The sequence below is a fragment of the Equus asinus genome, chromosome 28 (assembly GCF_041296235.1).
Source record: "Equus asinus isolate D_3611 breed Donkey chromosome 28, EquAss-T2T_v2, whole genome shotgun sequence".
NCBI lineage: Eukaryota > Metazoa > Chordata > Mammalia > Perissodactyla > Equidae > Equus > Equus asinus.
The window spans coordinates 46,802,914-46,915,438 of record NC_091817.1 but is presented as its reverse complement, the minus strand read 5'-3'; the positions used below and the strand labels follow the sequence as shown (position 1 = coordinate 46,915,438).

At 54.9% G+C, this 112,525-nt stretch overlaps 1 protein-coding gene across 1 annotated transcript; it reads right to left on the bottom strand.

The window, feature by feature from the left end:
- Positions 1 to 45,343: 45,343 nt before the first annotated feature.
- CRISPLD2 (cysteine rich secretory protein LCCL domain containing 2) lies at positions 45,344 to 110,874 on the bottom strand. Its single transcript, XM_044761110.2, has 15 exons — positions 110,649 to 110,874; positions 95,189 to 95,502; positions 90,580 to 90,698; positions 87,742 to 87,874; positions 87,180 to 87,295; positions 82,996 to 83,096; positions 78,284 to 78,427; positions 75,748 to 75,808; positions 72,945 to 73,011; positions 72,401 to 72,531; positions 70,651 to 70,694; positions 69,024 to 69,096; positions 66,142 to 66,217; positions 58,522 to 58,655; positions 45,344 to 47,841 (listed from the first exon to the last, which is right to left on the bottom strand). The coding sequence occupies exons 2-15, from the start codon at positions 95,426 to 95,428 to the stop codon at positions 47,787 to 47,789; spliced, it is 1,494 nt and encodes a 497-aa protein (XP_044617045.1). The 5' UTR covers positions 95,429 to 95,502; positions 110,649 to 110,874; the 3' UTR covers positions 45,344 to 47,786.
- Positions 110,875 to 112,525: the final 1,651 nt, after the last annotated feature.

Genomic DNA, 112,525 nt, shown 5'->3' with positions numbered 1-112,525 from the left:
GTGACTCCAATGTGTCAGCAGGTGTGACACTCATTGCTCTAGGCCAATGTTCTCAACTGGGGGCGATTTTGCCCCCAGGGGACATTTGACAGGGTCTGGAGACATTTTTGGTTGCCACAACAGTGGGGGGATGCTAACAGTACCTAGAGTACAGAGGGCGGGGTGCTGCTAACCACCGGAGGGCAGCCCCTCCCACCCTGCCCCCCCCCCAAGGAATTATCTGGTCCCAACGGTCAAAAGGACTGAGGTGGAGAAACCCTATTGTACGCCAGTAACTCATGACCACGTGCATAAATAACCCACCTGCATGTGGGTTGCTGCTCAGAGAGCCCGGCCCTGCCTGGAGGGGTGGGATGGGCTGATGGTGGTGAGGGTCAGAGGTGTGGCCGCTCTCGGAGGGCCCTGGAGAGAGGGGACAGGCTGCCCTGCTGGGGACCGGGGGAGCCTTTTCCTGGCTGACCTTGGCTGTGGGCCTTCCGCTGCGGCTCTGGGGCAACCTCCTGCTCCACAGGGGCACACGGGGGATTTCTGACGTCATCCCCCAGTGCAACAGTGCTCTCCTCCCGGGTCTGTTGGCTCCAGGGACACGGAGAGTCCTCAGGGGACGGGAACCATGTTTTAGCCGTCCCTGCAGATATTTGCTACATAAATGGATGAACGGGCTTCAAAGCCAGTCCGCCTCTTGCAGGAAGCACTGTGCATAGAGACCTGAAATGAGGTTGGGGTCATAGCCCACAGGACACAGGAACAAAGTGCCAACTGGCAGGCTTTCTACAAGCTCCACCTGCTGGGTCATGTTTAATGGCGTCGCACAGGCAGACTCATGGGGTCCGTTGTGGCCGAGAATGGCTCATTTCCTCTTCCGCCTGGTCACACAGCTGGACTACATTTCCCAGCATCCTTTGTGGTCATGTGACTCAATTCTGACCAATGGATTGCAGGCAGAAGTCATGTGCTCTGCTTAAAAATCTCCCACATGTGCTCCTCCCTGCTCTGTCCCTACCCCCCAGCTGGAAGCAAAGGGCCCCTGGCGTGGCAGAGCCACAGACAGGAGGAGCCTGGTCCCTAAATTGCCCCGTGGAAAAGCCACCCTCTTAGCACCTGCTTTGTGCTACTGAGCAGAACACAAACTTCAGTTGCTCAAGTCACTGAAATGTGGAGGTTTGCTTGTTACAGCAGCCAGCGGGCTCTCAGCCAGTACACCATGTTTCTGCAAACTGGGAGTCAGGTTTCCACTCCAGTCCAGGTAAGAAGAGACTGTTCCCCCGAAAAGGACTCAAAATGCAGAAGGAGAAAGAGGATGCTGAGTTCGCAGCAAACGCACAGCTGCCAAAGAGACCGCAGGATACAGTGTGACTCGGAGTGGTGGAAGCTGCGGCGTTCGGCAGCCATGTCCCAGCTGGTGGAGAGAGGTTGTCGAAATTTGCCAACCGCAGCTCAGACGTACAAACATGAGTGGTTCATTCTTTGCTCTGTTTCTTAAAAAATTATATTTAATTATAAATTTACACATACATATTTAAAATCATATTAGATATTTCCTTAGAAATATGGCTGTTTTCTACTCTCACATTTCACAAAACCATTCGATCAACACTCTCCTCAGGCTCTGTTGCCCTTGGGGCCACGTTGGTGTTCTGTCACATGCATCACATTCGTTGGGTTGTGGACCTTTTCGAGTCCAGATATTATGTTGATGGCTCCCCAGCTTGGCTGTCCTGCCGTTCTCCATCAGGGTCACTTTGCTCCTTAGAGTGGTGACCCCCTCCTCCCATGAGCTCACCGACCTCGCCCCTCAGCCAGACCCCACATCCCCCATGGGGGCACACAGAACTTCTCAGAAGCCACGGGCCACACACAATCCACAGGAAGCAGGGTGTTCTCTTAGGCCCCTTTCCCGGGCCCTGCCCTCCGCCGTTTGTATTCCACCACTCAGGACCATGTTGGAAGGGGGCTGGGCTATGGGTCCTGGGCCTCTTTGCCTTCAGATCCCCCCCAGCCCTTCCCTTTCTCTTTATCACAGGATCCCCAACAGCTGCGTTTCCCAGGTGCCTGGATCGGCCAAGTGAAGCCAATGGGAGGCACTGGAGGAGAAGCCGGGTGCTCCCTCCTCCCCTTCCGGCTACCTCTCCGGTGGCCTCTTGTCTCCTCCATGGTCCCAGCTTCCTCCAGCCAGGCCTCCGTGTTCTGGAATCCTCCCTGACCCTGGGTCCTGCACGTCCTCCTCCTGTCCGCTCACTTGCAGAACTGGGGGCAGCTTCCTGCAGTTGCTGAGCTCAAGGTCACCCCCAGCTCTGTTAAGCTTCCCAGCTACTCTATGGACTGCAGAACCAACTCCCTGCCTTCAATTCCTTCCGTTGAAATGCTCAGAGGGGCGCCTGTTTCCTGGCCTGGACCCCAATTGCCACGTGGACCCACGGGGAGGTTCTCGGCCCCTTAAGGCAGTGGGGAAGGGCCGCCTGGGGTCTCCACCTCTCTACCCGGAGGGCTGCAGTCAGGCTTTCATCTCTCTCCGTCGCCCCCTCCCTGGCTCTTCCTCTCCCGTGCTTTTCTCCTCCCTCGGCTGCGTCTTGCATCCTCCCCTTGGATTCACGCCGAGGTCAGTCCTCCATGGGTGGCTCTTCGAGAGAGAACATCCAGCTCTGGGAATTACGGGAACCTTTACTCACACTTGAAAGCCCGGCTTGCAAGACCACTGTCTCACCCGGGACTTAAAAAAAACCTCAAGAAAGTTATTTCGATGCTCTAAGCTGAGTGTTTACCCTTTGTACCTGTTCTCCTCCCCGCTGAGCAATAAGCCACATTTCGCGGCCTGGTTGTGACAGCAGAAGGGACGCTGATGTGGGAACCCCAAAACGACCGAGCTGTTTCACAGTATCCCTCTCCTACAGAGTAAAGCCAGCAGCCGGTGAGGAACAGAGCATATTCACGGGAGCCACACTTTTGTAGAAATCGGTGGATTTGTGGTTGCTGCCACCGTGCCTGGTCTCCCTGGAAGGATGGAAGATACTGGCAATTGGGAAGGAAAATGGGGGTTCAGGGGTGAGAGGAAGACTCAAGTCCGTGCCCACCCCTTGGCACTGTCATCCTGGGCATGCGTATTACTTTCTGAAAATGAAGGAGGAAAAACATCTCTCTTTCCAGAAAGTTCAGTTGGCTCAATTCATCCCGTCTGCAATGAAGAAGAAAATAAAGAAGAAAAACCGCCGATGGAAGTCTCCGGCTGGAGGCTGTGCTTTGAGGAGCCGTGACTAATAGCTCGCCTGCGACCTGTGATAAGCAATTGCAGTTTTGAGCAGAAACAGGCCACAGACATGTGAGTCTGGGCGGCAGCCGCCAGGCGCCCTCCTTCTGGCTGGTTGGGGTTTATCTGCCTTCAGAAATGCGGAGCATTTGGGCTGCCATCATTCCATCTCTGCTCCCCGGCTGGCTGGCTGTCTGAATAGTAAACCATGCACACACTCATTGAAGGTCTGAGATTAAAGGCCCCTCCCGCATAAGGGAGGGTGGCCAGGATCGCCCCCTCCCCTCCCCGTGCTCGGTGTCTGAAGTCGGACCCAACCCAGGCACCCGCTGGAGGAAACCCAGGCCGGCCAGACCTGTGCTGTCTGGGTCTGCTCCATGCAGCGCTGGCCTGTCCGTCTGGCGTCTCCTGGAGAGCGTGGCTTGGTGGCATGCCATCTGGGAGGCTGGCCCTGCGAGCTGTGTCCACCAGCATTAACGTGGTGGGGAGTCTCAGAAGGCCGGCAGCTCGGGGCACCCCGAGGAAGCCTTAGAACAGAGGCCGGGATGGGCGCATTGAAGAGGCCACGCCCCGCACGGCCACCAGAGGGCGCCGTTCAACCCGGCATCCCCACTCCTGCCTGCAGACCCTCCATGGCTCCCTAGGGCCCCGAGGACACAGGCCAGGGTCATAAGCCCGGCTCACGTGACCGTGAAGGATCCGGCTGCTGACTTTGCAGCTGCATGTCCCGCTCCGTGCTCTCTGCTCCAGCAACGACGGCTTTTTCACCGTTCCTGGAAGAGACGACACTCCCCGAGGCCACAGGGATTTGCACCCACCCTGCCCGCCTCTCAGAGAACGCCCAGCCACCCTGTAGGTTTCATCCCAAACGTCAGCCCAGGCCTGAGGGAGCCTCCCAAACACCCCTGTGAGGTTCAAGTGCCCTGTCGATGCCCCGGCACTCTGCCTTCCTCCTTTGCGGCCTTCGCCATGGACATGATAAGGTCATTCATTCTGCCACACTGGTCCACTGTCTGTCTGCCCGGCTGGACCGTCGTGCCTGAGTCTGCCTCCTTCACTGCTGGCTCCCCCGCCGCCCGATGCCTGCAGGGATGGCTGCCACTAGAAGGCGTCTGCGGTGGACGTGAGCGCCCGTGTGTGGGCAGCGGATGGGGTGCACTCTCACCCCCCTTGTCGGGGGCACATGCATGGCAGTCCTCCTCCAGATAGCCAGCCCGAGAGCTGTGAGCCGCAGAGATGCGCCACTGCCAGGCCGAGTGCTTCATTGAGGCCAGCGTGAGGCGCTCCGGGATGGGGCCGGGAGGAGTCGAGAAGGCAGCTTGCTGCTCCTCTCACTGGGGTCCCTGAGCATCTGTGACGAGCAGACCTCCCTGCTCACCTGCAGTGGACGTGGGGAAGGAGCAAGGAGCAAATCATTGTCTTCAGCCACCCGGACTGGGGTTTTTTTTTTGTTACCAAGCCCAGTGCATCCCGTCCTGACCAATACACTGCCTTCAGCCCAGACGCAGGAGACGTGCAACCATCCTGGAGCTCCAGCTGGCCAAGGGGCCAGATCTAGGACTGCTTGATGGCAGAAAGGTGGCTATTAATCAAATAATAATTAGTAAATTGACAACAGATTTATATTAAAATACAATGCTTCATACTAACTTAATAGATTAATAAAATGGGTTGGTATTACTTAGTAATTTAATAAAACAATAAATTAATAAATACTAATTAATTAATTAAAGGGCTCAGAGAAGGGTCTGCCCCCCCACTTTGTACACACAAAAAATACTTTCCTTCTTGGCCTGAAATTTCACAGTTAGAGTGTCATTTCTTTGGCTAGAGAGAAACAGCCCTAGCTGAGACAGTGCAGTGAAGGTGATGGGAAGGGCACCTCCGGGGTTGTGCAGCTCGATGGCCCTGAGGTGGCCTTTGGCTCCTTTTCTTATGGAAGGAAGCCCCATTCCTCTCCTGCTGGCCCATCACTGGGCTCCAGCTCTGCCTTCCTCATGGGGTTGAGACTTTGGGAAGCTGAGCCAGGAAGCTCACAGCCCCCTCCCCCACTTCGACCCCCAAACACCTTCCCTGGACTGGGAGGCCCAGCGCCTGCCGGGGCCTGGTCGGGGAAGGAGGAGAGAAACCTGGGAGAAAAAATTCTGTGTAAATGAAGGCCCCAAAACAAAACCTGGCCACAAAGGAATTTGTAACATTGTATCAGGGCAACTAATTAATTGCTTTGTTTGTCCTGGTGAATTACCCCTTGAAAGCAAGGGCTGTATGTTACTCATCCTGGCACCCACCCCTAGACTCCTGAAATAGAACCAGTGATGCTATGTCCCGCCTTCTCCTGTCCAGGGCAGACATCACCAATGGCTCACAGCTCTCCAGACAGGCATTGCCAATCCATCTGGGCATGTGACGTGATGCCTCCCCTGGCCATTCTGTCTGGGGCTGATGTGTGTGGCAGGCTGCTTGGCACAGTCACCAGGAGCTTGATCAGGGTTTGTTAAATGAATGCAAGGATGATGCTGCTTGTTCCTAAGACTTACCATCCGATGACCAGGGCCACTTCTCTACTCCTACAGCCGTGTAGTTCGTGCACTGAACAAAGATGCCTGGCGGGGTGATAGGGGCTGAAACCCGGCTGTGAGCTCGCAGCGGCCCTGGCCGTGGTGTACGGGCCTGTGCAGAGCATGGCAGTCCCTTCAGGTGTTCTGGATTGTCCCCAGCCCTGTGTGCCTCTGACGGAGGAGACGGGGGCCAGAATTCCAGACAGCAGCCTGCCTTCCAGAAAACAGAAGCCAGGACCCCAGGAGGCTCTTCAGGCCCGAGCAGTTTCCATCCGGGGGCTCTGGAAGAACACGGTGGCTCCGGAATGGTGACAGGGGTCGCGTGGGGCTGGCTGGTTGTTCAGGGCTCAGCCCCCACCCCCCATACTGGATGGCTGATGAGGACCCCCCACCAGGCAGTAACTGGTAAACCCTTGAAACCATCCTGCTGGTTCCGTGTCAGCACCATACATCTTGTCCCCAAGCAATGAGAGACATGTGACCACTGCTGGGACCGGCTGGGGCTCACATCCCCTCGCTTCCTTCACTTCTGGACAAAGAGATTTCACGTGGAGGTGATCCCCTTTCGTCAGAGAGTGAGCAAACCCTGGACCACCAATTTAGACGACGTTTGTGGTGGTTTCTATTTCTTTCAAAGCAACCCTTCGAATCAGCTATCTCCACGGTCCCCTCTTGCTTGGCCCAGGCTAGCCCGGGCTAGCCCAGGTTCTCGGCCAGCACCCCAGGAGCGAGAAGCCTCGCTCAACCCCAGCTCTGAGCTGGAGGAGCGCGCTTTTTATTTTCAACTCTCAGCCTTCCTTCCCCCTCAGGAGCCACCTGCCACGTTTCCTCCATCCTGAGATGTACATTTGTGTTTTCACATTCTTAACATCTCTGAACTGGTTTGCAAATTTCACATCATGGTCCCACGGCTGGCAGTCACGGCGTCGTTGTCACAGCCTGTGCTGTCAAACGTCCGAAGTGCCAGCATCGGAACTCGTAGCCCGGGTGCAGAGAGCTGAGAAGAAAATTGGGTGGCCGTGCAGAGAGTTTGAAGGGGGAGACAGGTCATGCAAGAGTCGCCGTCAAGGCTACTTTCTCTCTTTTTTTTGTCAAGTCTAAGAAACACGTCTGTCCCCCTCTCCTCCCCATTTTAACATCTCTGAGGTCAGGACGCAGCTTTCCGGCAACGGCCTCTCGTATTTGATAAAATGAGGTAATTGGGAAGCGGTTGATGACCCTCCGGCTTTAGCCACAGAGAGAACGGGAACTCTGCCTCTGAGCCCAGCAGTGATTCCGAGAGCCGGACTCTGAAAGGGACGACGTCTGTGACATCCTGTAACCTGTTCTTTTCATTTGTATCTTCCTTTTTGTGTCTGCCCAAGAGTGTTATACAGTAAAAATCTATATCTAAACAAGTCAAAAGGAGCTCTTTCAGTAAGAATCAAATAAAACCCGAAACGAGAAGCAAGCGCCGTGTCCTATGCGATGGGTTCGTGTTTTCTTTCTCGGTGGCGCAGGTTGACACAGCGCCTTGCAATGGGGGCATCCCATCCCATATTGAAGAAATACGGTAACTCACCGGTGTCTGGGATGCTGTCTAAATGTTGGAAGTGCTCTGTCTCCGTTTCTCAAGTGAGGAGGTTGAGGCTCTAGAAGACTCTTGAAGGTGCCCAAGGCCAGTGTGTTAGTGAACAGCAAGCAGGGTTGGAAACAGCCCCTCTCTTTGCTCGCCCGGATGCCCCACCTCGCCCAGGCTCTCCCACCTGGGGCTGGTCCTGGCAGCTGTGCTCCACGCAAAGTTGTGTTGTTCGGCGGGGCGGGTACTTTAGTAAAACCCACCGGCTCGCCCCGGGCCCTTGGATGCCCACACGGCTTTCAGGGTCGAGACTGCTGTGAGCAGGGCTTGTCCTGGGGGCAACCTGGTGCCACAGTGCGCCCAGGCCACAGCTCACCTGTATTAGCTGCCTGGTGATGGGGAAAGCGGGTCAGGCCCACCTGCGCTTAGGGCCCAGTCCTGCCACCGACCACCTATGTGGCCCGTCACCTGCTCCTCACGTAGAAACATATCGAGCACATACACAGGGGAACACACGGACTTATACACCAAGCCGCACACGGACAGCCATGGACAGGCACAGAAACACACAGATGCACATGCACAGACGTGGTGCGTCCATCGCCGCTGGGGGACCGCCCACAGAGTGCGCTCAGCAGACGTCTAGTCAATTAAAGAATCAGTGAACAACTCGTTCAGTGGATACATTTCTAACTCAGTTGTGTGCTCACTATACTAGACGCCGGCGGAAAATCCTCAAACACACGTGTGTTAGGTCAGAGTCCCCAAAAGCACGTCCCCAAGGTGACAGGCAACTGTCAGCCTTCATGGGCTGGCGACACCGAGGTGCTCCTGGCAGGGCTGGCCTGGGAGCGGGGGAGCGGGACAGGACAGGTCGGGGAGGAGGCCGGCGAGGGGCCCGTTTCAGGCCCGTCCCAGCCTCAGCCTGATCCTGCGTTGTCCGTAACTTGCATGATGAACACGTGGTGCCCAGGTAAACGCTCTGGGAAGGAAAAGCATCTTAACGAGATTGCCCTGAATGTGGAAGGAGCGGGAGAGGGGATTACCTGGCTGTGTCTGTTAGCATCATCAGGAGCCCTGGAGCCTCAGTTTCCCCTTTTATACATGTGTGGTGACCCGGAGGCCTGGCCCGCTGGGCCTGCCGTGAGCTCAAGTGGATGAGAGTGTGCACGGACACTCTACCTTTATCAGTGATGCCCGAGGCTGCCAGCGTCCGCACACATCTTCTTTAGGGTTGGTTAGAGGCCTGTCCACAGTGTTGACTTAACCACATTCCCTCTGCCCAAGGTGAGGTGGCATTAAAGTCCGATGGAGACAAAGCGCCAGCCTCTGGCCGAGCCCCTCCGCTGTGCCCAGCTCTGCCGGTCCCCCCCCAGGATCTGCCCTGCAGCCTGGCTGCCCCCTCGGCTTCTTGTTAACGAGAGGTGAGCCTCTGGCTGCGGGCAGGAAATGACTTGCAGATGGCAGGTGGGCCAAAGGCAGCTAAAAATGGGCCAGAGCAGGGGTCATTTAAACGCTCAAGTAGGAGGAGAAGCCAGAGCTGGCCCGGCCCAGGCCGCAGCTGAGCAAGCAACGGGCAGGAAGTGTGCGCCGGGCGTTTTTGGACTGGACGATGTCTTTTTAAGGGGAAATGTCAATCGCCTTTGAGAAGAAGACTCAGGCCTCCAGGAAGGGCCGAGTGTTTCCCGGGCCAACAGCCTCGGGCTGCGCACGGGCTGAGCCAAATTGGAGCCTGGCTCCTCCGTTAGGAAGTCGGGGGCCGTGAGGAGCCCCCGGATGGGGCTGAAGAAGCTTCACTGGGACCCCTTCTCTCCCTCCCTCACCTCACCCTCTCTCGTTCTTTTTCTTTCTTGCTGTCTTGCTTTCCTTCTCTCTGCCCTCCCTCCCTCCCTCCCTCTCTACCTGTATTTTTTCTTTTACCAAATGTTTATTAAATGCCTACCAGGCACTGGGGATTCAGCAGTGAATAAAAAGAACAAAAAAATCCTTCCTTTGTGGAGCTTACATTTTAGTGGGAGAGATAGACAATAAAATAAACAAGTAAAAATAAGCTTTAAAAAAGTGCTACGGGTAAGGAATATGTCAGGAAGGGAAATGTAGTGTATGGGCGGGGGTCTGCAGAACTCTTAGCCAGGACAGCCAGGAAAAGACAGCGAGGAAGTAAGAGCACTCGGGTGGAGGGGGCATTCCAGGCGGAGGGCACAGCAGGTACAAAGGCCCTGTGGCAGTGATGTGCCTGATGTATTTGCGGAATAGCAAGAAAGCTCAAACTTACCCAATTCTGTTCTCTGGACTGTCACAGAAGCCTCCTCTTTGTCCCACCTGCTTCCAGGTTCTCTCTCTGACCCAAGGAGAGTCAGAGCACCCACTGCATGTGTGATGCTGCACTCCATACTGGAATCTGGGGCGGGGGCGGGGGGGGGGCCAGGGTATGGACTGTCCCCGTGGAGGTTACAGTCTAATCCAGATATTAAAAACTGGCCACTCGTGGGCTCATCTTGACCAAAAGGCTTGTTTGGTTTGGCTAACACTGAATGTTTTTTTTTAAAGATTTTATTTTTTTTACTTTTTCTCCCAAAGCCCCCCAGTACATAGCTGTATATTTTAGTTGTGGGTCCTTCTAGTTGTGGCATGTGGGACGCCACCTCAGCATGGCTTGATGAGTGGTGCCATGTCCGCGCCCAGGATCCACACCCGCGAAACCCTGGGACACCAAAGCAGAGTGCGTGTGAACGTAACCACTGGGCCTCAGGGCCGGCCCCAGAGTGGTTATTTTATTTTATTTTTTTTGGTAACTTTTCATTTTGATGTAATCTCAAACTCACCGAAAAGTTGCAAGAACCGTGCATGGAACTCCCGTGCGTTCTTTCTGCAGACTCACCAGCTGTTCCGATTATGCCTTGTTGGCTCCATCGTCCGTGCTCTCTCTGTGTAGACGGCTCTCTGTCTATATACAGCTCCTCTGACCCACTGGAGAGGAAGTCACGGCCATCAGGCCCTGTACCCATAAACACTCGGTGCGATGGAAGCAACCTGAACGTCCGTCGAGCAGGTGAATGGGTAACAGAAATGTGGTCTATGTGTTATACACAACGGAATGTCATTCAACCTTGAGAGAGAGGGGAACCCTGCCCTTGGCAACAGCATGGATGGACCTGGGGACGTTCTACTGGGAGAAATGGGCCAGACACAAAAGGACTAATAGTACAGGGCGCCACGTATCTGATGAGTCCTGAACAGTCACACTCGTAGAAGCCGCGAGCAGTCAAGGGTGCGGAGTGTCAGTTACGCAACTCGAAGGAGTCCTGGAGGTCAGCCGCACGGCACGGAGCCCGCCGTTAACAACGGGGGCCTGCGTCCTTAACAGTTTGCTCAGAGGCTGGGTCTTGGGTTACGTGTTCTTCGCACAGGAAATAAATAAAGAGCCGGGAGGAAACTTTGGGAGGTGGTGGCGTGTTGACGGCATGGATGTGGGGCTGGTTTCACAGGTGTGTGCTTATTTCCAGACTCGCCACGTTGGACACGAGAAACACGTACAGCTTTCTGTATGTCAGTCACCCCTCGAAAAAGTGGTTGAGAAAATCCCGTGGTTTGCAGTTTCTGAGAACAGGGAGGTCCTCTGACACAAGCACAGGGTGCAGATCAAACTCAGGAAGTTCACTAGGATCTAATCCATTCTAGTTCTGGTTCAAAATCTATTCCAGTTTATGTGCAAATCTCATCAGCTATCCCAATAACATCTTTTTAGCTCTGTTTTCTCTCTTATGGTCTGAGATACGTTGAAGTTTTTCCATCTGACAGGTGGCTGTGGCCGAATGTCCTTGCTCCAAATGTGCGACATAAATACGGAAGCAGCGATCAGAAGACTCACAACCAGTAATGGCACAGGGCCGACGCTGAGGCCCGGTGACCCTCTGTGCAGGATCGCCCCGGCCCCCCAGAGCCTGCCAAGGTCGTGCGGCCTGCGCTCCCCGTCCCACGCAGGTTTCTTCCTCTGCCCGGGACAGCCCGGGACCCCACTGGGAGGGCTCCGAGGAGCCTGTGCGGGTCCACCAGAGCCCGGCCCACGCACCCCGGAGGGTGGCGGGGCAGATGTGGACGTCTGCGAAGTAGTTGATTTTAGTTCTGATCATTTGATTAAGCTTGTGTCTGTCTGCTTTCTCTCCCCCAAAATTACCATTTTCCCCTTTGTAAGTAATCAATAATTAGTGGGGAAATACTGTGAGATGACAAATATCCTGTTCCTCCAAAAGCCTCCGCTTGCTAGTCTTCAGCATCTGTCAATGATCGAACTCCACCATTCCTAACATATTTGTTAGTTGGCAGATATATTAGTCGGCGGATATAGAGTTGGCAGAGGGAAGCTTTCTTTCAAAGAGAGTTTTGTCTTCCCCCCCATTTACTTATTTGTTTTTTCCTTTATTCCTATCAGCGTAGCCTGGGCATTTCGTCCATGGAGGATCAGGGGTCACTCCAGCGGCTGGAGGGAGAATGCGTGGGGTGGGGGTACCGGTCAGCTCTTGCTGCGTAATGAATCGCCCCAACGCTGGTCTGTAAGTTTATCATCTCTGCTGGTCTCTGTGGTCCAGGTTTTTGAGAACGGCCCAGTGGGGCAGTTCTGGTGTGGGGTTTCTTGGGGTCAAGATGCAGGCCTCCAGCCTGCAATCAGTAGAGGACCCGCTCACGTGGCTTCCACGTGCTGCTGGCTGTTGGTGGGAGGCTTCAACCCCTCTCCACAGGCTGCTTGAGCATCCTCATAGTGTGGTGGCTGGCTTCCCCCAGAGCGAGTGGTCCAAGAGAGGCAGAGCCAGGCGGAGGCTGGCCTCCCAGGACCCACCTTACAGGCGGTACCCATCGCTTCCACACCTTCGATTGGTTAGAAGGGGTGGGAGGCTGGGACCCACTGAAGGGGAGGAGAACCAGGCACCACATTTAAAGGGAGGAGGTCCAAGAACGTGCAGCCACATGTGGGTTCCTCAAAAAGTTCAACACAGACTCACCTTACAGCCCAGATATCCCCACCTTTGTGTACACCCAGAAGAATTGAAGGCAGGGAGTCAAATCCTTGTCTCCCCGTGTGTTCATGGCTGCCCTAGTCACCGTATCGTAAGGTGGAGACAGCCCAAGTTTGAGCCCAAGCTCAATCGATGAATGTGGTCTATCCAGACAATGGAATATTACTCGGCCATAAAAAGGAACAAAAGACTGACACACGCTACAACATGAATGAACCTTAAAAATCTTATGCCAAGTGAAAGAAGGCAGTCACAGAAGGCCACAGATCGCGTGACCCCATTTATAAGAAATGTCCAGAATACACGAATCCATAGAGACGGAAAGTAGACTGGTGGTTGCCAGGAGCTGGGGGAGATGGACACAGGGAGAAACTGGTCTGGATTTTTCCCCAAGGGAGACGGGAGCATTCGGAAACTGGGCAGGGGTGGCGGTTTCCAACATTGAGAATGTGCTAAGTACCCCTAACTGATCGCCCCAAAATGGTCCATTTTATGTTAGGTGATTTCACTCACAAATTATTTAAAAACAAAACAAAACAAAACCCACACGGTGGGCAGGACCGAGCTCCAGGAGCGAGCTGGAGCCGCTGCCGTCCGTCAGAGGGGAGGGGATGCGGGGGGCTGGAGGGAGCTTGGGGTGGGCAGCGAGGATTTGGAAGGCTGGTACCGCCTGCGCGGTGGGGTCAGCGGGAGAGGAAAGAGCAGAGACGCCCCAGCTTCTGGAGGACTGAGTGCACGGTGGGAGCACAAGGGCCCCCAGAAGCTTCTGGAAGAAGAGCGATGAGCTGTTTGCGTGTTGGGTTTGTGATGCCTGGGGGCCTCCGGGGGTGCTGCTCATGTGAGCATCTTCCAGCCAGTGAGTCAGACAGAGGGCTTGCTGGCGTTCATCTGGAAGAACCGGCCACGCGTCCTGGGTTCCGCCACCAGCCCTCCCGCCACATCCGGGTTGAGCCCTGAGGTCAGGGTGGCCGTATCCTCGCCTGGTGGCAGACTGGCGAAGGAATGTGTGCGGGGTGGGGTCCGGGTGGGGTTGGGGTCCTGGAAGCCGCGGGGGCCGCAGGGGCTGTGCTCCAGTCTAAGGCTTGTCCCCGAATCCTAGAGCTCAGCGGAACCGAGGGGAGCCCCCCTCGAGTTTGTAGGATTTGCCTCCATCTGTTTCTCCTTTGGGGCTGGAACCCGGCCACGTGGGTTGGACAGGGCCCCTTCCTTACCCCTGACAGGGGCTCAGAAACGCCACGGAGGACACCCAGGGGCCAGAGAGGCCGTTTGGGGGTCAGGGCGGGTGACGTTTTAACCAACAGCGAGCCCACGGATGTTAGGAGCCCGAGCGACATTCATTATAATGTGAACCCCGAGTCCCCAGAAAGGGTTCAGTTCCCGCATTTAAGAAGGTGGGCGAGTGCACGACGGAATCGCTGTGGCGAGTTTTGGGTCTATCCCAAGGTCACGGACTTGGGCTCGGGACTTAGTGTCACGGCTCCCTGTGCCGCTCACTAGCGCCTGACCGCTCCGTGCCTCGACTTCCCCATCTGCAGAATGGGACACCGTTGGCCGAGCCCCGCCTGGTCCTGCTCCCAGCCATCGTCTGGGGCAGCGATGATGCTCCCACTTTGTTATGGGGAGAAACCGAGGCTCGGGGCGGGGGGTGGGGGGGTGGTCCGTGGGGGGTCTCGAGGGCCGGGTTGCATCCGCCTGATTTCGAAACTCACTCTTTGTTTCATTTCACGCTCAGCCTCTCACAACACATGTACTTTTCACAAACGCATTTTTGGGGGTTCCCTTCTTGAGACGGCTGCAGGGTTTGGGACCTCACAGAGCCCAGGGGTCCTCGGCTCCCGACTGTCAGGATTAAGATGCCTTCTCTTTGGCTTCCGGACCTCATCAGGGTCGCGGGAAAGCCCAGGGTCAGGAGGGGGCAAGGGAAGGGGTCCTGGGGCGCAGTGCCATCGGGAGAGCTGGCCGTGCGCCCAGGCCCGGCAGGCACAGGGGAGGGGGGGCCGCTCCCTGGGGGTGAGGGCCGTGGGCAGTGGGCAGGATGGAGCATGGTGGGGGGATGAGCAGCAGCAGCCATCGGAATGACCCTGTGTCCCCACAGGCCAGTGTCCGCAGGCCTGGAAGGGCCGACGCAGGAGCCCCAGGGGCCGCACGGGGACAGCAGGCCAGGCTCGCTGGGCATCCCAGGGCCCTGGCCTCCTCACACTGGACCTCACGAGGACAGGAGGGGACCCTGATCCCTTGTTTTCCAGAAGCCAAGCAAGCATCCCTCTTAGGGGCCAGGCCTGGATGGCCGTGGACATCTGGAAAACCTCACCCCATTTCCCAACCTCCACTGACTGGCCCGGCTGACGGGGCGGGCCCGGGGGTGCGGGCGAGAGGACTTCCCGGCAGGCGAGCCGGGCGCCAGGGCATGTCAGGAATGTCCCATCGGATGGCCCGAGGGACAGCTGAGAGGATATCTCCCTCGGGTTCTGTGTGACGTGATGCCAGACAAGGAGAGAATGGGCTGGGTGTTCCGGAACCTTCTGCGTGGCGCACGAGGCCCCCTCTTAGGCCTTCTCGCCAGAGCCCAGCTGCTTCACGTCCGGACACACCCGAGCCCCTTTCTGCTGGGGGCCTTCCCTGCGCCTTGCCTTGTCTGGGATGCTCCCCCAGCCCCTCACCCTCCAGATCTCACGGAAACGTTCCTAAACTGGGTCAGAGCCCCAGCTAAGCAGTCAGTCACACGGTCTGCGTCCCCGGCGGGCAGGACCGTGTCAGTCGGCTCCCGTCTGTGTCCGTGCCTTCCTTGTACCCGGCAGAAGCTCGGGCAAGACTCTGTTGAGTAAATAGATGGATCTTTGGAATCCCTGGACAAGGGGTTTTTCTCTACAAGTGTCTCTCCTGCTGTGAATGTGTTCAGACACACGTGGGTGACAGAATTCCTAGCTCGCCTTACATATATTTTTTGAAGTTTTGAGGGAAAAGGAAGCAGAAGGACGTGTCCGCTACGGTCCTAGCGGAAGCGACCGTGAACACTGCAGTGGAGCACTCTTCCCAGCTCTTCAGCCGCTCTTACACCTTCGGAGGTTTGCACCCTGGGGTGGGCATGGCTGCCCACTGGGCGGGGCTGGGGTTGCTAGAATCCTGTGTCACTCTGAAGAACGAGGCGAATGAGCTTCCACTGAGGCCTCGGGTTCCCACCCGTGCACTAGGAGCTGTGGTGCAGGATCCTGCCTGCCTAGATTTTCTTCAAGAGAGTGGGGTGCAAGCCGGCCCCGTGGCCAGGTGGTTACAGTTCTGCGCACTCCGCTTCGGCGGCCTGGGTTTTCGTGTTTGGCTCTCAGGCGTGGACCTGCTCCACTCATCAGCCACACTGTGGCAGCCTCCCGCGTACAAAGTAGAGGAAGAGTGGCACGGATGTTAGCTCAGGGCGAATCTTCCTCACCAAAAAAAAAAAAAAAAAGGGCAAAAGATCTTTAAAAAGAAAGAGTGGGAGCCAAAAACGGGGATGTGTATCAAAATGCAGATTTCTGGGCTTTGCCGATTTGGGGGGTCGGGGCCCATGACAGGGAGGGGCTCAGAGGAGCTCAGGCTGAGGGATGGCCTGTGGCCTCTTTATGGGATGGGGCTGCAAATCTGGAACCCTGGGGTGGGGAGCCCCAATGAACCACACACAGTTGGCCCCCCCCTCGGTGCCTTTGCCCGAATGGAGATAACTGGGCGTCGCGGCGCCCTCCCTGGCGCTCAGAGACGCGGAAGGGTTTGGCTCGTCCACTCTCTCGTCTCCAGCCAGGGCTGGAAAATGTGCGCAAGACAAAAAAGAACTGAAACAAACAAACGTGAAAAAACGGGAAAAGCGTTTCCAAAGAGGCTGCAACCAATTTTGGGGTTAAACCCAGCTGCCCGCACAGATTCGTTTCAGCTTCCCAAGCGTTATTCTATACGATTTATTGCCTGCTGAAGCATTTGACAACTATCGTGTGGACGGTTTCCGTTCATTCTGGAAAGGCATCTTCTGCTCTGGGGAGGTCCTACCGGGACCCAAGGAAATCAAAAACAACAACAACTGGTTTTGATTTGGAAAAACAAAACCCACAAGGAGACAGAAGGGTAAAACAAAGGCTGATTTCAAAAGGAATCTCCGACCGCTCTGGAATGAGTCACCCCGGGGCACCGCTGGAGGATCTAGGTTTGAATCCTGCTGTGTGTTCTGGGGCAAATTACTTAACCTTTCTGAGCTCCTGTTTCCTCACAGGAAGGTTGTGAGCACCGACTGAGGGTGGGCAGGGCACATGGTAAACACTTAAAAACGGCAGCAGTGACTCTGCTCGTAAAATAGGCGCGTTTTGAACCAGAAATGACTCTCCCTCACTATGCTCGAGGCCTTGGTTCCCACCACAAGGGCTCCAGAAGGAAGTGACCACAGCGGATTCGAGTTCTGGACGTGGAAGTGACTTCTCCCAGAGGAATCGAGTGACGCTCAAGAAAGGACGAGGGACTCATCTCTTCGAGGCTCACAGGAAACGGAGGCGAAGTTGTCTTTTGAATCTAAAAGAATCTTTTCATCTGAGACAAAAGGGGACCCTCCTTCAGAAAAAAAGTGGTTTGCAAACCTCACAATAGAGTCGTTCTTTCGTGACCACGACCAAAAAAATTCTTGATTTAGCCAATTCTGCAATGCTAGTTGGAGAAAAAATAACTTTCCGTGAGCTGGTCCTGAGGCAGCCGGGATGCGGGCGTCGGGACGCGGCTTCTGGAAAGCTCGTCAGAGCCGGAGAAGAGTCCTTGCCCATCGGGGCAGTTGGGAGGGAGGGCTGGGTTTTGCCGAGACTGGGAGGAGGGGGCTGCGGCCAGCAGGGGGCCCCGCCTCGCGCATCTCCAGGGGGCCCGTGTGCGCCCTGTTCTGGGGGCCCGTGTCAGCGGCCACCGTTCCTGTGGGATGTGATGCAGGGGGAGCCCCTTGGCCTCGGCCCAGAGCTCCCAGGGGTCGCCCGACAGGCCCGAGTCTGGCTGGCTCGGCCGAGGCCCCTGCGGGTCAGAGCACAGAGAAGGGCCCCGCCGCCCTGGGATCTCACCAGCATCCGGGCACCCGGCGGCCAGAGGACCAGAGAAGCGGGGTCAGGAGGCCAAGCGAGCACCGTGAGGTCAGCCTTGGCAGAGCCAAGCGGGGAGGCGGAGCAAGTGCGGCCGGGTCAGCAGGCCAGGGCAGCCTCCGGGCTCCGGACCAAGCCATGGCCGGGGCAGCCCCAGGGATGCTGACTGGGCCACGGGGAGCCTGGACATGGGTAGGGAGCTGCCTCCCGTCCCGGGTTCCTGACAGTGATCCAGGCCGTGGCCACTGCCTGAGGACACAGGCCACTCACCTTGGCTGTGACCTTGGCTGTGACCTCAGCTGCCTCCTGTCTGGGACGGGCAGGGGAAGGGTCAGAGGGGAAGTGGCGATGGCTGAGCAGCTGGGACGGCCAAGTGTCTGGGGAGGCACCTCATGGCTGCAGCTTGTTAGACTCAAGGGCGAGCTTAGCACAGGCCCGGAGGGGCTCGGGATGGGGAGACCCCCAAATTCCCAGAACCTGCCCTGCAAGACAAGGGGCGCTCAAAGGGGTGGCTTAGTCTCCCCACAATATTCATTAGCCGCTATGCCTTGTGTTTTAGGTTGAGTCCTCCAGATGCAGAGCCTGAGGCAAGGATTTGGTCCAAATAGTTTACAGGGGAGGTACTCCCTGGAAGCACGAGTGAGGAGTGGGGAGAGGAGGCAGGGTGGGGGCAAGACGATAAAGAGAGCGGTCCTGAGCAGGCAGCCTGCTGGGGACCCCTGAGTCGTCCCCCATGAGGGGCAGGAAGCTGGGATTTATACACGAACACTCATCCTTCCTTGCTTGAGGGCTGCACCTGGGATGTTAACGCCTCCACAGGTGACCAACCATCCCAATCTGCCTGGGACCGAGGGGTTTTCCAGGCTCTGGGACTTTCGGTGCTAAAGTCAGCAATGTCCTGGGCAACTGGCAAAAGTTGGTCACCCTACTCTCTGGCCCTTCTGGGGGCCCCAGTGCACACCGAGCTTGCTCCTGTGGCTGGAGAATGCCCTCAGACAGGGCACTGCAGGTAGGAAGCCATTGGCATGAACCACGATGGTGAATTCAGAAGGGACATGAGCAAGGGGCATCCCAGCAGCATGTGCTACTCCAGACCAGTCACCCCCATAAACCCGGGATGGACCCACCCCACCCACACCCTACCTCCTGCCCCCCGTTATTCACCAGCCACGGCCCTCCAGCCAGCCGTGATGTTCCACAAACACTCCCAGCACCTCTGACCTCAGGGCCTTTGCACCTGCTGTTCCTGTTGACTGGAAATCTCTTCCCCAGACATGCCCACAGAAGAATGTAACTCCCATGAAGGAGGTTTGTTGGGTATGATCAGTGTGGGCTTCCCAATGCACAGCTCAGTGCCTCGCACGTAGTGAACATCTATCCACTAAATAAATGAAAGAAAATGATCTAGAAACAACACTAAGTAGGAATAATGGTCTCAAATGAACCTGGAGACGAGACTCCAGGCCTTTCCACCCATAGAGATCGCCTCCTCCAAAGGAAATCAGAGAATTCTGAAACAGAGACGCCGAGAGAGACTCAGGGCTCCCCTGCCCCTCTGTGGCGGCCGCCTCTGCTGCCGCGAGCCCTGCAAGCCTCCAGTGGTCCCCGTGGTCGTCAGAGGAGGCCTGGCCCAGGGCCGGGATGCTCTGGCACCTGCACTTCAGAGAACGCACTGACGCAGAGCCCCATAAATAAAGCACATGTGTGGTTTCGCCTTCGTGGAAGCAGGGGTGGGGAATCCAGACCTGCACCTCATTGTCCTCATGAGGGGCCCAAAGGACAACCTAGGGATTTGGCTTGAAGGCCGCTGGCTCGGGGTGTGCGGGGACACAGCACAGGGACAGATGCGATGCTCTGAGGAGCTGAGACCAGAGCTGCTCCAACGGCAGCTGCACACCAGTCGGCAGCTCGATGCAGAAGGTCTGGGTGGAACCGGGGCCTCTGCATTCCTAACCAGCTCCCAGGAGGTGCTGATGCTTCTGGTCCATGGCCAGCACTTCAAGCAGGTGCATTTGGGAAAATCTCCCTTCTCTGCCTGAGTCAGGAGGATTTTGACAATCTGGCTGCAGTTTCCATCAGCTCAGTAGAGGTGAGGTGCAGGAGAGTGGCGGCAGAGGTCACCAGCAGTGTGACAAACAAGGCAGCTCTCCTGTAAGCTGCTATGACAAGGAGTCTCCCTAATACACAGGCTTCAACAAGATAGACGTTATTTCCCTCACAGTCTAGAGGGAGGTGACTACTGGTGGGGCAGCTCTGACAGCTTCAACACACGGTTTTTGTCTCTGGATCCAAAGTGGTTGCTCCAGCTCCTGCCATCACATCTATATCCCAGATAGTAGGAGCGAGGAAAAGGCAAAGGGGCCCATGCCCATTCTTTTTAAGGGCTCAATCTAGCAGTGGTGCATACTGCTCACACTCTGGGGGCCAGACACAGTTCGTGGCTGTTTCTAGCTGCACAGGAGGCTGGGAAATGATCAGTGTTTTGCCCAATGAAAGCCGAGGCATTCAAGCATTAAAGGAAGAAGGGGGCATGGGCATTGCTGACATTTATGGGAAGAGAAGTTATTATATCAAAACCATAAAGTTGACATTGTATGAATAATATTCCAACGACTTTACTAGACGGAGGCTGCCCGCCCCAGCCCGGTAAGAACAGTGTGTGTTAAGTGGAATGATGGCCCCAAAGATGTCCATGTCCCAATCCCCAGAACCTATGAGTATGTGACCTTACATGACAAAAGGGACCTTTCAGGAGTGATTAGGTTCAGGCCCTTGAGACAAGGAGGTGATTCTGGACTACCCCGTGGGCCCAACGTCACAAGGGTCCTTATAAGAGGAAGGCGGGAGGCTCAGAGTCAGAGAAGGAGATATGAGGACAGAAGCAGAGTCAGAGCGACTCGCATGCAAGAGGGAGGAAGGGGCCCCGAGCTGAGGAATTCGGGGCCCTGGGAGGACGAGCCCCACTGGTGCCGACACCGTGATTTCAGCCTGTGAGCCTTGCCCCGGGCTTGCGGCCTCCAGCGCTGGGAGGATACACAGTCGCATGGCCTTAAGCTGCTCGGTTTGGGGCTGCAGGCCACAGCGGCCGCAGGAAGCTAACATGCTGTGTAGACCACCCGCCGGCTCCTCTGGGCCCTACCCCCTTGAAGCAAGTTCCCGGCGCCCTGGGTCCTTGGTCGCTCCCACAGGTCCTGCTGAGCGTGGGGCTGAGCCCTGACTTAGACCAGGCCTTCGGGGGTCTGCAAAGACCCCTTTCTGGAGCCACCTCCACCTGGCACGGACTCGCCTTCCGCTCCCGTCAGCAAACGACAGCAACCGGCAGCCCAGACGCCTCCCGGGCCCACAGGGCTCGAGCGTCGCAGCCTCGAGGAAACACGGGTAGCCTGGGCCTTGCAACGACTGAGGAACCGGAGGGAACACCAAAGCGGGTTCAACCCATCCACTGTTGCCCCCGTGCTGGGGGCTCCGCCTTCTCTCCTCTCCTGTTGTCTGAGCGCCTGGTCTCAGCCGGGTCGGCCGCAGCAGCGTCACCCCCGTGCCGGGCTCCCTCCTCGTGGTGGCCGCTCGCGCCAGGCGGTACCCAGCTGCCCCCAGCTCCGCCTGCCCCTCACAGAGGGACCCTCAGTTCTGACTCCGAAAAGGCACTTTGCTCTCCTGCCTCTTCCTGGACGGTTTCTGGTGGATTTTACAAATAATCACGCTTTTGACAAATAAGTAACATGGATCGGGACTTCTCACGTTGGGAGCTGTGCCTGACGCTTGCCAGCCTGCGCGACTCTGAGCTTCACGACCATCCTTCAGGAGGAGGACGTTCCATGCCCCCCGGCCCCTGTCACAGGTAGGGGACGGGGTGGAGAGGGTCCCTGCTTTCCCAAGGTCACCTTGCTGGCTCGAGCGCAGGTCTGGCCAGGCACCAGTCTCCACAGTGTTCCCTCGCCTGCTCGGGGCTGTTGCAAGAGCTGGCTGCAAACAACTGCGGCCTGAACAGCTTGTCCCCATTTGCTTCCAGAAGGGTGGCCCTCAGGGTCCCCCAGGGCCACCTCCCTCTTTCCTGAGGGGGAAGATAAACGGTGCTGGCGCGGTGGCTCTGAGGCCGGGACCAGCAGAGAGACTCCTCCTGTGCTGGCCGGCCGCCCGGCTCTGGGGCCAGGACCGATGAGTCAGCAGCCCGGCCCGGCCCGAGGCATCCTTTCCAGGGGCTGTGCGGGCCGAGAGGGGCTGCAGACAGCACCACCTTTGAGCCCCAGCCGGTGGCCCTCTCCCATCCTCTTGGAAAGCGGGAGAAGCCGGCCGTGAGCCCGGTGCTCAGACTCAGTTTCTCACCAAGGAAATGGAGAAATAGCCTGGTTCCCGCCTCCAGGCACAGGTGAAGACCGGGCGAGACAGTGGCAGAGCTAGTATTTTGGAAACCCACTCCCTCCATTGGACACGTTAGTAGAGAGACGGCAGCCGGCCAGGGGAGGAGGGGACGTGCAGAGGGGACCGCCTGCAACTCGTGCCCTGCCGTCCAGGAGTCTTCAGTGTGGCCAAGAAACAGACAGGCCACCAGACCATCACAGATGAGCCCAGGAGTCCTAGAGTGCCTGGGTGTTCTGGAACATTCTGTGGACAGGGCGGTGAGGGGTGGGGGTAGCTACAGCTGGAAGGATGAGGGGGCAGTGAGCAGGCCAGTTCTGGGGAAGGAGCCATTGGAGATGGGAGCCAATCAGAATCCTGGCTCACCGCCCCCCCCCCCGCCCCCCCAAGTTGCAGACTCTGGGCAGGCTTTATCTCCTCGGTTCTTCACAAAGAGCTGGAAGAGGCTGCTCAACTACAAATGGGGATTTGAGGCCCTGGAGGGAGTGACTTGCCCAAGGGCACAAAGCCGGGACCTGATGGAGCCTTCCCATGACAGCCTGTGCAAAGGCCGAGGGGTGCGAGGGAGCTGGGAGAAGTGGCAGGGCTGACAATGAGTCTATGAGTGGGTGAGGGGCAGGCTGTGGGACCTGAGAGCTCCCCTCCTGAGCCTGAAGGCAGGGGGACGGTGATGAGAAGCTGCAGAGGGTCAGAGCAGGACAGGAGGCAGAGGACGCAGACTCCTTCGGCCCCCGTGGGCAGCTCTCCTGCCAGGAGCCCATCTGTTCCCTGGTGACCCTCCTACTCCAGGGCTGGTGGGCATGGGGGGCAGCCTCGCCCCCTGGCGCTCTGCCGGGGCCCTCTCCTCCTGGACTACGACCATTTGGAACAGGGCGGGGACACTTCCTCCGGGAGATAAGCCGGCCAGGCCTCCCTGGCGGCAGCCTTCAGGGGCCGCTGTGGCTTGGGAGCCCGGCTCTCTGGGCCTGGAGACAACGGAATTTTTCTGAGGATAAGTTAGCTCGCGCCCCTGCAGATGCCGGGGCTTAATCCACGTCGAGGCCCTCATGGCGTTTACAGACGAGCTCCCGCTGGAGAGGCTGCGGCCTCACACGGCCCAGGCCGGCCCGGCGGGCTCCGCTCTGCTGCGTCCTGAGGCCTGAGCTTGCACCAGCCCTGCAGCAGAGGCCCTGACCTGGGGACCGGGTTGACCTCCAGAACTTCTCCTAGACGTTTTTGCTCAGGGGTCAATTTGGGAAGAACTAAAATCTTCCTGGGTCCCCCCCGTCTGCCCCCTTAACGATGAAAGTGGACAGGTTGGTGGTGTTTACCCTACTCAGGGTCATACAACCATCAGTACAGTCAATTTTAGAACATTTCCCCAGCCCCAGAAGAAACCGTGGTCCCTCAGCCGTCACCGCCAATGCCCCACCCGCCACCCCTGCCCCAGCGGCCTCTCTCGGACCGCCTGTCCCTGTGGATGTGCATGTTCCGGACGCTTCCCGTACGTGGACTCAGACACCCTGTGGCCTTCGTGACCGGCTTCTGTCGCTCAGCGGGTGTTTTTAAGGCTTGTCCACACCGAGGCACGTCTGAGCGCTTCCTTCTTCTTTACGGCCCGTGCATCACCCCTCTGTACGGACAGATCCCACTGTGCCCTCCGCTCCTCAGTGGACCGACACCTGGGCTGTGTCCGCGTGTCAGCTGGTGTGAGCGTCCGTGTACCAGTGTCCACATGAACCTCAGCTTTCAATCTCTTGTGCGGACACTTACAGGCGGAGTTGTGGGTCACACGGGAACTCTGTGTAATCTTTTGAGGGACAGCCATACTGGGAAAATGTAGAATTTTATAACTGACGTGACCTGTTTATTAAGAAAATTCACCGACGCTTGTTGAGGGTTTACTATGGGCCGGGGTGTCACATGAATTATCTTGTTTCACCCCCACAACAAGCTTACTTGGTGGGTACTGTTCTGGTCTCCATTGTCCAGGCCAGGAAGCTGGGGATCAGAGAGGCTGAGTCACTGGGGAGGGCAGCCCAGCTCATAAGTATGGAGCAGAGATTTGAACCCAGATCGCTGGGTCCCCTCTCTCCTGATGGGCGGCCTCTTCTCTAGTGTCAGGAGCCAGGGCTCCCTGGTAGACACAGAAGTGTTCCTTTTGGAGGACCAGCTTGCAGCGAACTGCACCCTACTGTGCTTTTCTCCGTTTTCTTCCCCAAAGCAACCTCGACACGTGTCTGCAGATGAGTGGGTGTCGCCATCTTGCCTGACTCATCGGAAGCAGTGGCTGCCAGCACTGAGCTGCTCCAGACTCCGGCTGGGGGGGGGCAGGTTAGAACCCAAACTCCTGGCCCCCAGAGACTCTGATGCTGTCTGTTGGGGGTGGGGCCCGAGAATCTGCATTTCCAGCAAGCTCTTGGGTGAGGCTGGTGCTGCTGTTCTGGGGACCCCAGCGTAGACTCCAAGAAGTCCGCGGTGCCGCGGCTGGTCCTCAAAAGGAGTGCGAAGGGCTTCAGTCCCTACTCAGGCAGGTGGGTGTTTGAGAAATGACTCCTGCCTCCCTCGGGGACCATTCTGGACCCCTGCCTGGCGTTCTGTGTAGGATGCCTGGACGGAGCACGCATTCAATTGGGAGGAAAAGGAGGGCTGCCCGGAGGCGGTGTGCAAGGAGTCTCACAACTTATTGCCCTGGTCCTTTGGACACACAACGCGCGTGTGTGAATGGATCCTGGCGCTCTGCCGCCCCCTGGTGGTGGGCGATTCTGCACCCCGTCCCTGGGAGGGGCCCCTGGTTGCTGACTGAAGCAGGGGTGCCAGCTCCCGCGCCCCAAGGCCAGTGTCCTCACACCTGCTCTTTCTTGGGAGCCGACCTGCTATCAGTCATTTGCACCTTAGCAAGAGTAAGGTCAAGCCCTTTATTCTCCACTTAAATCCAGAAGCCATCCCTGAAGGCCGGGGAGGCCTAGCCCTTGGCTTCAAGTTTCATGCACTGAGAAGGACGGGGAGGCCCTTCTGAGAGCCCTGGAGAACAACTGTACCCCCTGAGCCTGGACCACGGAGAGCCTGGCCGAGGCCCTGCCGCCAGCCCTGGGCGCCCCCCTGGAGGGCAGGATGCCCAGTTCGCACCTGCCTCAGAAGACGGTAACCTCTGATTCCGAGACTCGCCCTGCGCTCGGCCCTGTTGCTGTGTCTCCCTGCACGCTGACAGCAGCCCTCCCAGGTCACCGTTACCATTTTCCCTATTATGGCCACGGCCACGCAGGGCAGTCAGGCTAGGGTCTTGCTGCCTTCATAACCGGCCACTGAAGTGTCTGAAGGACATCCGAGGGGAGAGGCCAGTGGCCTGTTGGCTCTACAGACCCGGAACTCAGAGGGGGCATGGGGTGCCCCGCACATGGGTGGCACTGAAAGCCACAGATGGGATGAGCCCTCCTGGTGGGGGTCCAATGAGGAGAGAAGAGGCCCAGGGTCCGGCTGTGAGAGGGGACAGGAAAGAGCCAGGAGGACATGCCAGGAGGGAGGGGGAGCGTGAGGGGTGAAGATTGTAGGTGCCGACAGATAGACGCCAACTGGAAGGGTGTGGTCGATAAGAAACATCCATTTGATCAACCCCTTTGCCGGCCGAAGTGCAAAGCCAGCTGGCCCTGAGGAGGCGCCCAGGGACACAGACCAGGGCTGCAGCCTTGGGGTGGAATTGAACTCAGTACCTTCCGTGTCCTTTTGCTTGAAGGCCAATTTGCAAGAGAATAAATATAAATCCTAGGTATTGGGGTGAATGGTGGCCTGAAAAATGATAGGCCCACATCCTAACCCTGAGCCTGTGGACGCTACCCGATTTGGAAATAGGGTCTCTGCACGTGTGATTAAGCCAAGGGTCTCGAGAGGAGGTCATCCTGGGTCATCCAGGCGGGCCCTGAATCCCAGGCCACGTGTCCTCGTAAGAGAGAGATGAGGAGAAGACACGGACGCCGAGGAGAAGCCACGTGAGGACGGAGGCAGAGACGGGCGGGACGTGGCCGCAGCCAAGAACAACCTGGGGCCACCAGAAGCTGGAAGAGGCAAGGGAGGATTTTGATTAGAGCCTCGGAGGGAGTGTGGCCCCTGCCGACAGCTCGATCTGGGACTTCCCACCTCCAGGACTGAGAGAGAATTTCCTCCCACTGTTTTAAGCGCTCAGTGGTGACTTATTCCGGCAGCCCCAGCAGACATCGGTGCCTATCTCTACGCCAGTGTCCATCTATATAAAGACTTCTATATGCACGGATAGAGATATAAAGTAGACACCCTCCCCTGTGTATACGTCACATGTCCTGTACAATAAGGGCACAGGGTCAGTGTCAGTGTTTCTCAAAGTGTGGTCTCAGGAACCCCGGTATCAAAATTGCCTGGGGACCCTGTCAAAAATAAAGATCCCCCGGCCACTCCCAGACCTGTGGGATTTGATTCCCTTGGGGGGGGGGATGCCCCGAGTGGGCATTTTCAACCAGCTTTCCGAGTGATTCCGATGGACCTGGAGGTCAAGGCCCCAGGGGGTCCCCGGACGTGGCCATGAGGATAACTTGAGGGCGGGTGGGGAAGAGTCATCGCAGGAGGGCAGGCTGTTCTGGGTGAGCCGAGGTCGCCAACGTGTCTTCCTCGAGGCCGCTTTGTGCCTGGGCCCAGCTGTTTGGGGTCACGGGGACCCAGCCCGCCCGGGCGCAGCTGCTCGCAGGAGGAGCCAGGAGCACAGGGGCTGCTACTCGCACAGCGCGCTCGGCCTGCCCGCCAGCTCGGCAGCTGCCCCGCGTCAGGCTGCCCCGGGAATTCCGGGGCCGGGGAAGCGGCCGGGGCGCACATCCCAGGCGCAGCTGGTGCGGTGGGCCGCAGGGCCATCTGGAAGTCTCCGGGCCTCAGGGAACACTTATGTAACTGTTTTGGAGGGGAAATGCTGACGCTGGCTTAGCTCGGGGGCCGAGGACAAGCTGAGTGTTCCCCACACTGGGCGGGGGCCGGGGTGGCACCTCTGGGCCGGTCCCGGCAACAAGGACCGGGCCCCGCTCCTCCAAAGTGCTCCTGTTGTCAAGGACGGATGAGCAGAGGAGGGGACGTCAGCTCTGCGGGGGCGTCTGCGTTGCTTTGTCATCCACACTGCTCAGCAGAGGGCTGGGCACATGGTGGGGCTCAACAGATGTTTGCTGAATGAATGTACGCACAAACAGGGTTTCTGCCAGCTAGGAGGGATCTGTCTCGGGCAAGGGGTCCTAAAACGGGCTCCTCGGGCCAGCAGCATCGGCGTCTCCTGGGAGCCTAGTAGAGGTGCAGACCCTCGGGCCGCAGCCGAACGCCCTGAATCAGCATTGGGTGGGCGGCAAGCTGCCAAGGCCCTTGGGGGTCTGGGTCCCCTCGGGGGTGAGACCTGCTGTGCGGTGCAGCAGCCTTCGCCCGGCTGTGCACTGGCATCACCGCGGAGCCTCGAGGGCAAAACCACACCCAGGCCAACACACTCGCTCCCTCGGACTGGACCTGAGTCCCCGGGGGCCGGGGTGGACACGCTGCCTGTGACTCTCTTGGAGTGGGGCTGAGAACCGCTGGTCGGATGACGGGGCACCCTGGGCATGTGCACTGACGGGTGTGGGTTCAAATCCTGGCCCCACCTCTTAGTAGCTGGGAGACTTGGGGCAAGTCGCTTAAAAGCCCTGTGCCTCAGTTTCTCTGTCTGCAAACCGAGGACAGTAATCACGGTGACTTCCTCGTGGGTGTTGTGCGGATTAACGTGTTCATTTCCGTAAAGTGCTTACAGCAGTGTCCGGGATGCGGCGAACAGCAAATGGGGGCTGTGCTGTTTCACTACTGCTACTATTATTACTACCACCGTTACTATCACTACTATGACTACTATCACCAATATCATTACTCCTATCACCACCACTATTACTATTGCTACCATCATCACGACTGCTATTACTATTACTATTACTGCTACTATTATTACTACCACCATTTTATCACTACTATGACTACTATCACCAATATCATTACTATTACCACCACCACTATTGCTATTGCTACCATCATCACGACTGCTATTACTATTATTACTGCTACTATTATTGCTACTACTTTTAATACTATTACCATTATTCCTATGATTCCTACTATTACCACTGCTACTAGTAATACCGTTACTATTATTACTATAATCACTGCTGTTACTATTATTATCACTGATATTGCTATCATCACTACTATTGTTACTTCTACCGTTAATACTATCATGACTATTACTGTGATTGTTACTACTATTACTATTAATGCTACTAGTGTTGTTACTACTACTATTACTACTAACATCATTATTGCTGCTATTACTAGTGTATTACTGTTACTGCAACTTCTATTAGTATTACTATTATTGTTAGTACTACTACTCCCATCATTATTACTTTCAGTGTTACTACTGCTGTTACTATTTTGTCAAGGCAGAAGAACTCTGTTCTCCGAGTTCCTTCAAGGAGGGGCAGTCGCCGCTCGCCCCTGCTGACCGAGTCCTGGGCTACGGGAGCAGGGACTCAGTTACAGGTCCCTCACGCTGCAGAGCCGGGCCCCGCGGGGGCAGAGTCTCCGGGTCGGGGAGGCCGACAGCGGCGCTGGCTTGGGCTGGGCCCAGCACCCCCCTCCCCGGCGCTCCAGGAGAGGCTGGTCCATCCCCTGGGAGTGCGGCCCTCCCACACACCCCTACCCCCGCGGAGGCCCCAGATGGTTCCAGAACATCAGGTACCAGCGCGCCACGCCTGTCTCTCAGGCTCACATTTGAGAAGGCTCTGGGCCAGCCTTCCGTCCTTCCCCAGCAAACAGACGGGATTTGTGGCGGAGGCTGCTTCAAGCGGTTCTTCCCTCCCCGAATCCTGTCTTCTCGGGCCCAGAGATGAGAAAAGCCAGCGGTCCAGGGCTGGGGGGGGCGGGGGGCGTGTTTGGAAGGCTGGGAGGGAACGCCGCTCGCCCTCCCTGGACGGGCCCGGGAGCCGCTGGCAACGTCAGCCCCGTCACACTGTGGTTCGCTTTGCACGTGTCTGTGGCAGCAAATATATTACTGAACTTTTAGGATTCAGAACGTAACTCGCAAACCCAGATTTAATCAATGGAGCAGACACCTCCTGCGGACAGGCTCCCGACGCTGAGGGCTGAGCCTGGTGGCAGCTCCTGGGGGAAGAGGACGAGGCCGGACCCAGGGCCGTCCAGTCCCAGCACTGAGAGCTCCCTGCCCTGCGCTGACCAGCCAGTGACTCTCCAGAAAAACGCAAAAACGACCTCAGTAAGAGGCGTGGATTTGATCAGACAGTGTGGCTTTCCCTAATTGTCTACTCCCACGTGGTCATTTATGAACATTTGGGGAATGGAGAAAGGTCGAAAGCGGAGAATCCCGTGTTCAGAGGGGGCCCCTGTTGACCTTGAGTGAATTTCCTTTCAGTCTTTTTTCTGCACGTTTTAAAACACAGGTAACACCATCCTGTGCATTACATTTTGCATTTTTCAACTTACTATGATGAAAATTTTTCTTTCTCTCTCCCTCCCCAGCCTAGAGTTCCCTGGACTGACAGACACCACCCGGGCCCGGTTCTCGGAGCCAGACCCCTCGGAGGCCGCTCTGCCTGCCTACTCCCTCTGCCCGAAGCGCATGCACCCCCAAGTCCTATGCCTGTTGTCACCTCAACATCTTGCAACCCACCCACTTCTCCCCACACCCACGGCCACCACCCCGAGCTGCGGCCCGGCTCAGAGGCCGAGGGAACGCTTTAGAAATAACTGGCCGCAGGCCTCACCAGGGCTGGACGATGCCTCCCACCTGGTTTCCGTCTTCCCTTCTGGGTCCTCCAAGCCATTTTCCACACTGTCGCCAGATCTCACTTTCAAAATGCAAGTCTGATCACAACCCCCACGCCCCCTCCCCAGTTAAACCTCCAGGGCTGTAGCCTATTGCTCCTATCAGATTCCTCCTCCAGGAAGCCTTCCTGCCTGCACACACGAGCGCCCCCACCCCATGGCACCCCAGGCCACACGCCTCTGTTCTGCAGGTGTTTGCGGGCCCCTCATCTGCCCTCTGCAACTAAATGTCCCACAAAAGCAGGAGTCACGGCACCTCTGGGAACCCCTCTGTCCCGGGACACCCCGAGAGATGCACCCTGAAACGGCGTGTGTCCACGAACACGATGTCAGAGCAGCCTTATAACGCGCCCGGTGGCAGCACCACCGGTTCTTCACCCCCGCCCTCATGCTGGAATTTAGGGTGCGCGATCACGCAGCACGGTGCATAGCGACATGCCCACAAAATTTGGGCGTCCGCCGTCCTAAATGCTGAGGATGGCACGGTCACTCCGATTTTGTTATTAGCAAAATAGATCTGGTTCTTAGTCTAAAGAATTTCTGGGGAAATAGCTCAGCAAAAAGTGGAGACTCGAGGGGCTGGCCCAGTGGTGCAGCCGTTAAGTTCATACATTCTGCTTCTTTGGCCTGGGGTTCGCAGGTTCGGATCCCAGGTGTGGACATACACACTGCTTGTCAAGCCATGCTGTGGTAGGCATCCCACATATAAAACAGAGGAAGGTGGGAACGGATGTTAGCTCAGGGCCAGTCTTCCTCAGCAAAAAAAAAAAAAGGAGGATGGGGGGTGATGTTAGCTCAGGGCTAATCTTCCTCAAAAAAAAAAAAGAGTGGAGACTAGAGACCACAGTCCCCTGAAATTCTGCTGGGCTGTCTGCACTCCTTGCTTCCTGGCAGTGGGAGGCTGTCTGGGTGGAGCAAGGCAGCCTGACCCCTGACATTTTCTCCCCTTGCTCGCTGGAGTTTGGGGAGGCAGTGGTCACGTGACCACACTGACTGCCATTGTCAGTGAGCGAGCTGCCCCTGGGCCACTGACCAAGACAGCTGTGGGGTAAGCTGAGGCCACAGGTCCAGCTCGAACGAAGAAACAGTTGGCATCTGCCGGGTGCCAGCCTCTTAACTCCCGGTCTGTGACTACCCGTTGGGGGTAGGTCACAGAGTCCCCAGGAGACACGGGGAGTCTGAGGTCGTCCCAAGCCGGGGCCCATCGCTGCTGACGTCAGGGTTTTCCTGCCGCTCTGCGTCCTTTTGGTTAAAATAATTCTCCTCTCGCTAAGTGGCGGGTGGTGGGGTTTGTTACTCTTGCTTTTGGCAAAGCAACAAGAGGAAAACAAACCCACACAGTCTGGAAGGAAAGGATTTGGCCAAATAGTAAGATTTGGACCTGGTTCCTCAGCATCTGGGCCATGAACGGAGAGAATGATGAAGTGTTTTAGCCTCGAAATGGTCGTCACTGGGATCCGCATCACCGCCGACGGCATAAAGTTTGTCCAGCCGCGAGCCAACGCTCTGGGCACTTTGAGTGTCTGTGTTTCAGACACAAGAAGACGGAGGTTTAGACTCAAGACCTCGGCCCTCGTAAGCGGCAGAGCTGGGCCCGCCCCACGCCCACATTCCTTACCTGCTAGTCCACACCCGCGTGCTCCCCGCTCCCAGGGACGTCGGGCAGCTCGGGCAGGGAGAAGACTGAAGCTGAGAGCACAGGTTGAGGGGGGACCCCGGGCCCCGTTTCCCCATGGGCACCAGTGGGTTCCAGTCGCCCATAGATGTTACCCCCGTTTCTTATAGGAGGGGGCAGCAGCGTTCCAGCGCGGGTCCCAGGGCGGCCACATCCTAACCACAGGACCACGGGCACGTTAATTACAAACATGGACGCTCAGTTTTCCCCGCTACAGAATGGGCTGATGCTACCGAACTCCCAGATTCACTGGAAAACACTCCCCCTTCCCTCTTCCTCCAGCTTTCTTCCCTTCCTTTGGGCCTTGGCGTAAACCGTTTCCACCTGGAGGCCTCCCCAGCTCCCCCCATGTCCCAGCCGGGGTGGGGTCACCTCCACCTTGCACCCCTCCTGCAGACCCTCCTCCCTGTAATTTCTGTCCTGTGTCTGTTGCTTTGCTGAGGGCCAGGCGGGGTCTCGGTCTCATTAACCATGGGGCCACCGGGGTCACCTCCAGCGCCTGGCACACAGTAGGTGCTTTTGTCATCGCTGGAGCTGGGAGGAGGTTGGGGGCACTGCGGCCTCGCGGACAGTTGGAGCGAGGGCCGCCCTCCTGAGCATCACCGTCTCCAGCAGCCACTGGGGGCTGAGAGGCGCAGGGGCGCGTCAACGTTGGGGAACGTCAGTCTGAAAGAGAGGTGCCAGGCTGCCCGTGCGATGCCACAGATCCGGCGCTGCTTCCATTTTTGTGTCATTATTACGGGTAATTCTTTATTTTGGGATGATTTGAAATGTACAGAAAAGTTGCAAGAATAACATAAGGAATTCGCACGTACCCTGTACCCGGATTCGTGAGGCAGTCCCATTTTGCCCCATCTGCTCTGTCTTGCTCTCTACACGTTTCCACGTATGTTCCATCTATATGTAAATCGCAGACGTCGATTCCGTTTCTCCGTAAATACTTCGGTGTGTATTTCTAAGACCAGGACTGTCCCTTACCTGACTATAGGAAAATGGTCCAAATCAGGAGCCTGCCCATCTTACAGGGCTGTCCCGCCACGCGAGTCTAGTAGAGCAGGTAGCATACCGCGACAGGCTGCCGCCACCGCCCCACTCCACACTGTCGTTCCAGTGACGCGCTCGCTGGCTGCTCTCGGCTCCTGGGCCCGGGACCCAGTTGCACGTCATCCCCACGTCCCTTGCATCTTGGTCCCTCAGCCTCTCTTGGTCTTTCTTGACTTGTTTCTGATGAGCATGCTTCTTGCTTTGACCCATGAATTGGGAACCATGACAGCCCATTCTGAGCCAAGTTTGGAGAATTAAGTGCACCATGAATTTGATGCCCCCACATCTGATCACACCCTGTCACGTGGCCTCGAAGTGTGGCTGTGACCCACTCTAGGTCGGGCACTCCTCTGAGGAGTGGCGTGGCCTGGCGGTCGGGAGCGTGTAGTCTGATCCGACTGCTCAGGCTCTGTTCCTCCCAGCCTGTGTGACTTTGGGTAAGTCGCTTACCCTCTCTGAGCCACAGTTTCTTCATGAGGTTGTGACGAGGATTAACGAGCTAATATTTGCAAAGAGCCGAGAACAGTGTCTGGCACGTGTAAGGCAGGGAGCATGTGTGGAATCCGGTGGCTGTCTGGTTTCAGCCGTATAGTCTTAAAGACTCAGACTGTGTCACACTAATTCTGGGGACAGGGGCTCAGTCACATGGACGTATTCATGCTTCTGTCCCTGCTCCTTTCCCTGGGCCCTTGGGCTCTCCCTTTACACACACATACACATGTGCACACGCATGCACGGGAAGAAACACAAGAGTTTTTCTCTGCTGGTTTCCTAAGCGCCGATGCCAGGTAAGGGAGTCTCCCAGTTGAGAGAGGCGTTTAATCCGTCATCTGAGGCTCCAGGCCCCCCACGTCCCTGTCACCTGCCTCCCGAGACTCTGAGCCCAAAGGGCTTGGTCACCACGTCCCAGACACTCACCGGGAGGAATTGTCCCCATTTCCTTTCTCGCTCATTTTGGCCCCGTCACTGAGCAAGGGGCCAGGGTGAAAGGAGGGGGCCGCGGAAATGAGTCCTCTTCTCGCAGGCGGAGCGCACAGAGCAGGCAGCACCCGCCACCGGCTCGCAGGGGTCCCCCCGGGCGCTGGGACCTCATTCCTCGGGCTGACAGCCCCGAACAGCCCGCCTGCAGCTGGAGCTCCTGAGACGGGCGGACGGGAGCTGCTCACGCTCGGGCTTCCCCGGCGTCGGCCTGGCCGCTCTGTTCATTCACGTGCTTGTTCGCGCCCCAGGGGTGACTGGACGCAAGCTGTCGCCGCCGCTCAGCTCTTTACAGCGATGCGCTTATGGTTGCGATGTCAGCGAACTCATTTGCAGCTCGCTTTGTGCTGATCTGATTAATCGGTGTCTAGTCGACAGTCCAGGCGCCGTGTTAAACACTTTACACTCTTTCATTGACTCCCCATAACCACTCTGCGAGAGAGGTGCTATGATTGTCTGCCGTGTACAGATGAGGAAGTGGAGGCACAGAGAGGTTAAGGAACTTGCACAAGGTCACACAGCTAGAAGGGACCACACCAGGACACTAACTCGTGGGCTCCTCCCTCTTCAGTTACACTTCCTATCCGATGATGCTGGGGATGAAAAAGAGATTTCTGAGATGATGAGAGAAGCTGGGTCTCCAAGTGGTCACAGCGTCTAAGGGGGAAGCCCAGCTCAGGCACCTGTCAGCGTGGGACAAGTCGCCGAGGCAGGTGGGTCTCCCGCTGGGGCTCAGAGAGGGAACTGGCGATTGAGTACAGCCAGCAATCGGGGCGGAGCTGGGATGCAGCGCAGGTTTTTGGGTTCTTGCTGTGCGTCGGGGTGCTGAGCAAGCCGGGCTGCGTCCCCAGCATTCCTGCCAGGGTTGCAAAGGGCCGCGGGGTCTGTGAGAAGCCTCCACCGGGGTTTGCTTCTGCATCTTGTCTGCATTACCTTGGTCCTCAGTTTCCTCATCTGAGAAATGGGCATAACGATAGCTCTTATGTCACGGGGCTGTTGCAAAGACAGGATATAGTGTTTCACAGGCTCCACTCAATAAGGAGGAGCGAATGGGCCCTTCTCCTTCTCTTTTTTTGCTTTTTTACTAAGGAAGATAGGCCCTAAGCTAACATCTGTGCCAATTTTCGTGTTTTTTTTTTTCCCTCCCCAAAGCCCCAGCGTGTAGCTGGATATCCTAGTCATAGGTCGTTCTAGTTCTTGTATGTGGGACGCCACCCCAGCATGGCTGGATGAGCGAGGCATAGGTCCGTGCCCAGGATCTGAACTGGTGAACCCCGGACCACCAAAGTGGAACATGCAAACTTAACCACTCGGCCACAGGGCCAGCCCCAGGCCCTTCATTTTGACATCGTCCTGTGATTGCTACCTTCCCGAAAGGAGCCAGGGAAAGGCCCGGGAAAGCACAGAGGGGAGGAGGGTGGCAGGATGGTTCGAATTAAGCTGTTTATACGCATCCTCATGCAGTGACAAATAGCTGTAGTGACGAAGAAGCGTGGTTTCAATTTTCCATTTGGGATCAGACGTCTCGTGGCTCTGCCAGCCTCCTCCGGAAGCGGGCAGGTCATCCCAACGGCCCAGGGAGCCGGGAAGGTAGGCCTCGACCGTCACCCCTGCTCCAGGCCCGGCCTGCTCAGGCCACCAGACCAGCCAGGGAGGAAGACAGGCCTGGCAGACCCGGGCCTGGGCCTCCTGGGACATTCCAACTGTCCTTACAGCCTTACACCCACACACCCAGGCACGACAAGGCTGTCTCAGTTTTAGGTAAAACTGAGTTAACACATGTCCACGCCCATCGGCACAAGCTTCTTTCTCAATCGACCCATTTGGCCGGAGCAGCTGTTTCCAGGCCAGCCGGAGCAGGGTGGGTGGGGCGGTGGGGCGATGGAAGGAGGGCAGCCTGGACTTTGGGTAATTTCCGGCTTGATTTTCAAAGTCTTACGGAAGGCACAGGCAAGCCAGAGGCGACTCAGGCTGGAAGGAAGCTCCCCGTGAAGGCGCTGCTCGGGGAAGGCCGCCCCGGGGGTCAGCTCAGGGCTCGGACAGGCCTGCGAGGGACCGCGGCCCACAGAGCCGGACAAGTCACTTGGCCTCACTGGGCCTCAGTTTCCTCATCTGTAAATGGGGCTAGGAATGAATAAGAGAAGGGCGTGTGAGGCACCAGGAATTTTCAAGCCACAAGCTCAGGTGTGCAAGACAAGGTGAATCTTTCTTTGTCTCTAATGAAACTTGACCTTTAGATCTCAATTCCCACCCCGTGTCTAACGAGAATAAAACTGGTCATTCAGGGAAAAGCATCCGGTTTCCCTGTTATTTCAAGTTTAAATTAGTTAATTCGGAAGGCTCTCCTTCCCTTCTCCTTGGGATGGCATTTAACATCCTTTCAAAACGGGAGTCAGAGCCCAGCACTCCTCGGCTCTGAGCCCTCCCATGGCTCCCCATTTCCCCGGAGTCAAAGCCCAAGTCCTTCCCACGGCCCAATGGCTGCTCCTGACCTGCCCACCAGCTCTCCGCCCTCAGGGCTCCTCTCTCCCTCTCCCCCTCCATGCAGCCCTCCAGGAGTCCCTTGGGCCGGGCACGCCCCCTTCTCCACACCTCGGAGCTCCCTGCTTCCTCCACTGGGAACTTCCCTCCCTCTGAAACCCCCCAGCTCCTCCCTCACCTCTGTCACCCCCTTTTCCAACATCACCTTCCCAGTCACCCGACCTCGCCTTGCCTGACCACCCAGTTTAAAACACCAGCAAGCCCCCACCTCCGGCACTCCCCGCCCCCCTTTCCTGATTCCTCTTTGCTCAATAGCACTTCTCGCCACTTGATAATATGTGTAACTTGTTCTCTCGTTTAATGCCTGCCTCCCCCACACGAATGTAAGCTCCACGCAGGAGCAGACACATTTGTGTCTGTTTTTTTTTCATTTGTGGTATCTCTAGGCCCTAGAACAGTGCCTAGCACACAGTAGGTGCTCAATAAGTGTCAGGTGGATGGATAGATGGAGGCTGGCTGGATGATGGAAGAGTGGAGGATTAGATGGGTGGACGGATGGATGGAGAGTGAGTGGATGGAGGATGAATGAGTGGATGGGTGGATGGATGGATGGATGATGGACAGGCAGATGGATGGATGGACAGATGGATGATGGGTGGATAGATAATGGATGGGCAGATAGATGAATGGATGGATGATGGATGGATGGATGGATGGATGGTGGGTGGATGGTGGTTGGATGACGGATAGGTGGATGATGGATGGGTGGATGATGGATGGATGATGGATGGATGGATGGATGGGCAGATGGGTGGATGGATGGATGCCTTAGTCTGCAGGCTGGGGAATTCTGCAAGTTCTGGAAGGAAGTGGGGATCAAGCCCCTTCTACTTTACAGTTTCCCAGAACTGACCTGGGGGCTTCCTCCCTTCGTCCCCACCTGACTTCAGCTCAACGAGAGGAGGGCACAGGTTGCCCTTCCCAGAACCTGCACTCATTTAAGCAGAAAAGGGATTTGTTATATGGACACTGAGGATCCCACAGACTCTCGGGGAGGGCAGGAGGACCAGGCAGGAAGGTTCTGCAGCCAGAAACAACACCCAAATCACACCACGGGATGGTCTGGTGGGACCCAGCTGCTGGGTGCTGAGCCCTGGGTAGTACTGTCTGTGCCACACAGCCCCCAGGGGCGGGGGAGTCTGGACCCTCCTGTTAGTCTCACACCCAGGGTTGCGAGAGAACACAGAAGACCCAGTTCAATTTGAATTACAGATAAACAATGAATAATATTTTAGTAAAAGCATGTTCCGTACAATGTTTTATTATTATTATTATTTTATTTTGTTTAAATCTCACACCCCTACCCACTACCTCATGCGCTCCCACTGCTCCCCTGAGAGAAGTCCCTGGACACTAGCTTCCTTGCATCAGGGGCTCTCAATTCAAAGCCACAGCAGCATGTCCCATGCCTGCACCCTAGCTGCAAGGGAGTCTGGGAAAGCGAGTGTCAGACTCTCTAAGCTCCTACAGCAGGAGGGGACTCCACCTCGTGGCTTGGGGAGCCCCTCAGACTGTCGTCAGCACCTGGTTCCAGGCTGCGTCTCTCCCCTTATCTGGAGAGCCTGGGCAGGGTAGAGAACCAGACCTTCCCCAGAGAATATTGTGCGTTGCATGAGATTTGGTTTGTGAGATATGAACATCCTTTCCCTCAACCTATTTTCTCTGCCAGAGAGTTTTATCTTCTAGTCAGATGCAATCTCCACTAAAAGGAGCCAGGCCTCCCTGGAGACACGGCCGATTCCAGGACTGGGGCAAGGAAAGTACACGATGAGCTGGGAACATCTTGTTCTGCCGGAAAGTTGTGCCAAAACTGATGGGGCCATGTCAAACACACACAGGAGCCAGCTGGAAGGGGCCCCGCCTGTTCGAATCTGGGATGATGTGAGCATCAAAGTAAAAAATGATAGTAAAGCATTGTAATCCACTGCATAAAACAAGAATTAACGAGCCCATACTGATATATGTGTCTGTGCGTATATGCATAATATATGTACGTAATAAAGAAGTAATATATAATATTTAAAGTATGCATAAATATATAGTATAAATATATAATGTGTATTTATGAAATATACAACACTTGTGTGTACATGAATAAATAAATAAATAGGGGAGAAGGGAAACCTTTTCCTTCCAGGACAGTGCCAACTAATAAATACAGGGGGCACGGTGGAATTAGAAAAGTCACCCTTGGCAGCCATCATAAAATACTTGTTTCAGGCAAGAATCATCAAGAGAGGCTAGAACTAGTGAGTGAAGGTTTTATGGGGAATAGGATGTTTACTTAGTCTCCATACACCTCTCTACAAGATAGATATTACAAAAAAATGCAGGAACGTCCCAGTGGAGAAACCTGGCAGACGCCAGCTTCCCCAAGTGGTCAAGGTTGACGTCAACAGCAACAGAACAGCTAGGCACGTGCCTCCCGCTACGGCGCACTGAGAAGGACACAACGTCACTTCTGGGAGAGTCCTGCCAAAAAGGCGAAGCCTGAGTCTCGTGATGCAGAAACAGTGGACAAACTCAACGTGTGGGACGTACTACAGGATATTTGGCTGGTAATCTTTTAAAAATGTCAACATCACGAAAGGAGAAGATAAAGTGAGGAGCTTGTCCAGATTCAAGGACACTAACGAGACATGAAAACTGAATGCGATTCCTGATCCGAGGTTTTCTTTTGCCGTGACGGACGTGCCGGCGACAATCGATGGGATCTGAGTGAGGTCTGTAGACACTCCTCACCCTGCCTCCACGTTGACTTCCTGAGGGGGACAACTGCACCAGGGTTATGTAAGAAAACGTCTCCTTCTGAGGAAGAGAGTGTCCTTGCTCTTACAAAACAGACGCTCAAGTATTTAGACATAAAGGGGGTCTCATGTCTGCCCTGCCTCTTAAAGAATTTAGAAAAGGAAAGAGAGAGAAAAAGGAAACTATCAAGTAAAGGAGGGGAAAATGTCTGGGGAATCGGAAGGAAGGGTACACAGGAATCCTTTGGACGGTTCTTGCAACTTTTCTGCAAGTCGGAAATTACGTCAAAATAAAAAATGCAAAAACAAACAAAAAAGTCTGTCTGGAAACTCAGAAGCTAAAATTGGCTCCTTTGTTCTGCCGTGGCCTGCACCCCCGGCGCACGCCCCCCGCCCCACCCCGAGGTAGGAGCCAGAGAGCAGGGGCTGCTGTCCGAAGGCCCAGAGCAGGGTTTTAGAGGAAAAAAATCCTAGGAATGCATGACACATTTGTTAAAGTGATGGTCATAGCAGCAGGTAACATGTATATATAGCATTTGCTATGTGCCAGGCTTCCAAACAATTTTAAAAAAACTACAGTCGCTGGTTTGAGCCTCATAACAACCCTAAGAAGTAGCTGCTATTATTATGCCTATTTTATATGTGAGGAAACTGAGGCACAGAGAGGTTGAGTAACCTGTCCAAAGTCGCTCAGATCATAAGTGGTGGAGCCAGGATTTGAACCCAGACACACTGGCTGCAGGGCCTTCTCCTGCCCCTGGGAAGTGTCATATAGGAAAGACTTCAAAGGCTCAAACCATAACGGGCTGACAAGGAAAGATGGGATAAGGCACAGGCTGGAAACTGAAGCCACACCCCTCACCAATTCCCACAGCGCCACCCTGATGGAGACAAGCTGTGAGGGGACCAGAGCAAAGACCCCAAAGAGTGAACAGCAGCAAACCCCCCTAAGCTCAGCATCCAGGGAGATGAGATGTCATGTGGACAATCGGCCACCATTGCTCAGCCTGCAGGGGAGGCGCCCACCTGTTGGATTGGGCTGAATTCTGTCCCCCCAATTCCTGTCCTCCTGGAACCTTGGAATGTGACTTTATTTGGAAATGGGGTCTTTGCAGATATAATTAGCTAAGTATCTCGAGATGAAGTCTTCCTGGATTTAGGGCGGCCCTAAATCCAATGACTGGTGTCCTCGTCAGAAGAGGAAAGGACACAGACAGACATAGGGAGAGGGCCACGTAAAGATGGGGTAGGGCCTGGAGGGGCACAGCCATCGGAAACGGGAAGAGGCAGAAAGGATCCTGTCCTGAAGCCTTCAGAGGGACCGCGGCCCTGCTTGACGGCAGACTTCTGGCTTCCAGAACTGTGAAAAAATAAATTTCTGTTGTTGGAGCCAACATATTTGTGGTCATTTCTTACAACAGTTCTAGGAAATTAATACACTTGCAGTAAGTTCACAGATGAACTGCAACTCGCCTGCCCAAGGTGCCTTCTCTCCTTCTTCCTCACCACACAGCCCCTTTTCAGCTGGATCTGCAACGCACTCACTGAAAAACACGCCTCTCTCCAAACTCCCTTGCATCTAGGAGTGGCCCGGGACCCACTTCTGACCAACCAGGCGTAACTGGAGATTAACTGGCTGAGACTTCTGGGAAAGTCATTGTTTCATGGTTTTTCTGGCTAAGTCACAGACTCAGGGGTTCTGCTTCCAGGAACGGCAGAGTAGCCACAATCAGATCCACTACGCCAGACCCAGCAACCATAAACTCTGGACAAAATATAAGATACAACTACCTGACGGTTATTGAGAGAACCAGAGGCAGGCAGAAACCGCAGGAGCGTCAACATTGTAGAGCGGGGACAGCACCGTGTGAGTCTTCTGTGCTTTTCAACTTTTTGCGTGAAGACAGCTCGGGTCAACACCATGCAGGGTTGGCCAATGTCTAACAGGAGCCGGCAGTCTTGAAGAACCAGAGGACGCCGTAGCCGGAAAGTGAGAGGGGAAACCCTAGCAAAGAGAGAGCCGCAGAGGGGAATGGCAAATTCTCTGTATACATTCTGCCCAGTCTCTGGCTGGCCCTCTGGCATGTGACCCATGCAGGCACAGAGCAGACTCCATGCTTTGCAGCCAAACAAAGACTGACAGACGCAAGAGGGATTTCAACTGCCGGCCACTGCGGAAGAGGGACGCTTGGAATTGGAGTCCAGACAAGTTAATCTCCTGCTCAAACAAAACACAACAATCCAGAATCTGCACACGGCATTCCTCACAATGTCCAAGATATAACCTAAAATTACTAGACATCCGGGGAAACAACCACTGCCAAAAATGTGTTCATACTCAAGGGGTCAGCAAACCACGGCCCACGGGCTGCCCACCTGCTTTTGAAAATGAAGTTTGACTGGAACACAGTCACATTCCTCCGCTTATATATGGTCTGTAGCTGCTTTCACGCTACAATCACAAAACCGAGTTGTGGCAACAGAGATGCTATGGCTTGTGACCCTAAAATATTTACTAACTGGGTCCTTTAAGAAAGAGTTTGCCAAACCCTATTCAAGAGAAAAGACAATCAATGGTGGCTGACCCCACGATGACCCAGATATAGGAATTAGCTGATATATATCTATGCTGAAGTCATAAAGGAAAGTGTCTTCAAAATAAATGAGAAAATGAGAAATTTCACAAAGAATTAGTAAAAGAACCAAATGGACATTGTAGAATTGAAAAATACAATATCTGGAATAAAAGGGACAGAATCAGCTGCCAGATGGCCTTTGACCTTCACAATATCCGTCTTCCTGCCCAGAATGTCTATGACACGCAGGAGGTGAGGCTGCGTCATCTTTCAACCACGAGGACACATGCCACGTGCTGAGGATGGCAGAGAGGAAGCGTGAAGGAAGCTGGTCACTGGGGACTTCCCAAGCCCTGGACCCCAGGGGCAGTGGTTGGGCCTCCACCTTCCACTGTGGTTGGGTCTCTGTTCCATACAGCCAAATGCATTCCTGATTGACACTTTGACAAATACCGTCACGTGCCACATACTGACGTTTCTGTCAACGATGGGCCACATATCGGACCGTGGTCCCGTAAGATTAGTACCCCATAGTTTAGGTGTGTAGTGGGCTGTGGCACCTAGGTTTGTGTAAGTGCACGCCATGATGTTTGCACAACGACCAACTCACCTAATGGTGCATTTCTCACAACATATCCCCATCGTTGAGTGATGCGCGGCTGTAAAATCGAATTAGCACCTGAATGATATTTGACAAATATAAGCAAATTAGCAAGTCATCGAAGGAGACGTGTGCTTATTAAATGAGATGGCGTCTGCTCGGTGCCCGGCCAGTCGCTGCCACATAGTAGGCACCTGACCCAGGTAACTCCTTTGCACCTTCTCGTGTCAGGAGGGGAGCAGTGGGCCTAGGCCGGGGACAGCGGGATGGAGAAGAAACAGCCTGGGGACGGCAGCCACAACTGGTGTAAGAGGTGAAAGCAGGTGAGCGGGGAGCCTGCTTGCTGACGAGCCGGCCTGTTCCCGTCCAGCGTGGCGGCAGCCAGGGCACACAGGGAGGCCGCCTGCCCTCCTCGGGGCCGGGGCCGGGGCCGGGCCAGACCCTGACGGGGGAACTGTCTGCCCGGTTCCTGGACAAAGGCTGCGACCAGTGCAGTCAGTCAAGATGAAAGAGTCACAGGAACGTCACGAGGTCTTCAAATCCTGCGTCTTCAGAACCAAATTTATTTTTTTTAAGGGCCTAAAAGATTTTCGAAGCCCACAGCAGCAGTCTAGAGCAGTTTGGGTTTGCTATGAAAAATTGGAAGGAAGGTGGATAAACAAACAAACGAAAAATCAACCCAATAAAACGTAAGAGTTTCAGGACCACCCACATAGCTGCAGGGTTTATTTCTTTTCTTTTTTAGCATGAAGTTGCCATGGTTTGAGGATCCATGATTTCACAGCTTCATGTCACCCCTTCCCCGGGACCCTAGGGCCCTCCGGGCAGGGCGGAGGGGGGAAAGGCAAGCCTCTGCTGGGAGTCGGAATCAGGGAAGGGCCTTAAAGTCCATCTAGTCCAAGGTCGGTCCTGTTTCTGCTTGTATTCTCCCAGAGACAGGGAGCTCCCTCCCTCTTCACACGGGCCATTTCATCTTCGGACAGTTCTGCCAATTAGAACGTCCTTTGTTGTATTCGGTAGAACTCTGTCTCCCTGTGACACACACGCACTGGCATTAGTCCCACCCTGCAAAAAAATGGAGTCACCAAACGTGGTAGCTGTGTGTGCGTACCACGCGCTGAGCTCATCTCAAGTTCATCCTCATTTAATTCACATAACTGCCCCATGGAGTAGACACTGTTACCGTCACCCATTTATGGATGAGGCCACTGATGCTCAGAGAGGTTCGGTAACTCACTCAGCGTCACACAGCTGGTAAAGAGCTGAGCTGGGATTCAAACTCAGGCATGTCTGAGTCCCGGCTCTCAACTCTGACACCATCCCGCCTCCTACGAGAGCAAATCTTTATATATTTAAAGACAGCTCTCATGGCCTCCTGGTCTTCCTCTCTCCACTCTAAACCTCCCTGTTCTTTCAACTCTCGCTTGAGGTGGATCCAGGAATGGGCATGCGGCCGTGTACGATGAAAGGGACTTAAAAACAGGCCCGCTGGGTGACAACAGGAAAGATTTCCTCCCTGAGAGGAGAGAGAGCGCGTGGGAAGGTCTGTCCACTCGCGTCCCTTCTTCCTGTCTCAGACTCAGTGTTCGGGGACCGGCTGGGCGTGGCGGCCGTCCTGACCACAGAGGACGGGTGAGAGGGGTGCAGGGACAACATCACTGAGCCACGGCCCCTGGAATCACCTTCCCCGAGACACTGCATGTCTTTGGGGTGACGATCAGCTGGAGGAAGCACGAGAATCACCCAGAGCCCGGGTATCCCACGGCGCTGGACCCACCCGCAGAGGGTCCGACTCAGTGCGTCTGGGCTGAGAAGCTGCATTTCTAACAAGTCCTGGGGCCCCTAGCTGGAATTTCTGTCATCTGCAGCCAAACGCATTCCAACGGGGGCAAAACGTGACCATTATTTGAGCGCTTTTTAATCACCATCTCCCTTGCTTTAACGCTGCTGCAGCCGGCTGTGATGTTTCCATTTTATAGAGGAGCAGCGTGAGGCCCAAAGAGGCAACGTGACCTGTCCGAGGTCCCACGGCCGGTGAGAGGTGGAGGACTCCCAGGTCCCCACTCTGGGTCCCCGGGGCCCCTTGTGCTGGCGCAGCCTCTGTCGGTGGCCTCGAGGCACCGAAGCCGGAAGTCACGCCACCCCCGCAGGCCCTGCCTCTTCTCGGACAACTTCTGCAAGGAGCAGCCCCTGCTCCCCCCTGGGCCACCCCGCCTCCCCCAGCTGCCTCCACAACCGTCACATGTGGGAGTCTGGGGGCGAGGAGGGGGGCACGGGACTGCAGCGTCCTGGGGTAGCAGAACTTCCCAAAGCCGGAGGAGGAGGCAGGCGGAGGAAGGGTGCAGAAGCCGAGGGAGGGGGCCGGGGGGAGGGGGCCCTGCAACACCCCGGGGGAGCTGCCAACGGGGGGCGTTTCTATGGACTCGACAGTGCACTTGTCAGGAGCCGGTGTTTCCCAAACATCAGTCATTATTATCCAATCTCTGTGATTTTTGCAATCCACCTGCACGATTGTTTACTTAATATTTTTAAATCATTTAAAAAGCCTTAAATATATTTATTAAAGAGGAAAGCTATCCCCAACTTCAGTGGAAAAGAGCATTTGTCATAAATAGCGGGACTGTGAAAGCAAAGGCAGAGGCCTTGGCAGTGGGATGGAACAGATCGTCAGGTGCCCCAGAAATCCTTCATGCGCTGTGGGGCGTTGGAACATAAAGGGACACGTGACTGCAATGAGAGGACAAGGGGCTGGGGTCTGGGAAGAAGGTGACTGTTATGGACTGAATCGTGTCCCCTCCCCCACCCCCAAATTCATATTTTGAAGCCCTCACCCCCGATGTGACTGTCTTTGCTGATGGAGCCTCTCGGGAGTTAGTTCAGGTTAAACGAGGTCATAAGGGTGGACCCTGATCCAAGAGAGTGGAGTCCTTACACGATGAGGACGAGACACCAGGGATGCACGCACAGAGAAAAGGACACAGCGAGAAGGCGGCCGTCCGCAAGCCAAGGAGAGAGGCCTAAGGAGAGGCCAGCCCTGCCGCCACCTCCATCTCGGACTTCCAGCCTCCAGAACTGGGAGAAAATAAATACCTGTGGTTTCAGCGCCCCCCCGTGCGGCGGTATTTTGTTCCGGCAGCCTGAGGTGACTAGGACAGCAACAGAACGAAGCTGAGCCTGTCACCACGCGCCACTCAGCCCTCAGCATGCGATCTGGGGCAGCAGCATCAGCATCGCGGGAGCTCCTGAGCGATGGAGCCTGCCAGGCCCCAGCCCAGACCTGCTGGATCCGCATCTGCGTTTTGACAAAGCCCCGCCCCACACAGGACGCGCAGACTCCACGCATCTCCTCCTGCTCATCGGTGGAGGTCTGCGCCAGGCTCCAGGGACGCAGCAACGATCAGCGTCCGTAGATGCCACGTGCGACCTTCCCGGCAGACGTGGCGTAAACAAAGTTAGCTATGGGTCCGCGGGGAGGTTTTAAACGTTATATTTCACAGACTGCTCAGATTTGTTCATAAAAGAGACGTCATAGAAAATGTCTTAGAAATCAAACCGGTTTTATTGAAACAATGGCAACGTGGTCCCTGTTCATGCAAAGCACACACACAAACTTTACAAGAAACTTTTGTACATAGGAAGTAGCAAAACACATCATTTTTCATAGAAAAAAGCACACACGTAAGCTGCGGGCTGAGTGAGCCTACAGACAACACGGAAAATCAGAACACGGTGGGGCAAAAATCGGAAGGAAACCGAAAATTTTCATTCTAGGGGCGGGAGACCCAGAAACACTGTTGGCCTGATTTGTCATCTTTTTATGGGTTAAGTGTCAATGGCGCGATGGGCCCTAAACACACCAAATCAGAGGCCGTCCCTCATTACAAGGGCTTCTATTTGGTAGTTTTGTTTCCATTTTCAGAAGAAAAATGGTTCCAGTTTCAAAATGTTAGTGAGGACAAAAAAAGACAGGAAGGTCTGGGTCTGGTGGACCTTTAATCCCATTAGCCGGGCCGGTAAGAGGCAATCAGGAAGCTGGGAACTTTATTTTTAAATGATGGGGTCGACTCACCCTGGAAGTTTCAGATTCTGAGACCTCAGGTAGGGACGGTTCAAGGACAAACCCGCTGCAACCTCCAGGACTGTCACTGATTCCAAAACCCCAAACTTGCAGTCTCGACATAGCCACAGCCACGAGAGGCTGGTGACAAAGCACAAGTCCGATGGACCAAATCTAGCAGCACAACACCTCGAATCCAGAAGTTTCTGAGTACTCACATCTTGGGCTGCACCTGGACACAATATCTGACAGGCTGACCAAATTCCCTTGCTCTGGTATTTGGGGTTGAATACTCAGAACCTGTGAATTACTACGAGCCCACAATGCACCAGGAAAAACAGTCCTGCTCATTTCAGCTCCGTCAAGCAAAACGTTTCATCGCTTTGACAGACTCCCTGCAGGGAGGGGCAGCGATTCCCCTTCAGTTTCTGCATTTATTAGAGATGCACTCAACAACCCACGCCCCGAGTTCCCAGGTAGAGAGTTCCTTGCCCAGACTAGCTTGGTTTTTTGGGTTTGTTTTTTTTTTTTTTTCACTTTCTGCTAGTTCCTTTGCCTTTGAAACATTTTGATGGTGCTTGAAATCAACCTGAAACCGACATTCACAAAAGCGATATACTGGCCAGCGTAATGGCGGAGGGTGGAATGCCACCTTCTGCAAAGACATACTATTTACAAAAGGGGATTTTATTTCACTGTGGGTTTTGGTCTGGGCTTATGAAGAACTCTTACAAAGGGATGGAAGCCAGAGGGCACCGCAGTCCTCAGAGCCTCGGGAACATTTGGCAAGAGTCGTTCCACAAAAACAGGAAGAGAAATCCTTCTAGAGTGTTCCCATCTCTTGTTGTCATTACGCCGCAGGACGGTTTCATAACCACAAACGGTTCCTCCTCCCAGAGCTGCTAACCTCGGCGAGGAATGTGCTCTGGATTCCTTTCCTCCCACTGCTAAAAAATAGGTCATCCGACAGACGGGGAATCTGCACATTTACTTGTCATTTTTCTAAAAGCAGCAACAAAATAGCCCTTCTTTGGCTGTTTTTTAGACATCTCAATGGAACCCTCACAGACCAGGAATTAAATTTAAAAAGTGGGCTTCAGACAGAACTGCTTGCAAAGCAAAGACCCGGGTGTGAAATATGACACGTAAACTTGTCTGGGCTGGGGCGGGAGCCACAATGGGTAGGGGGTAAAGAAAGGAGCCTGGTTCATTAGTCCTCACTGAGACCAAAGGTCACGGCAGCAAACAGACAGGCCACGTGGACGAAGAGAAGGACAAAGACAAGATAAACCTCTGGAGTTACTGCTGAACTCTAAATAAACCAGCACTGCTGTATGTAGACCCAGCCTGCGCACGGCAGGATGCTGGCGAGGACAGGCGCCAGGGCAGAGCAGCATCTCCCTTCCCCCAGCCCCTTGATCCCACCCGTTTGTCTGACCAGCAAACATTAAACCCATTTTTCTCCATTGGTAGGGACGGTGTTTTTTAATTTTTTAAATAACTACCTTCTACTCCATTCCTGAAACTCAGCCCACGTGCGCTCGCCGTGCCTCTCCCCACGCCCCTGCGGGCCTTATCGCATGAGCCCCAAACCCGCTGTGCTCTTTGCGGGCTTGGAGACCCACAAAAGAACATACAGGAAGGAACGTCTCGGATGACTGTCTATGCAGAGAGGGCCCCCAGGTGGGGACCCCCAGGCGTCAGCGGGACCGGCCACCAGCTGTGTGGTCAGGACCCCGAGGATGCTGTTTCTCCACGGTGCAGAGATGAGACAAGGCACGAAGGATGGGGCACCGAACGCCACTCAAGGAAGCTTCCTGATTCTCCAGATCCCCAGCCCACCCCCCAAATGACAACGTAAAAATAAAAAGCAAACCCCCGAAGCCCTTCTGAAGGCGCCCCCTCTCCCCGGCGCTGGGGCTTCACGGCCTGACAGCGAAGATCCGGAAGGCCTTGCCGTCTCGAGGGGTCCTCAGGCTGAAAAGGAAGGGAGAGGGGATGTTACTGAGAGATCCCGAGAGCCTTCGACAGGGACTGGAGCTGGGAAGGGAGAGCTGGGTGCCCTCCACGTCCCCCCCCGCCCCCAGCAGTGGAAGAACCGTGGCCAAGGGACACTTCCCGCCGCCGCTGGAAACCAAGCCGGCCCAGCCAGCAACAGCTGGCAAATTGCGTTCTCTCTGCAGACGGGCCTGGGTCTGAATCAAGGTCACGGTTGTTAAGTTATTTTCTCTGAACTCCGGGAGTCACGGCCCCAGTGTGTCTGAATTGAACTCTCCCTTCAAGACCCGTGCCTGGTTTTTGCTGCCACCTGGGTTTTTGCTGTCAACCCAAATAGGGGCCAGCTGGTCGACGGATTAATAGGATGGCATTATAACAAGCAGGCGGGGGCCGCTGTTATTAAGACGGGGCACGCCGGCGGGGCTCAGATTTTGTGCAAAACACTCTGTCAGCCTTTTTACTTTCTTCCTGAGGTCGTGTAGCTTGTATCTTTATCTCGCAGGGAAGGAAACAAAGGCAAAGAGAAACTGAGTCACTTACCTGAGGCCACACATCCAGCAAAAACTACTCTCTCAAGAGGAGCTCAAGCCTTCAGCTAACTGAAGGCTTTTTTAAAAACCCGCTTTACTGAGGTGTCACACGCCATGAAATTCACCCTTGTTAAGGGTACAATTCAATGATTTTTTAGTAATTTTATAGGGTTGTGCAATCATCTCCACGATCCAGTTTTAGATTGTTAAAAACACTCCAAAAAGATCTTTGGTGCCCATCTATGATCAATTCTTCCCCCCCTGCCCCCGCACCCCAGGCCCTGGCAACTTCCGTCTCTACAGATTGCCCGTTCTGGACATTTCATGTAAACGGAATCATACGATATACGGCATTTTGTGGTCGGCCTCCATCGCTTAGCATAAGGTTTTGAGGGTCATGCATGTCGTAGCCTGTGTCAGCACTTCGTTCCTTTTTATTGCCAAATGATGTTCCACTCTATGGACAGACCACATTTTATTTTATTTATTCCTCAGTTGATGGACGTTCAGATTCTTTCCACTTCCGGGCTATTATCAATAACGCTGCTATGAACATTTGTGCACAGGTTTTTGCATGGACACGTTTTCAATTCTTTTGGGTCTACACCCAGGAGCAGAATTGCTGGGTTGTATGTTAACTGTATGCTCAGCTTTTTAAAAAACTCCCGAAATGTTTTCCAAAGCAGCAGCATCAGTTTTCACGCCCCCAGCAGTGCAGAAGGGACTTCTAGTGTCTCCACATCCTTGCCAACACTTGTTACTGTCTGACTTACAGCTGGTGTAGCATCTTCCTCTACGTAAAGATTCCTCATTCATTTTCTTCACCTGCATAGTATTCCATCATGATTAAGTATTATGATACAGTTAACTGGGTCCCTCTGAATGGATATTTAGTTGTTTCTAATCTTTTGCTTTTGCAAACAATGTTGCAGAGAACAACCGTGTCCAGGAGACTGTATTCATACGGACGAGAGCACCTGTGGACAAGCTCCTGGGGGGGAATTGCTGGATCAAAGGAACATGCCTTTGGAACTTGGGCAGCTTGCCAAACTGCCCCCCATAAGGTCATACCCATTGACCACCCCCCCATCAATGCGCGAGGCAGCCTGTTTAACCCACGTGCTGGCCAGCATGGCACGGTATCTAGTTTTCTGTTCTCAGCCAAGAGAATGGCATCCAGATAGAGTTTTAATTTGTATTTTGTTCACTCTGGATGAGTTTGAGCAGAAGATCAACAGCCCCGCACGGTTGAGGAGCACAGTTCCCTTCAGAGCAGCCCCCTTCAGACAAGAGGAACCCCAACTGGAAAACGCCAGACTAGACAGATGGCCTCGCCCTCGCAGACTGCTCGGCAAGGTCCTCAATCCTCGGGGAGAGGCTGCTTGGGGTCCCTGGCCTGTCCCCCTCTCCCCCAGGTGGCTTTGTGCTTTTGGCTCCCCTGGGGTTGAACTTGTGAAACGTGTATCCAATGGGAGTCCTTGGCGGGATGGCGCTGTGAGGAGAAGCCAAGAGCCCAGACACAGCGAAGGCTCGGCCGCGGCGGCCTCTGTGCTGGCGGCTCCTCACCAGACCACGCTGGGGAGATGGGCTGGGGCCCGCAGGGGCTGGGGTTACCCAGCTGCCCGGCTGGTTTCTGGAAAGCCCAGTTCCAGGGCCCTCCTCAGGGCTGCAAGATTTTCTTGGATTCCCTGCCCGAATGAATAGTCTGGAAGAACCACCCAGAGCCACAATGCCCTCGGCCACTCCACGTGGTGGGCAAGCCGCGCTGGGGAAAATCACCAGGGTTTGGGTCTCTGACTCACTACGGGACAGTCTATGGAGGGGCAGTGGGGTCTCCCATTCCCAGGGCCCCAAAAGCCCAGGGACAAGGGGGCCGTCAGGCTGTCGTCCAGACAGGTACCCCAAGGTTCCTGGATGTCTTTCCCAGACCTAGACAGCATCCCCATCAGACAACCCATCCACCCAGCAGGCACGAGCAGGCCCCATGGAACTGGGTGTGTATTTCATAACACAGCAAACCGTGTGCTGATGACGCTGGGCGTCGATGTGACGACCCCAGATGTCGGTCCCACCCACCACCACAGGCAAAAAAATCCTGCAGGTTTGGGTAGCTCAAAGTGCCTTCGGCGAGTCCCTATTTGTCCACACCGCGAACGCTTAGTAAACTGCAGCTCCGCTGGGTAAGGTGACGGTCGTGCATGTTTGATGAAAAACAGGTGACGTGACAAATTATAAAATAACCTCCTTGTCTAAATCTTGCCTCTGATTCTCTTTCTGGATTAGTCTGTAACTCCCATACATGTATGAAGGGAGTGCAAATTGGTGCAGCATTTCTGGGCAATTTTCATAAAAGGTATTGAACAATTTTCACAGAGGAGATTGAACAATTTTCATAAAGGGTATGAAAAATCCCTCAACCAGTTCGGAACCAATTGCTGAACGCAGCGATTTCTCCGTCACTCAACCAGTGTTTACTGAGGACCTACTATGTGCTGGTGACGGGGCTGGGTGTCAGGGACAGGGGTTAACAAAACTGAAGGGGTTCTTGCCTTCATGGAGCTTACAGGCTGGGGATGGGAGATAAACAGCTAAATATGGGTGAGAAGTAATTTCAGAGGGTAGCGGGTCCTGGGGAAAACAACACGGGGGGATGAGATCAGATCAGATCGCTGAGGAGGAGGCGATTATAGACTCGACAGTAGGAGAACGCTTCCTCGGGGAGGTGGCGTCTGTGTGTAGATCTGAATGACAAGGGGACCCAGCCACAGGAATATGCAGGAGCAGGGAGGGTCCAGGGGTGGAAAACAGGAGGTGCAAAGGCCCTGGGGTGAGAACGAACTCGGTGTGGTCGAGGAGCAGAGAGAAGGCTGGTGAGGTGGAGCATTGTAATGAGGAGGAGCAATGAGCTGGAGTGTGGAGAAGCGGCAGGGGTGGCGTCATGTGTGGCCCTGTGTGGTAAGCGGAGGGGGTTTTATTCTTATCACAAGGGAAAGCCCCAGGGGGCAGGGCTTAAACAGGACCGTGCCTTACAGAAGGAGACCGATCGGGCGGCTGTGGCTGTTGTACTCAAAGGAAGTTACCTAAAGAAGTTGTCAGGAAGTGAGGGCTTGTGCAAGGACGTTCTTTGCAGAGTTGCTTACGACAGTGAAAGACAAACAGGAAGCAGCCGGATGCCCATCAACCTGGTAAAGAAATGATGGTCCATCCGCACAGTGGAATGAAAGAGAGAGAGAGAGAGGGGAAGGGAGGGAGGGAGGAAAAAGGAAAGGAGAAGATATTTGCAAATCGTATATCCAAAAAGGGGTTAATACCTAAAATATATAAAGAACTCATACAACTCAACAACAAAACAACCCAATTAAACAAATGGGCAGAGGATCTAAACAGACATTTCTCCAAAGAAGATACCAGATGGCCAACAGGCGCATGAAAAGATGCTCAACATCACTAATTATTAGGGAAATGCAAATCAAAACCACAATGAGATATCACCTCCTGCCCGTCAGAATGGCTATAATTAACAAGATAAGAAATAACAAGTGTGGGAGAGGGTGTGGAGAGAAGGGGACCCTCATACAGAGCTGGGGGGAGTGCAAACTGGTGCAGCCACTATGGAAAACAGTATGGAGATGTCTCAAAAAACTAAAAATAGAAATACCATAGGACCCAGCTATCCCACTACTGGGTACCTACCCAAAGAACAAGAAAACACTAATTCGAAAAGATACCTGCACCCCTATGTTCATCGCAGCATTATTCACAATAGCCAATATGTGGAAACAACCCAAGTGCCCATCAAGGGAGGAAGAAAGAAGATGTGGTATATATACAGTGGAATACTATTCAGCCATAAAAAGATGAAATCTTGTCATTTTCAACAACATGGCTGGACCTTGAGGGTATTATGTTAACGGAAATAAGCCAGACAGAGAAAGGTAAATACCGTATGATGTCACTCACATGTGGAAGATAAACAAACACACAGAAAAAGAGAACAGAGTGGTTACCAAAGGGGAGGGTGCTGGGGGTGGGCGAAAGGGGTAAAGGGGCCCGCATGTATGGTGACAGATAAAACCTAGACCATTGGGGGTGAGCACGACGCAGTCTACACAGAGACATATAATAATGGACACCTGAAATTACTCAACGGTATAAACCAATATGACCTCAATAAATAAATAAATGAAAGAATTAAAAAAAAATAGAAGGAAGAAAGAAGGAGAAAGAAAGAAAGAGAAAGAGAAAAAGAAAGTAAAAGAAAACCACCACAAAACTTCCCTTGTTAACTGGGGGATTGGCCTGGAACCTTCCGGGCAGTTCCCTCCAGCTGATCTGTTTGAGCTGAGCTGTGACAAGGGCCCTCTGGGAAGGCCCAGTGTCTGCAGCCTCGGGTGGTGTCCCCACTCAGCCCTGGTTGGTGATTCCCCGCCTTCTGATGGCCACTCGCCTCTCCATGCTCGCAGCTCCGCCCGGCACCCGCGTCCCACACGACAGAGGCTGCCCCGATCCTTACGCCATCTTACTCCGGCCCTTCCTCGCAGCCACCCTACGAGATCTCGGAGGTTCTTCCCGCTTGCAGAAAGGGAAGCAAGGCTTGGAGAGGTGACGCAATTTGCCCCAAATCGAACACCTGTTCCAGGTGCAGCCGGGATGTGGACCCAGGTCTGTCCAGGCTCTGAGACCCTTTGGTGACCACTGTCCTGGACAGAGGGGCCGTGGCCACACCATCCCTGAGGACGACATCGGCCAACCCAGATCACAGTGCCGGGCTCAGATGCCGGCAGCCCCCCGGGAGGCGGGAGGGCACAGGTGCACAAGGGGCCGCAAGCACAGGGCTCGTCCTCACCAGTCAAAATCCCTCAGGGATGGACCGATCACCGTGTGCGCCACACGACACAGACTGGGTTAAAGAGGCAGGAAGCTGGCTGCTCTGGAGCAGAGTGTGTGTCCGGGAGGACCGAGGAATCGTCCATGGAGTCATGGAACCCAGTGTGAGAGGAGAGCAGAAGAGGGGCACTTGATCGCTTAGCCCTGAGCTAACTGCTGCCAATCCTCCTCTTTTTGCTGAGGAAGAGTGGCCCTGAGCTAACATCTGAGCCCGTCTTCCTCTACTTTATATGTGGGACACCTACCACAGCATGGCATGCCAAGTGGTGCCATGTCTGCACCCGGGATCCAAACTGGTGAACCCTGGGCCGCCGAAGCGGAACATGTGAACTTAACCGCTGCGCCCCCGGCGTCCCAGTTTTTAAATGCATTTTATTACTAAGAACTATCATTTATCCGCACAAATATGTACTTACGTGTATATATACATGTGTGTATATATATTTTTTTTTTTTTTAAGGATTCTCTTTTCTCCCAGAGTCTCAGCCTCTACTGATCTTTCAGGAAAACTCAAGAGCCAGACATAGTCTCAGATCTTGTGTGTAGGCCTGGGGCTGGTGAGCCCATTTCTCTGAGCCTCAGTTTCCACACCCGTAAGGCAGGGTCCATGAAGTACCCACTGCTTAGGGACCCTGTGAGCGTGGCCGAGCTCCTCCAGGCTCGGCGTCTGGGTCAGCGCTGCATGGCGAGCGGTGGGCCATGGGCCATGAAAGCCGTCATTCCAGTGAGGCTCCAACCTCATTCTCCCGTCAGGAAAACCAGGACGGGCCCGGCACACGGTGGGGACACACACGCGAGGAACGACTTATCCACGTAAAAGCCCAAACCCCAGGGAACTGTCAAACCGCCTCGTCTCAGTTCCTGGAATATGAAACGCCTTTTAGGGAAAAAAGCTTTGGAACAGTGTGTATAGTGCGACCTCCATTTTGATTTTCATGCGTGTTGCATGTGCACAGGGGAAACAGGCCTGGGAAAGCTATAAATGAACAATCAGAGGTTAACAGGGTGCCTGCGGGGACTCATTTTCTACTCCATAGACTTATTATTAAATAGTAAGTGTGTATTTCTTTTCTAGTAAATATTTTTTAACTTCGAAATAAGTGTACCTTATAGCACAGTCAGGCTCGCCCTGGCCCCTTCTGGGAGGGGCCTGTGCCCCAAGCTCAGTGACTTGTCTGTGGTGAGGAGTCACATGTGTTGGTTAAGAGCATGGATGCTGGGACAGGCAACCGGGTTCAAGTCCTGGCTCTGCCACTTGCTGGCTAGGTGACCTCAGGCAAGTTGCTTGACCTCTCTGTGCCTCCCTTTCCTTACTGATAAAATGGGGATAAATGTAGTCCCTGCCTCATGGGACTGCTGGGGGGATTAGAGGAGCTAATGTGTGTACAGACCGTAGAACACCAGGAAATGGGGAGAGGAAGGGAAACCCACTGTCTGCACAGCAGAGGGAACCTAACACTCCAGCCTTGGTCCAGCCCGACCCGGACCTTGAACAACTGAAACGTGGCTCGCCCACACTGAGATGTGCTCTACGGGCAAGACACACGCTAGATCTCCAAGATCTTATTTTTAAAAAATGCAAATTTATCAGTATTTTTTCTATTGATACATATTGAAATGATAATTTTTTGATACATTGGATTAAATAAAATATATTCTAAATTTCCTTTCTGTTTCTTTTTACTGTGGCTATTAGAAACTGTAGGAGCCAGCTCTGATGGCCTAGTGGATAAAGTTCAGTGCCCTCCACTTTGGGCCCAGGTTCGGTTCCTGGGTGCAGAACCACACCACCCGTCTGTCTGTAGCCATGCTGTGGTGGCATCCCACATAGAAGAACTAGAAAGCTTACAACAAGAACATACAACTATGCACTGGGGCTTCGGGGAGGAAAAAAGAGAGGAAGATTGGCAACAGATGTTAACTCAGGGTGACTCTTCCCCAGCAAAAAAAAAAAAAAAAAGACAAAGAAACTTTATAATCCCATATGTGGCTCAGAGTCCACATCTGCTGGACATGCCACAGTAGACAGAAGCCCCTGAGGATGGGGAGTTTTGTCTCTTCTGTCCCTGCTGTGGCCCCAGCCCCTAGGACAGTGCTGGGCACCCAGGAGCTGCCCCATAAACGCTAGTGGAGTGAATCCCCAATCGGATGAAAGTCCATCATATATACACTACCTCCCTCTCTCTACAGGTTTGTTTGTCAAAACCAAGAGGCCCAGAATGTTATCTGTCACTGTTTGTCTATTTCCCAATCTCTCTGTGCAATGTCTTTGAAACTGCTCCTGGCCTAAGGAAAACTCCTGCTCTGATTTTCATCTACATGTCCAGCTTCTTCCTGAGAATATTCGGATAGACCCCAATCCCAGCAGTCAAAGCGCTCCCGGGCCTCTCTCCCCTCCTCTGCTGTGCCTCATGGGCACGTGTGTGAGAGAGAAGGCGCCTGTCCTCTTGCATTGTCCCCATTCTGCACGGTCCTCTTTCAAAACTTTCAGGAAATCCTCTTCTAGAAAAACACTATTGCTAAACTAAAGCTGAGCCACTCCTGGCCGGCGTGCTGAGAACTCCGTCCAGGAGGGTTTTGTGTGTTCGTGTGATTAACTGAGGATGCCCTATATTTAGAACACAGTTTGCTGTGAATGGATCCCAGTGCGTCCAGTATCCACATCTCTTGGGACCCACTGTAACCGCTCTGGGGTCCCAGCAGACGTTGGGGACAGAGCCACCCTCTTGGTTCCCACAGTCCCTAATGGGAACAGGCTCCAGGGAAATTTCTCAGCCCTGGTCTCTGTGCCGAGGGCTGCTGAGGTCCCATCGAAACAAGAGGAGGATGGGGCATGGCCATGCCCAAGGCCTCAGAGGTCTTTGCTGGAGCCCCCGTCACCAAGGAGGTGCCTCCAGACAGTAGGACGGGGCCCTGCTTGAAATGCTCTGCCCTCTGCCCTCCCTCAGCGACAGTGGCGGAGCCACCGCATTCTGGGGGTTGCAACAGATCTTCGAAGTTGTGTCATAGCAACGAGGGTCCCCGGATTTATCGGACGCTTGCTCTGACCCACCCTAAGTGCTTAGCACAGACTATCTCAATTAATCCTCATGGTGACCATTTGACAGAGGACGGACCGAGGCAGGGGACACTGCCCGCCCATGGACACCCAGTGGAGCAGGGTCCCAAATGCCACGGGAGCCATGTGCCCTCCTGGCCTGGCCGCTTCCCTCCATGTGAGCAGGGGGACTCCAGCATCTCGGTGTCTGTGGATCCCGGCTGGGCCTGGCCCACAGTGAATGTGTAGTGAAGGAATGACCCTTAATCACAAACGATCAGAATCAGGTGTGGCTCCAACCATGTGCCAGGGACACGGCAACCTTCGCGTCAACCTTCCAGCTGCGGCTGCCGTCCTCCAGCCTGCGCCAGGCCCCTGGAGGGCGCGTTCCCACACAGACCGCCAGCCCACCCCCGGAGTTTCTGATTCAGAAACTCTGGGATCTGCGTTTCTAGCAAGCTCCGCTGGTTCGGATGCTGCTGGTCTGGAGAGCCCACTTTGAGACCCTCCGTCTTCCCACCACCCCAGGGGGTGGGTGCTATCATTTTTCCCTTTATCAGTGAGGAAGCTGAGGCACAGAAAGGTTGAGTAACTGGCTCAAGCATCGTCACAGACTCCAGGACGAGGGGGGAAGAGTCTGAGAAGGAGGGTGGCAGAGGCTCCACTCTGGGGTCTAAAATCACTCACTGAGGTCCTTCTGACGGTGCAGAGGGCCCAGCCACTGTGGGGCCTGGGAGAGCTGCCTCGAAGACACTTATGATGACAGCGGCAATTCGGGTGGGTCCCCGGGAAGAGAGAAAGAACCACCGGCTTCCTCCGGTGGGGGTGGGGGGATTGACAGTGGGAAAGAAGCCACTTTGGGGACCCGCTCTCGGTCCTCTGTTCTCCCCAGACACCCACCTGTGGGGGCCGCACAATCGGCCCTCGTGGGCAGCCAGGCCGAGAGAACAAGGGGCCGGCCCACCCTGCTGGCCCCCGCTTCTCATGAGGACCGGCTCCTCTCACAGGGGGAAAAAGAGCCCCAGAGGTGGGTGTCCTGGGATTTCTTTCCAGCCCATCCAGGAAATTCCACCTAATCAGCTGCTTCGTTTCCCTCCCATTAAATCAATGGAATTTCCCTTCATTAAGCTTTTCCCAAACAAAGCTTGCAAACTTTGAAGGAGAAAATGCAGAACTGTTAACTCTAGCTGTTCGGGGCCGAGGCAGTCGCTGGGCAGGGGCCCCCGGGAAGAGATGCGTGTGACTCGGGCGCCACCGGATTCGGCAGCGTCTCCTCGCACAGCGCCGTCCGAGGAGGATGGAAGGGTGGGGTGGGCGCAAGGCTCCGCGGGAACACGGACGCCTGTGCCTCATGGGGCCCAGCACCTTTGGTGCGCTCAATTCTATGCCCCTTCTCCAAAGAGGGCCCTCAAATAGAAACCCTCAGCTCTCGCCCGTCACGGGCTGAATGGTGTCCCTTGTGCCAATTCAGATGGTGAAGTCCCAACCCTCAGGGCCTCAGACCGTGGCTGGAGCTGGAGACTGGGCCTTTAAAGAGGTGACTCAGTGAAAACGAGGTCATGAGGGTGACCCTGAATCCACCAGGACGGGTGTCCTCAGAAGCAGAGCCAGGTGGCACCTCAGTTAATCCTCCCATCGCCCCCAGGAAGCAGACACCACTGTCACCCCGACATCACAGGTGAGAAGACCGAGGCTCAAGGAAATCTGGGGGCTTCGGTAAGGCCCCAGAGCTGGTCGGGACCTAGACCCGCTGGACCCCACGCTCTCTGCTCTTATTTATGTGACGATATGAACTTACGTTATTATATAGCCGCGTATAACCGTCATGTAACCACAACTTGATCTCACTGTTTTGTGGGGGGAAAATACGCACATGGAAAAAGGACCAGAGGGACACACACCCAAACTCTAGCAGGAACTCCCCCGGGGGACAGGTCATGGATGACTATTTCTCTTCGGGCTTATCTGATGTTACTAAATTTTCTACGAGAACAGGCATTGGTAAGAGAAAGAAAAAAAGTGCTTCTTTTGAAAAAAGAAAGGAAGAGAAGGGAACGGGCTTGTCCTGGGTGTTCCGGAGAGAGAGCACGCAAGTGGGCCCAGGTTTTATCTTAAAGGGCTCCTTCTTTGGCCTTCCCCCCAGGCCCCCCCCAGGGGCCACCGCTGCAGGCCTCGGGCGCCACGAGTCGGGGAAGAACGCCCTACCTTTCAGACTGGACTCCGTTCCTGAGCGAGCCCACGTAGATCTTCTTCTTGTCCACGGGCATCACGTCCACGTAGCCCCCGCTCTCGTTCCTGATGACCCCCGCGTGCACGGCTGCCTTACAGATGCTCGAAGTCTGAAAGTGAAAAAAGAGCTGTGGTCAGGGTCAAGGAGGTCGGGCCCCTGAGGGAAGCCCTACTGGGGGGTCAGCCATTCCTTGGCCCCCTGGTTTGGGGGGCGTTGACCATGTCGACCCCTAGGCAATGCCCACGACCACCTTGAGTCCTCAGTGGCCATTCCAGAGTGACAGGCATCATTCATTCATTTATTCATTTGTTGAGCAAATGTTTTCTGAGCACCTGCTATGTACCAGGCACTGGAGAAGATGCGGGGGACTTCAGCAGGGAACAAAATAAAGACCCTGCTTTCACGGAGTTGAGCAAGACAGACAGGTTAACAAACACACAAACTAGCAACTCCAGCTAAGAAGAAAATAAACCCAGATCATGAGATAAAGTGACTGGGTGGAGGGGCTCTTCCAGAACAGTCCATCAGGGAAGACTGCTCTTGGTGGACACTCAAGCTTAGATCTGAATGACAAAAAGGAACCGGCCACAGCCACGGGAATATCACTGAGCAGAGCACGCCAGGCAGAGGCAGCAGCTTGTGCAAAGGCCCTGGGGTAGGAGAGAACTCGTCAAGTCCAAGGGACAGAAAGAGAGCCAGGTGGCTGGAATATGGTGAGTCAGGATGAGTGTGGCGGGAGAGGCAGGAGAGGTGACCAGGGGCCAATCACGTGGGGCTGTGAGGGCCACAGGGGAGTTTGGGTTTGCTCCTGGTGCCAGGGAGCTGCTGGTTTTTAAGGAGGAGCAGGATGTACCGTTTTCTGAAGTCATAGAGTAGTCCCATTCCTGGGGAATAAAACCCTGGAGTTCGACTTTCATTAGGGCCTTAACTTATCCAATAGAAAAACAGTCCTCAGGAGGGACTGTCTGAGGGTAATTCAGCAACAATTCTCAAAGGTGGGGAAACTCATTCAGAGGTGGGACAGCTGGTGCTCCCGGAAGACGCAGGCTGCTGGGCCTGACCTGACCTGCTGACGCAGAATCTCCCAGACGAGGGCCAGGCGATGCTGACGCACATTCCAGGTTAAGGACCAGCAAGTAAGGCCCTCCTGCAGCTTTGTGATCCCTTCACCCGGCCTGCGCCAACATCCCACACCGGCCTCGGCAGTGGGTCTCAACCTTCACTGCGGCTCAGAGCCCCACGCGGCCTCCTCGCTCAGTGACAACATCCAGCTCCCCTGACCTCTCCGACCCCCGCTGGATTCAGTTGCTCTGGGGCGAAGCTCGAGATTCAGCATCTTCAACACTGGCCAGGTGACTCTCAGGGGCAGCCGGGGCTGCACACGTGGGCGGACCTAATCCCCTCGAGGGGTGAACGGCCTCCTCCACAGGAAGCAGCGTTCACACTGACTCTGAGCTGATCACACACCAGGCCCGGGGCTGCGGGCCCTTCCACTTATTATCTCATTTAATGTTCCAATGAGATGGGTGACTTCCCATCTTACGGACCAGAAAACATGAGCTCAGGAGGATTCAATGCTCTTGCCGAGGCCACGTGGACAGTTAATGGTTCAGTAGAAATTGCAACTGAGGTCTGGCTGAGTGCAAAGTCCATCCTTCTCTGGTCAGCAGAATAATGGCCCCCAAATGCGTCCACATCCTCATGCCCAGAGCCTGTGAACATGCGACCTGACGTGGCAAAAGGACACATGTGACTCAGTTAAGAACAAATTGAGATGGGGAGATCCCTGGACTGTCCAGGTGGGCCCAGGGGAATCACAGGGTCCTTCGAAGGAGACAGGAGGGTCAGAGTCAGAGTGAGGCAGCACGAGAAAGCGTCCACTGGCCATTGCTGGCCTTGCAGAGGGGGGAAGGGGCCACAGGCCAAGGGATGTAGGCGGCCTCTAGAAATCGAAAAAGGCAAGAAAACGGATTTTCCTCTAAAATCTCCAGAAGGAATGAAGCCCTGCTGACACCTTGACGTCGGCCTGGTGAGCCCTGTGTTGGACTCTGCCCCCCAGAACTGTAAGGGAATAAATCCGCGTTGTTTTAGCTCCCAGGTTTGTGGTCATTTCTTACAGCGGTGGGAGGGACCCCATAGAGCTTTGAACCACGGTCTTCGAACAAAAACGTCCTATTAATTAAGCTCCTTATGTTTGATGACTTCTAATTATACAGAAAACAGAGTCACCAGGAGAATCACCCCAGTGGCAGCTGGCACTGTGCTCGACCAGGGCTCACGGAGTCAGATGCTCAGTCTGGCTCAGAAACCTGCCAACTTGAAGAGAAAAAATCAGACCCGACGTCTACAGGGCAGGAAGGCTGCCTCCACCCCGCCTTTATTCACGACCTAGTGATTTGTGTCCACATCTGTGTCCTTCCCGGGGGGCTTACCCTGTGGACACTGTGTGTCAAGGGGGGACAGGCAGACAGGTCAGGTTAGCCATCCTCGTGTGGTGCATGGAGTGGAGGGCAGAGGCCACTGCTGACCGTGTCCCGAGTTTGAAAACTTCAACACCACCAAGGCAACAGGTGACCCAGCAGGAGGGCGGGTCTGGGCTTTGCTGTCTGTCCGTGCCACCCCTCTGCACAGCACCCGGGTCACAACGATGACCTATAGCGTGAGCAAGGTCCCAACCGCTGGTTAACAGAGCCGGCACCTCCTTCGCGAAAAGAGCAAGAGAGTGAAGAAGACAGACTGCGTATGACTCCACTTATAAGACGTATCAAAAGAAGTCAAATTCAGAGAAACAGAAAGCAGAGGAGCGGCCACCAGGGGCTGGGGGAGGAACAGAGGGGTGCTGTTCAACGGGTGCAGAGTTTCAGATTTGCAAGATGACAAACTGGAGATCTGTTGCACAATGATGAGAATATACTCAACACCACCAAACTGCTCACTTAAAAAATGGTTAAGAGGGAAATTTTATGTTATGCGTATTTTACGACGATGAGAGGCAGACAGAGGAGGAGAGAGAGAGGGGAGAATTACCCCAAGCCCAGGGGAGGATGCTTTTGAGAAGTACTCGGGGCATCCTCGAGAACGCTCAGCCCAGCCTCTGCCCCTGGCACAGCCCTCTGAGTCCCTTTGTTTTCCTGTCCTTACGACTGTTCCTGGCCCATCCGTGTCTGGAAGAAGTGCCCTGAGCTGTCCTTTGAATGGCACGAGCAACTCTTCTAGCAAGTTCTAACACCAGACCTGAGTGGATGGGCTGAAGTGGGCTCTCTGATGACACCGATTTGAAACACCCACTGGAGCGGCACCTGTTACGGCTCAGACCCCGCAGCCCGATCAGAGACTGCAGCATCTCCTCCTCGAGGGGTCCGCCCTCCAGACGGTCAGCTCCGGCCTCGTCCTTCAGAAACCAGGTCATTCCAGAGACGGCGCTGGTTATGTACAAGAAGAAAAACTCCTTCACAGCAGAAGGCCCCACCCTGTCTGTTCCCTGGGAAGTTAATACTGCTGGCAACCAGGTGGAAAGTCTTGGAGCCAATACACACATTCCCACCAGAGCCTGGAGAACTGGGTTTCTTGCTTTCCAAGACGGATTCACCTGGAGCAGCTAAAGGCCAGTTTTCTTAACCCCGCGCTAACACATCTTGTCTTCTTCAATAAATAAATTAAACGCCTGAGGGCAGGGTTCCTCAGCCCAGAGTGGGCTCCCCAGGGTCCGTGAGGCCCTGAAGTGGCCAGCAGAACTCTGTGAGCCCACGGGGTCTGCATGAACACCCCTGCTTTCAGCCCCGAGCACAGGACCCCCTCGGTCCCAGGCAAACCAGCACAGCCGGTCACGCTGTCTGCCCAAGGAAGCCCTTTTTTTTTTTTTTTTTTTTTTTGCCTGGAGGAAGGATCCACAACTTTCCAGTTCTCAAAGGGGTCTGTGCCCCTAAAGATTAAGACGCAGTAAGTGTGCAGCCATCTCAAAGAGAAGAGGGAGACTTCTGAAACGAGACGATCATTCTAGAATCCCTCTAGATTTGCCGTTAGCCAAGCTGAGCTTTGTAAACGAGCACAAACACCCTCATTGTTCTCCCTGGCAGGCGGAACCGGCATTTTTTTCTGTCTTTCTGGACACTGCTCGCTCTGCTGACCGAGTTACCAGAAGTGAGGCCCCCGGGCCGTTTCCACTGGAGCCCAGAAGAGGGGCTTGTCCCGGACGCGCCTCCTGCAGGCCCCACATAGGGAGGCGCATCCTCTTGACCAAATGCCACCAAGAGACAGCACGCTTCAGCTTCGCGCCCTGTGACGGTGCCCTCTCTGCCTCCCGTCCCTGGGGCGTTTCTGGCCACCAGTGGCACAGAAGCTTTCCCTGAGAACATCGAGCCATGGCTTATGAAAATGAAAACCTCACACCCACTGCCAGATCTTTCTCAGGCAGTGGGCCCAGTTCCCGTCCGTTATCAACACGCACATCTGCAACCGCTGACGTCCAGCAAACACCGGCTTTCCCTTTTCTCCCTCCTTCCACCCACAACTCTCCTCTTGCTGAGCTCCCTTCCATAAAGATACAAGCTCGCCGCTCTCTCTTCTCAGGGCCCGAAGCAACACAGATATCTGAACAATTTTTAATAAGTGTTATTAGCAGAGATGTGGTCTCAGGGATGCTGGAAACCAATCCTGCCTCCAGCACTTGTTGGCTGTGTGGCCTGGGATGGCCTATCTGAACCCCAGAGCCTCTATTCTCTTAATATAAAGTGGGGATCATCATAGGCAACCTTTTTGATCATTTACAAAGATGGCCCTGTCCTGTTTCACAGGGTTTGATACAGTAATATCCCAATAACCCCACAAGGCAAATATTTATTATTATTATTATTAATTATTATTATTATTATTATTATTCCCTCTTAACAGATGGCACATTGAGGTTCAGGGTGGTTAAATGATTTGCCCCAAATCACTCAGCTGGCACACAGCAGAGCCAGGACTGTCCCCTGAGCCAGCAAGATGTACAGTATTGTACACGGGACAGCAATAGCCAAAAAGGGCTGTCGTGAAGATGAAATAAGATCAAGGGCCGAAGGCAGGCATGCACACAGTCAGTGCTAAACAGATGTTAGTTAATAAGACAAATACCACCATCATAGTCATCGCTGTCACCATCACTATTATCAAAAATTCTCAAGGGACTGTCCTCTCTAAGCCAGCGGTCCTCAAAGCGTGGTCCCCAGACCAGCAGCATCAGTGTCACCCGGGAACATGTTAAAAATGCAGATTCTGTGGCCCCACCCCAGACTGTCTGAGCCAGAAACACTGGGGGTGGGGCCGGAATCTGTTGGAACAAGCCCTTGGGGGTTCGGAGGCACAAGTCAGAATTTATCCACCCACCCAGGGAGTCAGGAAGGACAGATGAGAGAGCTGAGGTTCCGGGGAGGCAAGGCCTGCCCATCATCCCACAAGCGGGAAAGGTCACGGCTGGGGCTTAAACCTGCGGCTTCTGACCCAGCCTGTGCCCTCTGGGCTCCACCCTGATGCTCTTCCTGCCTGCAGCTCCTCATAAAGTGCGGGGTCTGCCAAGCAACGCCCTCTGCGTGAGCAGGCAGGAGCTGCAGGCCCCGTTAGGCCCTTCGAAGGTCTCGAGACGATGCTCTCAAAACAAATCTCTTAGCTAAACAGACATTTTCCAAAGGCATCATCATTTCCCAGAATACAGAATGACCTAGAAACCACGGCCAGAAAAGAGCCTCTGAAATGGAGGTGGCTTTCTCCCCTCCCTCCTTCCTTCCTTCCCACTCTCGCCCTCTTTTTTGCTCTTTCTTTCTCCCTTCCTTCTTTCTTATATTTTCCAGAGAGCTGTTTAAGCACTGACTACTACAGTATCTTCACGTATGTATTCCTTCAACAAACATTAACTGAGCAATTATTGTGTAACAAGCCCTGTCACGAGCACTGTGGTTCCAAAAACTCAAAACTCCAGTGAACAAGTCAGTTAAAGACTGAGTATAGGTTTCCACCCACATCCTTGTCCACATGAATGTAATAAAGAGTGAAGGTGCATTTAAACAAAGCAGAACAGAGCAGAAGAACAGAGCCTAAGGCAAGACACAGCCTCATCTGTGTGTCACCTTTGCCATGTGCGAGCTGTGTGATTTGCGCAAGGCTATTCTGAGCCTCATTTTCCTTCTCTGTAAGATGGGGAAAATAATATCTAGAGATGGTGTTTTTAAACAACCTAAAACATAGTAAAAGGAAGCTTTATATTATTACTAAATTTTTATCTAGTTTTCCTTGCATTTCTAACCTTTTTTTTTTTTTTTTTTTTGCTTTATAGGTTTAGCTGCTGTGTTGTTTGGTGCATACAGATTCGATTTTCATATTTTCATAAATTATACCTTTTGTGGCATTGCATAATGAATTGCACTGTCCCATTCAGTACGTTTACCCTTAAATTTCACTTTATCAGATAGCAATATTGCCACTCCTGCTTTATTTCTTTGCTTCTTCATATTTGGCTGGAATCACTTGGCCCATCCCTTTATTTTTAACTCATTTTAAAATCAAAGTCTCTGTCTTTCAAGAGCAGACTTTGGTTCAGACATTTAGTATAACGACTTGCATACATTATTTTATTCCTTCATTAAACTTTTAGAATTCAATTTTGTCCAACAGTTGTTGAGATGAAAAAAGACGCACTTAAAGAGGAAAGAAAAAAGATGGGGAGAAAAGTTGGGCCAAGAAGGTTGCTTTGACCTTACAGAACTCAGTGACCTCGCATTTCCAGGAATCGGGGACAAACGAAGGCAGATGGAGGGAAAGATGGTGGTGGTGGATGGGGAGAGCTATAAAATGAAGACAAGAAAAGGCTGAGGAAAAATAGAAATGAGTGGAGCTGAGCTAACCATGGAATTTAGATCTTGAAGATTCGCTGGCCTAGAAAATCCCAGTTGGGTCCTTCTCCAGAGAGGTGAGGCTTGGCAAGAAGACCGCGCGGGCTGTGGGGCAGAGCTGTGACCACATTCACTTCTTCTGGGCCACCATGTCCTTAAATTCTGGGTAACTAGATGGGACAGACTACGTTTGGGAGGGTTCACTTAAGAGAATCGGGCTAAAGCTTCCTTGCTAAAGTAGGAGGGAAATGCTGAAGAGCAGACTCCAATGCCACGTGAGTGGCTTTTAACAAGTAGTAAATTTGTGTAATTTATATCCTGTGTGCTTCTAGGTTAGTGTGTACACAGCCAAAAGAAATGCAGCGAGTAGAGTGGGCCAGAATCTAGAAATGCATCAGGAGACCTGGAAAGATTTTTAAACAGCTGGGGAAATGAATACGTGATGCATGAAAGCTTACACATTAAAAACGCATGTCATCGGGGCGGCAGGATTCAATTCACCAAACTACGAAGACATCTGTGTAAGAGGAGGCAGACCTGCACACACAGGCGCAAGCACTAACATCCCTACAAATGGGGAAACCAGGGCAATGGTGGCAGAAACGAGTGGTCCCAATTTAGCTGGAGGCACGGAATGGGATCTCAGGCTCCTGGTATCCAGACCTCGGAACATGGTTTCTGAGGTCCTAAGGGGCTTTGAGAGGTGGTCACTGAAAATGCCAGCATACTCACGTCTGCATAGATGTTGGACCCAAACACGGGAGCCCAGTAGGATGGCTCATCTTTGCAGTACGCCGAACAACGAACTCTGGAAAACAAGAAGCATCTGTGTGATGACTATGATCAACAGAAAACAAACCTTCTTGACAAACAGCTGGCCCTCTCTTTGAATTTCAAGATCTGAGTATACAGATGAAAGGAAACTCTTTAAGAAAAAAATGTACTTTTCCCACCCTAGCAGTGGTAAAGATATTCTCCCACTCCTTAAACAGTGCATATAGAATTTTAAAAAACCCATACAACAGGATACACACAAACAACATGGCGAGTGGGAAGAAATATCTGAGAGAGGTGGGTATGAGATTGTAAGCCTGTACTTCCCCTTCTGGGTGTTGGCCAATTCCTACCGTGGGCACATGATGGAGATTATAATCAATAGACTTTTTCAAAGGCCACTTCCCTGTGTCGGGGAGGAAAGGGTGGAGGGCCCTCACCTCCGTGAGTCACAGAAAATTCCAGGGAGGGGGCCCTGATAACCTGAGGTAGAAAGGGTTAGATCACCGCTGCGTCAGTGGCCACACTGCCCCCCACCACGGGCAGAGCGGGGGAGGACAGCGCCTCAACTGGAAATGGGTGGACCCTAGGTGGTTTGAGAGATTCAAACCAGGAAAAAGCATGAGCTTTAACTAATAAAAGGTCTTTTGTCTTGATCTGGAACAGCACAAAAGGGCTGCAACCCAGGGACCAAAAAACCAAAATGGCAGCCAGAAGCCATCTGGCCCCAAGACAGGCAGGATTCTGGGAGGGAAGAAAGCCAGGCAAAGGAACTGAGCAGTTGAAACGGTCCAGGGCCGGGAGAGGGCAGGGGTGGGCGGAGAGAAAGAGGACGTGTGTGTGAGATTTAAAAAAACAAAAAAAGAATTTGTGTAAGAATGTTCTTTCCTACTTCTTCTAGAGTGGCAGGCCAAATACTTATGTTTTGGATACTCATCCTACGCCGAGTTTTTCTTCTTGTTTGTTTGTATTTTCCAAAAGTATTTCCTTCTGCTTCTCTTTCATATTTAGGGAAGTTTACTAAAAGGTCGTTATCCCCACTTGAACATTCCAGGGAGATTCGAGTGGTGGTGGAGGCGGCCGGGGGAGCCAGTGAGAAAGCTCCAGGGGCAACATGAGAGCCAAGCAGGGAGTCAGGCCCCTCTGGTCTCTCCTCACCCCACCCTCCTGGGGCTTTCCCTCTCAACCTCAAGGGTCTCCTCCTATTAGTTTCAAAATCAGTCTTTCTCTTCCAGGATCCATAGGCCTCTGGGCCCAGGATGAGGGTTCCCAGGATGCTACACGGCCCGCTTCAGAGAGAACCTCATGGGTCGCTCAGAGACAAGCGTTCCCAGGACATCCTTGAGTTTGTTATGATGACTCATCCTCCAAAAACCAGCCAACTAAGGCTTGGGCAGACACATTGAGACCTGCTCCCCAGACAGACGAACTGTGGTACATCCACAGAATGGAACACCACACGGCAACATGAAAGAATCAACCACTGATACGCTCAACAAGACAGAGAATCCCAAAAGCATTACGCAGAGTGAAAGAAGCCAGACGCAGAAGTCCACACATTGTTGATGAGGATCGAGGCTGCCCCAGCCCCAGGGAGAAGCCCAAGGCGTCCTGCCCTAATACCCATCTACATCATCCTCTGGGAAGCAGGGATGTCCTGACCTGATCCATCTGATTTGTATCCAAAGTTATAGGACCATCAGATACCCAGACCCCACCCACACTGATACCATTTTAACGACTTTTTCCATGATCTTTCCTTTGTCTTGTAAAGAAATAGCTCACATAGCTATGCCTTATAAATTTAGCTCTAACCCTCAAGGCATTGCAGCTCTTCACTGCCCATGGGTCCTGTCCCCACGCTATTCTCTGAATAAGGGAGCACTACTGCCAGACCTCGAGAGTCCAAGAAATCTTTCCTTCGACTCCTCAATTCACTGAGCCTGCATCACTGTGACGGCTCCATTTATAGGAAATTCTAGAAACGGCAAAACTACAGTGACAGAAAGGAGATCAGCGGTTGGCACGGGCACAGGTGGGAGGTGGAGGGAGGGGGACCGACGACAAGCGAACTTTCTGGGGTGATGGAAACGTGCTCTGTCTTGATTGACCGCGTACGTTTGTCAAAATCCATCGAGTTGCATACTTCTAATGGCTGGATTTTACTGTGGGCAAATTATACCGCAGAAAAAGGCTGGGTTTTAAGGAGCTGATTCTAAAGTGATCCATAAAAAATATCCCAGATGGAGCAGAAGAATCAACGAGCTGACTGAGAGGGGACAAGCGGCGCCAGCTTCCAGAGTTCTAGATTGATCTAAGAGACCAAGAATGACAAACTCGAGGTCTGCACGAGGGAGCCAAGGAAGAGCTTAGTGGCAAAGGAAGTCACTTCTACACGCACAAGTGCTCTCTTCCTTGAGGCAAGGTCACATCTAGAGGGACAAAGCCATTTCCTCAGCTAAGCTCCCTAGAGCATGGCTCCGGGGTCTAGCTGCACCCTGGGCTCACCCAGAAGCTTTTAAAGATGCCGACACCCTGCTGGGCCACCCCCAGAGACTGGGATTTCTGTGATCTGGGCAGGGGGCCCCCGGAATTTGTTCTTTTCATGCCCCTCAGGCAATTCCAACGTGCAGCCAAGGGTGAGAACTAGCCGTCTCAGGGGAAGGTCTGGAGGGTCCTTGACTTTGAGCACGAAGCAACTGCTTTCCTGGGTGGACACATAGTAGGGCCACACCTAGAACTCAGTCATGCTTTGCTGCCATGAGGTGGCCCCCAACCCGGCAGGGCGCCTTCTTCTCTTAGCCCCCCAGTTTGCAACACCAGACGCCGGTGGGCCTTACCTTGGACAGTGGGTCCCCGTCTTCACAAATGGGCAGAGCTGGGCGACGGTGGTGTAGCAGTCCAGGTCCTGCACTGTGGACAGGAGCACGTGGGGAAAGGGTCAGGTCGTGGCAAGCCTGGGCCTCAGACTACCAGCCTATGAAATGGGCTGCTGGACAACTCGGCCCTCAGGGCTCAGTGGGCCTCGAACAGACCTGGCAGGAGAACCCAGCAGGTGCCAAGCCCCACTGCCCCGGCACCTCCCCCTGGGGCCACTCAGGGGATGAGACAAACCCACAGCCTGAGTGTCTTTACAGGGCAAGGGTGTTAGCACCCTCGCTCGTTTCTCATTGGGACCAACAGTTCTTCTCATTTGCATAGTGCTTTTCACTTGGAAGCCTTCCTCCTACTTGATCACGTTGGATGCTCAGGTATTATTCCAATTATACAGATGAGCAAACTGAGGTCCGGAAAAGCTGAGCCCTCCCAGCCCGCTGGAGACTGCACAGGATGTGGGCGAGAGCCCAGGATCCCGACGCCCAGTCTAGAGCCCTTCTTGAGGGTCACGCGTTGTGTTCAAACAGTGTAAGAAAGCGGTTCTGTCCTGGCCACCTCGGCCCCCGACAGCACGTCTGCCTCTAGTCCAGGGTTCAGCAAACTCTTTCTTAAAGGGCCAGCGAGCAAATGTTTCCAGCCCTGTGGTCTGTGCTGTAACGACTCGACTCTGCTGTTCAGCAGAAACCTGCCATGTGTCAAGGAATGGGTGTGGCCATGTGCCGATAAAACTTTATTTACAAAAGCAGATGGCAGGCAAGATGTGGCCCTGAGGGCGGCCAGTTGCAGGTCCAGCCTATCACTTGGTGGGGCCCGGGATCTACGTAGCAACCCAACAAAGGGGACTGGTCTAGCACCCAGGGGCTGCTCTACAGCGAGATGCCAGGGAGGTCATTAAAATTAGGTTTGGATGCCACTTAAAGGCACAGACGTATCTTCCTGATGCATTATTATTTGAAAAAAATCAGGATGCCAACCTTACATAATTCCGTTTCCATTTTTTAAAGTATATCAATGTGTCTATCACCAATGTACATACTCTTAATACATAGGGAAAATAAACTATAAAGGTATCCACCAAAATGTTCAGAGTGGTCATCTCTGGGTGGTGGAATTCAGGTCAAGCCCTTTGTTCACATGCCACATACCTCCCCACATTTCCCTCTCTTGTCCATGGCAGACATTACTAATCTGTCAAGCTCTGTTTTCTGCTGAGCCCAGAACGAGGCCTCAGAATCCTTCTCAACACAATGGTCCAGGGACCCACTAGCAATCAACAGAAACTGATGCTCCTGATGCAGCTTCTTAGCTACTCCAGACCCAGGCATTACTATTTCTGTGACATTCGGCTGGGAACCCCAGGCCTGTGCTTCCGGTTTAGCAAACTAGGGCCAATGCTGAGTTCAGACATGTTTAGAAACCAGTTGAAGGACCTCTTTAAAGAACCCCTTTAAATAGTCTTTACAATGCTGCGAACGGCAACGTCAGCCAGCATGATAAACATGAAATCAATAACTAAGCAGAACGCGATTTCCAGGGACACCCAAGAGACCCGGGTCCTATGGTCACATGAGAAAACACCGGCCAGCTTACCTTTCACCTTTGACACCGTGAAGGAGCTGGAAGACTTGTATTTGCTGTGAAAACAGAACAGTGGGTCAGTGCAAGCAGAATCACTTCTAAAAGCTGCCTCCTTATTGACAGCCTCGACCACACATTTTCCTACTTGTTTCCCATCAGCCCGAAAGTTCTTAGAACATTCTAGAGCGGGATCTGGAAGGAGAACATTCTAGAGCAGGGCTCGTTGACCCTCTTAATGCCAGGACCCCGCTGGGAGCCTGGAGAAGCCTATGGACCCCTTCTCAGAATAATGACTCTAAAAGGCATACAAGAAATTTAAAAGATTAAATCATTTCTTAGTGATATCACCATCAAAGTATTGAAACAACTCTGTGTTAGGGGAACAGCGGGGCTTCTTGGCATTAAAAACAGAACCTAGAGGCGGCTGTCCTAAGCACTGTCACTTCAGAGTAACGACAGCATAGACCGCGTGTCGAGATGTTGGCAGCGAGTGGGTTTCCGCCGTGAGGCAGCCACCGGCCCTGCTAACGCCCCCCAGGTTTGGGGCCAAGGTTCATGATGAGGAAATACTACATTTCAACGAGAGATTAGTAAAAACAAAGCTTTAGTTTGCCCTGCGTTGATGTTCGGAGACTCCGTGGGTGCTAAAACGTGAAGAACATCACTCTAGAGGCAAACAAGTTGGCCACTGGACGGGGCCAGAAGCGGCTTTTGGACAAGCGCCCAGCCAAGCCCACGGCGGTGTCGGTGTCTGTGCTGCGCTCTGTGGAGCCCGGGGCTGAGGTCACCCGGCCGACACCTCCTAGGACACCTCCTGCGCTTTCATTTAGACGTCCTTGCTCTTGGTTTTGTTTCCATAACTAAGACAAGAGGCAGCACCACTGGAGAACCAGACCTCGCAGAGGGGAGAGACTCACGGAGCTTTGGAAACGTTCTCAGTGGCCTCATGATTCGGACGGGACACGCTACCTCGAGACAGTCTCAGAAGCATTGCTGGGTGCGTCCCTCATCGCAGACCCTGCGGGGGTCACCTGACACGGGGGATCCCTGGCACGCTGTCCCGCCGTGGATTAGCAGGGTGTCAGCCCTGGGTCCTACTGTGGCCTTCTTTTACGAATGCCACCCGGAAGGGGTGAAGAAACTGGCCCAAGGTCATGCACAGGGAAGATGGAGAGCCATGTCATTTGACCCCACAGGCCCCACTGGGTTCCACGATCCCAAGTCGCCTTCTGTCTCTGATTCCACCGACAGATCAAGACACGGCCTCCTGCTGCTCCTCAAGGCGGCCCCCCACCCCCAGAGTCAGAATGGGGAAGACAAGTGTGACCTGCCATCCACCCACATGCCTTACGTGAAAAACATTATCTTGCAAAAAAAGTAGTGTATTTTAAAAATGAAAAGCCTCATTCTCAGGAAGTACAAAAAAGTGCTGATTGAGAATTAGCCTCCAAACTCAAGGATGCTGCCCACCGTTAGTGAGGGCGCGTCTGAAGACTTCCGGTGACTGGGAAGGGAGAAAAGGCAAGATTCGGAACTCAACCAAACTGAACACACAGGCGTGTGCACGCACACACACTCTCACTCACACACACACTGAATGAAATATGCTACTCTGCCTACAGGGGCAATTTCTGGGTTATGGTATTAAGGTCGTCTCTAATTTTTCCTGCTTCTTCACATCGTTCAGTACTTTTCAAAGTTTCGACAATACTTTCTAACCAGAAACAAACATTTTAAGGAACGCTGATCACAGAATAGTTACCTCAAAGACTCCACACCGTTTCGCTCCGACTTCACGAAAAAAGGGACCTTCCCATTCCTGGTGACGTCCACCAGGCCCCCTTTGTCATCTAGGATGCCGTAGTGAATGGCTGCCCTGCAGATGCTGGACGCCTGGGGAGGGCGGGGGAGACGGAAAGTACCTCTGAATTCATCTCTGTGGCAATCTTTCTCGGAAATACCCAAGATGTCTGTCCTCAACCCACAAAAACCCAAAAAGTCGGGCCAAAGCTTACCCCACTTCTGCCCGAGACCTCTCACCATAACACGTCTTTGTTCCCGGGGCTGCTTATCTTAAAAAATCCATCCGCGTTGCTTTACCAGCTAAGAACGGTGACAGACGGCCCTTTCTCCCCACCCAGTGGAGCATGTTAACACTGGGGATGAAATGGAGACTGGCCTCTGTGAGGGTCAGCCCCGGATCCCAAAAGTGGCTTCGCAAGTCTGCGAGCTCATCAATACACATGGATCAGCTCTCGGAACACCAGGGCCCACAAGCCGTTTAAAGAAATATTGGCCACACTTACGCTTTCATAAAAGAGGGTCCCAAAGATCTTCGCCTTGCTGTTCAGGCAGCCTGCTGGGCACTGGTACCTGAGGGAGAAGAAAGAACATGATTTTCAGGGGTAAACATGTTGATTAAATCGCACCATGAATTCACCGGGCTTTCTTTCTTCAGGAGCTCAATAATTACCTATCGAAAAGCCTCCGTGACGCAGAAACCACTGTTTTTGAGCAGGTTGCCATTTACCCAGGATGAAGTTTATCGTCACATAAACGCGACTACCTACTCAATCTGACCTTCTTAGAGACGACTGTCACGTGTTTAAGATTCAAGTTGAAAGCAGAGACACGAATAGATGGACAATTCGCAGAAGAAAAACAAGTGGCTTCAAAGACGCCAAAAAAAAAAATCTTCAACCATCAGATATCAAAGAGGCACACAGCGAAAGGAGAGGCCATCTTCTAGGTGTCAAATTGCAAGGGTTTTTTTTTTAATAGAATAAAACCCAATGACGGTGTTCACGTTCATGAAAAAGTATAAGTGAATCCAGAAAGCCTTAAAAATTCATAACTCTTGATTCTTGAACCTCCCTTGTAAGCGTACATCCCAAGTCAAAAGTCAGAACGTCAGCCGACATGTTATTCCGACCGCTCATAATGACAAAAACCTGGACATAGGCCAGCAGGTGTCAAAAGAGGAGCCAGACACTCTCATGTCAGAGAGTGATGCCGCCACCACAGATGGAGGTTTGGAGGAATACTTACTGACTTTGGGAAATCTTAAGAGAAAACAATAACACACAGGATCACATAAGCAATATTAGCCTAACAGCACACAGAAAAAAGACTGGAGGGAACTGCCTCAAATTGCTGCCCATGTTGAGGAGATTCTGGGACGCGTTAATTTTTCTTTATGTTTTGTTGTTGTTTTCCTGAATTACTTACAATGAACAAAAATACCTTTAAAGTCAGAAAAAAAAATCCAGTAGATGTTATTTTTGCAAAAGTACCACGTGCGAAAAACTGATGACCCGGGAGGCGGGACAGCTCCCAGGAGAGAGCCGAGGGGGTTCCCGTGTTTGCAGCTGGGGCGGGTTACATTTCCCGGTTGAGGCCTCTAACAGTCTTCGCGGGCCGATCCCCGCCTCCTCCCCGCCTGGGGAGGCTCCCGTCTCCCCCCGGCTCCGGAACTCTTTCGATGCTGGCTGACAAACGATGTTCTCCAAACTCCGTCCTTCTTTCTGGCTGAGTGCACAGGGGTGATGCTCCTGTGACGACCTTGTGGTTCACACAGGCCCATCCTCACAAAGGGACAACCCTGGAGTGTTCTGAAAATCTCAGACCCGGAGTTTGCAGAGTGGACACCCCTTCCTGAAGACGGTGCCCAAAGACGGGGACCGTTACTCCACCACCCATTGCCGAGCCACATCCGGCTCATCTCACCCACAATCAACTGGCTTTAATTTGCAGGACTTGCTGGCTTCTCGCCAGAGGCTCGGGGGATGACGCGTGAGCCCCTGGAACGACCCCATCCTGGGTAGCTCAGTCTACACTCCTGCCAAGGCTGAGCGAAGCATTCTGGCAAACTGAATTCCAAATCCCCATGGGATAAAATAGAACCCGCTCTCTTCTCTTTGCAGCATGTGCTTCAAACAAGGCCATTCGGCTTTGGAGGAGCGGATGCCAGAATCCAAAGGAGGACCAGTGAGGCCCCCGCACCGATGGCACGGCTGTCCTGCTGTGACCCTGACATTCTCTGCATGAGGCTGCTGCACCTGTTGGCCGTCCGCTGCCAGAAAGAGCAGCCCAGCAGCTGCCCTGCCAAACCAGACTCGCTCTTCTTGGCAGACACTCTCCGGCTTCTGAACGGACAGCGCTGAACGACTCCGTCCGCTGGATGAATCCATTCACGTCCTGCAGGAGACACTGGCAGCGCTTTCTCCGGTGGGGCCCACTGGGAAGCGGGCCCACTCAGGCTCTACGGCAGTCCTGCCGGGTCTGCCAAAGGCTGACAGTGCGGCTCACACGTGCCTCGCTCTGCCCCCGCCCTGGTCCTCCCTGCACAGCACTCCGGGCCGCCCTGTGACCACCTTCACACACAAAGGCGGGATGGAGCCCCCAGCCGCGCAAAAACATTGGTCAAGATCTCCGTGTCTCTAGCACATCTGGCATTCCTACACTCTGGGGATCCCTTTTGAACCAACGGCCCAGAGCATCTGTAGTTTGAGCACCTCCTCCGCAGTGGGGATGAAATACTTGACTGGAACACATGTCCAGGTAGGAGACCCAGAGCTTAGCCAACTCTGTAGGTCAAAGCTTATCCACTGGGGGCAATTTTACCCCTCTAGGGACTTCGTGAAATTTCTGCAGATATTTTTGGTCGTCACAACTAGGGGGGAGGGTGTTCCCGGCATCTAGCGGGTCGAGGCCAAGGATGCTGCTCGACATCCTACAGTGCACAGAACAGCGCCCTCCAGCAAAGAATCATCCAGCCCTAGATGTCAGCAGTGCCAAGGCTGGGGAACCCCGGTCCGGGCTGACAGAAATGGATCATCTTTGCGGGCCAAGCCCTCACTGAATGGTGGCAGTCAGAGGAAATGCTGAGACATTGTGGTCAGTCTAATTCATGGCACGAAGCAAGCTGAGTTACTCCCCACTTGATCTGGCACACTTTTGTGCTAAAAGTAGGGGGTACCATTTTTCCGTGGGTTTCTACCCAGCTTGGTTCTGGTGGCCGTCAACTGACTGACCACACGACCCACACAGCACAGCAGGTGCTTCAGTGGGCTAGGCAGCCGCGAGAGAGGGACCCAGCCGGGACCTTACCTGTTGCATGTGGACCCTTTGCACTTGTCCTTCAATTTGGTGTCACACTTGACAACTTGGGCTAGGAGAGAAACGCAGAAATATACGTCACGGCAAGAAGCAAGAGGAGGAGTCTGAGTCAGACCCCACCCCGACTCCAAAGAACTTTCTGGAACATTCTGGAATGCATGCCATAATGAGAGCAGGAGCACTGCCCCATGGCAGCAGGCCTCGGTTGTGAGGTTCGAATCCCAGATCCACCACTTCACAGTAGTGATGTGACCTTGGACACGTTGCTTCCCCTCTCTGAGGTTCAACTCAGCTACGAATGATGGGATACGTACAGTGGGCACTGTTTCTGTGAGCATTAATTGAGGAGGTCAATGTTGTCTTGGAAGGGAGCCTGGCACACACTGAGGGCCCCGCAGCCCCCTGGGTTCTGGAGAGCAGGACCTACAAGCCTCACCCAGACTGTGAGGCGGGACCGGCCTTTCTCACCTGTCTCCCCTCGCCCACACCGAGATGCCTTTGCAAGCTTTCCTTCCTTGTTTACTTGATAGGGACATATCAGAATCTGGGATTAGCGTTACAGTTTTACAAAAAGACATATATTATTTTGTAATTTTACATTATTTAAAAAAAAACTGGGGCCAGCCCAGTGGCACAGCGGTTAAGTGCGCACGTTTCGCTTTGGCGGCCCGGGGTTCGCCAGTTCAGATCCCGGGTGTGGACATGGCACCACTGTGGGAGGCGTCCCACATATAAAGTAGAGGAAGATGGGCACGGATGTTAGCTCAGGGCCAGTCTTCCTCAGCAAAAAGAGGAGGATTGGCAGCAGTTAGCTCAGGGCTAATCTTCCTAAAAAAAAAAAAAGAAAAAGAAAAAAAACCCAGTGGAACGAACCGCTTTGACCTTCTGGACAGAAGACAGCATCAGCGTATTTCCTGGCCAAGAAAGCTACAGAATGATCAAACAGGTGGAAATTCTGGGGGAAAGACACGGGGTGGCCCATGTTACCACAAAGAACCCTCATGGCAACCCTATACTGGCATTGTGGCCCCAATTTTTTTTTTTTATTAATGTTATGATAGATTACAACCTTGTGAGATTTCAGTTGTACATTTTTGTTAGTCATGTTGTGGGTACACCTCTTCCCCCTTTGTGCCCTCCCCCCACCCCCCCTTTTCCCTGGTAACCACCGATCAGATCTCCTTGTCAATATGTTAACTTCCACCTATGAGTGGAGTCATATAGAGTTCGTCTTTCTCTGACTGGCTTATTTCGCTTAACATAATACCCTCGAGGTCCATCCACGTTGCTGCGAATGGGCCAATTTTGTCTTTTTTTATGGCTGAGTAGTATTCCATTGTGTATATATACCATATCTTCTTTATCCAATCAGCAGTTTCTGGGCATGTAGGTTGGTTCCACGTCTTGGCTATTGTAAATAATGCTGCGATGCACATAGGGGTGCAAGGGACTCTTGGGATTTCTGATTTCAGGTTCTTAGGATAGATACCCAGTAATGGGATGGCTGGGTCATAGGGTATTTCTATTTTTAACTTTTTGAGAAATCTCCATACTGTTTTCCATAGTGACTGTACCAGTTTGCATTCCCACCAACAGTGTATGAGGGTTCCTTTTTCTCCACAACCTCTCCAACATTTGTCACTCTTGGTTTTGGATGTTTTTGCCAATCTAACGGGTATAAGGTGATATCTTAGTGTAGTTTTGATTTGCATTTCCCTGATGATTAGCGATGATGAACATCTTTTCATGTGTCTATTGGCCATATTCATATCTTCTTTTGAGAAATGTCTGTTCATGTCCTCTGCATTGTGGCCCCAATTTTATAGATGAACAAATCAAGTCTCCAAGAGTCCAGTGACGTCCGAGTCACAGCCAGTATGAGGGAAAGAAGCCCTCTGAACTCTCCCTCAGGGAGGCCAGTGCTTCCGAAAGGAACCTAATTTCAGCCCAGGTCCCCTTGGAAAAGACAAGGTCTAACCTTAAAATACTTGCCTGGGGGGGAAAATGCCACCCAAGCACAACTCCCAGAATGCTTTTTTTATTTTTCTTTTTTTGGTGAGGAAGATTGGCCCTGAGCTAACATCTGCTGTCAATCTTCCTCTTTTTCTCTTTTTTTTTTTCTTTTCTCCCTAAAGCCTCAGCATATAGTTGTATACCCTCATTGTAGGTCATTCTAGTTCTTCTTTGTGGGACGCCGCCACAGCATGGCTTGATGAGCCGTGTGTAGGTCTGAACCCAGGATCTGAACCAGCGAAACCCTAGGCTGCTGAAGTGGAGCACATGAACTTAACCACTTGGCCACAGGGGTGGCCCCCTGCGTGCTTTTGAAATGACTTAAAAAATACCACTTTTTAAAAATGTCTTCGGGTTGTGCTTTTGCAAACTCCACCCCACCCTGCTCCCCGCTGTTTGTTGACCTGGAGACCTCTCAGCCCGCCAGCTCCCCCCCTCCAACCCCCCAGAGCAAACGGGGCCCTTCCCGAGGCAGCTGGAGGGCAGGCGGGGGCAGGGGACGGAGCCGACTCACTCATGTAGTTCACCCCGGGGGGCTTCTTGGGCTGGGTGGGCCTGACGACCCTCGGCTGCACCCAGACGTGCTTCTCTTCAGGGACGGGAGCCACCTCCACCTCGTTCATCTCGTCCGTTTCGGGCTTTTGGTCGTAAGTCTCTTCTTAATAGTGGAGAGGGAGAAAAAGGAAAAATAACATACTGGGATTCAACCAAATGCACTTTGGGGCAAAAAAAGAGCAATTTGGAAACTAAACTTGACTGAGGTTTGCTTCCACAAAGAGTCATTTCAGCGGCAAAGAGAAAGTGACATGTCAGAGCAGCGCTGGCCGGGCGGAGGTCCCCCAGCCCGGGTGAGGCGGCCGGGCTCTCACTCACTGCGCCTGCTTTGGACCCGAGAGCAGTGGGCCGCGCCGAGGCTCCAGGGCCCCCCACCCCTGCATCAGCATCACGGTTTCTTGCCCCATCTCCCCCTGCACAGCCCCCTCCACCCAAAGAAGCAGCTTCAGGAAGCTGCCACATCCTCCGACCCCAAACCGGAGCTGTGTTCCCTGAGGTCCTTCCGGCCCCAGCTTTTCCATGGGAGGGTCTTCCCTGTTGACGTGCTCATTATGGGGCACGAAGACGCAACCCTCTGTGCTCAGTGCCCTTGGACCTCACCAAGCACATCCCACTCGCTTCTCCACTCCCGCGAGTCAAGATCTCTTAACCAACCCAACTCCTTTCTCCGCATGGAACTTTCGCTGCCCAATAACATTGCCAGGAACACCCGGTTTAAAAAAAAAGGTTCATTGGGTCCCAATCTTTTTCCCACCCAAATATTATTTCTCCAACCATGACCATGATCCCTAAGTTCGAAAATATTTTAACCAAGCAAACTGCATTTACTTAGTTTATTTATCTTCCAGTTTTCATCAGGAAAGACAACTATTAACTGCTCACCAGAATCTGTCATCAGGCCACCAGGAGACCAAATTCCAGCCAAAGCAGAGCAAATACTGCTGTTTTAATTTGCTCGAGTGGCCTTATCAAAGGTGAGCTGATGTGCATGGCCCCTGCGGGGCCCTTGGCATCTTTACAGCACACACCCGCACCCCTTACAGATGTCTGTGGCCAGAGCTGGAAAGCCCTGCCTTCTGAGCTCCTCCAGTGAAGACAACCTTCAAGGGGTTTGGGTAAGAACGATTGCAAGGAGGACCAGTGAGGCCCCTCGCAGGCCTCTTTGTGTCACTGGATTAAAATTCAAGTCCCATCAAGTGTTTGTCAATCCCCCAGCCTTATTCCTACTTCCCCTTCAGAGCAATGATCTTCCTTCTCTAAGGGGCAGACCACGTGTTTCCTGTCTATGTGACACAAGCATCCACAGGAGTGGTTCCCCGATGCTTTTCGAGGCTGGGATACCTGGAAGCTGATTCCCAACCCCACAACCAGGCCCCCGGCCAACCCAGTCCCCAGAGGAGAATGAATGGGATCTAAGCCAGGGGACCAACGGCAACCCTGAGTCCTGTTTCCATCCTTATCAGGACTCGTGGACCGCTGCGTACTGCTCCCGGGCAGCACATCCCAGCTGCAATTTCACGGCCACCTGCCTCTTCCACCGGCTGTAAACTCCCCGAGGCCGGGAGCCAGCCCGCTTCTCGTCCCCGTACACCCAGCTCTCAGCACACAGTAGCTGCTCAATGAAATTCACTGACTGAAGGATCATCGAAAACCCCAAAGAATTCTGTCTTTGAATTCTTTTGGGGAGGGGAAAAAAGTCCCAGTGCAGTTTAAAGACAATCAGGGAGGGAACTGTGAAAACACCATTTGGAGCCCGAAGCTATAGGCGGAATCTTTAGGAAGACCTGGGTTTGCAAGGCCGTGGGCGCGTCGGCAGGCTCGGGCTGCCCTGCCCGTCAACGTGGTGATTCAGCCTTGCCCTTCACTGAAAGCCCGAGCTGCCTCTGGAATAAGCTGGGCTTTCTTCCACTGGCCTTTCGGATTTTCATAGCTCATAATCGCGGCTTTATTTAGCCGAGTATAGTCTGGAGAAGCAGCCTAAAGCATTTGAGGGCTCGCTATTTAAGAAAACGGGCAGACGGTCCTCCCCGTCAGACGCACACATGAAAAGGCAAACGCTCCCCCAGCGCACGGGCTGTATTTGAGCACATGCTAATTAAGGTCCCCCGTGGGGGCCAGCGCAGGCCTGGCGAAATTCGGCGCCGGAGTTCACAGCAAGGTGACCGTCCAGCTGCTGACCAGGGGTCTCGGGGCGCATCGCGTCGCTTACGTCATTCTGCAGACTCCCACCGGGTTCTCTGAGTGGTAACAAAGCTCACAGCTCACACTGACTGAACTCGGACCAGACGATGACCCGCCAGCTAGGCCCTTCCCTGGCATGCTCTGGCGTCATCCTCTCATGGCCCGAGGAGGCAAATGGGGAAACAGGCTCAGAGAGGCTAGGCAACCTGTCCAAGCTCACACAGCTGGGAGTCAAACTGCCTTTCCCCGAAGCCGGGCTGGAGGGCTGGAGACGGCTCTTACGGCCCATCCTTATCCCTGCGCCCTCTCTATCACAGGTCAAGGCTTTGCCAGGCACCCTCAGTAACACTTAAGGAGCTTACACAGATAAGCTGCTTCCCAGGACACTTTCCACACGGTTAGCTAAGAAAACTGGGATGCCGGCCAGGCGAAGTTGGGCATTTTCCACCAAAAATAAAGAAACAAGCACAGAGGCTTCTCTGAGTGGGTAAGCCAGCATCTAGGGTATATTGGTGGGCATCTGTTCTTTTAAAACGACCCTCTGTGGGTTTAGGGGGTATAAGTATTCAGACAGCATTCAGAACACACCTGCTACGTGCCCCGGAGACCCCACAGTGAACCGGCGATTCCAACAGGTGATCAGGGTCCCAGAGAGTCTGGGTGCAGTAAGGGCAGGGAGGCAGGTGTGCTGCCTGTCTGAGTAGTCAGAGAAGGCTCCCTGGAGGAGGGGTGACACCAGAGCTGTGTTTCCAAGGAGGAGAAGATGTCTGCCAGGTTCCTGAGATGGATGAGGGCCCCAGGCTGGGCGCAGGCCAATGGTCCCCACCAGGCGAGGAACGGTTCTGTGCAAGGTGATCAGTGCAGCCCTACCCCTCCGCCTCCACTTCTCCAAGGAGCTAAAGAGCGTGTTGGTAAAGCACTGACTATGTGCAGGTTGCTGTGCCAGCAACTCACATCCTTGTCGCTGTGGGCTCCACGCAAATATCGCAGGGAAGGACCATTGTTGTCACTGTTGCAGACGGGGAAACTGAGACTCAAAGAAAGCCAGCAGTATGCTCGAGCACACACAGCAGGAAGGGCAGAGATGAGCCCACTCTGCCTGCCCTTAACCCGGACTGCCCTGGGTGTGCCCATGGAGCCCCCTCCCGGAGGGGCTGATGCACTTCAAAAGCAGCGTTGCGACGTGTTAGGGCTGAGCAAATCACAAGGGGAGACTCAGGGAGAAGCCCCAGCGGGCGTCCCTCCCTCGTTCCCCACATTGGGGACAGCGGGCCCAGACCCGCCTCACTGGGACCCTGGGGAAGGGAGCTGACCGGCCTGCGCGTCAGCCTCAGCCTGCAGTCTTCTCTAGTCCTCCCACGCCCCCAGGGGTCGACACCATCACCCCCATTTTCAGACGGGAACACTGAGGCTCAGGGGGATGAAGTGACCTGCCCACGGGCCCACCGCTGGCAAGTGGCAGGTCGATATTCTTAAAGCCGGACCGTCAAACTCACTCTTGTCTCGTGAATCCAGGCACCAGAGAGGGCACAGCCAGGAAGATTTCACTAAAGATGGGCGTGGGGAGCCCCCTCTCCAAGACAAGGGAGAGGCGCAGCTGGGAGTGGGGGACCCCTGCCCTGGCCTGCCTGCTGCTCCTCCCCGAGCCCACGGGCCTGACCCCACGGCCCCCTGGCAGGGGAGGCCCGGCACCGAGGGCTGCTCCCTGGCCTGCCCAGCCCTGCTGAAAGGGGCTTCTCAGCCCTCACGAGGCCCGGTGATGCAGCCACGTGAAAACCCAGCTCGGCCACAGACACGTGGTCAGCCCCGTGGGCCCAGGTGTGCCCCTTCTGGGTCGGAGCCGAGGAAATATTCCAAAAGGTGAAAGAGGCTCAGGCACGGAAAACGTGCATTATTTATAGCAGCGGAGAAAGTGGGGACATCCCAAGTGGCTGACACCACACACGCGGCAGAGTAGGCGGAACGGGCGGGCGGCCTCGGAAAGCTCCGGTCCCGGTCGAGCCCGGGCGGGGGTGGGGGGAATCATCCACGTTCACGACAAGTCGGGGAAGGATGAGAAAGATGCAAACAGGGGGCGGCCGATGGGCCGACAGGATGGGAGGGAAGGTGTCCAGCCTCCCGGAGGGACCACCCCTGCCTGGCCTGGAGCTCACAGTCATGTCACTTGTTTTCATTCCTTGTTTGTTGTCTGTTTTATACCAAACTGTGAGCACCCACGAGGGTAGGGCTGTGCCAGGGTCCACACTGCACGGGGCAGAAGCCTAGCGTGGGACATCCCGGGGTGGCGCGGGTCCCCAGGGAGCTGGGGTCTGAGCCCCAAGTCTGGAGATGGGGCCCCGCTCATCATGCACACAAGGCTGCTGGGGGGGCTGCTCTGGGCGGGGAGGGGGCGTCCTGGACCCCTGTCTGGTTCTCCCAGGTTGTGGCAGCTGTTTGATGGCTTGCAGACCAGAGGGGAAACTGATGCCCAGCAGTTTTGTCATTTCCTACCTCGGTAACACAAGTTGCTCCTGCAGCCGCCTCCGTAGCTGGGTGGGCACTCGGAGCAGGGCCGGCCGTTTTTGTAGGGCGCTTCTCCAATCCAGTTCCCCCTGAAGACAGAGCAGAGACACCCATCAGGAGGGGCCGCCACCCGAGGGCCCAGACCGCGCCTCTCCTTTCCTGGGCCTCTCGGGGCCCCAAACTCAGAGGGGAAGAGGAAAGGGGTGCGCTGTGTTAAGGGGGAAAGGCAGCTGCCCTGGGCCCCTCCTGTGCACAGAGAGGCTGGAGAATTCTAGAAGAACCCCAGTCTGGAGCTACGACACGTCTTTCTCCCTGGCATCTCTGTCCTGTTGTGTTAGTGTGCATGCCAACACCCCACCGGCCCCACATCAACCCTTTTGCTCCCCCTCCCACACCTCAGAACACTGTCAGCCACCCCCTGACCCCAGCCCCAACCACCCTGCACTAGAAGGCTGCCGGGACGCCTTTTAAGCCATTTCTCAAGTGAGTAAAAGCCAGCATGTTCTAGGGGGTACCTCGTGATTACTGAGCTCTTACCCCATACCCAGCCCGGGTCACTCCACCCTTCCAACACCCCAGGAGGGATGGGCTGGAATTCAACCTTTTGGCAGAGGAGGAAACTGAGGCTCAGAGAGGTTAAGTGCCTTGTCTGAGGTCACACAGAGAATGAGTGGAGGGGCTAGGATTTGAACCCAGGCTGTGGGGCTCAGAGCCTTTGACCACACTCTGCTCTCGGGGCTGGATCAAGATTCCTCGGGTCATCCCAGGCGCCATCGCCTCCCTCTGAAGTTCCCAGGCCAGGAAAACCGGAGGCCACAGGCTGGGATTGCTGCAGGGGCCAGGTAGCAGGTGGCGCCAGAATTCCCAAGCCCGTCTCACAGCCCCCAGGCCTTTGGCAGCACAAGCCGGAACAGCGAGTGACTGGGGACCAGTCTCTGTGATTTGTTCTAGAAACTTCCTTCGTGGTTGCCCCAGTCATCCATTTGTTCACTCGGGAAGGAGATTTGGGGCCTCGCTGCCAGGCCCAGCTTGGCCCCAGCCTCCTCCAGCCAGGCAGGACAGAGCAGACTCCCTGGCTGGGACCCCCGCCCACTCCCCCTCTGAGATGGGGTCATGGCGGGAGGTTGTCGTGAGCATGAAGGGAGCGACTGTGTGGACGCCCTCGCCCGGGCCCTGCTCCCGGGGCAGCCCCGTGCTCTCCCAGCCTTTGCTAAATCAACAGGCTTGCCCGGGTGACATGCTGACGGCTTTCCAGGGAGGCCAGGGCGGGGTCCTGCTGCTGTTGGCCAGAAGACAACTGCAGAAAACACACTCTCTGTTTGCCCTCCGGCGGCTCAAAATAGCGGAGTGGCATCACTGAGGGCCGCGTGGGGGTCAGGTGAGAGGGCGGGCGGGGACCGTCCTGGCACACACCCCACCTCCACCTGTGCTACAGCCCCCGCTCGGCTGACCTCCTCTGCCGGGCCGTTCAGGCTGCTGGGGACTCTGGAGGTGCCTTCGGGTGGGTCCCCACGCGGACCATCGCCCAGGGACCAAGAGCGCCACCCGGCCTGTCCACTGCCGCGTGAGCCTCCAGGGCTCCATCCGATCTGGGTTCCGGGACGGGCTCATCCCTCTCCCCCAGCACACCTGGGGTTCCATGTTTCCTCAAAGACACGCCACCCTCAGACGCTCCCGGGCCATAGCATGCGGATAGCATCTGTGGAGTGTGGCTGGGGGCCAGGCCCGCCAACGCCCTGCCCCGGACACGCCCGACCTTCCACAGCCTGTGAGTAAGCGTCCTCCCCTCGCGCACAGGACATTGAGGTACAAGACTCCATCCCCTGGCCTCACCCGCAGGGAGCTGAGCCCACCCTCTCGGCCGCTGCCCACATGCCGGGGGCCTGGGACCGTGTCCTGCACAGCCAGGGACTCCGACTGGACATGGCAGATACCCCACAGAAATCAAAGAGAGAGGCCCACCGACGGCGTACCAGGGACGCGTCTCACAGACACGGGGTTGAGAGGAAGACCTGGGCACAAGAGGGTGTGTCTCTCCCGTCCGCTCACAGGAGGGTCCAGACCAGACAGATGGGCCGGCGGGGAGAGAGGTCAGAAAGGCGGCCTCTCTAGGGGGCATTGGGAGCCTCCTGGGGCCCTGGAAATGTTCACGGGCCTGATGTGGAGGGGTTACACAGGCGTAGATGGATTCTGAGGAATGAACTGTGTCTCCAAATTCCTCTGCTGCAGCCCTAACCCCCAGGGTCGCTATATTCGCAGATGGGGCCTCCAAGGAGATAATTAAGGTTAAACAAGGTCATAAGGGCGAGGCCCCAATGAGATGGGATTAATGACCTGGGGAGAGATGCCAGAGAGCTCCCTCCCCCTCCCTCCCTCTCTGTCCCTCCCTCTTTTTCCCCCCGCCCTCTCCCTCTCTCTCTCTCCCTCTTTCTCTCTCTCCTTCCCTCTCTCTCCCCCCCTTTCTCTCTCTCTCCCTCTCTCTCCCTCTGTGTGGCCAAGGAAAGGCCACGTGAGGACACAGGGAGAAGGCGGCCGTCTGAAAGCCAGGAAGAGAGTCCTCACCAGCAACGGACCCTGCGGGACCTTGAGCCAGGACGCCAGGCTCCAGAATTGTGAGAAAACAAACGTCTGCTGGTGGAGCCCCCAGCTGCGGTATTTCGTTATGGGAGCCAAGCTGACCAATACACACAAATATGTGTGAGAATTTATCAGGCTGGGCCCTTAGGATTAGCATATTCTACTGTATGTAGATTATTCTTTGTTCAAGAAAAGGGGTGGGGGCTAAAGAAAGGAAGAGTTGCGTTTCTGATGGGACTTCAAGTATATTTTTTTATGTAAAGAGCAAATCAAGGGCTAGCCTGGTGGTGCAGCAGTTAGGTTCACATGCTCCACTTTGGTGTCCCGGGATTCACCAGTTTGGATCCTGGATACGGACCTATGCACCGCTTGTCAAGCCATGCTGTGGTAGGCGCCCCACATATAAAGTAGAGGAAGATGGGCATGGATGTTAGCTCAGGGCCAGTCTTCCTCAGCAAAAAAAGAGGAGGGTTGGCAGAAAACGTTAACTCAGGGTTAATCTTCCTCAAAAAATAAGTAAATAAAAACTAAAATAAAGAGCGAATCGAATGAGTCCTCACTCCCCACCTGCCACTCAGACAGGAAGCCCACCACAGTGGACCAGTTTCCTGCTCCTGCCGGGGGCCTGCGTCTGTCCCCAGCACAACACGGTCTCCCACCCTTATCCCGCTGGCCAAACTGAGACCCCGCCACCACAGGCACACCACGTGCTTTACGGAGCTTCTGTTTCCTCCCAGCCTCAGCAACTCCCCCTTCATCCCACCTTCTCTCGGCCACTCCCGACCCAGACCAAATAAATGAGGTCATCCTCGTTTCCTCCAGAAACTGAGCAAACATGCCTCAAGGGCCCGTGGTGTGCAGGGCACGGTGCTAGGATGGCGGCCAGGCCGGCGGCCAGCACACAAATCGCAGGCTGTGCACTGGGTGAGCAGTTCTCCGAGAATCAGCACATATTTGTCTGATGAGCGATGGAGGTGAAGGAGGAAAGGGATAAATGAGACGGGATGATATCAGGATGCTGTAGGGGGAGGGCCATCTGCACACAGATGTTCAGAGAAAAAAAAACACCACTATGGCAGACCCTACTGGTTGCCCAGCCAACAGCTCTTCCTGCTTCTGACTGGCTCAGGTAGTCCCAGGGATGACGTGTGAAGCCAATTGGGACAACTGCTTTGGTTGAAGCCAATTAAGGCAATGTCATTTGGTCGAAGTCAATTAGGGCAATCTTGTTTCCTCTGGTCCATGAGTGGCCTAGTCCCGGCCAATGACATAAAGAGAAAGTAAGCCAGGGGTGAGAAAGGCCTAAGAGAAAACCTTTTCTACCATTCTCCTCTCTTCTGCTTGGGAACATGTGATGGCTGGTGCTCTGCAACCATCACGGGACCATGAGGAGAGGATGGTACAGCAGAAAGACAGAAAGAACCTGAGTCTTCATTGACACTGCTGAGCTCTTAAGCTAAGCTGGATGCACCAACCTCCAGACACCGTGTTACAAGAAATAATGATGAGATTTCCCCATTTAAGCCACTTTTAGTTGGGTCCTTCATGGCAGGCAAACACATCCCGACCCATAAAACCACGTTGCTTGTCCTTACTTTGGAGAGTAATTGCAGACGAGGTAGACCGCATTCTCCCACACCTCTCCCCAGACGTTCATCCTCTGGCAGGTGTTCACGGCACAGCCGACCTTGTTGGTGGTGGCCCAGACAATCTGAAAAGATGACATCCATGCATCAGAGCTCAAGGGTGGCACACCAGGGCGACCTCATCTGGCTGCGTCTATCAGGTATGGGGGGCAAGAGCGGAAGGACCAGATTTTTTTTTCCTAACCCACTGATGATCCATACATTTGTTTGAAAAACAAGACAAAACCAAAACATGAACAAACAAAACCAAACAACAGACCAGGAAAACGCCCCAGCAATGTAAAATTGCCATGGAAGTTTCTAGTGCTTACTCTCAGTTTCCGTCCTTGGGAACAGGTCACAAACAGCTCAGCCCACCAGCTATACTTTGAGTGGCACCAAATTAAAGGAAAGTATTAAAGCAATGACAGCACAGATGGGGCTGGTCTCCAACTGGGCAGTGACCCCGCAGGGCTGGGGGGTGACGGGCTTGGGCACCAGGCCGAGGCCACGGCCATCCCCCTGGCGTTACCTGGGTGTAGTGGGTGCACATGGCCCCTGAGCACCTCTCGGGGCACCAGGGCTTGCACTCGTCGGGGGAGGGGTAGGTGTAATCCTTCACCTCGTCATACCAGGACTGCACGTGGAAGCCAGGGGAGCGATACCTGCGGGGGCAGATCAGCTTGTTACGTCCCGGCTGCCACACACCCAGCCAAGGGAGACCACGCTGGCAGCCCCGCCACCCCCGGGGCAGGCTGCAAGAGGGGCTCCTTCGGGAGCAACAGCCCCAAATCCCAACCAGCACCTGTTAAAAGTGCTTAAAACCCAAGGAATTGGCCCGGAGCTCAACTGGGCGTCCCTGGAGTGCCCCTGAGTCCCAGGAGAGTCCTTGGGTGGCCACAGGCCACCTATGTCTGCACGGAACTTTGGCCCCCAGTGAGTCCTTTGTATGTTAACAATTGTGTATTTATTTCCCTGTACATTTGGGAAAATCTGTGCTGCCCATGAACCCCATATTTCACAGATATTATCGCTTAAGATAAGAATCCATTTAAGATCTGAGTCCATTGAAAGTCAATGTAGAGAAAAAATAGTAAGGAAATAACTGAATGGGTGACGTGCAGGGGACACCCACGACAGCAGGAGGGTCTGAAAGCTGGGGGATGACAGGGCAGACGGGTCCCCGTCACCCCCCAAATAGGGACCTAGAGCCTCAGGTTTCCGTATTGTCGTGACTGGCTTCCTTGCTCAGCTGCCGGGGGACCCAAGGATGCAGACACAAGGCAGAAATCTCAAGGGCGCAGAAACCCAGAGGGACGCAGAGCGCTGCCGACCCGGGGCAGACCCTTTAGGAGACTTCCTATCTAGGATTTTATCCCCGGAGCCCTCCCTCGCCCCCAGTAAGGAGGAGAGCCCCGGTCATCGTGGGTGGCCACTGCCCCCTCGCCTCGGCCCCGTCTGCCACATTGGCACCGGTTATTTTCTTACCAGGAGAGAAAATAAACTGGGTGCAAATGCCTGGTGGCTGTCACCAGCGAGTGTAAACAAGTGGTTTCAATAAAGAGAAAAGGCTCGGGGGGGCACCGGTGGTTTCTGAGAGCACTGCGGCGGGAGAGACAGTCAGGGGTCTTGTGACAATGACTGTCAGGCCCAGAGCGGACGGTGGCAGTCAGTGAAGAGGCGGGAAACGGCCTCTCCTCCTGGGCCAGCTTGGGGAAAGGCACGCACACAGCAAGGGAGCCACCGGCGGAAGGACCCCCACAGCCCTGACCCCGTCCCTTTTCCCGAAGACCCAAAGCCAGGCTGGGTGGTCGTGGGAGGAGGGCCCTCGGCTGCCGAGGGGCCTTCGAAGGAGGGGCGCTCTTGGAAAGCGAGTTAACAGGACTCACCCAGAGGGGGAGGTCTGTGCCCTTGGCCCCATCAATCCTAGTGCTCAGAGTTATTCTAGTGAAATAACTCAAATGAGCCAACAACAAAAAAAAAAACAAGCTACAAGAATGGACCGGCTAAATGTTGGTCTGTCAACTTGACGGCGCACAGGCAGCCTTTACGAGACGATAACCATGACAGCTCTGTAAGAGAAAAGTCGTTTGATCTTGTATGAGAAGGAAAAAAAAGAAAGAATTAAAAGCCGTCCTGACCACAGTTACAACTGCGTAAAAATATGCTGGCCCCCGGCCAGACGCTACCCAGGAGCCAGCAGAACGAACGGAGCTGGAGCAGGGTGGTGGAAGGCTGGATTTTTTCCCCTTTAGACATTTTCTTTTAATGCTATCGTTAAGATTGATTTTACAAAAAGCAGAATTCCCCAGAGGAAAAATCCGTGTTGATTCGATTCCATGAAGCCACGTCTCTAGACCCACCATGCCCCCGGCCCGGGCATCGACCTGGAGGAGGGTGGAGCTGCTCGGGGGTCAAGCTGAAGTCCAGACCTTAGAGAGCTGGGTTTGGTGTCAGGCAAACCCTGACCTGTATTGTGAGGGGACATGTCCAACGCCAGCAGCGCCCCCCACGGTGGACAGGTTTCAGCAGAGCTTCCAGACTGGACAGACTGGGACGAAGGACCTGGCCACCCACTTCTGAAAACACTGGCCACGAAAACCCTGTGCACAGCAGGGAGCACTGTCTGACGGAGCCCCGGAGGGGGAGGGGACAGCGCAGACAGACGGGGCAGGGTCCGCTCTGCTGGCCGCAGGGGCCACCAGGAGTCGGAATCGACTCCATGGCACTAACGACAAATCAGTCACTACAGCTTAAGTTGTCAGGAGACATTTTCCCCAGCTGCTCTAATGAAACCAGCCCTCTGCCCGGGAGGGGACTTTCGGCCAGCTTGGGTGCTGGGTGACATGGCCCAGCTGACTTTGGGGGAAGGCCAGCAGGCGGCATTTAACAGACAGCTGCCGAGCGCCCCCGTCCAGCAAGAGGGCGCAGGCGCTGCCAGGCCAGGAGGCCTCGGGGGGCTGGACGGATGAGGAGGGGAAGGTGAGGGGGGAGCAGCCCCGCTGAGCCCTAACGAGCGAGCAGAACGCAGACATGCGGGGGCGGGCGGAGAAGACAGGACTGACGGCCACTGCAAGGCCACATTCCCGCTTTCCCCGCTCACTCAGCCAGCTCCCGCCCTCCCGCCGGATGCAACTGGCTCAAGAACCCTTTCAAGCAGACAGGATGCAAACGCCAAGCTGGAGTCCTCAACCAGGCACGCATCCGTTTTGCCAGTTACTCGGAAGTGTCCCTGGGCCTGAGCCTCAGTTTCCCAACTTGCAAATGGCATGGGTGGTCTCTCTCTCGGTGGGTGATCTGAGGGCTAAATGCGACAACGGACTCCCAGTCGGTGCCAGCTCACAGGTCAGGGGGCTGTGGGAGCTCTTACCTGCCCCAGTGCACGGCCAGGTTCTGCCCGATGGACACCAGCAGGCTGGTGGGCCCGTGCTCCCAGATGCACTCCTGGGCCCACGCCGCTGCCGACCTCTCCAGCTCGTCGTCCCAGGTCTGCAGTGGGGGGAGAGACGGGCACCGGGTCAGAATCAGGGAGGGTGTAGGAACCGGAAATGCAGTGACGCCCCGCCTGGGGCCCCGGGAGACCCCACGGGCTGGGTATGGCTTCTGCGACGCTGGGTTCTGCGCATGTTGGTTGGCTCCTAGCCCAGCAAGCGGGAGGGGACAGGTCAGCAAAGCGCTCAGAGGAGCTGGACCCAAGGCTGCCCTCGGAGCTCCTGCCCCACCTCTGACTCGCCGGGGACGCCGGGCAAGTCCCTTCTCCTCTCAGCCTCAGTCCCCCATCCATGAAACGGGAGGATGAACAAGTCCGGGTGACGGATGGTGGTGACGGGTGCACGACAATGTGAATGTCCTCAATGCCGCTGAACTGAACACTTAGGAAAGGTTGGAAGGGGGGGCAGGCCCGGTGGCATAGCGGCCAAGTTCACGGGCTCCGCTTTGGCGGCCCAGGGTTTGCAGGTTCGAATCCCAGGAGTAGACCTAACACTGCTCATCAAGGCGCACTGTGGCAGCATCCCACATAAAATAGAGGGAGATGGGCACGGAAGTTAGCTCAGCGACAATCTTCCTCACCAAAAAAAAAATTTTTTTAAAGTTCAGAATGGTAAATTTTAGGTTAAGGATATTTTACTGTTATTAAAAAAAAAAAGTAGGAAGAAACGCCTTCGACTCCCCCAGTCCTGCTCCCTCGGGCACAGCCCCTCCTGACTCGGGGGCGTGGGCAGGGGTCTGGGCCTGCGGCCCCTCCTGCCTCCAGCTGGCCCGGGACATACAGCGCTTGGGAAAGAGCGCAGTGCACCAAGCACGCGGGCCGTTTCTCTTCTCCGAGGGGACAGACGCCCAGCCGCCCCCCCCCGGGCCTCACACCAGCTGCTGCTGTGCCACCCCCCGGAGTCATGGGCAGACGCTCCGGCTGGCGGCAGGGAGGGGCTGTCCCCCCAACTCTGGGCAGCCCAGCCCGGCACACGGAGGCAGCTCAGGGAAAGCATGTCCGGCAGAGCCCTGAGAAGGAGGCTATTAAACCAACCACGGGACCCCAGTAGGGACCACGGCAAAGCCGCCTGCGCCCTCTCCTCGTCCTGGCCTGCCGCATCTTTCTGGCCAAGAGGACGGAGACTCCTCCACATCCAGGGGGCAAGTCCTGCATGAAACGCATGAAATGGGCAAGACCTCCCATTTCAGCTACAGTGGACATTCTGGGTTCCTCCAGACTCCTCTCTCACCAACAGTGCCCCACCTTTAGTGCCCACCATGCTCTGTGCCCCTTCTGCCTTGGATCTTTCCCCACTGCCCAGGCCCAGCCTGAAATGGACCAGAGGGTTAACGCCTCCAGGGCCACACTCAGTGGGGGACAGGCCTGTGGATAAACGCAGCCACCTCCTGCCTCCTGGGGGGCCATCTGCCTGCTGCTCCCTTTACACAGCAGATCTTGGCAGATCCGAGCCCTCGTTCCCGGTGGGAGACCCCCATCGTGCACAGAGGTTGGACTTCCTCCTTCCTGTCTTGAGACTCATGGATCACCTCCTAAAAAGCCATCTGCATGGGGTCAGCCCAGTGGCGTAGTGGTTAAGTTTGCACATTCTGCTTCGGCAGCCTGGGGTTCAGGGGTTCAGATCCCGGGTGTTAACCTACACACTGCTCATCAAGCCATGCTGTGGTGGCGTCCCATACAAAATAGAGGAAGATGGACACGGATGTTAGCTCAGGGCCAGTCTTCCTGAAGCAAAAAAGAGGAAGAGATTGGCAACAGATATTAACTTAGGGCCAATCTTCCTTACCAAAAAAAAAAAGACAGAAGACCACCTGCACCAAGTCAGTGGATCTATCTCCAAGCAGGGGACCTCCTGATGCCCCATGAAGGGACAGACACTGTCCACCAGGAGATGTGGGCCGCAGGGACGGGGGGCAGCTAGTACTCACACCAAGACCCCTCTGGAAGCGGCCAGCAAAGGCCCTTCCCAGCATCCTGGGTGGTGGGCAGAGCCTGTGCAGGTGCCGACCCCCCCACCTCCCCACCGAGGGTCACCGGCTTCTGAGCAGTTCACGGTTTATCCCGCGCCTCGGTTCACGATCACCAGGAACCGCGCTCGCTGTGGGTCTGAGTCCGTAACGCTCCGACAGCTGGGCGGGAGGCGAGCAGGAGGGCGAAGGTCGGGTCAGGGAAGAAAGCCCTGCCCGGCCGGCTCTGGGGGGTTAAAGGCTTTTGAATTCCGGCTGGAGACGTGCAGACTTCACATCTGCTCTGAGCAGGACTCGGTCCACGAGAACCCAGCTCTCCCTCCCCGTCGGAGGCCGAGCAGCCCATCCCGGCCCACCCCTCACCTCCCCCACTCTCGGCTCCAGCCGTGCCTGGCACATAGTAGGACCTCAAAACAATGTTTCCCAAATGCAGGGGCGCGGGGCTGGCAGGCACGGGTTTGGTTGTGTGGGGAGCTGTTCCAGCCGACACACCCTGTTGGTCAGCGCCCTTTCCCACGCAGTGAGAATGCCCTGACCGTCACCCTGGAATCACGCATGCATGCATGCATGAATGAATGAATGCATGCATGCACCATGAGGCCTAGTCCCCGGCTCACGCCACCCCTCACTGACCTCCTGCAGTCCCCACCTGCCCGCCCCCCACTCAGCCTGTGCTTTCCCAGCGGAGACCTGCCCCCACAACTAGTCTGCGTCCCTCTAAAGGAAAGGCACGCGTGGTCATTCTTTACCCCTCGAAGGGACCACTCAAGGAAGGAGCGGGGAAGGAACAGGGCAGCAAGATGCACTGGCGAGAGTGTTTGCGTTAAGCCAGGCTCTGCCCTTTCTGGCTGTGTGACTTTAGGCAACTGGCTTCACCTCTCTGTGCCTTTTTCGCTCTCTCTAAATGGGTTAATGGTACCTGCTTGAACAGGATTTGGGGGCAAGCATGGAGCCCCCAGGGGAGGTGCAAAGGAGCCCTCAGGACCAGATATTAAGGAAATGAACTTTCCCAAGCGCCCGCTAAGTGCCAGGGGCAGGGCTGGGCCTGTACCTCTAGAGCCGCCATCATCTGGGCACCTGCCACCTGCCAGGGAGCAGCAGCACGTTTCCTTTCTTAATTCCCACAAAAGCCCTTGGGGTATGTTTTATTTTTCCGTTGCTGCAGACAAAAAGACCTCGAGGCTAAGCGAGGTTAAGTTACTCGCCTAAGGGCACACAGCCAGGAAGTTAGAACTCTAACAACCCAGCCTTGCCTGGCTCCCAAGGGGGCTCTTCCTGACCGCATGCTGTCACCAAGTGCTGGACCCACTCCACTAAAATAATGTTACTAAAATAATAATAGCAACAGTATATTAACATTTATTTAGTACTGATTGTGCATTTTCTTAGTGACTCCTCCAAACAACCCTATGAGAAAGGTGCTTTTATTGTCTCCATTGTGCCAGTGAGGAAACACAAGCACAGAGAGGCTAAGTAACCCGCCCAAAATCACACAGCCAGCAAGTGGCTGCCACCTAAACTCAGGTAGGCTGGTTCCAGAACCTGTCCACTTATAAAACCTCAAAATGGGGTGTCTTAATTCTCTGGAGTTTTAAAATCCACCTTTCGATGCTGAGGCTATTTCAAAGGACTGCAGCTCGAAGCCCCAGCAGACAGGGCTGAGCAGGAAGCCACGTTTCCAAGACACTTTCTCAAATCGGTGCCACCCGTTTGGGTGGGAACAGGAGAAGACAGGTGGCGCGGGGTCGTGGATGCTGGGGTGGAGGGCTGGGCCTCGGACTGCCCTCCTGGCCTCACTGCCCCTGCTCGGAGGCGCCCCAGGAACACCGCGGAAGGCCCCGCTCCCTCCACAGGCGGGCTGTATAGACCTGGGGACCCAGAGTGCAACTCCAATCCCGACATATCACAAAATAAAGAAACGGGAACACATGACAGGCTTGTCAGGGGCTGTCCAGGCGCCGGGCCCTCCCGCTGCGGACGCAAGCTCCCCTCCCCGCACCGAGTCCTCCACACGATGGCCAGGACTCGGCCCACCCTCGGCCCTCAGAGCCAGAGGCAGAGTGAAAGGGCAGGGTGACCCAGACGGTGCGATAACAGCGGTGACACCACAGCCCCGGGCGTGGGCATCTCTGCTGGGTGTTTTACCGCATCCCCTCATCACATTGTCACAGGAGCCCCGTGGGATTCTCAGAGTGGAAACTGAGGCTCAGAGCGGCCCAGGAGGCATGAGGTCACACAGCCGGGAGGTGGCCACCCTCAGACCCCGCGCTCCGCCCTCGGGAGGGCCTGGTGGAAAGTCAGGGCCGTGTCGGGTCTGAGCCAGAGGAAGGTGACATGACGGGGCTGGCGACTAGGCAGCCTCTGCACCGTGAACCCACGAGTCTGTTTCAGGGGTGTCAAGGACAGAGGCAGGGGACCCTCTCTGCCAGGGGCCCCCGAGCCTGCCACACATCCCGGTGCCTGGGGACACCACGAGACGGCGGCCCCGGCCTCCCCAGCCCCCGGGGCGTGCCCGCGCTCACCATGTGCTCCATGTTGGAGGCGGGCGGGTACACCTGGCCCCGAAGTTTGTTGTGAAGCATGAGGATCTCCTCCTTGTCCGCCCGGGGGATGGCCCTCCGGACCCGGGAGTGGGGTCTGTCCTGCTGGTATTTGCTAAGCAGCTTCTCTAAGTGTGTGACGTTGGGCAGGAAAAAGCCTTGGGCTCCGCAGACCAGCAACACCAGCCCCAAGGGGACGACGCCCTTCAGGACACAGCTCATGGCTTCACGGCGGCAGCAAGAACAGGGGTCAGGGCAGCCTGGGTTCCTGGGGCCGAGCCGGGCACGCAAGGGCTCTGAAAGGAAGCAGAAGGTGACGTTACACCCACAGCTGCATCGGCCCAAGCAGTGAATGAGCCGGAGTTCCGTCTCCACAGTGCAGATGTGGAAACAGGCTCACAGAAGCCGAAGAATCAAGGTCCCAAGCGGTGAAGCTGGGGTTCCAGCCAGCCCAGCTGCCCGGGTTCCGCAGAGGATGTCCTGCCACCATTTCTCCTGGACTCACCTTCTCTTGTCACCATCTTTTCTAATTCTGAGTCAGCATTTCTACTCATTCCGGCCTCAGGTGGGTCTACGGCCTGAACAAAATTCCATCTCCTGCCCCCAAAGAGCTGGATAAAGTCATCTCCCATCACCAAAGGATTTGCCTTGAACCAGCGTCCGTAGCAAACTTCCTAGTCCCTGGGAAGTAAGACTCAGTTTACCAAAAGTGGTTGACAGGCAAACCCGGACCGATCCTTGCAGAAGGTTCCTCTGATCACGGCCTCCCTTGGGGCATGGCCTCACGATTGCCACACACGTGACGCAGTCACCCAGCACCCAGCACCCAGCCAGGGACCCGGCCACGCGCTCTGCTGAGCAACAGCCACCTGCCAATTTTATTGCGGGGGAGAGTGACAGGGGAAGGAGGGAGGCCCCCTCTCGCATCCCTGAACCTGCCCTGCAGACCCGCTCAACCACCAAGCACGTGGCTGCCCTCCATCAGCCTCTGACCACGAGCCTGTTACAGACACGCCAGGTGCTACGCTTTTGGCTGCTGGGTTAGTGGTTCACACGGGTAGTTAGTACCCAGTGACCGCACCGGGATGGTTACTTGTTGGTTGACAAAACCAAGAACGGTGCCCAGGGGACAGAAGATGGCAGCCGGGACTCCTGGGCTTCTGCGACCCGGTCTTGGAGCTACCCTTCCCACAGAGCATCCCTGGAATCCTCACCTGACGCGGCCGGGGCTGGAGGCCGTGGGGCAGGGTCTCACAGCCACGTGGGTTGGGACGCACCCTCGAGGGATGGACAGGGCCGACCGCAGGAAACCCCCTCACTTTTATTACCCACCGAAGATGGCGATGGTCCTTCCCTGCTTTTGGGGTTACAGGTCCCGTTCCCAAATACCACCTCTTATTAACCTTTCTTCCCGGGCACACGTCTTAGGAAAGGCCGGCTTAGTCTCAGAGCACACTTCCTAACTTTAAAACCCGAAGGTCCGAGTTTTATTAGGTGCATTCCCACTGTGACTTTTGTCCCTTCTGAGAACCATTCCTGAGCACCCATGTGGGCTGGTGACCTCACGCACGTCATTTCCAACCCTAACGATGACCCAGGAGGTCCATCTGTCATCGTCCTGTTTTACAGATGAGCAAGCTGAGGCTTAGAGTGGAGACACACCGTGCCGGAGGCCACGCGGCTGGTGAGTGGGGACGCCGGGACTCGAGCCGGTGGGATGACCCTGAGGGCTCAGGACTGTCCATCACGCTATCTACTCCTCTCTCCCTGGGGGCCAGGGTCTCACCTCCTCTAAAGGTCACTAACTGTGGTCCTCCTCCTGATGTTCGTCCCGTCCAAGAACAAGGCAAGACCTGAGCGAGTGTGTTCATTTACACCTGTCACCTCTGCTTGACTCCCAAGGGAGAGTCGGATGGTCACCCCATGACCTCTATTGGGCACCTACTTTGTGCTGGACCCTGGGATACAAAAATGAAGTGGACACTGTCCCCAGCTTCACGGAGTTCCCAGCTGGGCTGGGGAGACAGGCGAGGACACCCACAGCCCCCACCCAGTGGGACAGGGCTGACTACAGACAGCGCAGGGAGCCGAGGAACCCCACCTGTAGGGTGGAGGGCAGCAACCGGGCCTCGATGCTGACCCATCCGGAACCCAAGAGGCCCTGTCCTTTCAACGAGGCTCCTCCCTTAGCAACAACCAGGTTCACTGTCAAGTAGGCTGGGACTGCGAGATGGAAGCCAGAGGGACATCCTCAGGGGCAGACGCAGAGAGAGCAGGGAGGGGACGGCTGAGCTGGGCACCCCAGGAGGCAGAGCGCAGAGCCAGGAGCTCTGGGAACACGGCGGTTCCCATCTCCGACCTTGGAAGCCCTCCAGGTCCTGACTGAGCCGCGCTTCCAATAAAAATAACCGCCATGCAGCTGGGGGGGGGGGGGGCCGTGGGGTGCTGGCTCTCTTTGAGTGGGTGACATGGGGCTTCTCTTCTAAGGCGTTCCCTTCAGGGCAGAGCCCCAGGGACGGCGGAGAGGACTTCTGTGCGCTCACTGGCCCGGTTGGGAATCAGACCAGTAACACAGAACCTCCGAGGGCCCCTGACTTCTCTCCCAGGTTAGTCACGCCACCATATATGAGCATTTCCCAGCCACAGAGGGCAGGCTCAAAGAAGAGATGCCAAGACACACTGACGCTGGATTAAGACTTGAGACAAAGTGAGAGCGGGACTGACGTCACGGAGCGGCCACTCTCCCGTCACAACACTCGATCTCTTTACTCTACACTTAAGTAGTGGGGGGGGGGGGCAGGGCACCCCCAGAGGAATTGCTTGTATGACTCAACTAGACCCAAACCTGGGTTTGGTTTAAATCATTAATGGGCACAACTCAGATGGCTATCAGTAGGGGGATGGGTCAATAAAGTGTGGGGTAGTCATGAGTGGAATATTATACAGCAGGTAAAAGGAAGGACCTGGAGCCATGTGAGTGTCCACATAAATAAGTCTCAAATATGATGCCGGGTTAAAAAAGCAAGTTGTGGGATATTACACTAATGGTACTATTTACGTAAATTTAAAAATGTCAACCACATTGTGTGTAGCTTGTGGATGTGTGTGTGTTACATACACACGTGCACACTCACACTCATTACGCACAGTTCCTGCTGGCGGTTGGCTCCGGGGTGAGGGAAGGAGAGCGCGAGGGACCCCGCCTTCATCTGTAACCCAGTATTTCTATTTTAGAATCTCAAGCAACTATGGCAAAGTGTCAGGCTCTGTTCTCTGAGGCAAGAGCTGCTAAGTGGTACCCAAAGGAGGGCGTCCTCAGGGCCAGGCCCAGGTGGGAGTGCATACTCTCCTTTGGATTTGCCTTTTTAAAAAATTTTTTAAAATCGTAATAAAACAAAAGAAAACACTAAAGCATAAAAGGATGATGAAGCAGCTGCCGGCTCCAGGTGCATCCTTCTGGCACGTTCTCCTGAAAAAGTGCAACCTTATCCCCAAAGGCTCGACCAGCCGCCCCCCTGTGAACGTTAAGGGCCTCCCACACTCCGTGGCCTCAGACAGTCCTTCCCTCTGAGGGTCCAAAGAGAAGCGACAAAGCCCAGGGTGGAGCTGTGGAGTTGGGAGGACCATGCGGCTCTGTGGAACCTTCCCCTGGGAAGACAACACAAGAGGACGGAGAGAGAGGAGAGTTTCTCCAACTGCCAGCTCTGCCTCGCGCCAGCCGCCGGCCTGGGTGGAGCCGTTGGCAGCTCTGTGCTGGAGCCCAGGGGACCTGGGGTCCACCCGGGGGGCGGGGGGCAAGGCCTGGATCCCGATGCTCCTGCTCAGGTTGGGCTGCAAGAGGACACTGAAGATACGAGCGGAATGTGACGCTAACAGTGCCGGCGTCTCCTTCACACCTGTCTTCCCAGAGCCCAGCACGAACCTGGCACAGAGGAAACGAGCCCAGAGTTCTGGGCTGAGTTGTGTCCCCCAAATTCACATGCCCCAGGCACCTCAGAACGTGACTGTGTTTGGAGAGGAGCCTTTAAAGATGACTAAGTGAAAACAAGGTCATCAGGACGGGCCCTCATCACAGCACCATGACTGGGGTCCTTATAAGAAGAGGAGACCAGGACACAGACTCGCATGGACGGATGCCCACGTGAGGACACGGGGAGAACACAACGTCTACATGCCAAGGGGAGAGGCCTCAGGAGAAACCCACCTGCCACCACCTTGACCTCGGGCTGCCAGCCTCCAGGACCGGGAGAGGATAAAGCTCTGCTGTTTAAACCCCGAGTCGGTGGTATCCCATCCTGGCAGCCTGAGCGGACTAATCCAGGTACGAGATAAGAAGCAAAGGGACAGGACTGTGTTCTGAATGTCCCCTGGCCGCTGTACAGAAGGAGGCGAGGCGAAAACAGGCGAATTAGCGGGCCGAGGACCCCGGGCAGTGACACTCGAGCAGCCGAGGTCCACCTACAGTTAAAAAAGAACTTTTTCCAAAGGAGACGTACACATTGTCCAAGGGCGTCTGGGGCTTTGCAAGGACAAGGACAGCTCCCACAGGGGAGGCTGGGGGTGCTTGAGCGAAGGGAGACCTACTGCACGCTGGCGGCTGCGTCTGTCCCCTGGCCCTCCCGCTGGTCCAGAGGTCTGGGCCCGTCACTCCCATTTACAGAGGAGGAGACTGAGGCCTCCGGGGTATAAGGAACCGGCCCAGGGTCACACGACTGCAAGGAGAGAAGTGGGGTTGGAACGCGTCTCCGTCTGACCTCAGAGCCCCTTTCTTACTGTCCTCTGCCTTCCCTCGGAGGGGGCTTCCTTACGGATCTCCCGTCACCACCCATGCAGGGCAGGGACCCCCATAAACATCACAATCTCGCACCGTAACCCTCCTCGCCCTTCTGGGCTTCCGGGCAGACTGCCGGGCCTGCGGCTCAGACTGTGACTGTCTATGAGGAGGCACCAGCACATCCACCCCAGGGGAGAGGGGCCTGTACGTCACAGGGACACTGCACCAAAACACACCCCGTCATCGGGCTTGGCACCCATCCAACCTCCATCTGCCGACATGCCTTTGACTCAACTGTGATGAGCTGACCTCTGATCCCTGGAATCGATGGGGTCCTCTCTGCAGAGCGCCCTCCGGCTGCCGAGGTCCTGGCCGTTTTCCTAACGGCCTGGAGGAGCTCAAGCTTCTGTGGGGCGACCCCAGCCCGCTTCGGTACCCGGAGAGGGAGGCCCATCCTCTGGCTCTGCACTTTGGCCCCCCGATCCTCCTTGGGCTGCCGAGGGCAAGCCTCGTTTCTGGAGGAGGCCTGCTCAGCTCTCTGTCACTCCTGGCCTCTTTCCAACAGTGTGAGATGCTGCCGTGGACGGCTATATGAGGCGGCAGCAACGCTCTCTGGAAGGTCTTGTTCTCCTCAGCCGCGGTTACAAAACCCAGCCCGAAGACCGCAAACAAGATAACGGTGCCACGGTCTCATGAGAACGTCCCGGACCTCAGGCCGCCAGGGGGGTTGGGAGGGGGACAGACCAGGCTCTGAAGCCCCAGGGTGAACAGCGAGACCCAAGCCTGGCAAACGGATGTGGAGGGAGTCAAATTCCTGCAGCATGGCCCGGAGCTGCCACCGCCTCTGCCAAGGAGCTGGCTGCTCTCAACCCCATTTTACAGAAGGGAAAACTGAGGCCGGGGGCAATGCCTGGAACGTGCGAGGCTGCGTGGCTGGCTAGATGTGGAGCCAAGGCTTGAGATCAGGCTTGCTGAAAGCCCGGGAATTTTCAGCATGTGGCCACTGCAGGATCAGCTCTGCACCCATCCCCGTCCCTGGGCCAGGCTCTGAGGGCATTCGGGGCATTGGCAGGTCCTCGTGTTCCCAATCTAGCAACGGGGGCTCCTTGATGGCTATCTCCTGGGCGACGCCACCCCCAAATCCAGCTCTCAGGAGCGCGGGAGAGGAAGGGAACGGCTTCAAGTCCAGTGCGTCATCTCGCCCGCTGCCTTCGCCCGTGTTTAGGAAAGTCTGCCAGAAAGATGAATCTCAGGACCGAGCCTGTCAGCCGTCAGCTCCCAGTCTGTGCCAAGCCCTCTGCTCTTGCACACGCTGTTCCCACAGCTCATCCCGTGACTGCAGCCTGCCCCTTCTGCGGCCCCGGCCTGGCGGTTGAGACTCAGCTCCAGGGGCTGGCTTAATCACGCTCCCCGACCTGTCAGGCTTGTTCACTGCCGGATCACCGATGTCTGACCAGTCCGTGTTCGATAAATATTTACAGGATGGCCGAGAGGATCTCCCTCCCAGCGAGATCAGAAGAGTCGCACGAGGACGACAGATGGTTTTGGCTTTGTGGTTGATGGCAGCTTGGGCTCTCAGGGAACAGAGACTGGGACCAATTCCTGACACTGCCCCTCACTAGCTGTGTGGCCTTGGACATGGCATTTAGCTTCTCTGGGCCCCAGTCTGTGCATCTATATGGTAGAGATGAATTACAGGATTTGTCAGACGCTGGGGATTCAGCACTGAACGAGATGGACAGGTCCGCAGGCGTGATCAACCCGTGAGGCTTCCAGGAAGCAGTGACCTTTCAGCTGAGTCTTCACTGAGGAGCAGGGGTTAATCTCTCTGGCTGGGGTCAGGGGAGGGGGTAGGCTGGGGTCAAGGGATAAGCTGTGGGGTGAGGAATGAACGGGAACATTATAACATTACAGTGTCAGCCATACAGTGTACAGCTAACAGTGTTAGCTGTTATGGTCATGATGCTAAATGCTCCCCAGATGCCTTGTCTGAAGTAGCTTTTAGAAGGCTGGGATTAATAACGGAGAACTCAGTGAAGAAGACTATTCTCTCTTCACTACAATATTTCAAAGCCCCACCCCTGCCTTGAGTCAAAATCCAATTTTTAAAAATCCTATTAAATGGCTAATGCTTTTGGGGGGGAGCCCTCTCCTAAATTTGAAACACACTTTACTCAGTACATGCCACTTTTTCCCAGCTTTCTGGGGAAGCAGGTTCCAAGATGTCATGACCCAGGTCTGGAGCATCGATGCTGACCGTCCGGCCAGGAACCATCCGTACAAACGCACGTGGTAATTCACGTTGGTGACAGTGAGCCAGCACAGATGCCATCGCTGCCATGAAGTTCGATCTCCTCCCAGGGCTGTCTCAGCCCAGTCACCAGGCCCGTGGCTGTCCTGGGATCACCACCCTGCGTTGTGTCCGCTCATGCTATTTGCCTCTCCAGCTAGACTATGCGTTTCTCCAGGGCTGGAACGAGTGATATGCTGGTAAATGTTCAACAACCACCGCTCAAAAAAACAACAAAAAAGAAAACATCCTGATTTGTAGTGTCTGCCAATTCCCTTGATATAAATACTCCCTCTCTGGCCAATTTCAAGCAACCAACATGAGGTCACTGACCGTGGAATTTCTGGAAAGAGACTCGCAAAGGCTCCATCAGGTACTCCTTCCATCATACGGATACGATCGACAACAGATGCCAAGAACCTCCACAGCAGAGATAACAGTAAAGTGGGGTAAAACATTAGGATAAGTTCTGAGTATTTACTACCCGCATCTGGAATATGACTGACTTAACGGTAAGTTTATATAATTTAACATTTAATGATGGTTGTGTTTAATTGACTCACAACCTTTCTGAAACTTTAACTCTCGGCTCTCATTACCAGGAAAAGCCAGCTCCAGAGCACCACGGCTGGCACCGAGTCTTGTTCAACTTTATACCCCAGCATGCACCACTGCTCAAGCAACACGCATCTCCAACAGCCCAGTTCACACTTGATGCCTGTGACACTGTGCCAGGTCCTCTGCTCCCAGCCTCTCCCAGTGCATCCTTTCCGCAGACTGATGCGGTCACTCTGATTATCAGCCCCATTTTACAGATGAGAAAACTGAGGCTCCAAACAGACAAGCAGCTGGCTCACGGTCATAACAGAATGCCTGCGGACAGTGCCGACTGTTTGTCACACTCTGTTTGCTGACCAATCCTGGCTCGCCCACGCAGCAGCTCTCCAAAACGTCACGCAGGACGGACTGACAGCCCCACGTCAGGCAGACTCACTCAGCAAGACACCCGCCCACAGGACAGCAGCCGACCCCAAAGGCCAGGGGTGCCCCAGGCTCTGCTCTTCCTGAGAAGCACAAAGGAGAACTCAAAATGTGAGCGAGGCCAAGGGCAGATCAGAGCCGTACCCACAAACCACCCAGAAATTCCAGGAATGAAGCCGTGGCTGGAAGGACGTGGTGGGGGAGGACACCCCGGCACGTCTTGGACAGATCCCAGGACCGGGCAGACCCCCCCGGGAGAGCGTCTGGGTGAGCACCAGACGGGATGGCGCCCCTCCTGCACTGGATGCAGTCGGCTTTCCCTCAGCCCTTCTGGACAGGGGAGGAAACAGCCCCGTTCCTTCCCTCACTGGCCACTCTGCCCTCAGCCCTGGGTCCCCTACAACTGAGGACAGCGGGCCAACAGTCCACTTGGCTTAACAGAAACGCCAGCCCCACGGGCGCCTTCTTTCCTCCTGTCCCCTAGGCAAAAGATGCATCCTTATAGGATATAAGGGACAGCAAGGCTGGGGGCGAAACTGGATAAATCCAATATACAAAACCCATTCGATTTAATACCATGCCGAGAGCATAGGCACACAATCCTGGAGAAAAATAGAAGAAAATGCAGTCAACAAACACGTATTCTACTTTGTGCAAAAAAAGAACTAAAACCCAGGTGTGTTCACTACAAGCCAAGGTAATATATAAGAGACTGGATAATGAATTAATACAGTCTTAAAATAGCCGGTCCCTCACTCCTGGGGCCCTTCCTCCCTTCTTGCAGATGTGTGGGTGTTTCCTTGGAAATGATGCTCCCAGCAAAGCTTTAGATAGACAGCAGGAAACCTCCATCTCCGAAGGACAAGCAGCCAAGGGCTCCCAGAAGGCAGGTGGAAAGGCGGGGACATTGGGTCAAAGCTGGGTTCGAATCCTGGCTCCCCCACGTGGAGCTGTGTGCTGCCCAGAAGGTCCCTCACCCTCTCTGAGTCTGCAGCTCCTCACAGGCACCGGGAGGCCCTGAACTGCTCCCCAGGCTGGCAGAGGGAGGGTGTGAAGATCGCATAAATAGCGGGATAAAGAGCCCGGCGGCAGAGTCCGGGACTTCCCGGTGCATAATGACCGTTCTTGCGCTTCTCCCGGGTGAACTCAGGCTTCCCCGATCATCTCTGCTCCAGGCTGCATGACCGGCAGCACCCAGACCAGCCTCCTGCCTCACACTCGTGATTCACCGGTATCGGGTGGCATCTGCCAGGGTGAGTCACGGCCATGGTTCTGAACCAAGCTCAAAGCCACACGGCTCAGGAGTTATCCAGCACCAGGCTATAGGATCTTCACCCTGCTTGGGGGGGAACTCCTCAGGGCAAACCCTCGGTGGCCATGGAGTCCTTGGGATACGCAAGTGAACGAGACCGTCCACACCTGGGACGCGAGGAGGCACCAACCACAGCAAACTGATAAATACAAAAGGCTCGAGGTGAACAGCCCAGGGAACTGGATGGGGAAGGGGGCAGAGGTGGGGCAGGGACCACTGTGGCCGGGTGACAGCGAGGTCCCGCTGAGATCTCAGGGAAAGGGAACTGCAGGCAGCAGGAACTGCACAGACAAAGGCTCGGAGGTGGTCACCGTCTGATGACTGAGGACAGGCACAAAGCCAGTGAGCCGGAGAGAAATGGGGTCACAGAGGTGGGCAGGGCCAGGTGGCCAGGGGCCTTGAAGGCCAGGATGAGGAGTCTCGATTTACCCTCAATGTAAGGGGAGCCTTGAGGTGGGGGGAACGAGCCGACTGATTTACGCTTCGAAAGCCCGTGGGCATGCGACAACACAGACGAGGCTCACGTCTGTGATGCTGAACAGCAGGCGCGAGATGCCAGTGAGGAAACAGGCAGGGTTCCGTTTTTGTAAAGTTCAAAACCAGGCAGGACCAACCCAGGTCATCAGAAGTCCGGAAATGGTTACTCTTGGGGGTGGGGCCGTGGGAGGGAGCCGGGGCCGGTCAGGCTCTGCAGCGTGACCTGGAGCTGGAGGCCGAACGTGTGCCCTTTGTGATGATTCAGCCTCCACACAGAAAGGAGTGTGCATTCTTCTCTAGTACGTTAAATTTTAATAGAAAGGTTTTTTTAAAAAGTTGGAAATTGCTCTGGCTTCTGTTTGAAGAAGGGATCAAGGAAGCCGAGCGGCTGCAAGGAGAGCACCAAGATGCCAGAGGAACCCCTCCGAGGCTCTCCCCTTGGGGAGTCTCAGAGCTGAGACAAGTCTGGGGCCCGGGCTCAGACAGCCTTCAAAGTGAACTTAAACCCGTCGGAGCCCAGATAGAGCCTGGCGGCCGGCGGGGCCTCCCACTTGGACCAGACACGGCACTCCCAGACAGGGCCGGGTTCATCCCAAGTCTGAGAGGGCACTTTGTCCAGCGACGCCAAAGCTGAAAATATCTTCAGTCCCCGTGAAGACCGAGCCTTGAAGGTTCCCGGGAATAAACAGAGTGTTCAGGCCCGGGGCTTCCCGACGGGAACAGACCGGCTGTGTGGGGCGCTGCTTTGGGGCAGGAGGGCGCGGGGCTGGCAGCAACAGACACACACGCATGTACAGATCTGTTTGAAAAGCTGTTGAGGAAACAACTCCTTCCCTCGGAGGGGGCATTTAGGGGCCATAATAGATGCATTTCGCAAGCTCTGGGGCGCACGGGGCACTAAACACACTTGGAAGAAAGATGCTAGAATCTTGGGATGACTGCTCGGGCCCCAGAGCACCAGGCGCCAACAGGCTGAGCATTCTTCCGGAAGAAAGGCGTACGGATCCGCCAACAACTGTTCTCAAGGGGCCTCTGACTCCGGCCCGGAGGGGGTCATTCCAGCTCCCAGCCGCTCACTCCGTTCTTGCCATGTGACTTCTTTCTGGTCACGCCAGGCAGAGCCTTCCACGCAGCTTCACAGCTGCCCCCACTAGCCAGGCCCCCGTGTCTGTGCCAGGGCCCCGGGCAAGTCCACGTGGGCTTTCTAGGGCAGTGGGTCTCCCACCGGAGCCGCACCAGAAAGTACTGGAAACCTCATTAAAACACACACTGCCAGCCCCACCCCCACAGCTTCTGATTCAGGAGGTCTGGGGCGGGGCCTGAGAATCTGCATTTCTATCCATTTCCGGGGCACTGCTGCAGGCCCAGGGACCCCGCTTTGAGACCCCCACCCACAGAGCAGATCCTTGCTGCCCTGAGCCTGACCCTTAGGTTCTGGACACACCAAACTCCTTGCCATTCTCCACGGGCACCAGGCCTCTCCCCACCTCCAGGCCTTTGCACACACGGTCACTTCACCTGGGACCTCGTCAACTCCCCGCCCACCCACCCACCGTCACCTGTGCTTGCCAGCAGAAGGCGGCTGCCTCTTTACTCTGGAAGGACTTCAGCTCTTATCAAGCTGGTCTCAGCGGATGCCAGCTGGATGCTGGCTCCTGGTCCTAGAGGGATCTGAGTGTGTTTTTTTCCCCATCCAAAGAACTTTGGGTCAGGGTCAATTCCAAGACCAGTTGACTGCAAGCAAAATGTAAGCTCGATTCTTTTCCCTTCTGGAACGCTGCCATCCTGGACTCACAATGGGACGTGGTCCAGAAATTCGGACTGAAAATGTGGGATTTCATAAGTTACGATATTTTTTAAACAACGGTCCAGAAGTTGCATAATCCTCGTTAGGACTTTTCTTTTTCCCCTGGATCTGTGGGTTTTTGTCTAAGCTGACGCAGCACTTGAGCCAATCAGAGAAGACAAACCTCCCTCGGGCTGGACCACGAGAAACTATCTGTCCTCACAGCCTTGAAAGGGGGGTGTCTGTGAGTACCCACAATTCTACAGCCTAGGGTACAAAGCATGGCCCACACAGGACAACGTCTGAGACAGGATTCTCTGCCAGTTGCTGCTGTGACCCTGGGTGGAATGTCAACACTTCTGCCAAACGCCCAGTCGCCAGATTTCCCTGCACCGGTGGCAGAGGGCCTTGACTCATGCTGGAACGAGACGACCCGAGTTGACGCTTCTTCAAGAAGGAAGTCAAGAAAGAGGACATGGGCTCCTCAACAAATTAACACAAAGTTACCATGTGAGCTGGCAATTCCACTCCTAGCTGTAGACCCCCAACAAATGACAACAGGTGTTCAAACAGCAACATGGACATAAATGTTCATAGGAGTGTCAGTCACAGGAACCGAAAGGTGGAAGCAGCCCAAATGTCCATCAATGGAAAAATGGATAAACGAACGAAATGTGCTCCATCCACACCGTGGAATATTACTCAGCCATTAAAAGGGATGAAGCGCCACACAGGCTACGACATGCATGAACCTCGAAAACATCATGCCCCATGAAAGAGGCCAGCCACAAAAGGCCCTTACTGTATGGTTTCTTTTACATGAACTGTCCCGAGTAAGCAAATCCATAGAGACAGAAAGCAGAATAGTGGTTGCCAGGGGCTGTGCAGAGAGAATGGGGAGTGACTGCTCAACATGGCTATGGGGTCTCCTTTTAGGAGGATGAAAATGTTCTGGAATTAAGATAGTGGTGATAGTTGCATAACACTGCAAATGTGCTAAATGCCACTTGACTGTATACTCTAAAATGGTTAAAATGGTAAATTTTATGTTTATGTGAATTTTACCACAATGAAACAATTTTATTCAAGGGAAAAAAGGGCATGGCTGGCCCTACCAGCCGCCACCCAGATCTGCTCAACCCTCCCAGTTCCAGAACACAGCGTGCTCCACTCAGGACTTTACGAGGGGCTCCGGATCCCCTTCCCACAAAGGTCCCAGCATCTATTCAGCTCAATGAACCAAAGATGAAATGCAATGACGCCTGTGTTGTATTTTCCATTCTTGACAAGCCATCAGCCCCTTTGAGTGATGCTCGGTTTGCACATCTGGGACTGATCAAAAACCAGTGAGTCTGCAAAAAAAAAAACCTCCTAGGTCGGGAGCGAGCAGACACAGAGGCACCTCCCATACACAGTAAATTACACTGGTGACAGAGAAAAGAAACGTTCCAGCTCCCGCGGGGCCAAAGAGGTCAGCGTTGGGGGTCCTGCCTCTAAAAGCCAGTTTTCAAATGCAACCTACAAAAGCCAGATATACACCGTGGGGTCTTGGAGGGAGAGGAGAAGGGGGCTCAGCGGGATCATGCTCTTCTGCCAAGGTTCCAGGCCCTCCCTTGCCAAGCCAGCTCTCCGCTCCAGTCCAGAGACAGGGCTGGGGGAGCCAGCCTTGAGCTGGGCCCTGGGGCAGGGCCTTCTGCGCATTGATACCAGTACCTGTCGGCAGAGTGGAACTGAAGCCCCCGTGTGAGCGCATTCCCTCTCCAGGCCCACCCCCAACCGGGGCCAGGGATGCAGACCCCACAGGGCACAAGCAGCCTTGAGTAGCAGAAAGCTCTGCTGTGACATTCTGTGGCTGGCACTGGACAAGCACCTTCTTCCAGAATCTGGGGTGCGGCCCAGCCAGGATGGCAGCTCTCTGCCGCCCTGGCTGTGTCGTGTTGGGTACACGCTTTAATCATGCTGAGCCTCCATTTCCTCCTCGTAAAAAGGAGGACAGTCCAGCGCCCACCTCGTAAAAAAGCCAGTGAGCTCATCCGTGTGAAACCCTGGGCACGTCTGGCCAGTAGAAGCGCCGGATAAATGTCAGCTGCTGGGATGACTTTATAAATGTTATTATTACTATTCCTACTCTTACTTTTTAAGAGATTCTGTAAAAATCAAAATTGTTCTCTTTATTCTCCCCCCCGGGGGCATTGTCAGGGACTTGAGAATTGGCCTCAACTCTGGTGCCTCCTGCTTTGCCCGGAGCCCCTCTCGGACAAATGCCCGTGTGAAGGCCAGGTCCACAGGCAGAGGTAGTGATCGGGCAGAGAAGGGTCTGGAAGGAGGCAGGACCCGGCGGTTAAGCGTGTAGGGTCTGCAGCCAGACAGACCTGGGGGTGACAACATCACACACCAGTTAGGGGACCTTGAGCATGCACTTCGCCTCTCCAAGCCTCGGTCTCCTCATCTGTGAGATGGAGAGCAAGCAGCCTGCTGCCCAGGTGTGTTGCGAGGACCATCATACAGGTAAAGCGCACAACACGGGGCTTCACACCTGCCACACCAGCAATACAGCTCCCACGGCTTCTGATCCTGCCCCCAGGTGGAAACAGCTAGATCAGGGGCAGAAGCGGCAAATTCAGTGCACAAACACCAAGAGCCCGGGGAGGTCCCCTTTCGGAGTGGGGGGGCACACCCCTCGTCTGGCTCTGCACGACCCTGGTCTCTAGCCTGTCAGGCTCCAGACCCTAGATGCCCTGACCCCGCTGGGGAAGGCAAGCTCACCCTGTTCTGCCAGGGCAAGGAGACCAAAGGCTCAAGGTGGAAACTCACAAGCCTACTCTTGGCTGGAAGGTGAGCTGGGCATTTGCACAGACTCCCAGCAGCTTCTCTCAACCAGAGCAGCAACTCAGCTTTTGGCTAAACGATACCCAATTCAAGTTAGACTCTGACGAGCAGGCATCGGCTAAGTCCTTTCTGGCTTGTCCAGCAGCCCAGCCCTTGGCGAGGGAGGCTCCGGGTCTGCGCCGCACGAGGGACTGGCCCTGGCTCTGTCCATCTAGGGCAGCCTGTTCTCCCCAGGACTCCAGAGCTGAGCCCTTGGCTCCCGGCACAATTCTCCTCTACAAGGAGTTTGTGCAGATGCCTACTCTGGCTGAAGAGACCCAGGAACGTGTTCCCGAACCTGCAGGAACTCTGACACGCCCCATGCCTGGACACGTCCACCTACAGCTTCGAGGGGAGACAGAGATGTGTCCTAGCCCTAGCTCTGCCTGGACAACTCACTTCACCTCTCCGACCCTCAGTCTCTTCATCTGAAATAGGGAAAGAGGAAGGCTAACTTGCAGGTTTGTTGCAAATGAAATCTTAAAGGGGCGTGGCCCTGTAAACTGCAGAGGGAATCCACATGCCCTTAGGAGTACCCTGGCCCCTCCGCACGTGGGTAGAACACAGTCAAACTCCTGCCACAGCCACACCATCAGCTTTCCATTTATTGACGTCCACTGTGTGCAAAGGAAGGCAACAGATGCTAGCACATTGCACAAGGAAGACACGAGGACACAGCCTCTGGGAGCAGAGATCTGTGATCAGACCAGCTTTGAGTCCCTCACTTCCTGGCTGTGAGGTCTTGGCCAGATGACTTGGGCTCACTGAGCCTCAGTTTCTCCATCTGTGAAAGGGCATGCTGCTGAGCACCGTTCTGAGATGCAGGTAGCGCGCTCCGCTTAGCGCCTGCACCCAGTAAGCCTAACAGAGGGCATCTGCTCTGGCGGCTCCTCAGAGATGACCGGGGAGCTGATCGCCGCTTCCAGAGAAGGGAAGAATCTAAGTCACACTTACCTCCGCAGGGCTCCAATCACCACCTCGCCGGCGTCCCCCGCGTCGAGCAGCGGCGATGGCAGCAGCAGCACGGGCACAGTGCGTACAGCGGACGCAGCTGGCGCAGCGGATACAGGAGGCAGAGAGAGCCCGCCGTGGGATGCAGGACAACCCGGCCGCAGAGGGATGCAGTGGGTCTGGGGGCCCCGCGCGCCGCCTCTTGTAGGCTGCCCGGAGCCCGGAGGCCACGCCCCCTCGGCGGCCAGCGATGCTGATAGGGCCGTGCCGTCATGGCCCCGCCCCCTCCGTCCTCCGGCCCCGCCCTGCCCTGTCCCCTCCCAGGCCCCGCCCTTCCCGGGCTCGCCCCGCCCAGGCCCCGCCCCCTCATGCTCGCCCCGCCCCTGCCCCGCCTCCCTCAGGCTCGCCCCGCCCCCGGCCCCGCCTCCCTCAGGCTCGCCCCGCCCCCGGCCCCGCCTCCCTCAGGCCCGCCCCGCCCCGCGAGCCCGGTGGACCTGGGGCGGCGCGGGTGCCCGCGGTCCCGGGGCCGCGCGAGGAGGGCGGGGGCGCCCGCGGCCTAAGAGCTCAGCTTGAGAAGAGGACGTGCTCAGTTTCCACGTCGTGGCAATAAAAGTATCGCTTACCCCGCGCCCGGAGTGGTACCAAGCACTTTCCACCAGGGGTTCACAAATTTACCGAATCGCGTCTCTCTGCGGCTCAGCTGGAAAATGGGAATAGAGAGGCGACCTCCTGGGACTGCAGCAAATGCCATCGGGAAGGGCGTGGGCTCCGTAAACCGAGGCGCGGAACACACGCTTGCTAAATTTATTCCCATCCTCTACACGTGGGGTGACAACTTCACTCTTGCCGCCCAGACACACACACACACACACACACACTATTCCCAATGTGCAGATGAAGAAATAAGACTCGGGGACGTTCCTGGCTGAGGCAGGTAAGCGCTTTGCCTTCCTGGTCCCAGCAGCGCTCACAGGAATCCAGGGAGGTGGAACAGAGCCCATTCCACAGACCAGGGAATGAAGGTGTGGAGAGGAGAGAGCCCAGGTGCCACAGCTGGTGAGCAGGCAGCGCAGGTCCAGGCCGTGCTCTTGCCGCATTTTGCCCACAGGCATTTAGCGTCCTTAACCTGTGCAGGTCAATACAGCAAACAATTGAGAGCCGGAAGAAATCGCCTTTGAAACATGGAAATCCAAGACACCATTGGCACCTGAAGCAACCAAGGCTGGAGGAGCTGCAGGGCTCCCCGGCGCCTCCACTCCATCACACAGTGTGGCCCTACTGTGTGCAGGCAAGGGTGGGAGGAGGCTGTCCTCAGGTCCCCACATGAAGACGCAGGAATCAGCTCACACATCATGTGCTCCTCCCACACCCTCCCATTGACTCCCTGCCGGCCCCTGGGTGATGCAGGGGGAGCCCGCACAGACAGGGCCCCTCCGGGATCCCAGAGTCTGGAGTGCCCAGAGGGGTCAGAGCATGCTGGGCAGGGAGGAGGGAAGAAGACCCCTCGGTGACTGGCAGGGCAGGGGTGACATGGATTCAGAAGCCGGAAACCTGTCCCCAAGATTTTGGTGCAGCTCAAATGCAGATGAAGAATAATGCTATTTCTTTTTAAATCTTTTGTCATTTCTTTTACTTTTCTTTCTTTCAGTTTTGAAGCATGGTTCTCAACTCAAGATTCATTCATTCAATACTTATTAAAAGTACCTACTGTGTGTCGGGCTCTGTTCCAAGCATTGGGGCATTCAGTGGTGAACACGATGGACTGTTCCAGAACAGTGGTCCTCGGTTTGACAAGGGCAAACCCAAAGGGAGAAGAGACCTGCATTATTAACAGACGCCTCTCAAGCACCTGGCCCCACACACAGCATCCCGTCAAATCC

Coding starts and splice junctions, on each gene's coding strand:
- CRISPLD2 (XM_044761110.2), bottom strand. CDS start 95,428: ATGAGCTGTGTCCTGAAGGGCGTCGTCCCCTTGGGGCTGGTGTTGCTG. Junction 87,875..90,579: donor CTGGCCGTGCACTGGGGCAG/GTAAGAGCTCCC, acceptor CTGCCCCCGCAG/GTATCGCTCCCCTGGCTTCC. Junction 78,428..82,995: donor GAGCAACTTGTGTTACCGAG/GTAGGAAATGAC, acceptor TCCACTATTAAG/AAGAGACTTACGACCAAAAG.